The following is a 144,179-nucleotide window of genomic DNA, read 5'->3' as shown; positions in this document are numbered from 1 at the left end:
AGTCTTGTTGACTTTTAAATTGTAATGTCCAAGTACCAAGCATTAACAACAGTCATTACCTACTTACTGCCTAATGTAAGCTAGATTCTCTGCCATATACTTACAAATATTTCATCCTCACAACACTTCCTACAAGATAAGTCTTATTATCTTTATTTTTGGTTGAGAAACCTGAGTCTCAGAACACTTAATTCGCCCAAGAACTCCCTGTTAGTAAATAGTAGAGGTAATAGTTATCCAAGGACTGTCTGTCTCCATCAACCAGTTATCCCAAAGCCATTTACCCTTAGGCACTAGGTAAACAGTCATTGCTAGTCATTTAATTGACCTGGCCACAACCTCCTTCAGTGAGTCACTAAGCCTAATTTTCCAATAATTAAAACAAAGAAAGAAAATGAAAGAGACTATTACTTACCTTTATTCTACTTCACGTGGCAAGAGTAATATAGTGTTTATAACAGGATAAACCTGAGGTTCAAGATCTAGTTTTGTCCATTTTTAACTGAGCGTGTTGCTTAATCTATCTAAGCCTCTGTTTTCTATTCATAAAATGGAGGTATTAATAACCAGCTCACAGGGTTGTTGTGAGGATAAAATGAGGTAATACATTTAAGAACTTTACACTGTGTCAGAAGCACTGCAAATGACAAGAAATAGAAATGCTTATTGTTAATGAGAGGACCAGTAGTGTCCTTTAAAGAGAGTGATTAAGTTGCTATTTTTATTACTATTCATTTCCTTATTATTTCCTTCTTCTACTGAGAATCCATTTAGCAAGTTTGAAAAGGGCTTGTGTATTCAACTCATTTTTTGGGCATGAGAGATTCCTTTGTCACGGATCATTTTGAGGTTGTATACATTCATTTACAAGTTTCACTTAATATTCATTTAATATTTTCATTTAATCAATTCATTTAATGTTTCCAAATATGCCATTGTATCATAGGCTCTTGTATTACTTATTTGCAAAAACTTATATAGACTGTTGAGAATAAAGTATAAGAGATATGTCACTGGCAGAAAAGCCTGTCTTGTTCCCATAAGTAGCCCAGAATAGTGGTCAAACTGTTCAGTGCCATTATGTGACCTATAGGAGACAGAGTTCCCACACACTTTATGAGCTTCAATTTTTCTCTTTTTATCTGCCACTTTCTGGAAGGGATGGCTGTGATCCATGAAATAGCTGAAAAGTAGGAAAAGAAAATACATAGAAGCCAAAGAAACCCGTGTTTACAACAACGTACTAACTATATAACTAACTGGACCTGCTTTAAAAGCTATATCATAGCTTTAAGGGCCATGATATAAAAGTCTGATTCTTTGCTTAAGGTGCTATATAATCAAGAAGAAGTGAGATGGTGAAATAAGCAATTTTCTAATAATAACAGAAAGAGAAAGAACAATGATTCTCAAAGCTCATCTTGAGCAACGATTAGTAAACAGGTTTTCACCTCCAGAGCCCCATCAAGATCTTTCTTCACTCCGCCTTTACTCCAAACATCCATAACACCCTCAAATGTTCTGAGAACTACTGTTTTACGGGAGAGAGAGAAAATAATACAACTCCATATAATTTGCAGTAGGTTGTTAGTAATCTGTGGTCTTAGTCCTCCTGGATACTAAATGAAGGCAGGGCACTTTGGGTTAAGTTAAAGCAGAGGGAAGACGATCTGATGGTGGACTGCAATCATAGCATGTGACAAGTAGATGGGGACACCTTAGTTAAGCATGAATGTTCCCCTGACCTCTATCCCACCATCTCAGAGGATCATATCCAGGTTGTATTAAATAACTTTTAGGGTTCTGAGACAGTGAAGCTGAATCCAGGAAGAGCTGAGAAGCAGCAAATAAGGCAGGACATGGACCAAAGGACACACTTCATTGTATCAATTAAAAACAGGAATGACCCTAGTACAACTCATGTCATGAAGAACAGTGGATTCTTTGTCATGGACAGTCCATCACGTCCAATCGAATCACTTGGACTTCATTTGTAGGCAGTTTTGCCAAAAATAAGGCTGACCCCTTATTTCTGTGGTCAATGTAACCAAATTACTTTGAACTCTGATTAACTGAATTTCAAAGACTCATTCTCCTATCATAACTTCACCCCTTCTCATCTTCCCGTTTTGTTATAGTGACTAACAATATTTACTTAATCACATATGAATATGCATTAAAGACACTAGAAAAAAATACTTTTCCATTCCCTAGGGTTAAGCTCCACTTTTCCATTCCCTAGGTGGCCCAAGGAGATAAGTAACCAAACAAGATATTTTAAAATTCATTATTTCTGGAATTCTTCTATCTGGTTTGTTTACAGTTTTGTTTTGTTTTTTTTTCATTTCAGGCTTGACACAGAGATAAGTGTGTACCAACAGTCTACTTTTTATATTTGAGCGAGTACCTGGAAGTGGTATGTGGCAGAAGATAAGAATGAGGTCAAGGGAACACAAGCACATTGTTAACTTCAAAACTAACTTGCTCTTCTCCTCCATTTTACCCTAAGTAAGAAGATTTCTGGTCCAAAGACTTCTGGTTCACGCTGTACTCCTTTCTAAATTACCTTCAAAAATGTGCTTAGTGTTTTCATTCACCTCTCAATTCATCTCCCTTGTGTTGGATATCATGCCTACTTTTTTCTCAATCATTTCTCACTTACACATCTCCAACTTCCCACTTTCTTTGTTGATTTTATTCTCTGTGATGTTTTCAAACTGCATGGCACCAAAGCATGTATGAACATTAGTCTACCAATGAACGACATTTGTATGAGCTTCCTGAACCCCAAACTAAAGAATCTGTGCTCAACTCAGAGTCCTTCCACCAAGGCATTAGTGTTCTGGCTTTCTGCGTAAGTCTACTTTCCATTTATATGAATTATCCCACATATATGAATACAGTTTACAAATATCAGAACACTCTTACAGAAACTTTCACAGGAGATGGAAGCAACCTAAGTGTCCATCATCGGATGAATGGATAAAGAAGATGTGGCACATATATACAATGGAATATTACTCAGCCATATAAAGAAACAAAATTGAGTTATTTGTAGTGAGGTGGATGGACCCAGAGTCTGTCATACAGAGTGAAGTAAGTCAGAAAGAGAAAGACAAATACCGTATGCTAACACATATATACGGAATCTAAGAAAAAAAAAATGTCATGAAGAACCTAGGGGTAAGACAGGAATAAAGACACAGACCTACTAGAGAATGGACTTGAGGATGCGGGGAGGCGGAATGGTAAGCTGTGACAAAGTGAGAGAGTGGCATGGACATATATACACTACCAAATGTAAAACAGATAGCTAGTGGGAAGCAGCCGCATAGCACAGGGAGATCAGCTCGGTGCTTTGTGACCACCTAGAGGGGTGGGAGGGAGGGAGACGCAAGAGGGAAGAGATATGGGAACATATGTATATGTATAACTGATTCACTTTGTTATAAAGCAGAAACTAACACACCATTGTAAAGCAATTATACTCCAATAAAGATGTAAAAAAAAATTATTTATTTATTCTTGGCTGCGTTGGGTCTTTGTTGCTGCGCGTGGGATTTCTCTAGTTGCAGTGAGCGGGGCTACTCTTCGTTGAGGTGTGTGGACTTCTCATTACGGTGACTTCTCTTGTTGTGGAGCACGGGGTCTAGGCACGCGGGCTTCAGTAGTTGTGGCACGCGGGCTTAGTAGTTGTGGCTCACGGGCTCTAGCGTGCAGGCTCAGTGGTGGCGGATGGGCTTAGTTGCTTCACGGCATGTAGGATCTTCCTGGACCAGGGCTTGAACCTGTGTCCTATGCATTGGCAGGTGGATTCTTAACCACTGCACCACCAGGGAAGTCCCAACAACTTTCACTTCTTAATCAATGTGACAGACACTGCAGTTTAATTCTTGATATCGATATTCTAGAACCTTGAAAAAATAGCATAATTCCATCTCTTTTCCTCTTATGCTATATACTGTAGAATTGTCCACAAAAGAAGATCTCAGAGTCAAAGTGGAATCAGCTATGGATCTTACTAAAGCTAAAAGCAAAGGTATCTTGATGTAGCTGCAGTTATTATTGTCATGATTCATGATTATTTCAGTGTTGAGTAGAAGGAACTGTAGTTTCTCCAATTTTGTGAATAATAGCTTTGTCATTGAACAGAAGGCACAATGTGTGGCTAGACTGTCTCTCACAGGGTTTGCAAACACTTTCAATTGTCCCCAATGTGCTAGCCACATGTTTGTTTTCAGTTGGCTGAATCATAAAGCAGAGAGAATTTAGAGAAAGGGGAAGAGAAAGAAAAGCAACTAACCATCTCATGAGGAAGTATAACAAAGGGTAATGTGTTTTCCCCCCTAAAGTAGTATTGTGTGTTTAAAGGAAAATAAATAGTGCACACATTACTATTCTAGTTATTTTATTCTGACAAGAAATTTTTAAGTCTGTTGGAGCAAATTTGAAAAAAATGGTGAACTTCATTCAGCCATAAATTTTGATGAGTTAATCAATTGACATTCATTGACTGCCCAGGTGGGCAAACCACCATTACGGTATACTACACTTCACAGTATAACTGTATTCAAGAAATATTTGTAAAACAAATGTACACTGAATTTCTGAAGGGAAATATTTAAAAAGGGAAAATGGCAGTCTTCACACTCTCACACATAAAATACATCCAAAGCTTTAAAGTCCAACTAAAGGAGTTATTCAATTAAATATTAATAATCATAATGAAACGTTATAGTGAATGAATTGAAAGTAACTGAAGTTACTTGGCTATTCACAAAAATCAGTGATTTTAAAACAGGGAAAATACTTTAGAAAGGATTTGAGTTAATCCTTGAATCCTACATAAAACTAAGAGCCAGGGAAAGTAAGTCAGCTGTCCAAAGATACACAGCTTTTTTATGTAAACACCAGGATTGGAAGCAAGAGTATTTTATCCAAGATCCAGGAAAAATTTTCTACCCTCCCATTAAGGGACACTCGGGTTTGCCACTCTGACAGTCTGAACTCCATAGCAGAGGTCTTCCCTCAGCAACGTGTGGTCAAGCCCTAGCAGTTGTGGGCTTCTCTTTCCTGGCGAACAAGCTCTTCATGGGTGAATATAGAACATTTTTCTGATGAGAGATAATTATACTCTCTCCCTTCCTGATTCTCCTATAATTTGGCCCGTCCATCCAAATTATATACACCTGCTTCTTCTTTTTACTCCGTCTCTTAGTGCGTTTGGGGAATTGAGTAGTTTAAGTTCTGCTGCAAGTCTATAACATGATAGCTAGAGATGTCTCTGAACTTCATACAGAGGGATAGCACTGCTGACCTGCCATCATCCATGGGATTTGCACTTGAATTTTTATCTTCAATATTTAAGTAAGAGATCTGGCAATCCATAGGCAAGCTTCCACCTGACACCCATTTGTGATCAAGGATGGTGTGTGGACACAGCAGAGCAAATCTTAATTGACTCAGTAAAAGCCAAACGCATCACCTTGGATTCAGAATCATGAGATCTGATTACGTGAGAGAACCAGCCAACCCTCACCTTAGTGTCAATTAGGGTTCTTGAGTGGTAAACAACAGAAATTGACTCTGACCACATTAAGCCACAAAGGAATGCAGTGGAAAAATGGAAGGAAAAGCTGAAGAACCAGGTCTTCGAAGGTACTGGCCTAAGACACCGTAAGGGGAATCTGTGTAGCAACAACTCACAGAAACTTTCTTTACTAGCGGGAAGAGCGGGCTCCAACATTTCTGACCTTTGTGTACTTCTGCTCAAGATTTGAACTCTAGGGAGATGGTTTGATTAGCCATGCTTGAGTCTAATGACCACCGTTTGAAGCGGGGGAAGTCTCACGAATGCTCAGTCAGTCCCACCATGCAACTGGGTAGGGGAAGTTTCCAAAAGGAAGATACAGTTGTTCTGACCAGAAAACAAGTGAAATGTGTGTTGGGCAGTCAAATCAGCAGAGGTCCACGACACAATCCAAATGTGGTGGTTAATCATCAAGAGACAGAGACCAACAGTGATAGGTGAATATTGAAGTGTATCTAGACAATGGCCCAATCAATGATGAGTCTAATTAAAAGGTTAATAAAACCTGGTTCTGACTGTAGTTTTAAATTAAGCCATTAAATATTTTTCATTGAAATGCTTCCAGCACTGCCCAAACCCTGAGTGGCATGTGAACAACTCGTCCATTAAGCATCCCTTTCTAGTCAGCATTACCTATCTCCTACCCACAGCCTCCTACACATTCTTCTGGCCACTCCCATTCCCTTCTCTTTACCAAAATCTGAAACCCAAGGCTGTTTCTTCCTCAACCTCTTTGTTTAGCTTGGAAGATCAATCAAACACCAAAGGATTCTTTACTGACTTTTCAACATTTAACAAATGGTTATTTAAGTTTTTTTTTTAATCCAAAGTCAAACCTCCTTATTAAACATATAAAGAGAAAAAAATCAGATGAAATGCATATTTGAAACTGCCTTCTGAGTGCTAAGGCAGACTTGCTCTAGCCCCCTTTACTGAAACTTCCTGAGAGACACTGTGGAAATGAAAGATGGTTCTTCACTTCCACTTAAAGTACAATTCAGGCCTGCATTTTGAAAGAGACAGGTTTATTCATCACTTCAGCGTTAGCTGGCTTTGTTCCCTGTAAAATTTTACTTTTGGTTATTAAAATATTCACTGGAGGAAATAAATTTGTAACCCATTTCTCATATTACCTACACACAGAAAAACAAAATTTGATATCTTGGGGTTTATTTGCTGAAGGCGCTTCCCATAAAAGCGAGGAGTGTGGAAATTTGTCTGGTTAACTCCTTATGGATAAGTTAGTCACAATCGTTCCTCCGCCCACTTTCCCCCTCCCCCCTCCCCCCATCCCCGACTCTCGCCCCCAGCACCCTCCCCACCTCCCGACTTCCCGCCTCTGCAGGGCTGGTGACCTAATAGCATTTTTCTTCGTGCATATTTTGGCGTCGCCCCATGGCCTGGCTGGCTTTGCCTGTCTGAGTCTTTTGAAATTCCTGCATGTTCGCCCCAGATTAAGAGTGTGTCTCAGGATGTGTGTTCCGTTTTGTTCTTTCCCCTTAACGCTCCCTGTGCAACGTGTCTGGGGGGAGGAGGACAAGACGGGGAGGGGAGGGAGGGGCAGAGGCGAGGAGCTGTCCGCCTTGCACGTTTCCAATCACATTACGTGAACAAATAGCGGAGGGGCGGCCGGGCCAGAACGGCTTGTGTAACTTTGCAAATGTGCCAGAAAGTTTAAAATCTCTCCTCCTTCCTTCACTCCAGACACTGCCCGTTCGCCGGGGCCGCCACGCCGCTCCCCGTCGCCTTCCAGAAGGACTGAGAAAGAGGAGAGAGGCGAGTGCCACGTCCCAGCAGCCGCCTTTACTGGAGAGGGTCTGCAGCCCATCCTTGGCACTGCTTGGTGGGGACTGAGATAGACGCGAGCCCAGTCCGCCTCCCTAGTTGAAGATTTCTCCCTCCCTCTCGTGATTTGAGCCCCGTCTTTCTTTTTTTTTTTTCTCCGAGCTACGTCCTCCCGGAGCGGGGACAATCCAGCAAAGGGAGCGATGCGCTACGCCTGGACCGCACTCCTGCTCGGGCCGCTGCAGCTCTGCGCACTCGTGCGCTGCGCCCCGCCGGCCGCCGGCCACCAGCAGCCGCCTCGCGAGCAGCCGGCGGCTCCGGGCGCCTGGCGCCAGAAGATCCAATGGGAGAACAACGGGCAGGTGTTCAGCTTGCTGAGCCTGGGCTCGCAGTACCAGCCACAGCGCCGGCGAGACCCGGGCGCCACCGCCCCGGGCGCCGCCAACGCCACCGCCCCGCAGCTGCGCACGCCAATCTTGCTGCTCCGCAACAACCGCACGGTGGCGGCGCGGGCGCGGACGGCCGGCTCGTCTGGAGCCGCAGCTGGCCGCCCCAGGCCCGCCGCCCGCCACTGGTTCCAAGCTGGCTACTCAATGTCTGGGGCCCCGCGCACCGGTAACCAGACGGCGCCAGGAGAGCTCCCGGCGCTCAGTAACCTGCGGCCGCCCAACCGCGTGGACGTGGACGGCATGGTGGGCGACGACCCGTACAACCCCTACAAGTACACCGACGACAACCCCTATTACAACTACTACGACACATACGAAAGGCCCAGGCCTGGGAGCAGGTACCGGCCCGGATATGGCACCGGCTACTTCCAGTATGGTAAGCACCCCCAAGTCCCCGGAAACACCCGCGCACCCTTTCCCCAACTCTGTGGCTCCCCGACGTGGCTGCCTGGGCGCGGCAGGCCTCAGTCCATGCAGATCCCATCCCTCCCCCTGCTCCTGCAGAGGCAGCCCTGGAATCTGCTGCAAACCGCGCGCTTGGCCCCTCCTGCTTTCTTTCCACATTGCTTTGCAGCCCTCGGCGTCCCCATTCTTCTGCTAGCCGCAGCCCTACAACCGCAGTCCGGCTGGGTGAAGGGTGAGGAGTAAGGGACATGGAGGGACCCGGAGCCAGGGTGAGGGCCGCGGAGTTGTCTCACTGTTTTGCCTATCGCCTGGCTGACGTTTAGGTCTTCCGGACCTGGTGCCCGACCCCTACTACATCCAGGCGTCCACGTACGTGCAGAAGACGGCCATGTACAACCTGAGATGCGCTGCGGAGGAAAACTGCTTGGCCAGGTACCAGCTGTATCTCCTCGGCCCAGCTCCTCCGTCTTGGTTCCGGGGGTGCTGCCCAAGTGCCTGGTTCTGACCACTCTTGTTCCGTGCAGAGAGGAGTTGGGAAGTGGAACGTGTTCTCCTGGGCATGCTGACCTGGATGGAGAGTTAAAATTTTGAAGATTTCTGTGGGTTCTGACTTTCAAACTGTGGCACAAGTCAGGGAGATGAAACAAACCCTATCCTGGAGAGAGAGAGAGAGAGAGAGAGAGAGAGAGAGAGAGAGAGAGAGAGAGAGAGAGAGAGAGAGAGAGAGAGAGAGAGGGAGAGAGGGAGAGAGAGGGAGAGAGAGAGAGAGAGAGAGAGAGGGGGAGAGAGAGAGAGAGAGAGAGAGAGAGAGAGGGAGAGAGGGAGAGAGAGGGAGAGAGAGAGAGAGAGAGAGAGAGAGAGAGAGAGAGAGAGAGAGAGAGAGAGTGTGTGTGTGTGTGTGTGTGTGTGTGTGTGTGTGTGTGTGTGTCTCCTATTCTTTTTCCAAGATCCTTAAACTCTGGAGCCAACTGTTTCCAATAAGGTTTTATTAAACTATAACGTGGAAAAAATACTGTAATGGAAGAGCTTGTTAATACCCCTTTAAAAGTTTGGAAGCCACTTTGCCAGTACGCACCCCTTATTGGGTGTCATAGTTTTCTTCTTTTATTTGAAGCCACAATTAACTTAGTTATTTTGGTATTACTTCAGCCAGAATAAGAGCATGAGCAAGAGCTTTGTTTTTGCATTAGTCCTAAAATAAAATCTTAGCAATTTGGGGAATGGAATTCCCTGAGTTTGCTGCTGGGAAACCAGCAGAGGGAGCAAAAGATGATTTGATAAGATGCATAAAAAATTTTTTTAATGTAAAATAAGGTCATCAATAGTTTTTAAATATATATATTCACACAAAATAAATAAGAAAAAATTTATTTTGTAAATTTCTTCCACTTCCTTTATAACTGTCCAGCTAAAAGAAGAAATCCAAGCTCATCATCTTCATTCTAGAGTCTTGCACCACACACCATTGCACTCCCTATATTACTACAGTAATGCCGTTGTTTTAAAGATAGTTACTAAATTATTTATCTAATCTGGGAATACTCTTTTATTAGAGTTACTTCCCCACTTTACATCTTAGTTAACTGTTTAAGAAAAAAATGTATGCAAAATGCCCTGGTCTCTTGGAACTGATAGCCTAGTTGGGGGAAGAGGGTAGTGACCATTATAAAATGGAAAGGTTTTGCTTATAATTTTGTCTTTAGTTAATATTCTGTGAAAATAATAATGTTTCTTTTTTCAAAATCACAGCTCAGCATACAGGGCAGATGTCAGAGATTATGATCACAGGGTGCTGCTAAGATTTCCCCAAAGAGTGAAAAACCAAGGGACATCAGATTTCTTACCAAGCCGACCGAGATATTCCTGGGAATGGCACAGTTGTCACCAGTAAGTGGATAGGCCTCTTGGGTACTTTTGAGTTGCTTTTTCATTTTACAGGTGATTCTTGATATGACAAATTCTTACACAAAGAGAGAAAATTGCTGTTATTTACATTTAGAATTTCTCTGTGTGATTTGACATAATCAAGGAAATCTATCTTTAAAATAATACATCAACTACTATATCCTGTTATCTTTTAAACTGGAAACTCTAAGCCCAGCTTATTAAAACTGTTGATAGGATACAGCAATTAGCTTCACTAGAATTTTATCCCAGTATACTACAGGTAAGAGTTCTAAAAAAGCCTATTACAGTCAAGATCATCTACAATTAGTTAGCATTTCATAGCATTTAATAAAGATCACACATTATGAAAAGGATTCAGATACTGTTCTCAAAGAAAGATGTAGATGACTTACTCCATGAACTGAGAAGGGCCTACCTCAATCTTTTAAAAGGCCTGTATCAAACCCAAGCAAAAGGTAGTTGCTTGTTTTATCCTAAATTTAAATATTTTCACATAAGGTAATTCTATAGTTTGACTTGGTAACTTGCCTAGGTGTTTACTGCCAGGAAATCCTGTTTTGTGCCCTTAAACTTTCTATAGTTCAAGCCATTTCTTCTTGTTCTTTCCTTATGTGAGAAGATGAACAGCTCAGCACCTTCACTTTAATGAAAGGAGGAAAATAGATGTGAGCACCTAATTTGCTGATAAAATAGAATTATTTCTAAATACAAGTTTATACTAGTTAAATAATAATGGTGGATAAAACATGTCTTTATTTCTCCTTTGCATTTTAGTAAGGATTTTAAATGTGTGAGAACACATTTTTTGAAAATTTCACAGAAACCTCCCAAGAGACAAGTGCTCTTCTATTTTGGAATGAAGCATCGGTAGTGGCAGCCAAAGGAGATATACTAGATAACATATGGCAAGTTTCACTTAAACAAAGATAATTTACTATCTCTATTTAATATTCAAATATAAAACAGAGTGAAATAGAAAAGCAACATACTCAAAGTAGGTCTTTTTTTCCTAGTAGCAAAGTTAAAGCCTTATAATTTTGATAGATTTTTGTCCTGGAAAAAAAATCTAGCATGAATCTACCTTTAAGAAGATCAACTTGATCTCAATTTTGATGTGAAAACAAGTGCAGGAAGCAGTGGGGATGTCATCTAGAATCCTCGTTGCTTTCTCTGTATGTTACTGACCACTGTCTCTGTGTTGTGTGGGACATTAGACATTACCACAGCATGGATGAATTCAGCCACTATGACCTGCTTGATGCCAGCACCCAGAGGAGAGTGGCTGAAGGCCACAAAGCAAGTTTCTGTCTTGAGGACACATCCTGTGACTACGGCTACCATAGGCGGTTTGCATGTACTGCACACACACAGGTAGGGTGGCAACCTGGAATCAAGAACCCACAGGCTTCAGAGAGAAAACAGTCTTCTATTTTCTTTCCTGCAGGCTGTCTTTTTAAAAGAAAAAACTATTTTATTTAGGGGGTCATCTAGTCCATATGGTAAATTATTGGGAAAAGGAAAGGGATGGCTTGATGATCCAAATTACTTTTAAAGTATTTCATCATCACAGAAAGTCAATGTGCCTACCTGTTATGTTCTACAGTGAAAAGCAGTAGTTTATTATCTGAAAAAATCCTAATGGTTTCCAGTTTCTGCACTCATTCTGTATTCTTTAACTTGATTGGTAAGCAATTGTAGAAAAGATATCTGTTTTGTCACCTGCAAAACTATTCCTCCCTCTACCTATTAAACTAAAAATAGAATGGTGATTGGGATTAGCAAAAGGCCAGAAAATAAGTTTCTTAAAAAGTACTTTTAAAAATGTCTCTTTTAATCATATGAAGAAGAGCAGAGGACACAGTTTCTTTCTCCATGCATATATATTTAAACCTACAGTATAATTGATGTCAGATGTCCTTTGGATGGATTTTTAAAAAGAGTGCTGTCCTAAGCAGTTTGTATGTCTTATAATGGGAAAATGTGTGTCATTTAAAAGCTGTGCCAGTATTTCCATAAGAAACCCTAATTTGTAAAAGGACATTATAATTTTACTCCAGCGGAAATCTTGGCAGGAAGTAGTGAATGTACATAACTCAGGGCACAAAAGGATCAGCAGCTGGCATCTTGGGAAGCAAATTCCAGGGCTGTGGCAGGAAGCTTTCTGGTGACCTAAATGTTATCGTTGCTTCTTTCCCTCAGCTTAGAACATCATAGCAATTGGAGGGGTAAGGGTTCAATTCCTCTCGCCCTGGGGCAGGACTTACCCTTTAAGCAAAAGAGATGTAACCTACCCACACATTACACATATGTGTATATAGAGGTCCCCTTTTCACTCAGTGATCTCTAAGTCCCACAGCACCCACCTGTGCAGTGGACCTGGAGTTTATTTTCTTCCTTTAGAAAAAGAGGCACTCTGGACAGCTCACTGCTGAAATATTTGAATCTAAGACTATAGGTATTTATAGCATGTGAGTCCCCCAGTTCCGTGGGGGGTGACCCTACTTCTTTTTATGTGGTAGCTTCCTTTTTTTTTTTTAATATCTTTATTGGAGTATAATTGCTTTACAATGGTGTGTTCGTTTCTGTTTATAATGAAGTGAATCAGCTAGGTAGCTTTCTTGTTAATTATCCTCCGTTTGTGTCCTATTTAACCATTATTCACTAGGTCTTACACTACAAATGACTAATGTATTTGTGTTTTTCACTAGACTGGTGTTTCTTGAACATGGGCTTCATTTAAAGGGAAAAAAAAATTCTCACAAAGTCCCAGTATTGACTTAGATTAGTTGTATTATAAAGTTTTTAAATGTATCCAAAAGTAATACTAGATAGGACTTCTTTATATTTATACTTTCATATAAGTTCTTAGATAACAAATTTACATATTAAATATATACGAAACTAGAAAGTTACATTAACCTCATTAATTTATGTAACAAACAGTTATGTTTTGCTAAAACCAAATCGTTAATCTATATAGGCTTGGCTAAGGTTCTACATTTTTTTAAAAGTTTTTAAAGTGTGAATACAGGAAATGCCTGTTTGTTTACTGCCCTGAAAAACTCCTTTTTTGTTTGCCAGTTCAAATAATCAAAGCTTATACTTAAATTCTGCCACTTGAGTAAGGTAGAGTGGCAATTTCAGCATTCTTTAAAGTTCTTTTGTTCACTTAAAGGTAAGATAAGCATTGTAGCATTATTTAAACCAGTCTTAAATGGGTATCTAATCCAGTGAATCCCTTACAGTGCCATGAAGGTGGTGGTGGTGGTGGTGGTAGTAGTAGTAGTAGTAGTAGTAGCAACAATAATAGCTAACACTTACTGAATATATATTATGTGCCAGAATCAGAATTATGTGCTGGAAATCAGAAACAGAAAATTCTTCATAATATATTGACTACTCAACATAAGGTTAACGAATGAGCACAAGTTGGTATGGACCAAAGTGGGAAAATGGTTCTCACTGCTGTGGCACAGGTACTCTTTGAGTTTGGCCTATCTGTACTACTGTGTGCTGTATGAGAGCACAGTTCTCCCCCATTCTTCCCAAATCAAACCACAGGCAAACCAGCACTAGTAGAACATGCTTTAGATGATTCTGCCATCTCTCTGGTGACCAAGGTGATCTTAAGCACCAAACAATTGTGGTTGCTGAAATTAAATCGTGGTATTGAGTTTAAATGATTCTAGCCTATACTTTTTAATTCATTTTGATTAGTATTAGAATGCAAATACAACAGTTAAAACATCTGATGAAGAACTAGTGGAATCAAGAATATACCTATAGACTCCAATTTGAGCAAATTTCACCAGGCTATAACTTTCTGGAGAGCAAGGACCATATCTTAGTGGTGTTTTTCTCTTCTCAGCCTGTAGAAGGCACTCATTTACTTATTGAAGTGACTATCTTTGCAAGTAGAGTTGATGTAGCAATCATCCCTTTAATACAACAAAATATTCAGTGATGATGTGAAAAAGAACATAGTGTGGTGGTTACAATCAGGGACCCTGGACCCCAAATGCCTAAACTCAAAACCAGCTCAGCCATTAACTAGCTGTATATTCTTGTGTGAGCTGTTTGACCTTATAGTGCCTCAGTTTCTTTATTTGTAAAATGGGTTAATACTACCTCCTGACTCATGTAGTTGTGAGAATTAAATTTATATATTTAACATGTTTAATTGATCCTGGCATATAATACATAGTTCATAAGTGTTAACTATTCAAAAATGCAATATGACTCTGCCCTTGGGGAGCTTACAATCTCTAGTTAGATATATTCTTATATAGTATGACTTTAATATAGAGGAGAGAAGGATAAATACCATAAAATCTATACACAGAGTATCTTGGATATTCAGAGTATAGGAAGGTAATTTCCAAGAAGAGAAATTGGAGAGTTCCACTGATGACAAGACATTTGAGTCAAGTTGATTATTACATGGCCTTTATTCCTGAACTGGTAATATTCAAGAATTTTGGTAGAGGCCTATTTTGTCACTTAAGATTGTATTTATCACTAGTGATTTATGACAATTTTAAGAAGCGAGATGTACTACTACTTATATTAGTCCTGTATTTTTTTTAGCTGGAGGTGCTATAAGGCTGAGTAATATATACTTCTCAAAGGAGATGCAATATAAGTATAGTTTTATGTCAAACTCTTGTAAGTACTAACTTAAAATTTAATTTGCAAATAATAAGCATATTCTTTAGCACATTCTAGCCATATACCATCTTTTTAATTTTTGAATTTTATTTGTTTCAGGGGCTGAGTCCTGGCTGCTATGATACCTATAATGCAGACATAGACTGCCAGTGGATTGATATTACAGATGTAAAACCTGGAAACTATATTCTAAAGGTAGAGAACTTTGAATATGTACCCATAATTTACTTCAGTTGCAACTCATGGGCCTCTTCTCTGGATTCCAATGTTAAATAATCACGGTCCTTCAAGCAATTATACATCTTCCAGAAGTACTTCTAAACCAACCTAGATATATTTTAAAAATTCTTATTTGAAAGAACTTAGGGAAAAATATACAGCCTCTTTCGATAACTTCTCCAGAGTTGAACCATGTGCCTAACTTACACCCCCTCCCTGCTTGATTTAGTTGGAGCACATTGCCTCTGTTCTAGCCCTGTGAAAATAGGAAGAAATTAACCAGTAAACACTGCTAATAAAATCTGAAACACAGATGATGTTTATGTTGCCTAGGTCAGTGTGAACCCCAGCTACCTGGTTCCTGAGTCAGACTATACCAACAATGTCGTCCGCTGTGAAATTCGCTACACAGGACATCATGCATATGCCTCGGGCTGCACAATTTCACCGTGAGTCCTATTTGCCTAGCTAAGTAATTCTCCTGACAATGAGTTTTAGTTCATTGATAGGCATTATACACATTTGTTTTCACTACTACTGCAGCTTCCTTGTAAAATAGACCAAAGGTAGAAAACGGTAGCTTCTGTACTATAACATAATTAGAGCTGATCTTTTTTTGATAATGCTAGAGAATGGAGAAGGGGATGTACTCAGGTTTTTATCACCCTGAAACTTAGCTTTTAAGACAAGACACAGAGCACATTGTTTACCCTCAAAGTCTATGGCAGCTGAATCTGTAAAATATGCAATATGCAGTGTGGATAACCTTGTGGGAGCCCAGAGAGTTGGGTTTCCCGCCTCTTCCCCATAGTCCATGAAGGAGCCCTGAAGAAATTCCTAGAGTTCTTCAAAGTACACTTTGAAAGTGACTGTCTTAAAGCAAGCAGCTGAAGAGGTCAGACCACCTGTTCTGTAGAAATCAAGATTTCACATATTTGAGTTCTACAAACACAAGTAATAGGGAAATACCCTGCAAAAGGAGGCTTGTATGGAGGTGCCTTCATAATTTTCCTAGTCCTGAAACCCTTCCTTGAATGAAATCTTAGAAGGAATCCCAGCATGTAAATATTACAGGTGTGGTGCTTTGATGAGAGTAATTAAAGGGTAGTTTTGCGTTCTTGTCTCTCTGTCCCACCTTGACCCCTTAAGCACTGCCTGCTCTAGTGATGCTGGGTTATAGATTCTAACTACATATGCCACCTGGGAGTGATACCTTCCCAACACAAGAACACCATTAGAGTGATACTGAACACATGTCAGCTTTGCTGTGATGTAAGAGTGCCTATGGATCATGCAGAAAGGTGTCTAACAGAGCTACACTAGAAACTTAAAATTTATAGAAATTTCTCCCTGCTACACAAACCAAGTGGTTGCTGCAGATGAACCTGTAGTTGGTGGGCTTTCCAAAGTACAGATAAACCTATCTGGTTGTGCATATTTTGCCCACTACTGGGGATCCTAGCCAGGAGGAAGGTGGAGCTTAAAGTGCATTGGGCTACATTCATCTTGGAGGGGAGCCTTTTCCTTATTTCCATAGAGAAGCAAAGCCTGTGCTTTTTAAGTGTCATCATAGCATTAGAGACAGATGTAGTCTATGACAGCAAAGGTGTAGCACTGAAAGAAGATTATCAAGTATATTCTTCTGAACATGCCCAAAATACAGAAAACCTGGCTGTTTATGGCCCATATTGTGTGGAGCTGATCACCGTATAACTGAAAATCCCCAGAAGAGGAGGAACTTAAAGTAAAATAATTTAAAATAAGTGGATTAATTTCCCTTAATTTTTATAATTCCTTAATTTATTCACTCATTATGTATTCATTGGCACTTTCATTTTTGATACAAGATGAAAATTCCATGGTGGGGGGTAAAATAAAATGCAGTCAAAACAGGATGATCTCTGCTACAATAAGCTAAGTGACTCTCAGGGACAACTGCTGCCCTCCCATGAGGAAAAGGTCTGGTGAGGTGATTCTGTTGTTGTATAGAAGGTGTCTTGCTTGTCATCAGTAGAATCCATTGAATTGGGTATTGCTAGATATTTAGAACAAATAAAACTTGTTATTTTGTTCCAGCATAGTTTCTTTCTCTTTTTTTTAGCCACTTGTCACTGACTAAATTGCAAGAGTGGTTGATGTAAAATTTTAATGAGCAATATTGATCAGATGAAAATATGAAAAAATGAAAGGACCCATAGGTAGTGATTTATAATAAAATAACGAGCTCATACTTCTCTACGAGTGGAAAATAATGGGAGAAGTACAGAAACCTTGACTTGCGAAAGAAACCCTCACCTTTAGAATGATGCTCACCTCTTATATTTTGACTTTCACTTTCGCCTCCCTTGGTAGGGATCAGAGTTCAGAGGAAGGCGAAATTTTCTCTGGCTGAGATTCAGGAGTGGCTTTAGGACAGCATTTGAATTGGGCCTTGAGGGCTGAGGAGGACTGCACTGGAGAGAGTTAAGGAAGGGCATGCTGGGAGGAGTCAACATCACCTGCAACTGCATGGCAAGAAGAAATTGCAGGGCATGTTTGGAAAAGCAAGTCTTCTAGTCTGGCTAAGGCATAAGTTTCATGGGCAAAAAGAATGGAAAATTTGGGACCAGATCAAAGTGAGCACTGAAGAGCAAGCTAAAATGTTTGAACTTCATCCTGGTGGCCACGGGGAGTCTTTGAAGTTTCTTGAGCAAGGTGTGTATCTTGCCTAAAGCCATGTGGTCAGTCCATGGCTCTGTAAGCAAGTGCGTGTGATTCCGTTGGTAACGTTATTGTACTTTTTTTTAACTCTTAAAGACACATCACCTCTTAGTTCACCGATTGTTTTTCATGCTAATCAAATATTTGAGAGCATTCTATTGGTGTGTAAAAACCACCCAGTAAGAAAGTGTCTGCCTTTGATGTGTCCTATCTCCCTCATCTTCCTCACTGTAAATCCAACGTATGAACCAGGTAACTCTGTGGCCCAGTTCAATTCTAAGATACCATGATTAAGTTCTTTTTTCATAGAAATGACTATTTGGAAACTGATGGTTTATGATTTGGACTAAGTGATTCTTATTTCATTTATGTGGGGATCTATGATCACAGTATAAATACAATATTAGGTTTATTGGCTTTGACCCAGTCTCGGCCTGTTAATGTAACATTCTACATCCAGAACCATGCTGGGAAAGGACTAATGCAGGACAGTGCAGAGGTCATGAACCTGCTTCTTAGTGGACATGCCACACTTGCTGCAAGGAGTGAACTCACCGGGCCAGGGCTGCTGTTCCTATAAATCCTGCTTTAGCCTTGATTGTTTCAGAGGATGTTTCTTTTAACTCTAAAGATCAAGTTTGTAGGTATCAGGCATACACTTTCTGCTACTGACATAGTCACTTTCTTCAAATCAGTATTAAAATAATGTATTAATGGATAATTTCAGAAGGTGACTATCCCTTTGGTTGAGGGAAATTGCTATCTATCTATCCATCTATCTGTATACACAGACACATATTTTAAAAAGGTGACTTTAAACTTGTCTACTATACTCATTCAGAGTATTATCAGGTTAATAACTTGTCTTATTTTGTTTTCTTAATCTAGGTATTAGAAAGCAAGCCAAAACTTCCAATGGATAAATCAGTACCTGGTGTTCTGAAGTGGGAAAAAATAGATTAACTTCAGTAGGATTCATGTATTTTGAAAGAGAGAACAGAAAACAACAAAGGAATTTTTGTTTGGACTGTTTTGTAACAAAGCACATAACTGGATTTTGAACATTTAAATCGGCATTATTTTGGAAATTTTTAATATTATCATTCACATTACTTTGTGAATTAACGCAGTGTTTCAAGTCTGTAATTGCACACTTGGCTCTTTCAAAGAAATCCAAATTTCTTATGCTCCTTCTGAAATTATAGTGCAAAACGAAAAAAAATATTTCAATGAATGAGTCAAAATTATTTTAAACTGAGAATTTTCTAAAGTTCTGAAACTTTAGTGAACCATAATAATAACTGGCTTATATATGTCCTAGAATAGATTACTTTAGAAATGAGGCTCCTACTGTTTAAATAGATATGGACACATTTGGTGCTGAGGAAGGAACAAACACGTTACCATTGGTGTCAAGAAATATTACTATATAGCAGAGAAATGGCAATATATGTATTCAGATAGTTACACCCTATATAAAATTTATGTTTACATTTTAAAATTAGTAGATAAACTCCTTTCTTTCTGTCAAGTGTAAAATTTCATTCTGACTTAAGTCAGCTTTTGTTTTGGAATTAATTAAGTAATTGAGCTGCCCAACTCCTGTCTGACCTTTGTTGATGCTCCCCTCTATTCTTTAGTTTTCCTACAGGCAGAGACCTTTTAATTGGCATTCTTAAAATTACTGTTCTGGGGACTGCTATACATAGGACAACTGTGTCAATGGGAAGTCATTCTGATGATAGATGTAATACATCCAGAGATAGTATGCATTTAAGTATATTAAACTATTAGCCAAAAAAATTTCCTTGCTTACATGAAAATCATTCAAACAAGTACCCCAAACCACAACTGTCTCTAAAATACTTAGAAATATTAATGAAAAACACCTTAGGATTTTCAACTTTTCTACATTTTTTAAATGATCAGCTTTAAAAAGAATAAGACTGAAAAATTTTAAATTATCCAGAATAAATGACAATGTATATGGATACAAGAACATTATCCTAGGTCATCCAGGAATCAGTCATACATGTTTTTTTGTGTGTGTCTGAAATATAATACAAATTAGCAAAGCACATAGCATTATATACTTGAGATGTTGGTCAATAAGGAAAGAAACAACAACTTTCTGCAAAACCAAGGACTGTGTTGCATGAGACAGCTGTGATTTTATTTTAAACTGTGAAACAATGTGCCACAACAGAATTTGGAGAATTTCTATTTTTCTGAGATTCAAAAGTTACAGAAAGAAATCAAATTACACGTTTAAGTTAGTGGTGCTTAAGCAGAAATTTTCCTCCCTTAACCAGTATTAAAATCTCAAGCAAGGTATTTCCAGTGCCAGCACACATTAGGTAGAATTTAAAAGTGAGTTGGCATCCCTGTATTATATGTCATAGAGCTGTAATGTCAACACCAGCTACAAGTAACCGTTCTGCACTCAACGAGTGCCTAGCAAGGCAAGAGGGGCTAGAGATGGACAGTAATCAAGGGTAGATAGAGTGGGCCACATGATCCTCATCTGCCAGGGCACACACTTACCAAGAGACAATACAGACAGCTTGATAGAGACCCAGAACTTCCACTGAGCTAGTGTCTGAGCTATGGGATAGCTTCTTTGATGTACCTCTTTGCCTTAAATTGCTTTTAGTTTTAAGACTGTAGAATGATCCTTTTAAATTGTAATCTTTTCTAATAGAGATATTTTAATATACTTGCTTTTTAAAAAACAAAAACTACTGTCAGTATTAATACTGAGCCAGACTGGCATCTACAGATTTAAGACCTGTCATTTCATTAAGATTCTTACCCCTACACTAAAAACTAGCTAATATCATGGCCTTTGGATACATATGAGAAGATGTATTTACTATCATTCCATGGGCCTTCCATCTATCTGTACATCCATCATCATTTAAAGGCCTAATATACACTAGGCACTCACATGCTAGGCATTGGGATATGAAAATGATTATCCCTAACCTCAATAAGTATTTGAAATGTCATTATAACCCATGAGGTTCAGCTTATTTCATTTTTAACATCATAAGTACATGTCTAAAAGAATTTCTGTTTTAAGCACTATTGTTTTTCATGACCATAGTTTATTAAAGAAAATGTTAAAAATGAATAGATATATGCATGTATGTGTTACTAATAGTTAAAACTATGTTTCCAACCCCTGAAGTGTCTGCCTTTTAAATGTAACACATACTATTTCGTTGATTTTAGAAAAAAACAGTTTCAATTAAGAGGCTAAAGATTCTCACTTATTCCTTATATAAATATTCCTCCCCACCCCTAAACACTCCCACATAACTCACAAGTATTGATTTAACACTCAATATTTTTGAACCTCAAGTAATCTCTTCTCTGAATAACCACCAAGACTCACAGATAATGATTAGCTGGTAAAATTTATCCATTAATAAAATAAAAAATATAATCCAGTCTTACCAAACTCTAAATAAAAAATCTTTTAAATAGGAAGTAGAAACGATACAAAGAATGTTGAGTACTGAAAAGAGACTGGTTTTTAAACTAATAAGAACTGTGAAAAAGTTGGCTAAATGGAAAGATAACTTAGTGAGTCTTCCACATGCCATATTAGTGGCCTCATAATTATTCAGACCACAGTCTGTATTAAAGATGTCTTGACCTTTGAGGCTAGGATTCAGTCTCGCAACAGTACCATAACATACAAACACATAACTTGCCTATTTCCAGGAAATCTTTATATTTTTACATAATGACTTTATTCACAATTGCTATCATCTAATTATTCACTAGGCATTATTTTTAATAATGAACAATTTTTTTTCTCCTTGACCTCATAGGAGATAATCACACTCATAAACGTTCCCCATACTTAGATTGTAGAGGAAATGCAGTTCACTAAAATTATCATGGTACTAAGAATTTATCTTTACCAAATTTGTTAAAATATTGAATTTATGGTCAGAAGATATTTTGTTTTAAAAATAGCTTGTTTTGATAGTTAACAGTATAACTGATAAATAAAAATTACCCTTTTCTATATTTTTTATGTTTAGAATTCATATTCACAATCAATATATTCAATCAATAGCCATATTTCATTCCCAGCTACCAAAAGTCCTGGGCCACTTTTGAACACTTAAAGCATTTCATTTAACCTTCTAGCCAAAATGGTGCTGAATTATTTCAACTTGAATGTAAAATGTGTTGTCTTAGCTCACAGGATATAAACATTTAATATATAACTGCTTGCTATGAACTGAGTAACATGTGATTTGGTATTGTAATGTTTTTAATGAAGTTTTAGTTTCTCCCAAATTTTTCAGGAATTCTAGTTGTAAAACATTTTTAACTTTTTTGAAGAGCTCTTATTTTAAATGCCCAGACACTGGCTTTATATTCTTCTTTACACTCTCACATTCTTTTATTATATGCCTACACTATGATTGCAAGATTATGTAAAAATGCCTTGAATAAATGATTTCAAGTGTCTAGAGTGGTCATTTATTATTACATATAAATAAATGATATGAATTTCACTTTAGATTAAGATCTTAAAGCCATGTGTATGGTTGGTGGTTTTGCTTAATTGCCTTTTGTATTAACAAATTATTTAACAAGCTCACATGACTTGAAACTTGTCTGTGATGGATAAAAATCTAGCTGACGTTTTAAAAAGAAACTATCATACATGAACAGATTCTAATGTTTGTCATCATTACCGACCACTTCCAAGGATGCAGGGCAAGCATTGTAAGAATAACCACTCTCTGTTTTGATTAGCATTTCTTAGAAATATACAAGAGCATATATACACCCAGGGGACACATCCAGCTCTAGATACAAATTATTTATATGAAGAAAAATATTGCTATCTTAGTAATCCTTATTTAAACGTGTACCAGATTAGCCTGGAAGCTGGTAACCTGAGAGGACAAACAGGCCCCAAACTGTGGGCAAGTGTTTTGGGAGGACAATTTGAAAAATTAACCCACGAACAATTCACCTTTAAGGAGCTCTTGCAGGCAAAGTAGACGTAGGCTTGTGTCTGGCAATTTTCAGATTTGACATTAGCAGGACATTAGTGACACTGGAAACCACCAATCTCCTGCTTTCCTCACCTGCTCAAGGCAAAATATGTTATTAGTGTAAAAGATGTTTACCTTTCTCTCATCAGTGTTGACTGTTTCAGGCACTGTTCATTATTATTAGCTCACTAACCAAAGATAGGGAAAGGCAGGTTTTCCCTTCTATCAGAAACTTTGACTGCCTTAAGTTACTCATTTATTAATATTTCTAATCCTTGCCACATATTAGTAGGTAATTAACACATAGGTTGAATAAATCACTTAAAGCATGTATTAAGGAATTCTAGTTTCACAAATACTCTACTCAAAAAGAACCCCACAGTAAAATAACTATGGGAAATGTTATCTTTATGGTGGCGATTCACAATACATATTACCATGTTAAAGATTCTGAGAAGCCCTGCAGGAAAGAAACCAGTTTGCTAGCCAGTGTTTCTCAAATTTATTTTGCCACAAGTCTTCTTTTTTTTTTTTTTTAAATAGCACTTGTTATCCTGTTAAACTTTTTTGTCTTCTTGGAAAACTCTGGAATATGACATATTAAGTAATTATCAATTCATAAAAATAAGATCATTTACAAATTACTTAAAGTATGATTGAGGTAGCATTTGCACTATAGGACATAGGAATACCTGAAACCCACCAATTTACTGCCTGCCTTGCTTCCAAAAAACTGCATGGTTAAATAGGGTCCTTTCAAAGGAAACGATTATTTCAGCTTCTAAATCATGTTCTCTTTCAGAAGGAAACAGAGATCTTTCTTATTTGTTAGGTAACTTGAAAGCTTTATATACCCCTAATTAAAATCTCTCCTCTCCTACATATTGTTTATAACATTCAGGATGAACCAGTCATTTTCTTCATGGCTCATTCATTTTGTATAACTGAAATTATTATGTTATACATAATAGCATAGCTTAAATAAATTTCAATTAAATCTTAGTACTTCTCACAGTGGGCAGGGAAAAACAAAACTGCTAATGACTTGGAAGGACATATGCATGTATTTACAGTTTGCAATAATTTGCTGTTTAAACTGTTGATAATAGGCACCAACTTTGGAGAGAGAAAAAACAGCCGCAAACCACAAGGTGAACCATCAATACAATGACCAAGAACATGTCTTTGCTGATGTTAGAAATACAGTATTTCCAGTTCCTAATTCCTTTAAATACCAAGTCAAGCCAGAGTTCATGACACAACTGTACATAATAGGGACTAGGGACAAATGCAATGATAGAAGCTTTTAAGAGATAACTCCTTTTAAAAATGAATCAATAATGCTGGATGTTTATTCACATATCTTTACTGAACTAATGCATACATTTGGAGCCTGAAAATTTTGGAGCCAATATTGCCAACCAGTCATTTGCAAACTAGTGAATTATACCATTGTCATACAGCAAACCATGAGAATCAACCATTTTCAATTATTACAACGACAGTTTTTCAGTGAGATGGTTTTAGGAAAAAAACTTATAACAATCTATAGTTGGGTTGATGCTGGGGCTAAGATTCATGGATATATAAACAATCTGATAGTTGTGATCACTTCACTTTTGTTTTAGGGCTCTTTGGTTTCTGGTAACAGGAATATATTTTAAACTTGATTACTCCAAAGAGGAATTTTTAGGCTTATGTAACCAAACAGAGGAGGGGCAAGTTAGGGTTTGCCTCAGGAGCAGATGGAACCAGGAAATCAAATACTATCAAGACCACATTCTTGCTACCTTTTCTCTGTTTGTGTGTCAACTTCATTCTCTTAATTTAGTTTCTCAATAAGGATGGAAACCTTATTGCCTGCAGACCTGGGTACACACCAACATAGCTTGTTGATCAGAAAGAAAATGGCATTAGCCTGTTACTCAAGTGTGAAAATTCTAAGGGAAGGCATTTCATAGGCTCAGTCTGGGTCATGTGCCAATGTCCGTTCCAGTCATTGTGGATACTATGACAGGTCCAACTGAGTCAAGTTCTTTACCCTATTAAATCACCAAAGTCAAGGAGACAGAGTCAAGGAAGAGGATGGCTACTCCCATCCAAAGCAAGTGACTGCATTTTTGGCTTCATGTGTGGGTATGAGGGGAAGGTGGGGCATGGACAATGGTAACTCCAGAGGAAGGGGGTGAGTTATGATGGGTATTGTCAATGAAAAGATTACTGGGAGCCAGCAAGTCACTCAATTTATGTCCAGCAAAAAGACTAATAAAATCAATATCTATAAAATTCAACTCATAACGTTTCCTTCCAAAATACTCACCCACCTCATTTCTGTTAAGAGAACCCCATATTCTCTGTATCTAAGGGCTGACTATTCACCCAGAAAGAAGTAATGCCATCTTGCTCTCCCTTTCAAGATTATTCACCTCCCCTATTGGCAAGTCTGAACACCGTGTTCACTCTCACTCACCATTTCACGACATCTTTAGTAGGGCATTTCAGGAGGGAAGCTCATCTTTACACGTGCGAGAAGAATCCTAGTTCCTTTTTATTCAACCAGTCACCTTGAAGTTGCAAAAAAGAAAAAAAAATCCATCCAAAGAGGAAAAGGAAAACAAGTAAGAAAAAGAGCCATTCTTTTAAGATTTTGATCCTCCAAATGCTACCCATTCTCACTGACCCGTCTACTATCCCTCTACCCTGTTGGTTGTCTTTGACCATCAGTGAGAGACTCCATCTGGAAGGGGTATCTTAGAGAGGGAACGTTGTCTTCTTTAGTTCTGTTAGTTGTATTATGCTTCTAACACATTTACAGTCCCTGTAGAGTAGGTATAATTCAATGGCAGGTAAAGTGGGGAATGAAAACCTCAGAGAAAAGCACAGCAAAATATTAGTGTTCTGGAATAACTGCAGCTGTAATGAGAGGCTTGGGTGAGAGTAATAAGTAGTCAGCTATACCCATCCCTCTCCCAATATTATCTTAGTGTTTTCACCATTCTTTTAAATCCACAGTATAGAAAAATTTACATGGGATTGATGCTGGGGTGAGGCAGGAGTGGTGCACAGGTATGACAACTCATCCCAGATGTTTCTGAACCTGAGTCCAAGAGCATCAGCAACTGGGTTAAATTTGCTTTGCAGATGAGGATGAGGTCAGAGGAATGGGATGGAAAACATACATGGTGCAACTTCTTCACTAATTTAGGCAACTAGCTCTCTGGAAAGTGACCTACAAAGCCAAGATATTCTCCAAGGCCTAGGCTGACCAGAGTTGCCTTTTCGTCCGCAGGGAGTTATTCTGTTACTCTTTCAGAGTTTGAGAAGGTTTATCAGGAGCTAGGCACACATAGCCTTATTTCCTGCCCCCCTTCTCCCCAATTTTCTAAAAGGAATACTTTTGAGTATTAGAGACATGGAAAAAAATGACATTCTCCTTTTCTCTCTCATCATGTACAAGATTTCACAATTTAGCAACAGGGGTTCCTCTCTTAATGATCAACAAGAGGCCAATAACAGTGCTTTAACCTCAAACATTGGTCTCATTTGAATGTACTTAGAAAAAAATCTAAGAGTTAGACTTTGCCCTATCAGAGTATTTTAGATTTTCACTCAAAATCAATACTTCCATCCTGGTTCCACTGAAATCCTTTAAGTTGGTTATCATCAGTAAATAATTTTCATTTCCCTGCAGTAATTACTAAGGTAACAGTTCCTTAATATCATCAGATATCTAGTTAGCATTCAAATTTCACCAACTGTCTCATAATTTTTTTCCTTTTAAGTTGATTTGTTTGATTGAGGAGCAAACAAGGACCACACATTGGCTTGGTTATTATGTGTTTTAGTCTCTTTAAAATATATATATATATTTCCTTTTTATCATTCTTTATCTTGCTCTTAATGTGTGTGAAAAAATAGGTATTTTTATAGAATACCTACTGTCTCATAGAATTTTCCACATCCTAGATTTTCCAGACTGTGTCCTGGTGGTGTCACTTAATACATTCTTCTGTTCCTTGTATTTCCTATGAAAAGTCAAATCTAGAGGCTTGACCAGATGTAGGTTAGGTGATTTGGGGGAGCAAGAAGACATGATACGTGGTGGTGTGTTATTCATAACTGCATCATATGATGAAGCCCAGGATGTCTCTACCATCTATCTTTTGGTGATGTTAAGAATGACTAGTGGGTTCAGTGTTGTCAGTCTGATCCATCCAATATAGAAGTCCCCATCAGATTTTCACCTACTCATTTTAGCAGCCATTATTGATCATTGCTAGATCCATTATCAAATTTTCAAAATAGGTGATTTTAAAATTTGTTTAACTTTTTTTTTTTTACTTATTCCTTCTTTTTAAAAAATTTTTATTGGACTACAGTTGCTTTACAATATTGTGTTAGTTTATACTGTACAGCAAAGTGAATGAGATATATATATATATATATATACACACACACACACACACACACATATCCCCTCTTTTTTGGATTTCCTTCTCATCTAGGTCAAAATAAGTGATTTTCTTAAAAAAAGAACAGTGAGTACTCCATAATGCTACATATGCTTTTTCATTTGAATTGAACTACTTGTTTCTTTCATTAATGCACTTTATTAAATTAAATAACATTTAACATGAAACTTGATAACTGATCTTTTTTTTTTTTTCTTTTAGTAATTTGAGATAGTTTTGGAACCTTATAAAAGACATTTAAGGTGCTGTGCTCTTTCACAAGAAAGGCCAAAACGTTGTTTTTGGAGCTGTTTTTCTCATGTGCGTGTATATTTTTCTCCCCTTATTGTCAAAGGTAATTTTAACCTTACACAAGTGATCTGTTGACTTGAAATATCATGGGAAAACTTTGACCTAGAACATTTTCAAAGAGGATAGTTACTGGAAATACACAAAAGCTAAGGACACTTGGCAAGGAGGTTATATTACTTGCTTCAAATCTCTACACAAGTACATAGCTTTCTCCTTCCTCAGATTTTTCAATTTTAAATTTGGTTTCTCAATTTCCTGTAAACTAAATTTCAAGAACTTTAAATGACATTCAAGGCCTACCTTTATCTCACCCTAATTCTTCACTTTATTGGTTTCATATCTACTACTTTTGTGCATTGTCTCCTCTGGCCAAACTAGACAACTGACTATTCTCCTTACCCCTCTTGTCTCCCCAGAGTTAAGTACTTCCTGGGGTACACAGAGGGACTTCACTTCTCTCTTAAGGTGGTTTTTTTTGTTTTTTATAGATTCATATATATTCACGCTCTCTTACTAGACTTGTAGTGGACAGCTACTCTTTCTCGGCTAACACCATGTCTTCCCACTATTTAAAAGAAATTAGCACCCTGATTTCCTTTTGGGGGAATACTTCTCCCACATTGCATTGTTAATCACGGTATCCTACACCAAGCAGGACACAGCTCCAGGTCCCAAGCTCGATGAATTAAAGGAGACTTTCTCCCTAAAATTTTAATTATCAGCAAAGTGACTAAAAGATTGATAATGGTTATAAAGGATTAACTGGCAGCCAGATGAGTTTCTCAAGAACTAATAGCTACTATTTACTGGGCGCTTGACAAAGAACCCTAAATACTATGTATAGACTACTATTTGCAAATACAGCAGGGCTAGGTCTTAGTATTTATTTTGTTGTTTTCAGGGTATTTCTTACCCTCTTTTCTTTCTCACTTACCCTCAATTGATCATTTCTCTACTCCCAGTTCATATTCACTTAGGAACAAAGATTCAAAAAAAACTTACCCCTGAAGTGTCAGATGAGTTCTTTTCTTATTTATTTTTTTATGAATTACAGAGATTTATTTAAGAGTTCCTTCTCTCTCCCCCATAAAACACACACAAAACACTTCTGAAAATCAGCAAAGTCACTCAAAGGCTTTTGTTTCCTGAATTTTATTTATTTATTTATACAGCAGGTTCTGATTATCTATTTTATACATATTAGTGTATATATGTCAATCCAAATCTCCCAGTTCATCACACCACCCTCCTCCCCCTGTTTTCCCCCCATGGTACCTATACGTTTGTTCTCTACATCTGTGTCTCTATTTCTGACTTGCAAACCAGTTCATTGGTACCATTTTTCTAGATTCCACATATATGCGCTAATATACAATATTTGTTTTTCTCTTTCTGACTTACTTCACTCTGCATGACAGTCTCTAGGTCCATCCATGTCTCTACAAATGACCCAATTACGTTCCTTTTAATGGCCGAGTAATATTCCATTGTATATATGTACCACTTCTTCTTTATCCATTCGTTTGTTGATGGGCATTTACATTGTTTCCATGACCTGGCTATTGTAAATAGTGCTGCAATGAACACTGGGGTGCATGTGCCTTTTTTAATTATGGTTTTCTCTGGGTATATGCCCAGTAGTGGGATTACTAGGTCATATGGTAATTCTGCTGTTTTTTTTTTTTTTTTTTTTTTTTTTGCGGTACACGGGCCTCTCACTGTTGCGGCCTCTCCCGTTGCGGAGCACAGGCTCCGGACGCACAGGCTCAGCGGCCATGGCTCACGGGCCCAGCCGCTCCACGGCATGTGGGATCCTCCCGGACCGGGGCACGAACCCGTGTCCTCTGCATCGGCAGGCAGACTCTCAACCACTGCACCACCAGGGAAGCCCCTGCTGTTAGTTTTTTAAGGAACGTCCATACTGTTCTCCATAGTGGCCGTATCAATTTACATTCCCACCAACAGTGCAAGAGGGTTCTCTTTTCTCCACACCCTCTCCAGCATTTGTTGTTTCTAGGTTTTCTAATGATGCCCATTCTAACTGGTGTGAGGTGATACCTCATTGTAGTTTTGATCTGCATTTCTCTAATAATTAGTGATGTTGAGCAGCTCTTCATGTGCCTCTTGGCCATCTGTATGTCTTCCTTGGAGAAATGTCTATTTAGATCTTCTGCCCATTTTTTGATTAGGTTGTTTGCTTTTTTAATATTGAGCTGCATGAGCTGTTTAAATATTTTGGAGATCAATCCTTTGTTGATTCGTTTGTAAATATTTTCTTCCATTCTGAGAGTTGTCTTTTCGTCTTGTTTATAGTTTCCTTTGCTGTGCAAAAGCTTTAAAATTTCATTAGGTCCCATTTGTTTATTTTTGTTTTTATTTCCATTACTGTAGGAGGTGGGTCAAAAAAGATTTTGCTGTGATTTACATCAAAGAGTGTTCTTCCTATGTTTCCCTCTAAGAGTTTAATAGTGTCCGGTCTTACATTTAGGTCTTTAATCCATTTTGAGTTTATTTTTGTGCATGGTATTAGGGAGTGTTCTAATTTCATTCTTTTACATAAAGCTGTCCAGTTTTCCAGCACTGTTTATTGAAGAGACTGTCTTCTCGATTGTATATCCTTGCCTCCTTTGTCATAGATTAGTTGACCAAAGGTGCATGAGTTTATCTCTGGGCTTTCTATCCTGTTCCATTGATCTACATTTTTGTTTTTGTGCCAATACCATATTGTCTTGAGTACTGTAGCTTTGTAGTATAGTCTGAAGTCAGAGAGTCTGATTCCTCCAGCTCTATTTTTTTCCCTCAAGACTGCTTTGGCTATTTGGGGTCTTTTGTGTCTCCATAAGATTTTCTGTTCTAGTTCTGTAAAAAATGTCATTGGTAATTTGATAGGGGTTGCATTGAATCTGTAGATTGCTTTGGGTAGTATAGTCACTTTCACAATATTGATTCTTCCAAGCCAAGAACATGGTATATCTCTCCATCTGTTTGTGTCATCTTTGATTTCTTTCATCAGTGTCTTATAGTTTTCTGAGTACAGGTATTTTACCTCCTTAGGTAGGTTTATTCCTAGGTATTTTATTCTTTTTGTTGCAATGGTGAATGGGATTGTTTCCTTAATATCTCTTTCTGATCTGTCATTGTTAGTGTATAGGAACGCAAGAGATTTCTGTGCATTGATTTTGTATAGTGCAACTTTACCGAATTCATTGATTAGCTCTAGTAGTTTTCTGGTAGCATCTTTAGGATTCTCTATGTATAGTATCATGTCATCTGCAGACAGTGACAGTTTTACTTCTTCTTTTCCAATTTGGATTCCTTTTATTTCTTTTTCTTCTCTGACTGCCATGGCTAGGACTTCCAAAGCTATGTTGAATAATAGTGGTGAGAGTGGACATCCTTGTCTTGTTCCTGATCTTAGAGGAAGTGCTTTCAGTTTTTCACCACTGAGAATGATGTTTGCTGTGGGTTTGCCATATATGGTCTTTATTATGTTGAGGTAGATTCCCTCTATACCCACTTTCTGGAGAGTTTTTATCATAAATGGATGTTGAATTTTGTCAAAAGCTTTTTCTGCATCTGTTGAGATGATCATATGGTTTTTATTCTTCAATTTGCTAATATGATCTATCACATTGATTGATTTACATATATTGAAGAATCCTTACATCACTGGGATAAATCCCACTTTATTATAGTGTATGATCCTTTTAATGTTTTGTTGGATTCTGTTTGCTAGTATTTTGTTGAGGATTTTTGCATCTATATTCATCAGTGATATTGGCCTGTAATTTTCTTTTTTTGTAGCATCTCTGTCTGGTTTTGGTGTCAGGGTGATGGTGGCCTCGTAGAATGAGTTTGGGAGTGTTCCTTCCTCTGCAATTTTTTGGAGGTGTTTGAGAAGGATAGGTGTTAGCTCTTCTCTAAATGTTTGATAGAATTCACCTGTGAAACCATCTGGTACTGGACTTTTGGTTGTTGGAAGATTTTTAATCACAGTTTCAATTTCAGTGCCTGTGAGTGGTCTGTTCATATTTTCTATTTCTTCGTGATTCAGTCTTGGAAGATTATACCTAAGAATTTGTCGAATTCTTCCAGGTTGTCCATTTTATTGGCATTGAGTTGCTTGTAGTAGTCTCTTATGATGCTTTGTATATCTGCAGTGTCCTTTGTAACTTCTCCTTTTTTATTTCTAATTTTATTGAGTCCTCTCCCTCTTTTTCTTGATGAATCTGGCTTAAGATTTACCAATTTTGTTTATCTCCTTAAAGAACCAGCTTTTAGTTTTATCGATCTTTGCTACTGTTTTCTTTGTTTGTATTTCATTTATTTCTGCTCTGATCTGTATGATTTCTTTCCTGCTACTAACTTTGGGTTTTCTTTGTTCTTCTTTCTCTAGTTCCTTTAGCTGTAAGGTTAGATTGTTTACTTGAGATTTTTCTTGTTTCTTGAGGTAGGATTGTATTGCTATAATCTTCCCTCTTAGAACTGCTTTTGCTACATCCCATAGGTTTTGGATTGCTGTGTTTTCTTTGTTATTTGTCTCTATGTATTTTTTGATTTCCTCTTTGATTTCTTCAGTGATCTCTTGGTTATTTTGTAGCATATTGTTTAGCCTCCATGTGTTCGTGTTTTTTACAGTTTTTTTTCCTGCAACTGATTTCTAATCTCACAGCGTTGTGGTCAGAAAAGACGCTTGATACAACTTCACTTTTCTTAAACTTACCGAGGCTTGATTTGTGACCCAAGATGTGATGTATCTTGGAGAATGTTCTGTGTGCACTTGAGAAGAAGGTGTAATCTGCTGTTTGCAGATAGAAGGTCCTATAAATATCAATTAAATCTGGTCTATTGTATCATTTAAAGCTTGTGTTTCCTTATTAATTTTCATCTGGATGATCTGTCCATTGGTGTAAGTGAGGTGTTAACGTCCCCCACTATTATTGTGGTACTGTTGATGTCCTCTTTTCCAGCTGTTAGCAGTTGCCTTACGTATTGAGGTGCTCCTACGTTGGGTGCATGTATGTTTATAATTGTTATATCTTCTTGGATTGATCCCTTGATCATTATGTAGTGTCCTTCCTTGTCTCTTATAACATTCTTTATTTCAAAGTCTATGCTATCTGATATGAGTATTGCTACTCCAGCTTTCTTTTGATTTCCATTTGCATGGAATATCTTTTTCCATCCCCTAATTTTCAGTCTGCATGTGTCCCCAGGTCTGAAGTGGTTCTCTTGTAAACAGCATATAAGTGGTATGTTGTTTTTGTATCCATTCAGCAAGCCTGTGTCTTTTGGTTGGAGCATTTAATCCATTCACATTTAAGGTAATTATCAATATGTATGTTCCTATTACCATTTTCTTAATTGTTTTGGGTTTGTTTTTGTAGGTCCTTTTCTTCTCTTGTGTTTCCCACTTAGAGAAGTTCGTTTAGCATTTGTTGTGGAGCTTATTTGGTGGTGCTGAATTCTCTTAGCTTTTGCTTCTCTGTAAAGCTTTTGATTTCTCTGTCGAACCTGAATGAGATCCTTGCTGGGTAGAGTAATCTTGGTTGTAGGTTCTTCCCTTTCATCACTTTAAGTATATCATGCCACTCCCTTCTGGGTTGTAGAGTTTCTGCTGAGAAATCAGCTGTTAACTTTACAGGAGTTCCCTTGTATGTTCTTTGTCATTTTTCCTTTGTTGCTTTTAATAATTTTTCTTTGTTTTTAATTTTTGTGTACTATGTGTCTTGGCATGTTTCTCCTTGCGTTTGTCCTGCCTGGGACTCTCTGAACTTCCTGGACTTGGGTGGCTATTTCCTTTCCCATGTTAGGGAAGTTTTTGACTATAATGTCTTCAAATATTTTCTCGGATCTTTTCTTTCTCTCTTCTTCTGGGACCCCTATAATGAGAATATTGGTGCGTTTAATGTTGTCTCAGAGATCTCTTAGGCTGTCTTTGTTTCTTTTTATTCTTTTTTCTTTATTCTGTTCCATGGCAGTGAATTCCACCATTCTGTCTTCCAGGTTACTTATATCCATTCTTTTGCCTCATATATTCTGCTATTGATTCCTTCTAGTGTATTTTTCATTTCAGTTATTGTATTGCTCATCTCTGTTTGTTTGTTCTTTAATTCTTCTAGTTCTTTGTTCTTTAATTCTTCTAGATCTTTGTTAAACATTTCTTGCATCTTCTCGATCTTTACTCCATTCTTTTTCCGAGGTCCTGGATCATCTTCACTATCATTATTCTGAATTCTTTTTCTAGAAGGTTGCCAATTCCACTTCATTTAGTTTTTTTTCTGGGATTTTATCTTGTTCCTTCATCTGGCACATAGTCCTCTGCCTTTTCATTTTGTCTGTCTTTCTGTGAATGTGGTTTTCATTCCATACACTGCAGGATTGTCATTCTTCTTGCTTCTGCTGTCTGCCCTCTGGTGGATGAGGCTACCTAAGAGGCTTGTGGGAGCTTCCTGATGGGAGAGACTGGTGGTGGGTAGAGCTGGGTGTTGCTCTGGTGGGCAGAGCTCAGTAAGACTTTAATCCACTTATCTGCTGATGGGTGGGGCTGAGTTCCCTCCTTGTTGGTTGTGTGGCCTGAGGTGACCCAGCACTGGAGACTACCCAGCTCTTTGGTGGGGCTAATGGTGGTCTTTGGAAGGGCTCACACCAAGGAGTACATCCCAGAACTTCTGCTGCCAGTGTCTTTGTCCCCGCAGTGAGCCAAAGACACCCCCTGCCTCTGCAGGAGACCCTCCAACACTAGCAGGCAGGTCTGGTTCAGTCTCCTATGAGGTCACTGCTCCTTCCCCCTGGGTCCTGATGCATACACTACTTTGTGTGTGCCCTCCAAGAGTGGAGTCTCTGTCTCCTCCAGTCCTGTCAAAGTCCTGCAGTCAATTCCCACTAGCCTTCAAAGTCTGATTCTCTGGGAATTTCTCCTCCTGTTGCTGGACCCCCAGGTTGGGAAGCCTGACATGGGGCTCAGAACCTTCACTCCAGTTGGTGGACTTCTGTGGTATAACTGTTCTCCTGTTTGTGAGTCACCTACCCAGCGATTATGGGATTTAATTTTATTGTGATTGCACCCCTCCTTGTGCAACCATCTCATTGTGGCTTTTCCTTTGTCTTTGGATGTGGGGTATCTTTTTTGGTGAGTTCCAGCATCTTCCTGTCAATGACTGTTCAGCAGTTAGTTGTGATTCCAGTGTTCTCGTAAGAGGGAGTGAGTGCACGTCCTTCTACTCCATCTTGAACCAATCTCCAGATCGTTCTTATAGGCATACTTGTAGGGCTGTTTTCTCTGGATTCAAAAGAACAAATAAAACTGGAACTGGAAAAAGAAAAAGGTAGAGTGGGAATTCAACCTGCTGAGGAAGATGGTTAGAAAGAGGAAGGATTAGAACTTTCAGAGTTTGGGGGAGCAGAATGAAAGTTTCTCTGATTTTTTACCTACAGGTAACCTGTCATTCAACAGTCCTGAATACTTGTGGGTCCTCCTGGAGAAAGGGGTGAGGGAACTTGGATAACCTTACATGAAGATGAGAAAAAACAAACAAAAAACACCCTTACTGTAACTGCAATAAAATTGGAATAAAATGAATGGGAAATTCCACTATAAATGAGGCAGAGGTAGAACCACTGTTAATCTTATTTCTTCTTTTCCTGTTAGTTATACCTATCGTATTTCTTTTATTTCTAACTACACTGGCTTCAACTTTCCAAACCAATGTGAAGTGAAATTGTAATAATAGTATAATGACAGCCATCCTTGTTATGTTTCTAAATTCCAATATTTCTCCATTAAATGCAATACTGGCTATTAGTCTAAGATACCCATTTTCACATTAAGAAATTAAACTTCTACTCCTAGATTTTTTAAGTGCTTTGTTTAGAAATTGACAGATTAATGAATCTCTTGGTGTTTTAACGGGATGAAAAAAGATTTTTTATTGGTCTTACTGGAATGATGCATTTGGTCAAATTCAGTTCCTATCATTTAATTAACCATGGTAATACTGAACAACACTAAAAAATATAGAGAAGTTGGTTTGCAGTATTATTTGACATTTTCCCATTCACATTTATAAATGATTCAGCTCCTCCCACTCCCCATAATATAATCTTTGTTAATTGTAGTACCAAGATTATCCAACCTTCCAAAAAATACAGCAGCATGATGTAGTTGTTAACAACACAGGCGATTCAGTTCACATCTTAGCTTCACCACTTACTGGCTGTGTGACCTTCAACAAGTCAAGTGACCAACAAAGATTAGGGTGATAGAACAGAATGTAAATTCTATAAACCTTCATAAGGTAGAAATGGTATAAATAACAAACAGTGAGAAGGGAAGAAAAAGCAAAGAAAAATTTGCTACTTTTTCATATTTTTATAGCTGGGTCAAAATATGTAATTGAAAGCAGATAAATATATCCATCCACCTATTCTTAGATTTATTCGTATAAAGATAAACCCTAAGAAAGATAATATCACTGACTAATAGTGATGGAGGAAAGAATGCTGATAGGAAGAAGAACAATTTAATTTAATCATTTTTCAGAATATACTGTCTAAAGCAAGTCAACAAATATGGACAACTGGCTAAATCAAATACATCACCTGTTTTTGTAGATACAGTTTAGTGAAATACAGCCACATCCATTTGTTCACATATTATCTATGGCTGCTTTTGTGCTACAACACCAGAGTCAAGTGGCCACCAGAGACCTTATGGGCTGCAAGGTCTAGAATATTTACTCTCCCACTTGTTACAGAAAGTGTTTGATGACCCATGTTCTAAAGCAATAGAATATTAAGTATGTCTGTGTATATATACGATTACAATGATAAAGATAGCCTCTATTAAAAAAATTCAAATATTTCATATTATAAAAGAATCATTGACACACACAAAAGTTGCCTAGAAAGAATGACAATGTAACTGACAGCTGACTTCTCAATAGAAACAAAGTCAGAAAACAGTGAGATATTTTCATACTAATGAAGAAAATAATTATTAACCAAGATTAGTTACCCTACTAGAATGTCAGTTGAGAATGAGACTGAAATAAAGACATTATTCTAATAGACAAAAACTAAGAGGGCTTACCACTAACCGATCTTCACTACACAATGTTGAAAAATGTGTACCTACGAAAGCAGGAAAATGATACCAGAAAGGTCAAAGACAAAAAAAAAAAAAAAATTGGTCAACAAAGAAACTGGTAAACATGTGAGTAAATCTATATAAACATTAACTGTATAAAGCAATAATGATAATGATAATGTCTAATTTGGAGATAAAGTTAAAAGGCAGAACTGAAATTTTTGACACAAATGCATGCAAGATAAAAAAGTGATCAAAGAGTTAGGAAGCTTATGTATTGTTTAGTAGGCTGGTAGAGTTACTGAGGTTAACTTTAATTTTTAAAAATATTCACTTTAAATTTTAAAGGGTAATTACCAAAAGAAATTCCAAAATAGCAGAGAAGGAAAATAGGAAAAACATCTGAAATGCAATTGGAAAAAGGTAGGAAAAGAGAAAACCAGTAGCTTAGAAATCACAATGTATCAGAACCTTTGGTATACGGCTAAAAGACCACACAAAGAAAAAACTGAATACCTTACTTAGGTAAACCATTAACTAAGTAATCTAGAAAAAATGTATAAAACATAAATACACAAAATAAAACAAAAGACTGAACTCGCCCAAATTTGTAGAGGTAATTTTAAAAATCAAGAGATTACACTGTTTAGCTCTGCAAATAAAATATATATCATGGATGAAATGGTTACTTTTTTTTTTTTTGGGCCACACTGTGTGGTTTGCAGATCTTAGTTCCCCAGACAGAGATCAAAGCCGGGGCCCTGCAGTGACAGCATCGAGTCGTAACCACTGGACCGCCAGGTAATTCCTGAAAAAGTTACTTTTTAAGAAAAATACAAAATTGAGTTCAGGTGAAAATCTAAATAGATAAATTAATATAGAAAAAATAGAGAAATACACTAGGCAGAAATGTTTTTTTTAGAATTATTCCACTAAATCTTTAAAGAACAAAAGAGAAAAATCACACAGCAATTTTCAAAAATGCTTAAAAGGTATGTGTTAAAACTCAATATCCATTCTTGATTTTAAAAAAGTATGTTTTAATAAGAGGAAAAGATCATAACTTCATAAACATATCTTTCTAAATCTAAAAGTCAACTTCATGCTTAAGTGAAAGCACTAAAAGCATTTCCATTAATGTCAGGAATAGACAAAGAGGTCCACTTTCAGTGTTATTATTTTATGTTGTATTGGAGGTACTAGCCATTCTACTTAGGTAAGAGAAATAGAGTTACAAAAATTAGGAGCAAGTAAAATGATCATTATCTGAAGAAGGTATAATTCTGAACCTGGTAAGATGGAGGAAAAACAGTGGAGTAACTATTAAAAAAACAGTGAGAGTTTTGTAAGGTAGCTGAGAAAGTTTTAGCCTTCATATATACCAACAATAACCAGTCAGGAGGTTAAAAATTAGATATCATTTATAACATGAACAAAATCAAATACCTTATTTGGAAAAAAAAATCAAAGTCAAAAGACAAATGACAGAATGGAAATTCTTTGCAAATCATGGTAGGCACAGGGCTTATTTCAGTAAAATATGAAGAACTCCTACAAACCAGTAGTAAAAAGACTAAGAACCCCAAATAAATATGGTCAAAAAATAGGTCATAGAAAATGAAAATACAAATGGCTGTGTTAATTGTTCTCATTTTAAATTAATTACAGTAAACTTCAAATGAGCTTCTAATGCTGCCTAGTAATCATACTGTTTCTTATTTCAGTTATTCTCATACTTTTTCTCCAGCATTAATTCCTACTTTCTCCTCTATAATCAAACATTACCTTCTCTCCCATTCTCATTGTCCACTGCTACCATTCAAGTCCAAGCCATTCTATCTCTTACCTGGATTATTCTAATAGCCTCCTAACTGGCAGCTTCAGGTATTCAACTATATGAGTCATTGGTATGCTGAAAAAACTTGTATATATCCATGATTAGTTATTCAATAATAATATTTATTCAAATATTTATAGAATATGTATTTTAAAAGCAAATATTTAACTGAGCACTACCATGCACTTCTATGAATGTCAGAGAAGAAAAACCAAGCAAAGAGGAAGGAATAATCAGTAGGTTTCTAAGGGAAATCAGAGAAGCTCTCCCTAATAAGCTGACATTTGAACAGAGACCTGCAAAACTGAGGGAGGGAGACTTGCAGATATCAAAGCGGAGATGATAAATTCAAGCACTAAAGTAAGAAAATTCTAAGCATTAGTAATGCAATTATAGAACTCACTAAAGTAAGAAAATTCTAAGCATTGATAAGGCAATTATAGCATTACAGGCCTTAAAAATTTGATAGGGCTTGCAAACCTCTCCTTTATCACAGGTGGTACCTATGATTTAAAAACAAAACAAAAACAAAATCAGAACTAGTTCACACCTATTTTAGACCTGAGTTAAATTGGTTGTTGTTGGTATATGTGAAGACTATGAACTCCCGTCCATAATAGAGAGAGCTAAGCTAAACACTGAATATTCATACCATGTTTAGTTTAAAAATAAACACAAATAATCCTCCTCCATTCATTGACCCTCTAAGTTTTGGCTGTCTTTACTGAAAAACATCCTTTCAATTATACCCTGAAAACAGCATGGAGAATGACTTTCTTTCAAAACAAGTTTCCCCTTGAGGAGAAACACATGTTCAAAGTACAAACAACATTCCAGTATTCAACTTAAGGCTACTTAATTTCTGCACGATGATGTCATACTTAGACTACTGAACTTGCTCCTGTTTATATCATTTCTTCTACAGTTCTATATTTTAGGCCCATCCATGGAAGCAGACACATCATTTTATACAACTAGAGAACAACAATAAGAACATGTTTGAAACACAAATACCTCCCAGGTTACAAAAATATTCTAAGAGTAATCAAAATTAATATCCCAAGACAATTTTTTAAAATAAAACTTAGACGCTGATCTTAAAATTTGTTTCTAAAGAAAAGACAAAAGACTTGCCAAGAAAATTCTGAGAAGAACAATTACGAGTAAACAGGGCTACTGGGTATCTAAGGAAAATACAAAGCTATAATAATTTAAAATGTAATATCTGATCAGAGAAACAGATAAGCAGAAAAGAAAGAGAGCCTAGGAACAATGCTGTGCTTATATGGTGACATTTCAAATCAGTAGAGAAGGGACGACCCAACTACTCAAAAATAGCATTAAAACCATATTCATTTCAGAAAAATTAGAAGAGTTAGATCCCAACAACATATCATACACTTATTAGAATAATTCTTAGCTGCAGTAACAGATAACACCCTAAATCTCAGTGACATAACCAAATACTTATTTCTTACTCATGTGAAGTTCAACAGGTGGCTTGGTAGGGTTGTGGGGATCTGTTCCATGCCACCACACAGGAACCCTGGCTGACAGAAATTTCACCATCTTCAAAATCTGTCTTGCAAGGTTGCCCAAGATGTTAACATCTAGCTGGAAAACATCTAGCTGGAAAACAAAGAAAAGAAATGTGGAGATTGCCTGGAAAGTTCTGTGCGGCATGTGAAAATCATGTAATCACTTTTACCCATATTCGGTTACCAAAGCAAAAGAAGAAATAGATTAAGTCTTTTTAGCCAATTTCTAACATAGTATGTCCTTCTGGTTACCAGGTGCCCTATCACATAGAGCACATTCCCTCCTTCCCTAAGTGAGACAAGCCAAAATTCCATCCAGTTATTACAAACAGCTCAATGTCCAGGATCTCTGAATAATGCACGGTTCTTTCCACCAGTTCTGGATATGGACACTTGAGGTTCCAGTGACACTTGCACCAGCAACAGATGTTATAGAAATCTCTCTACTGTCAGCAGGCCCAATTTATCGTGGTGAAGCATGGACAGGACATTTGTAATAAAAACTGCCATCTGGTAAAGGGAACATGGGAGACACACGGAAGGCGATGGTCTACAGCAGTTATGACTTCCTTCTGGCAGGGGTTTTGAGGTCCCTCTTATCTGGCAGTGGGACATTTTCCTGATTTCAGTTTTTCTGTCTGGAAGGAACTACTTATTCAATATTCTTAAAAGCTCTGGATCTACCTTTTTGGTCCATTATTGCATTTGATACAAATGATGGGGATCTTGCCCTCACTGGGGGCCTTCACAGGTTTTGCAACCCATCTCTTTCCTGAGCAAGTTTGGGAGCCCTAAAATACTAGTAATAGAACATTTGAAGGCTATTGAAATCCAGTCTGCAATTTCTTCAGCATTACAAAAAAGCAGACTACTGTTTTTGAGGGAAAGGTATCTATTCAGTCACATATGCTGACAGCACCCCCATAGTTCTTTCCTAAATATAATTCTCACGCCTGCCTTATTTTTTCCCTCACTTGCCAACATAGCTTAAAGTCATCATGTTTAGGAGGAAATGCCACATCCTTACTTAGAACTGTGTGGAGCCAAAAGTCTTAGTGGGCATTTGTCCATAATCTCTTATTATTTGGGGCTAGAAGCCATGGCTTTTCCATCCTTTTACTTTTTTTTTTTCCTGCTTTCAAACTAACAAGTTTTTGCTACATCCATTTCTTGTTTTTTGTATCACCTTGATAAATGCAGATAGTAACAATCAACATTCACTACCAACATTCTTCAGCCTCTCTCCGTACTATGTCAGTAAGCATGTGGTCCACCTTCCAAGTAATTGTAAATGACCATTTAAAAAATTGTTTTGTTACTGCATGCAGAAATCTCCAGTTTTATAGCCCTGGATATCAGTTTCCATCTTGACTGTATGGTGGACCAATGCCAAGAATTTTGGATTTTTGTTACAGTAGCATCCTTCTTCTAGCAACAATTTCTGCATCAGAGTAATACCTTGTACTATCAACAAACAAAAAGCCCAAATTCTCAGTGGTTTTACACAATAGATGCTTGTTTGATGATAACTTAAGTCCAGTTGGCTTAAGTGGAGGAAAAGGTGGATAACTATGGTTTTCACAGTTATTGACGTTCCCACATTGATGGTTCTTTCTTCATCTTGAAAACAGGGTCCTCTACTGTCTCCCTGGGAATTGACACCCAGCTGAGGGACAAAAGAATGGTGGAGGAGAGAAGAGGATTTCATGGGCCAGACCTGGAAGTGGTTTACATAATTTTCACCCATATTCCAATAAGTAATTCTTGTCACATGATCCCGACCTAACTTCAGGAGAGGCTGAGAAATGCAGATTCATTGTAACTAACTGGTTTGATTAAGCAGTTTGCCAACTGGGGTAAATTCCAGAAAGATTAAGGCCTAAAGGTAAACATAAACCTATACAAGTACTAGAGGAAAATATAGTAGAATTATTTAGGGATGTCAAGTACTCAAAAGGGTATGGGAGTTCCATGGGCCTACACTGGGCACTCAGGTGAAAGATGGCGGACAGAACAAAGATAAGAGAAAACTTTCCTTGATGGTGCAGGCCTGAAAGAGGAGGTTACTGTTACAGGAAGGACACAAATACCCACTGGGATCCTTCTTCCCTACTAAGAAAAAAGCCTTAAGCCAGGGTAAGGTCATCAAACAATTAGCCAGGACACAGGTATAAAGACTCACTGTGGCTTGGAAGTGTAAAAGGGAAAACAAAAAACAAAAACAACTCTGTATCCCTGGGAAAGGTCAAGAAGCTATCCTTCACCTAGATCTCCTAACTTGGGAAGGAGCAAGAAACTCTCTCAAACAAGATTCACCACGGATGCAATGAAAGTTTAGCTGCCACAAGGAAGAGGGGCAGGATCTCTGTTCAGAAAGCCACAATACCAAGATCCAGTCATAATGTTTAAGTATGAAAACCACAGAAAAAATTTTAAAGTATGAAAACTACAGAAAAAATATTTAAATATCAAGAGCTCAAATAATTCCTTCCATGAGTCCTTTTTTGAGGAATGTACTAGAAAATGAACTTCATCCAAACAAAACATAACTGAGAAAACTTCAGCAATTTAGCTTTAATATACTTAACTGCAAATCTAAGGCTAAAACTAAGGTGGGGATAAGGGTAGAATAATGTTATATAATAATGTTCAATGTTACATGTTGTACGTTCCAATGAAGTTAAATTAATGCAATTAAAAATTGGAAGGGAATGCAGATGGAAAAAAAATCTGGCAATTTTTAACTACATATATTTACCTTCTGACATAACAGTGTTACCTCTAGGAACTGACCCCAAAGGCATACCTCCAACAATATGAAAATACATACCGCTGGTTCATATTTTGTTTGAAACACTGTTTGTAGCTGTAAAATATGAAAAATAATCTATAGGCTCCTACATAGATGAGTGGTTGAATAAATTGATAGACCTATGCAATGAGGTACAATGTCATTTTTTATTTATTTATATTCTGTAATGGCTTAAACAACAAAAATTTATTATCTAATAGTTTAGACCCATGTAGTTCTGACACGGGTCTCACTGGGCTAAAATCGGGGTGTCAGCAGGGCTGTGCTCCTCTCTAGAGGCTCTCTGGGAGGATCCTTTTTGTGGGTTGTTCAGGTTGTTGGCAGAATTCAGTTTCTTGAAGGGGTAGGCTTGAGATACCTGTTTTCTTACTGGATGTAAACTGAAGGCTTCTAGAGGCCACCTGCATTCCTTGGCTTGTGATCCTTTTTCTCTATCTTCGAAGCCAGCAATAGCGGGTGCAGTCCCTCTCATACATTTTTTTTTGTTTTTAATTGAAGCACAGTTGACTTACAACATTAGTTTCAGGTGTACAACATAGTGAATTGATATTTTTATAGATTATACTCCATATAAAGTTATAAAATTGGCTATATTCCTTATGCTGTATATTACATCCTATAACTTTTTTATACCTAGTAGTTTGTACCTCTTAATTCCCTCCCCTCAAGCCTCTCCCTTCTGGTAAGTACTAGTTTGTTCTCTTTATCTGTATCTATTTCTGTTTTGTTATATTCATTCGTTTTAGTTTAAACAAGAAAGATCTCTCTTGACAGATTTGTAGTGATTTTCAGAATACATTTTTAAATGAAGAAAGCAAAGATCATAAAAGTATCTAGGAAATGTCAATTTTTATGTAAGAAAGAAGGGGAAATAAGAATATATACATGTTTGTTAATCTGTGCAAATAGCACAGAATAGGAAGAATACACCAAGGACAAATGAGATTGACTATCTACATGGGGTGGGTGGGATTGGGGTGGAAAGGAAAGAAACAATTGGAAGGGCAGAGTTGCCACTTCTCTGAGTATACTGTTTTGTGCTGCTCTAACATATGGAACAATGTTAACGTTTCACATACATAAAGAAAAAATAAATCAAATTACCAAGGATGGAGAAAAAAATGCTTCAAATTAAATATCATCATAAACATATGAATTAAAATGCATTTCAAATGAAGTACTATATGGAAGGAGAGGGGAAAAAAAAAGAAACACTAATCCAGTAACTTTTTATTATTATTATTTAAAAAACTGAGATACAATTCACATACAATAATGTGCATCCTCATGAAGTGCACAATTCAGTGGATTTTTGTATTCACAAAGTTGTGCAACCAAACTACAATCCAATTCCAGAACACATTCAATCCTAAAAGAAATGCCACAGCCATTAGCAGTCATTCACTATTCCTCCTTCCCCCAGCCCTCAGCAATCACTAACCTGCTTTTGATCTCAATGGATTTACATATTCTAGACATTTCATATAAATGGAACCCTGTTTTGTGTTTGGCTTCTTTCTTAGTATGGTGTTTTCAAAGTTCATCCATATCACAATATGTATCAATACTTCATTCCTTTTTATGGCTGAATAATATTCCATTGCATGTACATACCACTTTTATTTATCTAGTCATCAGTTGATGGATATTTGGGTTCTTTCTTCTTTTTACCTATTATGAATAATGCTCCTATGAAATTCATATTCAGGTTTTTTTTAACAAGTTTTCAATTGTCTTGCAGGTATACAGCTACGATTGGAAATATGGGGTCATATGAGACTCCCATTATGCCTATGTTGGTACATTTGATGGTATCCCCACAAGTCTTTGAAATTTTCGTTATTTTTTTTCCCTCTAACTGGATAATCTCAATTGATCAATTGTTAGGTTTACCCAATCTTTCTTCTGTCTGCTCAAATGTACTGTTGAACCCATCTGTTGAAAGTTTTGTTTCACAGTAATGTACTTTTCAACTCCTAAACTTCTTTTTCTTTCTTCTTTATAATTTTTATCTCATTACTGATATTCTCGATTTGATGAGACACTGTTCTCAAACTTTCTCTTAGTTTTTTAGATATGGCTTCCTTTTGTTCTTTGAACACATTTAAAATAGCTTATTTAAAGATTTTGTCAAATATATCCAAACTTTGGACCTGCTTGGGACAGTTTCTATTGATTGCTTCCCCACCCTGTATATGAGCCACAATTTATTTCTGTGTATGTCTTACAACATTCTGTTGAAAACTAGACATTTTAAATAATATAATGTTGCAACTCCAAAATCAGATATTCTCTTCTCCTCAGGGCTTGTTGTTGCTATTTTTTGTTGTTGTCTAGTGACTTTTTTGGACTATTTTTGTGAAGTCTATTCTTTGCTGTATATGGCTACTAAAGTCTCTGCTTCATTAGCTTAGTGGTACACTAATAACTGGACAAAGATTTCCTTAATGCTTGCAATTGATACTTCTCTCATTTTGCTGAGAGTCTGTATGTGTGTTGGGGTACAGCTTCAACACTTGGCCAGGAAGTTGACAATTCCACATCAGCCTTCACTTCCTGCTTATGCAGAGCCCCCAGAGTCAACCAGAAGTGAGAGTTTAGGGCCTTCTTGGCACTTTCCTGAACATGCACATAGCCCTGTCATTCATGAGACTTTTCCTTAATTCCAGGAAATTTGTCAAAACTTATCAAATTCCCTAAAGATACTGAATTTTCCAGATTTCCTTTTAATTTGATTAACTTCTTGTTTTCCCCAACTGTTATTCACTGCCTCAGGCAGCTGTGATGTTAACAATTGCCTCTAATTGATTTCCAAAAGTGATCTGAGGAAAAATGCTTTTCACACTGGGAAAGCTCTTAGTCAAGTTAGATAAAGACAGAATTGCCATGGGGTCTTCCAGTGAACTACCATACTGGCCAAATAGTGATAATTCTCGGGGAATGTGTCTTTGAATAAGCTCCAACCCTGTTCTGGCCCCTCCAGTGTCTGCCAGGCTGCAGGTTTTCATCATTACTGTGGGTTGTTGATTTTCAAGACACCATGGATTTGGGGAGTGCGGGATGAAAATAGGACAAGTTAGCATGTCACAAAGATACTGTTCTTACCAAGATTCAGCCATTTTTAATAAATAACATTCCCTGGATTGCTGTAAACTTTTGGTTAATTCCACAGTTCTGAAAACACTGATTCTGACAATATGGACAGTTTTCTCATTGTTTTTAATGGAGAAAAAGAATTTCTGGATGTTCTTACTCAGCCATTTTTGCTGACATTATCCCAGGTAACTTGCAAACTTAGTTTTGAGACCATATGCCCTCAGGCTAAAGAAAAAAGAACTCTAAACATAAATTAAAGTTTGGTTAGTAGACTTGTATTTTGCAAAGGCATCAGTCAGCAACTCTGAAGTTAACTTCTGCGTACTCTGGGGTTGAGAAAATAAGTAAATATATTGTGGAAAGTAAGAAACCACCTTCCTCACTATTACAGAAAGGATTTACATGCCAAAAGGACAGAGGAGACAGCTTGAGGGGGCTTCCACTAACCAAATTAAGGATAATTTGAGCATGAAAATAAAGAACTTGTATTTCCCATCACTATAAGATAACAGGGATTAGATTTGTTCTTCTATATTAAACAACTAGAAAACTGGACAAAGTGGATGAAACAAAGGTTTCAGACAATGGACAAAAAGCAGTACAGGATATTAATACCTGAGAGAAAGAACTCAAATGAGTTGAGTGCTATAAGTACACCAGTTCACTGTTTGAGGAGTTTCCAAATTACAGTGCAGGGGGAAGGAAATCCAAAATAGCCCAATGGCCTTTCTGAAGAGACAGTTCAAAGTTTAGATAGGTTAATGTGACTAGAATTTGTGAGGTAAAATAATAGAGGGGAGGGCTTCCATGGTGGCGCAGTGGTTGAGAGTCCGCCTGCCAATGCAGGGGACGCGGGTTCGTGCCCTGGTCCGGGAAGATCCCACATGCCGCAGAGCAGCTGGGCCTGTGAGCCATGGCCGCTGAGGCTGCGCGTCCGGAGCCTGTGTTCTGCAACAGGAGAGGCCACGGCAGTGAGAGGCCCATGTACCACAAAAAATAAAAAAAAAAAAAATAGAGAAGGAGATGCACAGAAGAGGTAAAAGTGCTCTGTACAATGGTCCCCTCAAGTTAACTGTATTATACTGATCTGTGCAATGTATATAAAGAATCTAACAAGGCCAGGGGGAAAAAGTCACTAGAAAAGAGTTAGTGGAAACATCTTAGGAGCTAACACAGGTCCAGGTACAGTTTGTGTTCTCACCAGACACAACAGAAAAATTTCCTAACAAAGAATTAGGCAGAGTTCTTAGAATTGTAATGCCTCAGTAGTGGCGCCAAATGAGTCCTAGACCAAGATTTCACAACCTTAGTACTACTGAAATTCTGGGCACGAGAATTCTTTGTTGTATATATTGTAGAATATTGAGCAGCATCTCTGGCCTATATCCACTAGATGCAACATCCTTCTCCCCAGCTGTGACATTGAAAATATCTCTAGACATTGCCAAATATACTTTGTGGGTAAAAACTGTCCCAAGTTGGGAACTGCTCCAGACAAGATCATTAAAACAGCTATGAATGTTCTGTATGTTCCAGGAAGCAGAGAAAAACATGGACATGATACAAAGACAAGTGGAATATTACAGCAAAATCAATAACAATGTACTATACGGTTAAATGTAGAAGCAAAAAGTATATAAACAATAGCACAAAAGCTGGGGGGAAAAACTGAAGTGTACTGTAGTAAGGTACTTGGACCATATGTAAAGTGGTATAAATACTACCCGAGGTCACACTGTGATAAATTAAACATGTACACTACAGTAAACTTCATAAGCCAATAACAGATAAAATGAAGTAATAAAAAATATCTTATTAATAAAAAATAAATAGAAAAGTAGAAAAAAGAGGTCTCCATGAGATAATACTGAAATACATTTAAAAACTCAATAAACAGGAGAAAATGGAAGACTCTTCCTTATTCTAAAAAGCCATCTAAAAAGTGTAGAAAAAAGATGAAATAAAAAAAAATCATCATTTACAGTTACTATAGCAATAGTTGTTTCAGGTGAGAATTATGAATGAATGTTAAAACTAGTGCATGAAAGTTTCAGGACAGAATTAAACATAGTCTCAAAGTATCTCCTCACAAGATAATTATTAATTATAAACAGAAAAACAGTAACTTTGCAGTGGAGAAACCTTATAGATACCACTTGAAACAAGTAAGCAAAGTTAATACTACCAGTAGTGGGCCAGCCATATCAACATCGTCACCTAACTCCAGATATGATGCACTAGGACAAATACAACATTCCTTCTCTAACACTCCTGCCAAAAGTGCAGAGCTTGAATTTGATAATGGAAATATTAGACAAACCCAAATAAAGGGACACTGCAAAATAGATCTGTACTTTTGAAAAATGTCAATGTCATGAAATCCTCTGACTGAGGTACTGTTCTCAACCAAAGAGAGATGACAAGTGAATGTAATGTGACAACTGTATGTAAGGCATGATGTTGCACTTTCTGTTGCTGTAAAAAGACCCTGGGAAATTGGCAAAATCTGAATATTTGATAATTGGAGTGTGGTAATACAAAAGAATAGAGAATGACTTTGTTTTTAAAGAGAATATAAAGGGGAGAGAGAACAAAGATGGAAATGATAAAAGGGTGAGAGGTAGAGAGTTGTTTTTAAAGAGAGAATATAAAGGGGAGAGAGAAAAAGATGGAAATGATAAAAGGGTGAGAGGTAGAGAGTAGGTAGAGAGGGAGAGAGGGATGAAGTGAAGAAAAGAGACAAGAGAGAAAGGAAGAAAGATAAAAGGAAGAAGAGAAAGGGGAAAAGGAAGGAAAAAAGGAGAGGAGAGAAGGGAGGATGACAGGCAAGGATAAAGTAAATACAGGAAAATATTAATATTTGGGAAATTTGGGTGAAGGATATTGTGTAGTAAAGGACCTGGCCTTGCCCAAAGAGAGAAAGTGCCTTTGGCTTCAGCTTCGTGGATACACTCTATGTCATACCTGATAGAAGTGTCTTTGTTTAGGGCAGGAGCTGGCTGCACTAAAAAACACCTACCATGTAATTTAGGATGGGGACTTCGGTATTCTTAATCCATCTGCAACAATCACGCTGGCAGTCAACTGATCACGTCTTCATATCGAAGCCACAATAAAAATTCAGGACACTAAAGCTCAAGTGAGTTTCTCTGATTGCCAATACTCTGTGCAAATTGATGCCACGATGGTAATGCAACCTGAGGACAATAGAAACTTTGCTTTTAGAACCCTCACAGACTTTGCCCTAAGCATCCTCTTCCTTTGGCTGGTTATAATCTGTACCCTTTCCCTGTAATAAACTATAACTGGGAATATAATAGGTTTCAGTGAGTTCTGCAAGCAAATTTTTGAACCTGAGTGTATTTGGCGAACCCTCCCCTGCAATCTCCAAACCTGCAGCAGGTGTCAGAAGTTGAGAGTGGTCTTGTATGGGTTCTTTCTTCTAACTTTGTAGGCAAACCGTAATTCCTTGAAGTTGGGGTTAGATGTCTTGGGCTGACAGACAGTGCTCTCAACCTCACAGTTTGGCTAAATCTGGGTAGGGATAGAGACATTATTTTTTAACTTTTCCTGTAGTAATTCTTTATAATTAAAATTTCAATTGAAATTAATTTCAATTTGACATAATTGGAATTATGTAAAAATAAAAATTTAAAAAAGGAGAAAAAAACAAATTTTGCATTTAATACAGCAAAAATAATTTTCTTTCTCTATGATCTCTTGAATTCTATTGCTCTAGTTATCTAAATTCTTAAGCTCTTGAAAAAGATAAAAATGACTTTCCAGAGCTTCTGAATTCCTGTTAACCAGAAGGTTTTTTTCTGTCATTAACAGCACCAATGCATAGAAAACAGAATTAGTTAGTGTTACTTAGTTAACCAAGAACCTTAATTTCTCAGAGCAGCAAAAAGTGAAATATTTGAAGGGATTTTTAAAATCCTGTTTTCCTTTTAAATAACAGTACTATGAAGTATAAAACAGTCCCTTCTTCAGTGAGTTATCTCATAACCTCTGCTCAGCTATCAGTACAAATCCTCCTTCAATCACATCTCCTTCAGAATTTGTTCTTACAAATTCCAATCTATGATTCCTCAAAAACTGTTTCTATAAGAACACATGGGAGAGAGCAAGCAAGGGAACCTGTTGTTGGTTCTCACTGCCCCCTGCTGCTGCAGGGACCCCAATAAAGCCCTGCCTGAAAAAAAAATAAGAACACATGGTCAAGATATTACACATTCTTGATTTGACAGAAATTTTATATGCAGTAAAATACAAAATGCATTTTTGGTTGTGTTGCTACATTTAAACATGAATGTTGTTCAACTAAGTGAAGCATAATTCAGAAATCCAAAATTTTCCTGGGAACCTGTTTTAAAACAGTTAAAAACTAAAAAATTACAAATAATTAAAACTATAACAAAAGTTAATATTTACTTATATAACTTATTATCTGTATACCCATAATAAAAGTTACCACCTTAGTTTTGCTAAGAGCAATTTTCAGCAAAAATCATCTATTTTAGATAGCTACAATTTCCTCATATTTTTCCATTATTATTTTAAAAGTAAAGAAACAGAGCTAAACTAGTGAAATATACTTCATGATTAGCACAAATGAGAAAATCTGGGACAGCCAATATCTCAATATTCTTTTATAGAGGGAATAGTCTTGACATATTTAAAATTAACTTAAGTATGCACTTTATTTGTGGAAGCTTAAACATAACTTGAACACACTTAAAAAAAAAAAGACAAAACCAAACTCATTTCTATAACCCATTCAAAGAGACTTATTCAAATACATATTTAAATAATGGGCTGGTTAAAAAAAAAAGGTTAAAAAAAGAAAAACAAATTTTCGATAGAGAAGTTCACAAAAAAATAGTACTAATCAATCCTCAAAGGTAATTTTTTTCCCCTGAAACACAGCAATTTTGGATTGCTGTTCTTTTCGCCTCCGGCTTGCTTCCCATGAAGGATGAAGAGGCAGCTGTGATTTCTGTTTTGTATTTTCAGGTCCTCTTCGTGCACTCTTATTAAACTGATTATTGATCTGAGGTTCAATTTGCTGAAAATCTGGAGGAGAAAGCAAAATTAATGAAAACTAAGTCTATACATAAATAGCATAGAAAACAAATACATTTTATCTTCTCAAGTCAGTGTTTAAGGAAGAAATTTAGTTTTACTTAAATGGAATACCTCAGTCCAGACAACATATAAGGCAAAAAAATTTAAAAAGGAAGGACATTTTGTATTTTTAAAGGAATATGATTCATTATCATATGACACCTGTGTGTGGAGCAATGTAGCCAGAAAATTCACATGTTTTAACTAAAATATTGAATCCAACAGTGTTGATGGGTGAGCTTTTTAAAGGGCTGTTAACTGATTCTACTCCCTTGTTATTGAACAAAAAGTTATGATTGCAAGGTAAACTGCCGTATCTGCTCAAATTTAAGACTAAGTTCTTTTTTAACCATAAAGTTATCCACCAAATATGAGGGTTGCAACTTGTATTCTAGTCCTTACAACCTCTTTTATTATGAGAAACTTCAATTATATTATTTTGAACAAAGTACTGGGAGACTTGCTAGCCTGAAAAGACTGAATCAATGCATATTTATAGAATCAGAAAGAAAAAGAGAGGCAAAAAATTTAATACAGATTTATTAATCAGTCCTAGGGGTGTATAATTTCTCCACTGCAAGTTAGCCATCATTGTCAGAAGCCTTTTAAAGATCTTAAAAAAGCAAATGTCATAATGTTATACAAGCAAGTGTACAGTTGGGATAACATTTCCAAAACATCACTGCACACAGATTCAAAATGTCCCATACTTGTACAAATCACATGTGCTCTAGAAATCTATAATACTCAAAGAATGCCTCTAGTGATAAAGAGTGATGAATTTAAATGTTAAATGAAACTGTTTCATGTAAACTAACATTTGAATAAGGCACTATTTATAAACTGATATATATTTTACATAATTATGTAAAGCATATTTGCATGAGCAAACAAATGAATAAATTAAGTATTATAAATTTATAAACTAAAAACAAAAACATGTTTTACTTGGGTTTCCTCATCGGGAAAATGTGGGAGTGTCTTAAATTTCTAGTTATTCTGTATTTGTGAATATAAGGCCATGTATTTGTCAAACCTAGTATTTTAATACAGCCATTAAAATAACATAAAAATTTGGCATGGGCTTTGCAGTTCAGTGGAGGGTAGTAAGGAAATGGATACCTGAGGCTGAAAAGTGAGCATCCTATGTATATGTTAAGGAAAAGATAAAACTGTTGCCAGTGAAAACTTGGGAAGTAGGCTACATGCCTATGGAATTGCAGCACAAGGGTAAGTGGCTGGAAAGAATAAAAAGATTAGTGTACCGATGGCTCTTTGGCAAAGTATTACACAAAAAAAGAGAAAAGTTCAGGAAAGAACCGGCCAGCTCACAAGCAGAATCAAAAGGGAAGAGAGGGTTCAGATATCTGGGACCTTAAGGTTTAGAAAAGCCTTTGGACTCCTAACAGTAAGAGATAACACTGAGAAAGATTTTAAGCAGTAAAGGTCCAAAGAGATTTAGCTCTGGAGCAGAGATAAGAGTAAAGGTATGGCCGTCTCAACCAAACCTGAGAATCTGAATGCAACAGACACTGAATGATTGGGACAGTGATTGGCGGAGGGAGGGGGTGGGGAACGACCCACTAACATAAATAAGGCAAGTTTGAAAAATAGCTCTAGGAAAGAATTTTTGGTGTAGTGGCTAGCTCATTGATGGACTGACTGGAAATAAAGAGGTCAGAAATCCAGGAAGTTTTGGAGGGAATTTTTATTGTGAAAGAAATCACAAACCTAGGCTGGAAAAACCTGACTGTTAAGACTTTAAACCATCTTCACGATCATATATTTTTACTAATCACTTGGGGCAACTCCCAAGAAGATCATACTAACTGTCTACTTCAGCTGTGGCCACGGAACAAAGACCCTCCCAAGAACACAGTCAGAGACCATGGAGAACAGTAGATAAGAAAATTCCTCATAGATTCTTCACAATCTTTGCTCAGGTAGTAGACATGTTGCACACCTCCCATGTTTCCCTAAACTGACTGAGTTTTTATTGTGGTTACCTTGTTCCTGCTCTGCCACTAAATATCCGGTCTGAGTTGTGGGCAGGCAGTCTGTCTTTTTAGTGCACAGGTCACCAAATTTTGAGCAGTCACATCATGAGATCTGATGGAAAGCACTGCATCATTACTCAGGGATTCTAGGCTTTCAATTGGACACAATGACTGGATGGGACTTTGGGTTGGCTTTCTCAGGAAGGAAGCACATAGTGTGCTCTGTGTGTTGAGAAATTACCAGAGAAAATTACCAGTGAAATTACCATCTGATGATCAAAAGGATGGTCAGCAGCAGACAGTTATGTGTTCAAGAAATTCCACTTTCTTTTTCCACCTAGCCGCATAGTTAGACTGCATTTCTTAGCTCCCTTTTGCCTAGGATGGGGTCATGTAACTAAATTCTGGCTAATGAAATGTGAGCAGAACTGATCCTTAACACTTTCAGGCCTGGCCCATGAAAACTTCTTACAAAATTCTCCATGTACTCTATTCCCTTTTGTTGGTCAAATGGAGAATACCTGGGAACAGGAGTAGAAAGGAGGCAAAAGATGGAAGGAGCCTGATCCTTGAATGACTATGTGAAACACAGCCCCTGTGCTGATTCATAGTAGACTGTAATGTAAGAAATAAATTTTTATTATTTTAAATCAGTTTGAGAGTTTGGGATTATGTAGAGAAGTCAGACCACCCAAATATATTAAATTGATTTGTTACAAATTAATCTGAAAATCTGGTTTCACTCTTAACCCTGGAAGTAACATACTTATTACTGAATGTTTAATGGCATGGCGTTGACTAAGATGGAACTTACATAGCAATTTACTTAAAGAATATGTTGATTAGTTCAAGATAAATTAAATAGACCCAATATTTCCTGATAACTTTTATCTAACATATTTCCTATTGGCAGGACATAGAGGGTAAAAAAAAAAAAATTTAAATTTAAAAATTATTCTGATAATTATAAGATGCTCTATTTCCATTTCTGTGGGTACATAATTGATTCAGGCTACTAAGCAACCAGAATTTTTCATCTTTCCTCTTTGGCAAAGCATTGCTCAACTGCATATGGAAGTCAGGCAGTCATTAATACATACCTGGGGTTTTGCTTCTTGGAGCCTGTTCTCTGTAATTTCTAAAAGAAGAAAAACACCATTAGGACATTTAAAAGATAAGCAAATCCTCTGACTTTAAGAAGATAACATAATAAAAATGTTGATAAAACTCATTAAATAAAACTATCATACTCCTTTACCCCCCCAGAAATGAATAAAAAAATTATGAAAACCCCATGTTTTAGCTACATCAAAGGTTTGTTAGACCCCAATATTACTATAGAAAAATGTAGGAATTTTCCTCTCACGACCTGTATAGGGATTTCTGGCCATAAAATATCCTGTCTTGGTTACCTTGTACCTTTGAGAACTATCTAGACAAAGAATTTCAAAAATCTTACAGGGGGAATGAGTCACATATAACAATCACATATAACTAAGATTAACATTTTTTTGGGAGAGGGAAGGGATAGTGGTGCTTAATTTTCAAGTGAGGGAAAAACTGTAGCTTTTTTAGGCACAGTTGGGAGATATATGAAATAATGTAATAATTTTCAAGGCTCCAAAGATGGTTTGTGTGTCTTTTCCATACTCTGACTTTTTTGGAAAATTTCAACATCACATTTTTCTATTCTACTAAAAATTAGGCCTGACCTATAAATTATAGAAAAAGTTTACTGAAGAAAATAGCTATTCATGATTTTTATTCTATAATGTGAAGATATCCCCTACCAGATTAGAATTACAAATGAAATTAAACTTATTGATTTATAACAAAACAGCTGTGAAAAGTAGTGATTAACAGAAGGGATAAGGATGACAGCATCACCAAATATAAAGCAGTCTGGAGAAACTCAGTGTTAGGGCAAGCAGCCTTATCTACTGAAACAGAAAAACATAAAACAATTGAGTTTTACAATAATGCCCTGGGTCAACAAGAGAAAAAAAAAAAAAAACACATTCTTTTCAGAAAGTTCTGTTTAAAAAGTGAGATATGTAAGAAATTTTCAAAAGTTTTCACCAAAAGCTAACTCAAAGTTTCAAAACTTTGATAATCAAAGGAATAAACTTAAATTAGCTAGACAATTAAATTAGACAAACTTATCTATATTGTCTCATTTTCTGATGAGGTTGGAAAAATGTAGCATTATCATATGTGTATTTGTATATATTATCCAACATAAAGTTGGAGAGGGCCAAGTCTAAACACAGGATGTATTGTACAAACTAGAATTATGTATGAGAGATAGTATCTCAATGTTAGGATGTGTGGTTATTTCATATCTTTCGAAAAATTAAGAACTAATAATTCTTTCAGGATGAAAAAATACCCTTACCTTCCAGAGCTTTTAGATCCAGATAAAGAATGGAAAAACACTGATTCAAACTTCCTTGCTTCTGTACGTGGCTTGTTTTTATCACTTCTCATATCCTGATGGGTTTCAAGTATATCTTCTTCAGGCAACAATTTTTTGGGGGAGTTTTGTTCCTTAACTGAAAAATGACAACTACTTTCCTTCTTCCGTGTCCGTTTGACTTTCCCAATGAAGAAGTCATCACCACTATCACTATCCTCAGACATGGAAGACTGTTGGTAAAACCTTTCTTCTGTGCTATCATCAAAATATTCCTTCTCTTCTTCATGTAATTCTTCTCCATCACTGTTAACACCAAGTGAGCTACTGGACTCTTTCTCTTTTTTGGTTTGACTAAATGTTTTCATTTTGCGGTCAGTAGGTGTCTTCTGGGGTTCAGAGGGTACCGCAGAATCTTTTTCAGAAGGCTTTGATAGAGAATTTGGAATGTCCACTGTTTTGGGTCCATGCTCCATCTTGGCTATTTTTTCTTTTGAATTATTTATTGGTTTCTTTGCCAATATTTTGGCTTCTTTCTCTTCTTGCTCACTGATAATAGTTCCTTCATGCTGTAACTTACTGGCATCGTCATTTGAACACATAGTGTCCTTGGAATGATTTTCTTCTGAAGCATTCTTTGATGACTTAACTTCAACAACATTTTGTCTTGCATCTTTAAAGGCTTTGACAGCAGCTGCAAGAGAAACAGGATATGACTTGTTTCAGCATTGAAACAAATAATACAAAACGTTACTGTTTTAGTACAGTATTACAAAACGTTACTGTTTTAGTACAGTATTTCTTAAATTATTTGGAAATACTTAAGAGAATGATTGGAATTTACATTACATATATATAATGGGTATGAATTTACAAAAAAATCTATTGACTTTTACAAAACCAAACATATACAAAATGCTCAGAGGTATCCATTTTAAATATCTAAAATTAAAAGAAAATTTATTCCTTCATGTATGGATGTTAAGAAGAACAGTAAAAACTTCACTAAATACAAATAAAAAGACTAAAATGACAACTTTAATTTCTGTAATAATAATGTATTAATACAATTGTAAATACCATAAATTGTGCTTTCAGACATAAAAATAAGTATCTTCTAATCTGTGACAGAAACATTTAATTCTTTTAATATATTTTTTTCGTGGTACGCGGGCCTCTCACTGTTGTGGCCTCTCCCGTTGCGGAGCACAGGCTCCAGACGCGCAGGTTCAGCGGCCATGGCCCACGGGCCCGGCCGCTCCGCGGCATGTGGGATCCTCCCGGACCGGGGCACGAACCCGTGTCCCCTGCATCGGCAGGTGGACTCTCAACCACTGCGCCACCAGGGAAGCCCCTTTCAATACATTTTAAAATGTACATACATAAATAGAAATTATGTGACTAAGTGGCAACATCATAAGTAATAATATGAATTATACCAATATTTAGAAAATCAATTGTATTCAATATTATCATGAATATATATTTTAGAAATTTAGGAAATAGGAATTTAGAAAAAATAAAAAATTTTTTCAGACATCAGATAACTTCCATATTTTCAGGTAGCTTCCCACATTTGGAAATATTTGAAAGAGACATTTATAATATAAAAGATCCTCAAAAGGAGAAAAGCACCCTAAAAGTAAATAAATGAATGGCTGTTTATTCAAATCATGTACCATAAACGGCTTAAAAGTCATTTAATTCATACCTTTTAGCACATCTATTTTTTTCTTCAGAAGAGGGTGCACTGCTAGTCTGGCAACTGCTCTTTCAGTTGCAGTAGAATCAGGCTGCAAATTGAAATAACAAGCACATGCGAATAAAAACTATGTAACACTACTAAGAAGTGAATAAAATGCAATCCATTGTAATTTTTAAAAGTTAAGAGTTAGGGAACAGGAATCTGTTAATATTCTACTTAGACAACTCACCTGTAATCCATGCTAAAGATAACACAGTGACAAAAATACTACTGTTCTTTACAGTTAAAATTATCATGTAATCAATGAATAAATATTCTTTGGGTACTTAATATCTTCCCAGAATTGTGGTAGGCATCGTGTGTGATATTAAAAAAAAAAGTAATACAGCTCCTGTATTCAAAGAGCTTAAAAGATCTAGTTAAGAAGACTAAAATAATATGAAAGAATCAAGTAACATATTAGTACTAAGCTGGGTGATATAATCCATGACTACTATAATGCTTGAAGTTCCATTTACTAGAGACCTAAAAATTATCAAATGCTATATATTTTTATTTGGAATGACTAGTACATTACTGTATTCTCACAACCTTCCACCAGTGCCTGGCTTATAGCCAACACTTTATAGATGTTTGATGATGACTGAATGGGACTATATACATATATATATATATATATATATATATACACACACATACGTACATTAGTATTTATACATTTAGAAAATTCATAATTCAGACTAACTGCTTTAAATATCACCTGTAGGCTGAAAACTTCCAAATTTCTACCTCAAGCTCTAACTTGAGTTCCAGACTCACATATCCAACCACCTACTTGACATGTTAAAAGAGAATGCTGTGACTTTCTTCTTAAACCTACTTCTGCTATAGTCTTTCCCATCTTATTGTAGGTAATTTTAATTTTTCTGGTTGCTCAGGCCTAAAACTCAAATGATTCTTCCATTACATTTCTCCTTTCTTCACAGCTCACAATAAATCCTTCAGCAAATCCTGTGGTTTCATCTGCAAAATCTATCCAGAACCAGTCACTTACACCATTTTTACTTACTACCTTTGACCAAATCACCAATACCTCTCACCTGGACCAATGTAATAAGCTCACACCTGGTCATTCTCCATTGCCTCTTATTCTCTCACAGTCAATTTCCATATAGCAGTCACAGCAAGCTTTTAAACAAAACCAGATCATGCTATTTCCCTATCTGTTCTTTTTAAAGCTTTACTGCCTTCTGATGCTTAGGCTCTTCCTTTGCAAGCTCTTCTCTACTTGGAATACTCTACTCCCAAATACACACGGGCTGATCATCTCATTGTATTCAGGTCTCTGCTCAAATGTTATCTGAACTACAACACTTTCCATCACTATTTACTTCACATCACTCAACACAGCACGCCAGTGCAGATATTTTCATATCTGTGAGGCAGGGACTTATGTCTTCCACATTCCTGTAGACCTAGTGCCTAGGACAATAACTGATAATAGTTGGCATTCAATAAATATTCCATGAAGCAAGTAAAAATTTTACTAGCGTGTGAAAGTAGAGTTATCAGCTTTAAACATCTTTACCCTTCATTGTTAACAGCCCAATAAGGCCTTTTCCTTCCCAGTAATAAACACTTATGAGTACCTAAGTAAAAGCAAGATGATAACAGTTTGAAATCTATTGTTTGGAGAACTTAGCTAGGTAGAGTCCCTCAGAGAACAACTCCTTTAAATTAGACCTGGTGCAAATCCTGTGCCAGGATGACTTGCTGCCTAATTACCTTCTGTCCTGGGTCACATGGTATCCTCCCCGAATTTTATATCCAACCAGAAACTGAGAATGTGATCCTACTTGGAAACAAGGTCATTGCAGATATAATTAATTAATTAATTATTTGCTAGCTGTATTTAATTAATTCATATCTGTTCTTGATGGTCTGTTACTGACTTGCAAATCTGAGTAGCTCATGATTTGGGGAGTAGAAAAAATATTCTAATGGGGAAAAAACAGTGCAAATGGAAAAACTGTTAATGACATACACATTAGTAATATGCTTTATAAATACTCAGGGTTTAAATTTTCATTCTTTAAGACGAATAAAAGATGTTATACATGTACATGCATACCTTGTTTTATTGTGCTTTGTTTTATTGCACTTCACAGATATTATGTTTTTTTTACAAAATGAATGTTTGTAGCAACCCTGTGTCTATCAAGTCTATTGGCACCATTCTTCCAATAGCATTTGCTCACTTTGTGTCTCTGTATCACATTTTGGTAATTCCTGCAATATTTCAACTTTTTCATTATTATTATATTTGTTATGGCAATCTGTGACCACTGATCTTTGATGTTACTACTGTAATTGTTTGGGATGCCAAAAACCATGCTAATATAAGAAAACAAACAACTGATGTTCTGACTGCTCCACTGAACACTGAGATGTTCCCCTGTCTCTCTCTCTCTTTGGGCCTTCCTATTCCCTGAGACAAAACAATATTGAAATTAGGCCAGTTAATAACCCTACAATGGCCTGTAAGTATTCATGTGAATGGAAGAGTCACATGTCTCTAACTTTAAATCAAAAGCTAGAAAGGACTAAGCTTAGTGGGGAAGGTATGCTGAAAGCCAAGACAGGCTGAATGCTAGGCCTTTTGCCCCAGACAGTTAGCCAAGATGTAAATGCAAAGGAAAAGTTCTTGAAGGAAACTAAAAGGGCTACTCCAGTGAACACACAAATGATTAGAAAGCAAAACAGCCTCACTGCTGATAACACAGAAAGCTTTAGTGGTCTAGATAGAAGATTAAACCAAGCCACAACATTTCCTTAAACCAAAACCTAATCCAGAGCAAGACCCTAACTCTCTTCAGCTCTTTGAAGGCTGAGAGAGGTGAGGAAGCTGCAGAAGGAAAGTTAGCAGAGTTTGGTTCATGAGGTTTAAGGACAGAAGCTGTCTCCACAACATCAAAGTGCAAGGTAAAGAAGCAAGTGCTGATGTAGAAGCTGTAGCATATTATCCAGAAGATTTGGCTAAGATAAACAATGCAGGTGGCCACACTAAACAACAGATTTTCAACGTAGAAACAGCCTTTTTCGGAAGAAGATGCCTTTTATAGCTAGAAAGGAGAAGTTAATGCCTGTTTTCAAAGGACAGGCTGACAACTCTTGTTAGAAGCCAACGCAGCTGGTGACTGAAGCTAAAACCAGTGTTCATTTACCACTCCGAAAATCCTAGGGCCCTTGAGAATTATGCTAAATCTACTCTGCCCAGGCTCTCTAAATGGAACAGTAAAGTCTGGAGACAGCCCATCTGTTTATTACAGGGCTTAATGAATTGAATATTTTAAGCTCATTGTTGAGACTTACTGCTCAGAGAAAAAGATTCCTTTCAAAATATTACTGCTCATTGACAATGCACCTGGTCATCAGGGCTCTGATGGAGGGGTATGACGAGATTCATGTTGTTCTCATGCCTCCTATCACAACACACATTCTGCAGCCCCATGGATCGAAGAGTCGTTTCACCTTTCAAGTCTTCTTTAAGAAATACACTTCATAAGGCTATAGTTGCCATAGCTAGCGATTCCTCCTATGGAACTAGGCAAAGTAAGTTGAAAACCTTCTGGAAAGGATTCACCATTCTACATGCCATTAAAAACATTCATGATTCATGGGAAAAGGTCAAAATAGCAGCAGTAACAGGAGTTTGGAAGAAGTTGATTCTAACCCTCATGAATGACTTTGAGAGGTTCAAGACTTCAGTGAAGGAAGTAACTGCAGATGTGGTGAAACCACCAAGAGAACTAGAATTGGAAGTGAAGATGTGACTGAATTGTTGCAATCTCATGATAAAAGTTGAATATATGGGGATTGCTTCTTATGGATGAGCAAAGAAAGTGGTTCCTGAGATGGAATCTACTCCTGGTGCAGATGCTGTGAAGACTGCTGAAATGACCACAAAGGACTTAGAATATTATATAAACTTAGTTGATAAAACAGCAGCAGTGTTTGAGAGGACTGACACCAATTTTGAAAGAAGTTCTATTGTGGGTAAAATGCTATCAAACAGCACTGCCTGCTACAGAGAAATTGTTTCTGAAAGGAAGAGGCAATCGATGCAGCACACTTCACTGTTGTCTTATTTTAAGAAATCACCACAGCCACCCAAATTTCAGCAACCACCACCCTGATCAGTCAGCAGTCATCAACTTCAAGGCAAAACCCTCCAGCAGCAAAAAGAATACAACTTGCTGAAGACTCATGATGGTTAGCACTTCTTGGCAATGAAGTATTTTTAAATTAAGGTACGTATATTTTTTTAGACATAATGCTATTGCACACTTAATAGTCTACAGTACAGTGTAAACATAACTTTTATATGCACTGAGAAACCAAAAATTTGTCACTTGCTTTATTGCGGTTATTTGATTTACTGAGGTGGTCTGAAATTGAGCCCCCGTTATCTCTGAGGTATGCCTGTAGTTCTTAAAATGTTTGATTTGGAAAAAGTTTTAGTTAAAAATACCAAATTTTATAAATTACAGCAATCATTTAAATAAATGTTTAAATTTCTCTAATAAAAATTTGTCAAATTTAACACTTTAAACCTTTCTTTAATTTTATTCTTAAGAAAGCAATTAGAAATCATTCATTTAATTTTTTAAGTTCAAATTTTAACAAGAGGTTAGAGGTAAAGGGAATATAGACCAAAGATTTTATCTAACAATTAGACTAACAGTATTGACTTGATTTCAAGACCACTTAGCCAGTTAGGAACAAGCTAGAATTCAAAGTCAGGTTTCTGAATTCAGTCTAGTATTCTCAACAAGTTTTCTTCTAAACTATTCAAGATAACTTTCCCTCATTTTGTGACCCAACTCCAAGCCTCCCTCAAATCTTTTTGTAAAGAAATTAAATATAAACATAAGAAAAGAGGCTTGTTAATCAAGAGGGCTCAGGTTTTTACCGTTGGCAGTGTTTTGGGTCTCTGCTGCAATGCGAGATGTCTACATTTTGCTTAAGCCACTGAGCTTAAGTGTAGGAACTCACAAGAGTCAGTACAACAGTCCCTATCATGAGGGACTTCAAATTCTTTATCCTTGGGCTTCCCTGGTGGCACAGTGGTTGAGAGTCCGCCTGCCGATGCAGGGGACATGGGTTCGTGCCCCGGTCCAGGAAGATCCCACATGCCACGGAGCGGCTGGGCCCGTGAGCCATGGCCACTGAGCCTGCACGTCCGGAGCCTGTGCTCCGCAACGGGAGAGGCCACAGCAATGAGAGGCCAGCGTAAAAAAATTCTTCATCCTTCCTTACTTCTTTCCTGTCCATCTTCCTTCCTCACTTAGTTTCTCCCTCTTTATATTTACAGATATTTATATTTACATAAATATGCATTATGTGAAGGCACAGTCTTACACATAAGGACACAAACACCATCTTTTGAGGTTCATGATCTTGCACTAATTTAAAAGGTTACAACAAATGCACAAATAACTAACCCAAGGTAGAATGTGATAAACTTCATAGGAGAGACTGAAAATGTGGAGGTTTATAAAAGAATTCAAATACAGCCATACTTCTTAAATTTAAATAAAATTATTTTGAAGCTTAAAAGGCTAAGTAATCGCTATTAACAAATAGTTTTTACACATGCATGAAACAATCTTCACAATACTGGGGGATATGAAGGAAACCACAGCTTTCATTACTTGAAGTTGACACAGTGTTTGCCTTGGAAAATTCTCAGGAAACTGTGGTTTTCATACACCTCCAGTTTCTTCCATTTCAAATAAATTAAATTAAAAAAGGAAAACACCTCACTTTTTAATGGACACATTTTATTTTGGCATATGGGTATTTACTGTGAACACAAAGTATTTGGTGTTCAATTTTGAAAAGAATTTTGAGAATGTACATGTAAATATAAATAAGGGTCTAAAAATGAAAAAGCTCTCTTACACACCATGTTCATTCCTTTGAAATGTTGCCTTAAAACAAACTGACGCTAAATGAACTAGTACAGGTAGAATGCTAGTAAGATACTTTTATCATTAACTGGACTTAAATTCAATTCCAGGTTTTACCTAATGATATAAACCAACACATTCATATTTGTATTTATTAAAAACATTTAGAGATATAAGAAGAAACAGTCTATTCAGCTGGATCAGAAGAACTGTGGCAAACAAAGCAAAATATGGCTTAGAGTCCACATTTATAAGAGAATGGGAGACTTTTCTGTATTCAATGAACTCTTAAAATCCCTACAACACCATGATTTCCAAAATGCAGTCTTACACATATGGAACTTATTCCATCCTTTTGTCCTAAACTTTCATTTTGTAGGCAGAGACCTGGGTTTAGAACTTGGATCTGACATTTCCTACTGACTACCTATGACCATCGGTATATTTTACCTTTCTGGGCCCGTTGTCTCATCTGTTAAATGAGATTATCATCATCTTCCCTGAGAAAGCTAACGTGTATAAAGCATCTAACAAGTCAGGCAACTGGTAGATGTTAACAAATATTAATTTGCTTCCTCTCATCCTGTAGCTGTTTAATATAACTGTGTTCTATTTCCTTCCTTTTTTCCATAGTGCTTAGCTGATTGCTCTGCATATAACAGATGTTTTGAATTGAGAAGCCCTTGAAATTCTGGCAATAATTGTCTGGAAATGTCACAGTTCTAGTCCCCAAACTCTCTAGCTTTAAAACTCTCGTACAAATATTAACTGGCTACTTAATCTTTCTAACCCCTTTCTAAATTTGGAAAATGAAGACACTACTAGTATTACTACACACACATGTACACACATGCATGTGCACACATGAATGTTTTCCATATGAGATCATTGTTGTAAGATCAATTGAGGTAATAATGTATATGGAAGAACTGTGCAAGCTCTAAGAAGTTACACAAATTAGTTTGTTCTGCTCTATTCTGATGGTCAGACAGCTTCAAATGTACAGAGCTCTATATAATAGCCTTATTTCCTCTTTGGTCATCTTTCACTAACCACCCTTCCTATGGCAAACTAATCAGTCTTCTCCCCATGACACTGCTACTTGCCTCATTTTTATTCCAGAGGTTTAATTTATTAACATATTTTGATACAGAACATGAATCCAATCAAAGAATACCACAAATGACATAAAACAGTAGCAAAGTAGTTGAAATCAAATAGCTTGGGAGGAATCTGAAATCATTTTAAGCAAGGCAATTTCCCTTGGCTCTAAATCCTCAAGGGTTCCATCAAGAACTCTGATGAAACAGAACTGTTTTCCTTTTCTCCTTCTCCACCTCCCTTTCCTTCCTTCTGTTTGGAGGAAGATACCAAAAGGGCAGAAATGCAATCAGGTTTTGCTTGACAATATTTCAGTTAGATCCTAAACTTTCTATGTGAATATTATAAATCTCATGACTACAAATACAGTAATATGCAAATGAATTTACTATTACAAAATAAAAATGGATAAGCGAATATAGACACATTTCCCCATTTTTAGGATGACATTTTACACAATGGAAGGTTTAACAAAGGGTTGTAAATGAAAGAAGATACCCTAAAAAAACCTGATGCTACAAATATTACACACACATCAACTAATAGTAACCTTCCAAAGTGAAAAAAATCTGACTGAAAAGTTAAAAAAAAAAAAAAGACAAAGGATATTTTATTTTGGATATTTCAAGTTAAAATTAAATAATATTGTCAAGTTTTACTGTTGAAATTTAAATGGAAACATAGTATTAGCCAACTAAAAATAAATTGCTTTTTATTCTCATCACAAATTAAATATTATTGAAATAATTTTAGAATGCAGCAACCAGAAAATTCAAAAAATTTTTTCTGATAAAAACCTTAAATTATTATTTTTTTAAACTCTCAAGAGAAAACAAATATGTTCTACCATATTTTTATACAACTACCACTATTGTATTTAACATCATTATTTTGTCAGAAATATAGACAGACCAAGACACAAGTTAAAAACTATACCAGAACTAAAATTTTTTCCTCTCTATGAATGAATGCTATAAAATAAGAATATTTACTGTAAAATCATGTTAGTGTAAAATAAGGAAGCTGTTTGTAAAATTATGCTCATGACTTTGGTGTTGCCTTCCTGACAAGGACTGTGACAACACATCTTCCCTCCCCTGAAACATACAAAAACTTTCATGTTCTGGCCTTCTTACAATAAAATGCTTTAAAATTTAACATGGCTAAAATCAGTGAATTGCAGAGAGGTGAGTGCTAGTGTACATAAATGTAGAATCAGAGTATTTTTTTCCTTAAGGCTGGAATAGGAAAATTGACATTTACAGTTGGAGATTCCAACACACGTCTCTTAGTCAACAATAAAACAAGTAGGTAGAAAGTCAGTAAAGATGTAAATCACCTGAACAACACCATCAATCAGTTGGACCTAAATAACATTTATAGGACACTGATCCCAAAATAATAATATTGTTTTCAGGTGCACATGAAATATTCACCAAGATAAGCCATACTCTAGACAAATAATAAAGTTAAAAGAATAAAAATCATAAAGAGTATGCATATGGATCATAAAGAAAACTAATGAAAAGATACCTGGAAACCCCCAATTGTTCAGAAATTAAACAACGTACTTCTAATTAAACCATAGGTTAAAGGTGAAATTTCAAGGGAAATTTAAAACATTTTAAACTCAAAGAAAATAAAATATATCATATTTATAAGATGTAGCTAAAGCAGTGCTTAGAGGGATATTTATAGCATTAAATGCTTATATTAGGAAAAAAGAAAGGTCTAAATCAGTAATTTAAGCTTCCACGTTAAGAAACTAGAGAAAGAGCAAAGTAAGCACAAATTCAAGAGGAAGAAATAATACAGATTAGAGCAAATGTGAATAAAAGTGAAAAAAGAAATGTAATAGAGTTATAAAAATTAATTAATCCAAAAATCTGTTCTCTGGTGGAACTGTCACATAGCCTTTAGCAAAGTGGGTAGAAATAAAAAAGAGGAAATACTAAGGATGAAGCAAGTGATGCAAATGCAAGGAGCAGAAGATCTGGGTAAAAGTCCTAACTGTGCACCCTAAGAGTGGCATACCCTTAATTAGCTCACTTTATTCTTTCTGAGCTTCAGTTTCCTTACTTACAAAAAGGGGGTAAAAATAATTTTCATAGGGTAAATGCAGGGATTAAATAAAATATTCATAAAAACTATTTAGAAAGAATAAAGAGTCTTTATTCTAATTTGTAAGATTAACAGACTAACTGCTATCTAACACACAAATGCCACATTAACTTCAACATACCTTTAAGGTCCTTGAGGGTGTGGTATCACAGCAAAGCAAAATTCATAAGTTACCATAAAAATAATTTTTGGTGGCAGTAGTAGAGCTCAAATGGGGAAAAATCATTGTACACTAATAGTAACTGGCAGGTGACTGATTGACTGATTGATTGATTTTTTAGTAACTGGCTTTTGGTAAGTTTTCTCTTCAAGGAAAAAAGTGAAAGGAAAAAAGTAGGTCAACAATACAAATAAGGAACTTTTCCTAAAAGAAATACAACCCCTGGCAGAAGTACCTTTTTGCAGATTTTTTCAAAGTTGATATCATCACCAAGAGCAGATTTAGTTACTATATCAGGTTTCAACTCCTGTAAAAGAATAAAACAAACTAATTTTAGTTATGAGCCTTATTTTAAACTGTCATTATTATATGAGAAATTCCTTCCCATGTTGTGCTTTTAAGAAATCCATTATTTAAAGAAACTACTACTTATTTTAATGACATTTCAGGACATTGGCAATTCTATCAATTTAAAAAGAAATGTAGAGATTTACAGAGAAACACTTATATATATATATATATTTTTCGGTACGCGGGCCTCTCAGCGTTGTGGCCTCTCCCGGTGCGGAGCAGAGGCTCCAGACGCGCAGGCTCAGCGGCCATGGCTCACGGGCCCAGCTGCTCCACGGCAAATCTGGGCTTCCCTGGTGGCGCGGTGGTTGAGAGTCCGCCTGCCGATGCAGGGGACACGGGTTCGTGTCCCGGTCCGGGAAGATCCCACATGCCGTGGAGTGGCTGGGCCCATGAGCCATGGCCGCTGAGCCTGCACGTCCGGAGCCTCTGCTCCGTACCGGGAGAGGCCACAACACTGAGAGGCCCGTGTACCGAAAAAAAAAAAAAAAAATCTAACCCACAAAACACTTTTCTATTATGGAAGGAATTAATCCACATTTATTTTAGAAAGTTAAAAAACACAGAAAAACAGAAAGAAAAATAAGTAAAATTACCAGTAATGTTTACATGGTTATAATTTTATTATACACCCTTCTACAAGCTTCTTTAAAAGAATTTAAGTTTGATATGCATTCCACTAAGGGAATGAAGGATGACTTTAGATCATATGAAAATGCAATTTTTCTACATTAATAGTTATCAAGTTATTCTAATACGCATAAAAAAATGAACTTTTTTTATTATTGTCTAGAAGAAAGTTAAATAGAAAAATCAGTTGATTTTAAAACAACACTGAGTGACAGTAAGGTGGATATGTGATGTGACAAAACTGCAAACATTAAATGAAAATGATATTTAAATTATACTTTAAACAAAAACAGGACCATAGTATTTTGTAAACTAGCTTTATTTAATAACAGGGCAAATGTCTATTTTTGGTTTTTTTGCTCTTATTTATTTAATCAAATTCTTATTACTGGACATTAATACATTTTCTGAGTTTTGATCTTTTTATAAATAAGAATGTGATGACTATCCTTGTACATACTGGTTTGTGTAACTCCTTCTGAAAAATTACCACAGATTCTATATTAAAGAGCTATATTGGAGTTTTGGAAGAAGAGTAGAATGGGAAAAAAATATCAAATATTGATAATGATGATCCAATGTCAAAAAGATCAGAAAGCACTGTTTCTGAGAGTAAAAACTCAATTTCATTTTGTGTACACTAATATAAATGTGAAAAATGTGTAAGTAAAACAAATCCATATAAAAAGTACATAAATGATGGACTCATTTTAAAATTGTATATGTGTGTATATATAAAAAAATTCATTATGTGACATATTTTGGCTGAAAATGTCTTTAAGTTTGATGAGCTAATTTAGGAGATGGCCTCCCTTAAGCAGTTTCAAGTTAATAAAGCTATTTAAATTATAGTTAAAAATCCAGATTTTAAGACTTGCCCCACGTTTGTCAATGACTGGCTATAAGCACCTTTCTTTACTCTGTAAGACAAAAATCAGCCTAAAGAGTGAATTGGTTAAATTTTATTGCTAAAATGAACTTAAGTAAGTGCAGATGGTAATGATACTACCTAAATCTCAACCCACCCACATATTCCCTCCAAAACAATAAATTCAACAAGGAGTACAAATAAAACCAAACATGAACCGTGCCCTCAGCATTATTAGTAGATAAATACCTATAAGCAGAGAAACTAACACCAAATTCAACAGCTCTCACTGCTGCTATAAGCTTATGAATTTACAGAGCCAGAGAATGAAAGACTAAGACACTAGGAGGAAAAGAAGAGAGTGGAGTGAAGGACATGCATTAATGACAGACAAAAAGCTCCACAAGAAAGCAAAAAGTACTATAAAAGGTCAAAGTGTTGAACACAAGTCTCAGACTTGGTAATTCACAGCACTACAGAGAAGGGCGGGCTTGAAAGTGAGTGATTTTGAAGGCGACAGCCTCAAGAAGCACTGCTTTGAGGAGAATTAGATAAATAGGGGTCGTGCACTTCCCTTTAGGGATAACAGTGTAGGTAAAGGAAAGAAAGAGAAATTAAGGACCCTACAGAGACAAAAGAAAATACATGTAAACCAAGTCCTCCTTCTCTTTATCCGCTAAAACAATGTCACTTTGCCATACTGACATAAGGTGGGCCCTGTATAAGAAACGTCTACAGTTCAGAAAAGAAAAAAAAGTCAAATTCATATAAAATTAATTTAAGAAGAAAAAAGAAAACGTAAATCAAAATATTTTATCTGATTCTCTCCTAAAAACTAAACATCAAAAAGACAACTGTAACATAACCCTGCAAACTTCATTAGGGAGCCTCAAACAAGTAGTTGGGGCCTATAACAAAAAAACTTGCAAAATGAGAAATTAAAACACTGTAGAAGAGAAACAGGTAAAACACAGAAGTGCATCAACAGTTGATAAAGCTTAGGAAATAAAATGCAAGAAAAGAAAACCTATCTCAGAAAGAGAGAACAGATTTAAAGAAAAATTCAATAAGGAACACTGAAGAAAGGCAAGAAAACATTGAAGAAAGACAAGAAAATGAAAAAAAGATAAAGAAAAAGGACAGAAAGAAAATGGCAAAGGATAATCCCACATACATGTAATTGGAGTCTCTGAAGGAGAAAAACAATAGACAAAAGCCAGTACTTAAAACTATAGTCCTAAAACAACTTTCTGGAAAAAAACAACCAAAGAATTTAACAAAAGGGTTTACTATGTACCTAGCTTAAAGAGACCTGGAACAATCAATAATGAAACCCTATTCTGGTAAAACTATTAGACTTTAAAGACAAAGGAAAAAAATCTTCAGCGCTCGTGGCCAAAAAGATCAATTTAGTTATAAGGGTGAAAAAACTGAGCTGGTGTCAGATATCAAGAACAAAATAAAAATAAGTATGGAGCAGCATTTTCAGTATAAGCAAGTGTAAGCCAAGAATTTTACAGTCAAATAGCTCTAAAGAATCAGGTCTAGAAAAATTAGTTTTGAACTTGCAAAAATTCAGGAAATACAGTACACGTGTTTGTCCAGAGGAATCTTCTAGAGGAGGAGTTCAGTCAGCAAGAGATAATTTTGGTAAAAGAACTGATGGTGAGTATGTATCTGCAGAGCTAGAATTAAAAGAAATGTGGGGGCACAGGAGAAAGAATAACACATAAACTTTGTCCTCATGCTCAGAGCCTGTGAATAAGTTACCTTACATGGCCAAAGAGACTTTATTATGTATTTAAGTTAAGGATCCTAAAATGGGGATCCTGGATTACCCAGAGTGGGCCTAACGTAACCACAAGGCTCCTCCTAAGAGGGAAGCAGAAGGGTATGAGTTACAGAAAGAGGAGAAAAAGGGAGAGATACTGAGGTACTGAGAACTAAAGATGCTGTGCTGTTGGCCTTGAAGACGGAGGAAGGGGCCATGAGTCAACGAACACAGGTGACCTCTAAAACCTGAAAGAGTCTCCACAAGGGATACAATTCTGTCGACATCTTGGTTTAAAACTTCTGACTCCCAGAACTGTAAGATAATAAATCTGTGTTGTTTTTAGCTGCTAAATTTGTGTTAACTTGTTACAACAGCACTAGAAAACTAATATACATACGTTTTATCTCCCACCAATCTTTATATTATAAAATAATTCATTACACCATATTATTTGAACAAGCACCATATACCATAAATAATGCCCAGAATTAGATACTTACCTTAAAACCATAAAAGTAAAATCTAGATGCATTTGGATGGCTTAAACTTTCCTTATCACCCCACTCATACCACAGTATTTTGAGTCAATTCATTTTTACCTTAATTTTAAATATAAACATATGTGTCATTAAAAGGGAATGCTATCTCCTATGACATAGTTCATATACAATTTTTAAATGGTGCTTAAATAACAAAACTGTATGGACAGGAATGCTGTGCCATAACTAGAATTTTGGTTCAGAACTATCCTAATTAGACACTGAGGAATTTAATAAATCAAGCAGTTTATCAGACAACGCAAAAATTGCAATAAAATATATATTATGAAGTTATTCTTCCCTCCCTACACTTTTATTCAGAAGAGATCAGGAACTGCCTTTCAGAATAAGACTCTTTGATGTGTTATTCCAAATGGATAGACAGCACCTCAAATGTTAGTATTCCCTTCAGCATGTAAGACGAAATTTAACCCACAGCCTTTCTCAATCCTTCTAAGAGTCTGCTATGCAGTCTACTTGACAAGTTCATGGTAAACTGCCAGGACTTTCAAATCATCTCTTAATTGCTCCAAATTCTAAATTTATATACATTCTGACTCAGAATATCTAATACACATTTAAAGGAAGAAGTCTTAAACAACTATTCTCATTATTCTTGGATTGGACTTAGTAGTTCTCATGATAGGTTATAATTTAGCCACAAAATTTCATTTACTCATATTTTAAGAATAAATTACCCTTCAAACTGATTATGAAAGCCGGTTGCTACAGCAAAATTCACTAGGGTCTAATAGATCAGTAATATAAACTGCAGGGGATAGTGGGAATTTATTTTTTTTTTAAAGATCTGAAGTAATTCACAGTTTTCAAAGAATGCCTTGGATGATGGATGTTTTACTGGATTTGCGGCTGCGGTACCTTACCTGACAATACATCTACTCTCTTCGTTATAAATGAATGGCTTCCCACAAGAGTTTGAAAAGCACGTAAGATTGCAAGCTTTGTGGATAAAACTCCAAAAAGCCCTCATTTAGGTAAAACGTAGAGAACTCTAAAAGACAAATGGTATTTAGAGGCTTGGACATGAAAGAGTTGCAACAATGCCAGGTTTCTGGCTAACTACTCAGAAGAGGAAGTAGTTGGAACCAGCTTGTTGGGAACTCTTCTGCTTAAGCTAGCTTGAACATGGTTAGGTAGTAAGCCATCTGGTCAAAAGGTCTGAGGAACTACATAAAACAGTCAGAGAATAATTTATGCTTATACTAAGCTTAATCTTTCACTTTCTTTATGGGAAAATGGAATGAAGAGCCCAGAGTGTAAGTTCTTCAAGGGTGAGAATGGTCTCTTATCCACCTTTGACTATTTGATCCTAGTATAATGATATCAATACATTTGTTCAACAGAAATGGACCAGAGTGAAAAAATTTTAAATGCCTATTTCTTAGTGAGAGGTCAGTAAAGTCTCTTACCAATAGACAAGTCAAATTCAGAATTTCCAAAGAATTTTTAGTTGCCAATGTGGGTTTTTTCTTTAGAAAAGCAAAGATGAAGAGATAAAATACTAGAAAAAATAGCTAGGACTACTAGAGTGTTGCAAAACAGAAGACTTACTGCTCAAAAGTATTCTACATTACCATAATTTTTATTCATAGTGGGAGACGGCCAAATACTACTTAAGAACTCACTGAAACGTAGATATTATATTGTGAATGGCTGGGAAACTGCATTAGCTAACAAGCCAGGCAGGTGCCATAAAAGACAAGACTGCTCTTTCTGAGAAAAGATTTCATTACGAACTGGAAAACTAAGATCCATTTCTAGACCCAGCAAAAGACATTTTTACACAGCAGCTCTGTTCCTATCCCAAAGACATTAAACATACTCAATGCAGAAGGGTAGACTTAAACATGGTTAAGAAAATACCAATAAAAATGTGAAAGAAAAGACACCAGTTCAGTGCTTATATGATAATTTTACACTATGCCATTCCTAGTATATAGGGTTAATTCTAAGTAAAGTGACTAAGACAGGAACACTTGGCTTTCTTTTATACGAAACTAATTCCAGTGCCTTTTTTCAGATAAAATATTTCTCTTAAATTTTAGAGTTTTCTGTACTTTAAATTGAATTTAACCATTTCAAATAATTCTGCAATTTCAAATGCAGAATAAGATGCATTATTCCATATGGTAATTTGCAAATTTTATACCAAAGTCATACGTTATGGACTTTGGAAAAAAATACCTACCTAGATTTCAACTTAAAAAAGAAAATTTTAAACACTTTTAAAGTTTGACAGAAAGTAAAATGACAAAAGTAAAAACACAAAACCATTCTCAATTAGAAAACCATGGATCAAGAAAAAACAATGGGAAAATGAAGATACCTGAGTTATGTAACAAATGCTAAATATGAATACTGCACTAAACAACTTTAAAATGAGTGTAAGAGAGACACATTAAACTGGACAAGTAAAGCTTGAGCTACTTTACAAAAATGCTGCAAAGATTTTTCATAAAAATAGATGTTTAAATTTATCATCAAAGGGGAATTAAAAATAACTAATTTGCCACCAATCAAATGCTAATGCTAACAAATGCTCTGAAACTGAGCTTAAGTAGTTTTTTTCCCTTAGATTTCCTTAAAATAACTCAAGTCTGAAAATCTTCATCTTCCCACTTGCAAGCTTATTCATCAGTGAGGCAGGGCTCCGTGTTGACTTGCATAAGACATACATTCTTTTATTTTAGACATTCAATCCAGCTTTATTTCTAGCATCAGTATAACTCGTTTCTTTTATTTAAGGTTTCAAATTTATAACTATCCAATCCATCTCAAAGATGAAATAAAGCATTAACTTCTTTACAATATATACGCTATGAGTTACTAATCCATTCATAAAGATCAGAATTATAGGGGACTTCAGCTCTCACATAATTCTATACCTGTGTAGGAAAGGGTTAACTCAGCAGGCCTGGGCTGCTCAAACTCTGCACAATCCTGAGAAGGCCTATCTTCAGGACTGGCCTTTGGCCAGGAAATAAGTTCTGAGCCCTTGGGCCACAGGCTTACCAAGTTGATGAGGCAGTTTACCCTAACAATGTGATTTATGGTGATCATGTCTCTACTCTGGGGAGCTGGAGTCTAAGTAGTTATGGTGAGTCATGCAGGTGATTCATGGCTATGTGACTGGCTCCCGAAAAAAACCCTGACACCAAAGCTCAACTGAGCTTCCCTGGTAGGCAACACTCTGCAAGTATTGTCACACATCACTGCTAGGAGTGTGTCCATGCGACTATACTGGGAGAGGGCATCTACAAGCTTATGCTTGATTTCTCCTGGACTTCCCCCCATGTGCCTTTTCCTTTTGCCGATTTTAATCTGTATCCTTGAACAGAAATAAACTGTTGCTCTGAGTATAGAAGTTTTTTTTTTTCCTTGAGCCCTGTGAATCCTTCTAGTTAATCACTTAACCTTGGGGACCCTCAACCACTCAACTTTAAAGAAGAGAAAATGATAACCTAATAAAGTTTAAGAGACTCATTCAAGGTATTACAATAGGGCTCAAACTAGAATCCCCACAGTTTGCTTTTTGCCATAACCTGCTGTCAGTGGTGATAAAGTAGAAATTCCTTCTTCTTCACGTTAAACTAACATTGCTCAAGTTTCCTGCATTAAAGATAGCCATTCACTAATAACCAGATCCATCAGAATATATCTCAGTTCCTTTATTTCACACTGTGCCAGATGCTATTGCTTTGCTTATATTCAAGAGCAAATTTAATTGAAATTAGTTAATCCCAATTTTGAATATTTGGCTGTCTCCTTCTCTCCAAAGGCTTTCGTTTGAACAAATGAATATACTGACTCATAACTATATAACCAGTGTAATGTTGTCTCTGGCTGAGTGGGGAAAGTATGTTTGCAACCAAACTATTCTATATCAGGCAGTGGGGAGGGACACTGGGTAAAGACAAAAAGTAACTTGGAGGCACTAATCAAGCTGACATTAATTCCAACTGGCTCTAAGATTGGGCTTTTAACGCAGTAAAATATAAAACATGTTTGTAGTTTCCAAAATGTGATTAAGATTGGAACATGATATTTAGATTATGAGGGGTTAATCCCAATACCAGGGAATTACAAGGTGCCAAGAAAAGTCTGGATTCTTGGAGGTTTTTCTTGCCTAATTGGAAATGAGGCAAGAAATGCACTTCTCTGAAATAAAGAAACTGAAATAACTCGTGAGAGACCTATTGACATCCAAATTCATGCTTTTCCACAGATGGGAATCTCATTATGGTTACCCTTCAGTGACAACAAAAACCTTATTTCCTAAATATTGTTCTACTGTCTCCTAAATACAGTACCAGATGTAACTTCAATAAGGTTATACTCTGTCATCATATTGCCAAGGGATTTTTCCAAATAAAATATCTTTGTCTTCCTCCTTCACCTATTCCTGTGTTATCTATGGTAATTAATGGCATCTCCAGCCTCTGCTACTCAGGTTAGACAGCTCAGAGTCATCTGACACTGTGGGCCTCTTCGGCATGCTTCTGTTATGCTCCCATCCCCCTTTCCACTTTCTCTGCTGTAGTGTCTGTTGAATTTAGTTCCCTCCTTTGGATTACCGTTATCCTACCCACAGGCTCAGAACTTCATTATCGATTGTGTGGATTATAATAGCATAACTGGGTTTCCTGCTTCCAGAACCAGTTAACTCCAAGGCCCATTTTGTCACTGTCTTGAATACAGAATGAAGCCAAAGAACTTAAGTCTGGTCTTTCATTACCTGGTCTCAATGCCTCTTTCTAATATTACATAATACACTTTTTCTAGGAGTCTCATATGCCATTCATTCAGTTTTACACAGAATTCCCTGAATAAATTTCCTATTCTCCCACCTCAGTATCTTTGGTTGGCCATCTGCTTTTAAAAATTTTATCGTGAAATGCCTTTCTCTAACTGGTCACCTACCTTTCTCACTCCCTTTCTCCCCAATCAAGATCTATTCAATTCTTGGTTTCTGAATGTCACTAAAATGAAACAAGGCTTCTCAGAGAAATGGCTGATTATGGATCTGAGGCAGAAAAAGTATAATCCCTGCAAAATTTTGCTATGCCAGAAAAGGAAGAACTAATTGAGTTCTCTCAAAAAGTCATAAAAGCTGGCTTAGAAAGGATACTACTGGTCAAATTTGGGTGTCCAACAGAGTAATGACAGCAAATTATAACCACACTGACCATATCATTTGTTGTTCAAACCAGGACCCATTTGAGAGTGAAATGAGGCTCTTTTAAAAATAATGCTGGGACAAGTGATGACTACCAGAACACCAAGGAAATCTAGTCATATGGTCACCCTAATTATAACACTTGACAATTCTTGCTACCTCCAGATTTCTCTTTATTTTCTCTTACAGCCACTTCAAGCAGGCTTTTACCCCACCAATGCTATTCCTGTTAAACTGACCAATCTTCACGTTGCTAAATCTAATGAGCAGACCTCAGTGCTCCTCTTACTCGACATATCCGCAGCATCTGACTCTTACCTTCCTTGGCCTATTACCAACTTTCAGTAAGTTAACTGCTCCTTTTTCCTTGATATACTTTCTTTATTTGACTTACAGGACCCATGCTATTGGTTGTTCTTTCTTAGCTTTCTTTGCTAGCTCTTCCTCTAACTAAATACCTTAACAGTAGACCAAGATTCTGTCCTTGGTATTCTTCTCTTCACTATTATCTAAGATTTAGTGATTTCATCCAGTTTCATGACTTTAAAGATCACATACATGTCAACAACTCCCAGAAGTCTCTTTCCAGCTGAAACCTCTCTTCTGCACTCCAGACTTATATATCAAACTACTTCATATCATCTCTCCTAACCCTTCGTACACTGCTCTATTTTTTCCACAGTATATCATCCACTAACATAATACATAAGTAGCTTATTTATTATGTCATCTTCCCCAATCCCCCAGAAAAATAAATTACAAAAGACCAGGAAATTCTATTTTTCCCCCCTCAGGTGTATCATAAGTGCCTAAAAAGAACATGTCATTTGGTAAATGTTCAAAAATACTTGTTAACAGAATAGATACTGAAGTTATTTTTACTTGTTAGACATTATAAATTGTTAAACTGAGTATCTCAGTTATCTCAGTATTGGGTATAGCATAAATCAGACCTGCCAGTAAACACTGCTCCTGTTCAGGAGCTGAATGAACTACAAGAGAGTACATTTAATAACTATGTCTTTCATCCAAGTTTATTATTTGACCAGGTTGATATGTGAATCTAAATTGCTATCACACCTAACACATAACTTCATTTAGGTAAACTAGTAAAATAATCTAAAAACTTTGTATCTCTTGATCCTGCAAGTATTTCCTTTATAAAACAAACACGATAAAGCGATATAAATTTAAGTCTCCATTCTTACCTTGTTACAGTCAGTCACTTTTTAAGACTCAGCTTCATGCTACAGAAGTTTTCCTTGAATCCTCAAAGCAGTACTAAGTGGTGCTCCTCCAATACATCTATCAGTGTTCTGTACACTGTAGTGAAACTGTTTACATGTCCATGTCTCTCATTAGACTATAAGCTTCTCAAGGGCAAACACCATATTAATTTCTATATATCTATAAACTAGCACAGTATTTGGCATACGAAGTACAGACCTAGTATATTTTTGCTGAGCTGAAATAAAGTACTTTGGACATGAGGATGGTTCTGAAATGACATTATAAAGATGTGCAAACTTTTCCGGCAAAGTACAGAACTAAACAATATCAGGTAAAACTTTCATTTTTTGTATCCTACAGTACAAACTAAAATAATAAGGATGATTTCAACACTGGTCTAAATTCACAATGCAACACGGACAATGATGATGGACTGTGTGGTATAGTACATCTCCAAAAGATCTCTGTTCAAGAACTCTGTCACTGAATAGTTTTGGCCTACCTTAAAAAAAATGGTATTGAAGGCAATGGCTATCTTGAATAATATTTCATCTATGCTATTTATATGGAGTGAAAGACTACAGAGATTCAAAATCTTAAAAGTTTATTAAAAGAGTACTATACTAGGAACACTGATATTGCATATTTTATTTAATCCCCACAGCAAAGAAGTCAGACATGAATTATTTCCAGTTTTAAAGTGAAGAAACAGACTCAATGACACACAATTAGTTAATGGTACGAAAACAATATCAACCCAACTTGTTAAAAATTTCAGGAAATAACACAAATGGCTTTATTCTTCTTTGCTGTTGTAATTATACCCTTCCTCATCTTAAAAGTTATCAACATACTGTTGATTTTAGTTCAAAAAACTCACTATTTGAAACTCAAATTCTTAAACCTGAAATTAAAAATGAACTAATAATAAAGTCTCTAGCATTAGTATTAGATGGAGTATAAGAAAAAGAAACAAAAAAATTACCAAACAACTTTGATAGAGATTTATCTTCATTTTGATTAGAAAAATTTAATGGTACTTTGCTATAACCTCTTTAAATATCTATTTATAATAGATGTGCACATTAATATTTGAAATATGTTACTGAGAGTCTTCTATTGTGAAGAATATCAGGCATTGTTTAAAAATACAAATAACCAGAAAGAGTAGAGTTTAATTTTCAAAATAACATGCAAATGACCTGACATAACACAAAGGAGCAAGCACTGCAATAGACTGTTAAAAACTGATTACCCAAATACTATACATATGAAGATGAAGTAGCAAGGCAATTTCTCCTCAGTGCTGTCGCTCTCAATGGCGGGAAAAATAAAACGATACCCAGAATCACTGCGGGACCTTTCTCAAATCGCACAAACATCCCATTCATTATGATGTATGTCCCCAGGCATGCATCTTCGACCATTTATCCTCTGCCTCCCCCAACAAAATCACTGTTTCAGAGGATGGTGAAGGCTGTGAAAATGATTCGCTCTGGTTTTGTTAAGAGCATGTACGAGGCGGTGAATTCTGCCTTGTTATCAGATAAAGCTACAGAAACTTAACAACAGGAATGCACAAAGTATGTGGAGGGGATATAATATTGATTGAAACATGTAGACAGAAATGGTCAGGAAGAGAGAGGCCAACTGATAAAAAAAGCTTTTAATACCCACAAGGAATCAGAACTGGTCTGGTAGACAACAGGAAAAGCTAACTTAGGTTGCTGATTATGAGGATGATATAATAGGAAATTTTACCAGTGTCAGGTTTTTGCTGGCAGCCAGTTAAAAGAATTACTAAATATCAACAAATAGTACAGTAGTCTCCCCTTATCTGCAGTTTTGCTTTCTGTGGTTTCGGTTACCCATGGTAAACAGCAGATCGAAAATAAAAAATTCCAGAAATAAACAATTCATAAGTTTTAAATTGTGCACCACCGTTCTGGGTAGTGCGATGAAATCTTGTGCCATTTTGACCTGTCCTGCCTGGTACATCAATCATCCCTTTGTCCAGGTTTCTTGCCCGTTAGTCACTCAGAAGCCATCTCCTACCAAATTGACTGTTGAGGTATCACAGAGCCTCGGAGTAGTGACACTGGCTATTCGATTATGCCAAAAAGAAGCGATAAAGTGCTTTCTTTAAGTGAAAAGGTGGAAGTTCTCGACTTAGTAAGAAAAAAATCCTAAGCTGAGGGTGCTAAGATTCACAGTAAGAACAAATCTTCAATCCATGAAATGGTGAAGAAGAAAAAGAAATTCAGGCTAGTTTTGCTGCTGCACCTCAAACTGCAAAAATCACGGATAAGTGCTCAGTTAAAAAAGGCATTAAATCTGTGGATGGAAGACATGAACACAAAACATGTTCCAACTGACGGCCATGTGCTGCACCAGAAAGCACTGAGCCTATAGGAAGACTGCAGCCAGGGATCCACTGAAACAAGTGACATTAGCTTTACTGCAAGTAAGGGATGACTACACAGATTCAGTAATAGGTTTGGACTGAAAGATATAAAAATTACTGGAAAAGCTGCATTTGCCAATGACGAAACCTCTGCCACATTTTTGGCAGAGTTAAAGGGGTTGATTAAACAGAGAGACCACATTCACATAACTTTTATTACAGTATATTGTTAAAATTGTTCCATTTTATTATTAATCTCTTATTGTGCCTAATTTATAAATTAAACTTTACCACAGGTATTTACTTTTAGGATAAAACATAGTACTTATAGGATTGAGTACTATCTGCCATTTTATGCACCCACTGAGGGTCTTGGCATGCCTACAGACAAGGGACTACTATACAGTCTCATTTTACTTCCAACTTGACTTTCATGTTTAAAGTTAAATCTTCATATTCTAAAAACTAAACGGAATTCATCTTTTAACTATAAATTATTTTCATCAAGATATGAAAATAATTACTGACACAAAAATAATTACCATTTCAGTGTGCTAAAAACAACTTGCATAATTCAATAGTCCAAAGATTTGCATTTCACTTAAAAATAGATATTAAGTAAGCATAAATGTCGTCAAATAATTTGGTCAAATGAAGCTCCAAAGCCACCTTGTCACGATATACTCCTATCTCTCACAACAGAAATACTTTTAGAAAACAGAAAAATTTTTTTTTTTTTTTTGCGGTGTGCCACCAGGGAAGCCCGAACAAAACATTTTTATCCTCGCCTCCCCTGATCTAAACTGTTCTTGGCACATAAAATGACCCACTTCTGTCATGTTCAAAGAGGCAGGCAGAGAAAATGAGACAGAGCAATTATATCAGCCCAAAGATTCTACATAGAACACTTCTGCACTCTAAGGAATAAGTCAGAGTGGACAGATTCTTTCATCATTCTAGAGATTCTCTTCTAACAAAATGGCTGGTTTTGGGGATAAAAGTTAACCATTTTGAAGTGGAATCCAAACATTTGTTTAAAAGGGCATTATTTCGTGGCAAATTTATAGGGAGTAAATAAAATACTTAAAACCACTTTATTTAGAATAAAATGTTAAGAATAAGAATAATTAGAAAAGGTGAGATATATATAGGTATTATTTTTTATTATTTAGTATATCAAAAAAAATGACAAAATTACAACTTGGTATGAATATATTATATTCACCTTTTTACTCCTGAATTTTTTAAATATACATACCCAATGCAAGTTTAGGTTTCCTTACCGAACCACAAAGAGTTAAGGAAACAAAAAAAAGAAACAAAATCTCAAATTTAATGAACAATTACATAAACTCACAGCACATTTTCCCCCCAAGAGTGTAGCACCTAGGAAATGCATCAAAAGGCCTTAGGAAAATTGTATTAGGTGACTGAGGCAGATTTTCCCTTTAATTTTAGAATTATGACTAAGATATAGGGAGGTACTCTAAAGGGTATAGGTATGTGTTAAAAGAGAGCAGTCTTTAACTGAAAGAATAAGGAACAATCATTCAAAGTCTCAAGAAAGTCAAACTATTTGTTATTATAAGTTCTAATTCCTTCAAAGTATTTTCTCTAGAACCTTCAAGTTTTCAGTAATCTTTTTCAAGGGCATATATGATAATAAAATACATACTTATTTCTTAAATATATTTCTGTGTGTTAATAATTTAAAGAACCTGCAGCAAGTAATTCTAGAATGTTACATTCAAATGTTTTTAAAATATAGTGCCAAACTGAGTAAGGAAAAAAAATGTTTTGAAATATAATCAGTTACCAATGCACAGTCCCAAGGGAATTGATTATTTTGGTATTTAGCTTCCAGATGTTATTTCTAAATGTTAAATGCACACACAAAATCCTTTATGGATAACAAGACACTGTATCTTTAGGGAGGCCCAACTATTCCAATTATATCAAATTAATAATAAATCCTATTTTTTTCCAAAAGGGGCAAAGATGATATATTATTTCACTATTGTTTTCACTTTTCAATTAATAGTGATCATTAAAAGCACAATGCAAAAGCACACTGATCATACCTAATTATTCTTGATAAAATTATGCACTTAATTCTTCTTTTTTTTTTTAACATCTTTATTGGGGTATAATTGCTTTGCACTTAATTCTTAAGAGAGGTTAGGTTAGTAGAGTGTTAAGAACATGGGTTATTGATTCAGATAGATTTGGACTGAATCCTGGCTTTGCCATGCTCTAGTAGTGCAACTCTGAGGAAGGCAATTAACGCTTAAATCCCCAGTTTCCACTTCAGTAAAACGGGGCTAATTAGGAACCATGAAGAGCCACTATGAAGATTAGAGATCATATATGTAGGCTACAGCAAAGAACATGACATAGAGTAGGTGCTCAATAAAAACTAAAATTATTATTAAGTTATTTATGAGCAGTGTTCTTATATCTGAAATTGAGCTTCCTAGTGCTATAAATAATATTTAAGTCTGGGAAGTAAAGTTGTTACATGACACAGTATCCTTGCTATATAATTGGGATTCAATTAAATACTATCAAGGAAATCATATCAATTTGATAAATCAGTAAAATTTAAATTTTAAAATTTAAATTTTAAAAATTAAATTTTTTTATTAAACTTTTCCAAGAAACCTTCCCTAATTACTAGTTAGAAGCAACCTTTTGCTCTTTTAAGATTTTCAAAGACCCTATCATAACTTACCCAGTTTTTAAAACTGTGCATACCAGCTCCTTTCTCTGATAGTATATGATTTTTGCAGAGCAGGATCAATGAATCACATAGCATATTAGCTTCCATAAAGATAACCTTGATAAATGTCTCCTTAATGAATGAAAAAATTAAGCCAGTAATTGCTTTCTAATCAGGGATCTCACCTCCAATCTTGTTTCCTTTTAATCAATCTTCCACTCTCCTCCAAATTTCTCTTTCTAGAAAACACATATGATTATTCAAAAACCTTTGATTACCCACATTTCCCAAAAGGCTTTCAGTTGTAATCACATCTTCCATCTAGCCACTATCTTCAGCTATTTGTTCTTCCTCTCAATCTATATTCCAGCCACAACATTAATTCATTAATGAAATACTTGCTGAATGTGTTTTATGTCAATTAGTGCACTAAGCACTGGAGACAGAAATATTCTATCCGTAAAAAAGTCATATAAAGAAATAATTACAGTTCAATGTGCTAAATGAATACTATTATAGCCAAAGAGTCCTAAGCAGCCCTTCCAAATCACACAATGTACTTGCAGACCTATATGCTCTGTTCTTGTGCTCTATTTACCTAGACTACCTTTTCTAAAACAGAATCATACTTATTCTTCAAGTTCCAACTCAGTGCCACACATTCTGTAAGATCCTCCCTAAATTCTGTAAGTAATGAAATAAATTGATCCCTTCTCTAGGTTCCTACAAATCTTTGATTGTAACACGGTATGGTATATATCATACAGAGACTCATACACTTGTTTCCCACAGAACAGTATGTTCCCTGAGAGCAGAAACCTATTAATCTACATACATAATAGGTTCTAATTTAAAACGTATTTAACTAACCTGAGTATATGATATGATTTATAATAGCTGTACTGTAAATTCTTAATCATCTTTTTATTTGTACATTTTTCATTTTTGGTTGGAAATTTTATGAGTCTTAGAAGATATATGATCATTAATAAACTAGGAGGCTATCTTAGATTGTGATGAACAGAAGAATAACTGTAGTTACTGATTGACTACCACCAAAACTCATAAGTTCTACTTTAATATACTGAGTTTCAACAAAAATCAAGAATTAAAAAAGTGAGAATTTCTCTCCCTACCTCACCCATACATAAAATTAATATGCCTTGTAAAGGGTTTAGTTCTTATAGAAGGGGAGAATAAAAGAACTACACATTTTCAATGTAAATTGCTAAAAAAGCACTTTTAATTGGAGCAATCACTACCCTTGGGATTATTTTTATTTCTTAGAAGACTACATAGTTTATATAATTTAGTGGCAGGTAGAGAAAAAAATAAAATTCTTCACAGCCAAGAAAAAAAAACAGAACATTTACTGAGTTTTTCTCGTCACAAAATACTAACTGAGTAGCAAAACACTAACATGAGTTATTCTAACATATAGAATGTTTATGTTCATAACATAAAACATAAAGAATACAGAGTTTCCATTACAACAGAAATCTAACAACATAAAACATATGTTCAAATTAAGGAGTGTAAATGTTTAAAAATAATCTATCTCCATTTAACCCAAAATTCACGTGATATCGCAGTTGAATAAAAAGAAAATCCCATTTAAAAAAAGTTATTTACTATTCTTATTGCTGCTTTTCTTTGGGGCCCTTTGTCTCCCACTGTGTGTTTCCAACAAAATATGTTGTAATATTTGCCCCTTTTCTTAATCACCACATTATTCCATATTGGAATTAGGATAGTAGTATTAGTTGTCCAAATTTTTTAAAATTAGAAGTTGAAAAGGGCTTTGGATACTTTCACAGTTAGTAGGAATGTCCTGCCAAGATTGTAAGTTCAAATTTCCAAAATTACAAAACTTAAAAAATCAAATCAAAACAAACAGAAATAAGAAAAAAAAATTTTGGAAAAAAGGCTCATGTGATACTCCTTCCTTCTTACCCCTAAATCCTGTTTACACACTCAGTAGCCTTTGAACTAGGCTTATCTGGACTGAAGCAATTCCAAAGTCAGTTTTTTATTTTAAAATTAAATGTATATAATGACTCAGTAAATGGTAAGAGCACTTCATCACTTTTACCAACAAGGACCTGTACCTTTTCCTTTGTTTTCAAATAGAAACAATAAGGTTAAAAAGCAGAGAATGGATACCACTTTTATTTGCTACCACTGCTCTTATTTAAAAGACAAAAATATTTTAAGGTCACCATAGACTTGATATAACATCTTTATATCAACACAGCTTACAATGAAAATTGTGACCCCTACACATTAAAAATGCAACACTGCTAAGGATTTTAGGATTATGAGCTATTCAAAATACTGGCTTAAAGCTGCAGAAACCACATGCCAGGAAAGCAAACTAGAATTCCAATGTGATGATCTGTTTCTAAACACTGTTGCGTGAGTGTGAAGAGAGCGGTATATACTGACCCCTTGCCCTTTTCAAACACCACTATGATTTCCTGTTTATCATTTCAAATGTCACAAGTTGAGTACAGAAGGATATTAAATCAGGGCATCTTGCTTTGCCTTCAGAGGCAATAAAAGTTCTCCCTTAAAGAAAACTGAATTAGAAGTTAACTGCTCTTAGAGCACCGGCTAAGCTGGCTATAAAATGGAGAGCCTATTCATTCTTCTGTTTCTGATAATTAACATTAAAACCAACAAACAAAACATACTACCCTAAGTTGAAAATTTTTATTGAGGGTCTTTAAAGTTACCCTAAAGGTTTAAAGAAATTCTTTATTACTTGATTTCTATAATGCATTAGAGAAAAATACTCTAAATTAAAAGTACAGATATATAAAAGAGAATTATAGGTTATATAGTGCTGATCTTGAAGCTATAAAAGACCATAATGTGGGTATGCTCAATGAGTATGGGGAAGCAAACAAGAAAGAGAAACATTATGCCTCTTCCATACTTGGAACAGTGTTTGCAGCTTTTAGGTTTCAGACGAAAGGAAGAAAATATGAATGTGGAAACAATTTCAGACTTTTGAGATTTAAATATACTTTAACAGAAAGAAATAGGACAGGGAAGGGGAAGGAGGAGAGAAGGCATGCTTAGGATCACATGAGCAAGAACAAAACCCTTTCTAATTCTATCAGCACAGTTCTGCAAAGTATTCTAGACCACAGAAGAACAACAACTTGAAAAATTCATCAATAATTAGGATCTAATAAATGAGCTTACACTTTAAAAATAATATTGCTAATTTTGAAAACAAGAACAACAATATCAACATAAACACCTAATTCATCACTCTGTTCTCTTGAAATAGTCTCTTCACTTGGTTTCCTAGATACCATACTCTCTTGGTTCTCTTTGTCTGCCTACACTTTCTCAGTCTCTTTTACTTATTCCATCTCTCTAAGACCTAAATTTACAGTGTCAGTGTCGTGGGTGCTCAGTCCTCTTTTTCAGCTATTTACAATTACTTTTAACTTTCGCTACTTCCATTTCTGGGTATAACAGACTAAGGTACTAACAGATAATATGATTAACCCTTCCTCCAAAAAACAAAATAAAGCAAAACATGAAACCTGGACACAGTACAAAAAAACCTACCTGAAGGTAAAGCAGAATAAATGAAAGAAGACAGGCTCTGATGTAGAGTCTAAACAAACTAGGGTAAAGATGGGAAGCTATATAAATAAGACATCATCTCTTCAGAGTGCAACCTAAGACTAACTGCAGTCTGCATGGTTCAGGAGCAGTGGCTGAGGAACACATGGAACAGTGAAGCCTGGGTACATTATCCACTTAGAGAGCAGGGGAAACCCAGCAGGGAAAGAACCACACAAGGAATCCCTAAACTTAAATAACTCATCCAAGGAACAGATCCAAAGCATCTCACTAAAAGGCAAAAGATCTGAACTGAGGCTAGAGGTGGTGTCCAAGAAACACTGTTTGAAATTAAAGCCTATTCCAAAAGTTAACTGATAAAGCCACCACTCACTGGAGAAAAATAACCAAACACAGAATCTCTGCTTAATCTTCATAATGTCCAGAGCACAATTCAAAATTACCCAGCATATGGGAATTCCCTGGCAGTCCAGTGGTTAGGATTCAGTGTTTCCAGTGCAGGGGGCACAGGTTTGATCTCTGGTTGAGGAATAATTAAGATCCCGCATGCTGCGCGGCATGGCCCCAAACAAAAAAACAAACAAAATTACCCAGCAGATGAAGAACCAAGAAAAAGAAATATCTTTTCTTCTCCACAAGCACAAATGGCTATTATCACTATCCTCCATGATATTAAAAAAAAAAATTCCTCTCAATGGATTAAAATCTTATCAGAGAAATAAAAAATCCCAGCAGAGAAACAGAAACAATAAAAAACTGTTAACTGATTGAGGCAAAGAACATCAGTCACTGGGTGAAAAGACCACAGGATATTCACATAGTCTCAAAGTTATCATCTCACAGATTACTTAACAAATGCAAACAGAAAAAGGTAACTTTAAAAGGGAGGAATCTGGCAGACAACATCTAAACCAAGTAACTGGAACTCACCATTACCAGTAAAGGGACAAACATGTATGTGATACAATGTATTATTACTGTACTGTAACATTACAATTTTTCTATAGGTTTGAAATATATTCCAAAAAGTTAGAGGGAAATACAAACAAAAGGAAAAAATGCCAAAAGGCATACTATTATAAATCAGAGAGGGGAAGAATTAAAACAGCTGTCTTGGGATCTATTCATGTCCCTTACCAGGAAGAAACTGAGGGAGAAGTAGGTGATGGAGTTTAATCTACTTGTTAATATGCTGATAACTGGTTCTCCTGGTAATTATGCTAATGATTTTTGTTAGGAGGAAAGTCCTTAGCTAATGAATGCTCTCAGTGGGATGTCCTGTTGTTAAGGATGCTTACAGTAAACTAACCCGGAATCTATGAATTTATGAGGGATAGCACATTGGAGAATATCATGTAAGCTACACAACCTTGGGGTACAGAATGCATAAGTTTCAAAATCTAAATGCTCGCTGCTATTAGGTAATACCTAAACTTCCTCATTTAAAGATCTCATCTACTCTGTGCCAGAAAGTACATGTCTGATGCAGAAAGGAAGGACCTATGGAATCATGGAGAGTCCTAAATCTCTCCTATGTTCACCTATGCCTTCTGATTGCATCTATCTTTGAAACTATTAGTAAAGCTGGATTCTAGGTAAGATCTCTAATATATGAGTCTGAGTTGATGATATGATTCTTTGGATTGGCTTACAAATAAAAGATGAAACTATCAAAAATAATTACAATCTTAGAATAACAATAGTATTAATACTATTACTTTAGTAGAATAAGTGAATTAAATGTTAATTTGACACAAATAATTAACACAGTATACTTTCAGGACAAATAAGGCATCTTTTACCCTGTGGCAAATTTCTTTTTAAGCATTCATAATGGAAAAAACTTAACAAAATCATAGTATGTGAAATTACAGAGAAAAATCTCAATAAATTTTTGAAAAGCATATATAACCTGAAATACCATAAAATTCTAATTAATATATGACTATATATGACAAACATGCAACCAAGGGGTGTGTGCAGTCTAGAACACGTCTAAATATGTCCTTTAAGTTAAGACTTTGCCTACTTTAGAGTTGTGAAGTTCAAATGATATGATATAGAGTCGACCCTTGAACAAAATGGGTTTGAACTGCATGAGTCCACATACCTGAGGATTTTTTTCAAGAGTAAATACAATAGTACTACACAATCCAAGGTTGGTTGAATCTGCAGATGCAGAACCACAGATACTGAGGTCCCACACTAATTTATACCCAACTATTACCCAGATTTTCAACTGTACAGAGGGTCAGAGCCCCAAACCCCATGTGTTCAAGGGTCAACTGTAGTTATATTATTTTGATAATGTATTACTTTACTTTATTTTATATAATGCTTCTAAAGATCATAATCTACACCATTTTCCTATCTGTGATCCACTAATGACAACCATTTAGAAGCAGGCCATGATGGAGCATGAGATAAGGCAATCCTAACAGCTGATAAAGCTCAAAGGATGCTTTTAATAATAGAGAGTAGAAGATGTAAAAATAGAAAAAAAAATGCAACAAAAGGTGAAAGAGGTTTAAAATAGAGAAGTAAAAGGTAGCAGGCAGAGCAAGATCTCACATGATATACAACTTATCACTGCATAGGAATATTCAGCATAAGGAAAATTAATGGCCTCAGAGAGGACAAAGTAAAAAAAAACAAAAAAGAGGTAACTGGGTATATTTAGCTGTAAGGAATTAAAGAATCTGAAAACTTGTTACACATCTTTGGGCCTTTTTTTCCTAGTGGGCAAGTTTCACGCTTATTATATTACTTAATCCAATCTTTAAGAAAGTAGAGACTAGATATATTTCAGAAGTTCTCATCTTAATGAAGCAGCACCGTGAAATAGCTAACAGTATCAGCTTTATAATTAGTTACAGTTAGTTCACCACCTAACAACCATTTGACTTTGAACAAGCTGCTGAACTTCTCTAAGCCTCAGTTTCCTATTCTGTAAGATAGGGATAATAATATCTATTTCATGAGATAGTGAATATAAAACATACAATATAGTGCCTGGCACGTAGTAAATAATAAAAGCTAGTTATATTACCTTTATTGTTGAGAAAAAGATTTCTTGGACATTTTGATTAATTTCACTGTATGCTTTAATTTTACCATCTCTCTCTCTAGCTAAATAACTTAGGGATCTGTAAAAGTCAATAAGCTACTTTAATATCCAAAGAAAAAGGAACTGTTTCAAAAGGCAGGGCATATACTAGTATCAAAGTTAAAAGTGTGAATACTATTAGAAAAGGTAGCAAAGATTTCTTTCGTATTTATACATTACAGTCTATAAAACTGGAATCTTTCATTTTATAGTATCATAAAGATCGGGCCATTTTTTTTCCCTTGGCCAGAAAAAACAAACTCCCATTTCTAAAAATATATCAGGTTTTCTTCTTAAGGAAGTCTTCTTGCAACAAAATACCCTATTATCATATAAAGCAAGTATAGGACAGTATGTCATGAACAAGACTAAAAATGTAATGGTATATAAGCCAAGGAAAAAATTCATTTGGAAAAATGAGTAAGAAGAGGTTTTTCTCCAAATTTAATTGAGACTGTGAGCTTTCTGTTTTGTGACTATTTCTTTGATACTCCCATGTACACAATAAACACTCCCTTAAGAAATTACAAATGACCTTTCAATTTAAAAAAGTGCTTTATGTACTTGCTTCTTTTAGAAAAGTAGACCAATTTTGTAAAAGAACCACGGATGAAGAATGAAATTTGACATGTAAGGAAAGCAAACATATAGGCTTACTCTTTTTCTGGTTTTTATACTTAGATTTAATCCAGTTTTTAAATACCATTACAAAAGGAGTTGAAGGCAGAGTATCCAAATAAACCACGCTAACCACTGACAATAACTCAAGGAATATATATACTATTAATTTTATGAATTCAAGGACTATACCAGGCTAGGAATTTTAGCTTTATACGAGGCAACAGTTCCATAGTGGTCTTTTATAAACACAAGGAAAAACAGAAACAAAACAAACAAAAACAATGATCATGACATAGTAATCTTGTAAACCTATGAACTTTAATTATCACTGAGTCTGATTTTCTACTGCTGATTAGGTTTAAGAATTACAGAAAATAAGTTTCACATATAGATAAAATAGGACAACTTTTCTTTCTAATTAACTAAATTAAATTCATTATTGAGAGTTATGGAAGGGAAGTATTTTAAAGATTAATGAATACCTTTTCTTCCCAAACTCCTGATATACTGTACATAGGCTTATTATATTATAAGCCATCCTTTCCATGGTAAAATAAAATCAGCAATTATATGGTAGCTCAAAGCCTCTGAATAATTTAGGACTACAAAAATGACTATTCAGAAGAAATTACAGGGAAAAATTTAGGTAAGGAATGTAATTTAGTAAGGAGCTTGGTTAAGAGAAAGTGAAAAACAACGGCATAAACCATAACTTCCTACCTTAGTGTTATCCTCAAAAACAAAAATCTCTAAATATTTTATTTCTCACAGGAATTTTATGGAAAAAAAAGAAAAAGTCTAAATGATGTGTAATACAAAGTGATACAAATAATAATTAAGAGTCAAATACAGAGTATTTTGAATGAATGACTGGACAACAAGGGTATTAAAACTTATGAGATATCAAATGGATTCCATGAATTTTACAGTCCTGTGAAAATAAACTTTAAAATCCCCCACAAAAACCATACCTCACACCAAAGAATCATGTCCTACATCGGTTTCTATTCAGATTAACTATGATAACTCTGTCTTATAGGACACTTTATCATCCTTCAAAAGGAAAAAATTGTGAGAAGCTTTGATAATCTAACTCAATTAAAATATTGTTAGAGATTTCTCTTGCTCTTTTATCTATCTCAAAACTTAGAAGTTCTACCAAAATGTAATAGTCAAACATACATGCAAAATGACCCTGCAATTAAGGTAATTGCTGGTACCAAATGTTGTTTTTCAGTACTGCAATAAAACAGTCTCCCAGACATTTAACAGTATGTCATTTGGTAAATGAAAGTTTCCACAAAGTAAGAACAGAGAGAAGACCTAAAAATTATGCTAGTGAAGAGTTTGGCTGAAATAAAACAAAAATATGGATCATTTTGGTCCAATACTAATTTTATTTCAAGTTACTACAGAGCTGAATAAAATGCTGACACCACCACACAAAAATTTATTGAGTTGGCAATAGGCAAAGCATGATGTCAGCCACCAATATCACCATCCACATTACCAAACAGCATGAACTTAACTTAGATTTGATCTTAACTTAGACTTCATGTCTAAAGTTACAGTAAAAATAAAAATCTTAGGTATGAAGCATTATTAAACATAGATGAGTTTAGTTTGGCATAGTTTTGACTCAAATTAGTCTAGTACTTTAAGAACTTCAGTAAAAAACATAGAATAATGCAAACAAACATATTACAATTTTCTAAACATGCTACATTCTTCACCAAACAGACCCACACAAATAAGTCTCCGTCAACTCACAATTATATTCAAATAAGTAACACCAAACACACACAGAATGCAGGCTGACAGGAGACATGGAAACACACATATATACACATCCACACAATTTCTTACCTTCATGGCATGAATTTCTTCGAGCAATCGTTGTGCTCGTCTTTGGTTTTTCAACAGTGCATCTTCGGTACCCCTGCAAAAGACACATTATAATATGTGGCCAGAAAAACCATTTATTTTAGACTAGTATCATAATGAAAAGTCTCTCCATTTCTTTTAGAAGAGTTTAATAACTCTCTAAGTAACAAACATTCTGTTATCCTGCACTGCCCTCTCCCGCATCCGACACATACCCCAATTCCATCAACAAACCCAAGCTTTTGGCAAAAATAAGCACTGTCCAGGTATTATATTATGACTATTACCACTGATAGACAGTTTGCCTTCTAATTCCTTAATGGGAAAGCCAAATAATACTTTCTAATCAATTGATTAATAGCACATTGTATTTCATGTAAGTTTTATAAGCTACAGTTAAGTTTCATAAGCTACAAGGTTGGATATAATTTTATTAAATGAAAACTGTTCTCTGGAATTAAATAAATACATAAAGATGTTAAATACACGATTATATCAGAGAGAACGGCTATCTTATGAAACATTTACAAAAGAAAAAACAAGAAATTAATCAGAAACAAAACACATTTGAAGACTTTGTAAGTACTCATGCTTAAAGCATAAGAACTATAAATAACATACTTTTTCTCTAATACTAGTGATACCAAAAATACAAAACATTATTTTTTCAAAAAAATTAAATGGAACAGAATGTTTTGATAAACACTTCCAAAAGGTCCTAAAGATTTCAAATTAATTATCAATTCAAGGAATAAGGTGATATGAAATCTTTATAACTGATTAAAGGTATCACTTGATTTGTTAAACTATATCAACATCTTAAAAAAATAACTACTAATAACATAAAATACATGAATAACCCCAAAGGATTTTCACTTTGAAAAAGCCACAAGAAGAGTTTTGAGAAAACAGAATTTATCATATATTTTAATTGAATATGGTCCAAACTATGTAAGGACATGCTGACAGAGCACATTTTCTCTCACTCAGATCCCATCTACATATAAAACAAAGTGCTGTATGAGTAAGACATTTAATTACTCCTCTAGGTCCTACCCTCAAAGTTTGTAAATACTGAATAAAGACAACTTTTGACATTTTATTAGTCATAGGACCATGACTTTAAATGACTAACTTTTTTGACTTCAGTCTGCCAACACTCCTGACAAGTTTTCGGATAACCAAAACTCGGATTCTCTTCACTTCTTTTCTCATCTTCACAACCTTCAAGGAATAAAGCCAAAATTAGAGAGATTCTTAATTCAAGAAGAAACATACCTTATTTTGAGTATCAATATTATAGAATAAGTCTACCACTTTAATCAAAGCTTTATTTAACTATACTCATAGTTTGATGAAATCAAACTTCTTCCATAAACAGTGAAGGAATAAGAAATCAACATTCTAAATATGCATCTGAGGATTTAGGAGAAACAACTTATTAAAAAAAAAAAATCACAGCATTCCCAGTGGCTAGTATTTTAAATTACACTTATATCTTGTTGGGCTTGGAACATAATAAATTGTGAGCTCCCTGACATCAGAGACCACCACATTTATCTTTGAATCCTTGTGGTTTAAAACAAAGCTTCACCCGTAATTGTAGGAATTTAATTTACTGAATAGGCATTTGTATTAACAAAAGCAAATGCATGAAAGTGACTTTATTTTAATTGTTTTTAGCACACCCCTTTTATTTATATTCAGTAACAAATTATTTCAATAACTCAAAAAACACAAGGGCACACACGCAGGTGCGCGCGCGCGCACACACACACACACACACACACACTTTAAATCGCCCCATTACAGAACAATGCTGAGGTCTAAGAACAAAAAAACAGAATTATTGGCCAAGAGATACAAATATTCCAATGATAAAGAACCACATGTTATAATAGTACTTAGTGCAATGGGATGCTATTGAGTTTACCTTTTATCTATCACTGTTACGAGGCATACATCTTATAATTCCTCCTGTAATATCCTTCACCCCTCCTCCACTTCAGGAACTACATGAAATTCAGTTCAGAGATAATCGCTCCGGTGAAACCTTCAATGACTTCTTCAGTTAGATAACCATTCCATCCTTGGAGTTCCCACTATACCTGTAGGTAGCACCTACCACTGTACTGTCACTAACTGCTCATGAGGCTGTCTTTTTCTACTGTCTAAAATCTCCTGAAGGGTAGGGGCCTTGCAATATTTACATGTTTTCTGTGCCTGGCAAGAGTGCTTAGCACACATAATCCTCAAATTCCTCTTGCCAAAATAACAGTATCACCATCATTATGTTTTTACAAGGCTCTTGTATTTAGCTGTTACCTCTTACCCTTCATTAATATCTTTCACCCCCTTATCATTGACAATATTGGCAACCAACTTACAATTTCTCTCCACCCTAAGTTTTGCCATTATTCTGGGTGATGTAGGTGTCTACTTGAATAACCCACCCCAATATTATATCCTCACTTCTTGACTTCCTCCTTTCTAATGACCTAATCTATTCTATCATAGCCACCCACTTCCATGGTCACACGTAGTTCTAGTCATTGCTCATAACTATTCCATTTCTAAAACCATCAATTCAAATACTCTGCACTGAGATCACAACTTCTTTCAGCTTGCTTGTTCAACCCCACCCACCATAATGGTCTTCGAGTTTACTGGAACCACTAGTTCACTGACCCCTATACATTCTCTCAAATGATTAGTCCTTTTCTTTTTAATTTTCCTTCTCTTATCCAGTTTAGGTACATAATCAACACTTGCCAATACCTTAAACTCATCCCTCTGGTTAGCAATCCCCCTAGTGAACCCTGGATAAAAACAACATTCTGAGTTCTTTTATCACAGTACCCCAAGAGCCAGGAAATATCTGAGGCATTCTATCTACTAGATATTCATCATAACTAACCTCAAATGGGTCCTTACACTTCCTAGCAATCCTATTATACATATATATTTTGGTCAATTCACTTTATAATGACTATTTTAAATCTGTGTCTGCTTTCCTAAAACATCTAACCTTTCTCTTCTCTCTTTTTCAATTTCATGGAGAAAATAAACATCAGATGGGAAACATCGTCTTTCTACTACTATGAATGTAAATTTACTTGCATCACCCATCCTCCTCTATTAATAAAGTTACAATATAAGAAACATCCCTGAACTTTTCTGAGGTTAATCTTTTAACTGTATTTTGGATCCCATCCTCTTCTGCCTTCCTATAACCCTTACTACAAACTATCCATTTACTCTAGCATTGTCAATCTCTTAAATGGATGTTTTCCACTAATCTTTAATCATGTTTGAGTCATTTTCATTAAAGAAAAGACAAACAAAACATCTCAGTACAAAGTTCACTAGAAGCACCCTCTCTCAACTGCCCCAGAGTCAAGCTTTTGGAGATGTTCAAACTCACCATCTCCTTATCTGCATGCCACATAAAAATTCCCATCAGTCTACTAAAAGTTGTCAAAATGATTTCTAGAAGTCACCAATGATGTCTACAAGTCCCTGAATCCAACAAGAATTTTTCAGACTTCATTTTGCTTGAAGTCTCAGCAGCATTTGATACTGTTGAACACTTTCTCCTTCTTGAAATACTCTCCTTTTGGTTTCCGTAACAGAATACTATCCTGGTTTTCCTGCTTTTTCTCTAGCTACTTCACTTTGGTCTTCTATGAAGGCACATCCACCTCTAATCAGTCTTGAACTGATTAGGCCAGCTCTTCTTTTCAAGATATACTTTTTAGCCCTAAGTGATCTTATGTGTGTATACAGTTTTAATTTGCCACCTAAACAAAGATGACTTGAAAATTCCTACCTTTACATGAGATCTCCACTTTAGCTCCAGACCTAAATGTGTAACTACCTACTTGACATTTCAAGTATGCTTAAAAAATCACCTCCAACTCACACCTGAACCCACGTTCTTCACTCCAAACTGGATCCCTTTTTTGGTGTTTCATATTTAAGGGAATAGAACAATCCTTTCAGTTATAAACCTAGGCTCATTATAGGTAGCTTTCTTTTCTATATCCCTCACAATGAATCTATTATCAAGTCCTGATAATTTTATTTCCTAATTACCTCTCAAATTGTACCATTTTTCTTCTATCTTGACTTCTTGGCTCTCTTGGCTGAGTTACTGGCAACTGTTTTCTCAATATCCATTCCTGCCCTTCTCCAATCAGGTACCCACAACTCAATCAGAATACATTTTTTAACACTTAGATCCAATTGCTCTTAGAATGGCCACATGGGCCATCTTTTACTTCATCCTCACCATGCTTATAACTACCACCAAATCTTTACACCTGCTGTTTTCTCTGATAGGACTGCTTTCTCTCCATGTTAGCTTAACATCTTATCTTTCTGATTTTGGCCCAACTGTCATTTCTCAATAAAGTGTCTCCTGGCCTCCCTCAGGGGTCAAAAAGTGCTTCTAGAATTATCATGACACTTATTTTAAGTTTAATATTTTACTTTTAATCTGATTATGCTTAATGTGTCTTTCTCCCACTAGGTTATAAACTCCACGAAGGTCAAATATCTGGTTTTATTCAACATTGCATCTTAACACCCAGCATAGTAGATGGCATACAATAAGTGTGTTCAATAAATATTTGTTAAGCAAATGACCAGAAAGGGAGCAATACTCACTTGTTCATTCACTGTTTCAAAAGAGTAATATAATAACAGAATGTAGAGTAATCAGATTTCCACTAGATATGTTAACCTCTTTGAAATTTGTTTCAAAGTTAGATCTACTTAGGAAAAAAATCATACTTGCATAAACAAAAGCCATTTAGACAAGGTTTAAGTGGAAAAATGAATTGCTACATTTCATAAGCGGCATAATAGGGGGTTATGATACATTTTTTGAAAGTTAAGTCATTCATAAAATAAATAGCAAGTAATAAATTATGCATTAAAATATAGTAACAAATATTTCTAATTGCTGTAACCTGTAGGTGCATGACATGATTATATACTATTTGCTAACTGCTCTTAACCAAACTTGATTAATAAATTGCAGTGGGCAGAACTGGTCCTCAGTTACATTTCAATCTTGGGAAAGCTAGACTCCAATTTTAAAATTCCAATTTAAGAAGTACTATGTTTGTCATTACTGCATAAGGGAATTCTGAAAAGCAAAGGGAATGCTTCATGTATTTAGTTTCATGCCAATGCCAAAAAATGCTTTTCTAGCTTATTAACTTTTCCAGTATTTGTTAAGCTTAATATACTAAAAAAATAAGTATATTCACTTCATGTAAAAATGAAACTATTACTTTTATTTTCCTCACACTGCCTGCCCCAAACACCTAGCTTTCTCCAAGCATTTAAATTTATTTTTGTAAAACTGACAAACAGCTACCAGTAGCCTTTTAGTTAGGATTTAAAAGGTTGCCAATTCATTTGTTACCCAGGAATTATGAAGCTGGTTGACAGATAACCCAGATGTCAACAAATAGGCCTAAAACACTCAGTATTGCCAGAAGGCCAATGTACTGCTTAAGGGCAACATGCTTTGGTGAATTCTTCAACCAAAAGCAAATAGAACTGTCATTGTTAGAAATGTGAAAAGAGTATAATATTGTTCAGGAGGAAAAGAAGGAAAGAGAAATAAAGTAAGCAAGGACAAAACAGGCAGAATAATGAAATGTGCTGAAAGAGAAGAGACAAAATGAAAAAGAAGTGGAAGGGAAGAGTTTGAAGTCAAAAATAGAAGGACAAAACTCTGTAGGTCATCATTAGCAAGACTGATAAGTCCAAGCTGAGTGCTTCCAAGCTGCAAAAGAATGCATTTAATAATATATAAGAGGACAAGAAAAAGAGGTAAGACACACACATCCACACCCACACAAAATACATGCACTGAAAATGAGGTGTCGCCTAAAACCTAGGCATAGAGATGCCCTCAGTTAACCTGGCGAAATCTGAACACAGTAATGCAACCTGGATCAACTCTTAGGTAGACAGTACAAAAATACAATCATAAATAAATAAAAAGCTAATATACCTGACTGGGAAAAGAACATGTGAACATATGGGCAAGAATCAACTTAAAACACAGGAAAGGGAACCACAAAGAGCAAAAGCTGGCAGTGTCTGAATCAAGAAGATTCCAAAGAAAGGTTCCCCAGCTCAAAGACCTGGGAACTCCAATTTGTACTGGAATAACTCAATTATGGGGACAGATGTATCACAGCCCAACACTGAATCATGCACCTGAAACCCTTTTTGTGGCTCTGTACTTCAAGTAGCTCCTGTGGATCAGTAGACAGGAAAAGAATGTGTTTTACAATGTGAGCATTAGTAGCCACATTAGATATATTTCTCAATAAACTAGTTTTGTTATGTATATGGTCTCTTAAAAGTTTATGGTTGATATCAATTTGCTTTTGAGAGAATACTTTTTTGAGAATACTTTTGGAGTGACAACAATAGCAAGTTTCTGATCTACAAAGCTGAGAGCAAACTTTGGTTCACAGACAAAAGTAAACGTAAATGTTACCTTGAAATGAGTCGTAGTTGGCTATCTGCTAGCCAGTCAATTAGCCAACCTCTTTTGGTAATGTACTAACTTTGCTACACATATGAATTAACTTATAACAAAAATCCATGGTTATTAGAAAACAATTATTCTAAGAGCTAGTTGCTCTAGAGAAGCCTGCAGTGCTAAGAAAAATCTGAGTGTATCTCTGTTTCTTAGAATATATTAAAACTTCTGCTTATTCATTACCCACCTGTCAGACTGGCAAATACAAAACAATATGACAACACATTCTGTTTGTGAGACTGTGAGGAAACAGGCACTCTCATACATTGCTGGTAGGAATGCAAATTGGTATACTCCTTCTGGAGGAAACTCTGGCAACACCTAACAAAAATTCTACTTCTAGAAATCTGTCCAGAAGACATACCTCCAGCTATAGCAAAAGGCTATGCACAAGACTATTCAATGCAGCATTTTTACAAAATGTTGCATAAGAGATAAAATATTGCATATAAATAAAGCATAAGCAATGTACCATTTTAGATCAATGCAGGAAATCTGCATGTATTATGGATAAACACTGTCGGGTGAAAAAAATAACTTTTTGAATTATACATATGATACTGCATTTATCCAGTATGATACCACACATGCAAAGTGTAAAAATATACAACACAATACTATACACTGGGTATGAATATGAAAATTATAAAAAATACATATGAGAAAACACACTGAATGAGTAATACTTCTAAGGTGGAAAAGAAGCTGGGTGGAATTAAGCCTTACAATATGGCAAAATATTGACACTTGCTAAATACAGAAAACAGATTATAAGGACATTTGTTTTATCATTTTCCATATGTTTGAACTATTTCATAGTTAACAATATTAATTACAGGTTTATACAGAGGACTTCTAATTTGGCCATTTGGATGATAATTTACTACTGAATTATACTTTTTATTTCTGATGAGCAACAATTTTAAAATTCTAGAGTGCTTGGTGATTATCTACAACTTGAGCATATGCTGCCACCTAGCAAAACTTCCCAGAATTGTTTAACAACCAAACAGAAAATGGTTCTCTTCTGAAGGATGGACCCTAGTTTACTACTTCAGTAAAGAATTATTAAAAAGTATCACATATTTAATTATGAAACTGGAGTTTTGCAACTTCAGAAGCACGTACAAACACAATTCTTGACATTCTTATCTTTTACAAATAAGTAAAGGCAAATCATTTTGTTCTCTGGCATTTTAGTTTCTACCTTTACTATCTTGCAGGACATGGAAAGCAATTTTCTAATGAGCTTCTTAATAATTTGCTATCAAGAATAAAATAATGTCAGTTTCATACAGAAGCCTTTGGCCCTACTGTGGAATTAGAGTACCAGATTAGAATGTTTCACCTCCTAATTCTGATTTTATATATCACTGCTGCCTAAAGAAACAAATGACTGAAGGAAACCCAGCTCTAGTTTTCCAAATTCTTTACTCATTAAATGCTTCCTGTTGTTTTCAATTGTGCATCCCTTCTCTGGTTCTAATGGAAAGGGAGAAAAAAGTCTTCATTTAGCAGATTTCTCCCCCTCATCTTAACATTAGGTGATTCAAGTTGAGTTAGCCATACTTTTACCTGCCCAGCAAGTATATGGTACTTATTATACACAAGGTACTATGTTAAACATTAGGGAAGCTGCTATAATAAATCAATTAAATATTCTCTCTTCAAAGTCCACATGAGTGCTTGTGAAGATAAAATATGCAATAAATAATCATAAGATAAAGTAAAAAGTAATACTTTATTTTTAAAAAAAAGTAAAGGTAGAATTTTACATTATTTCAGAAGAATACATGTATTTTAAGAACCTAGAGCCAGGAAGTGTGTTATAAATGTCAGCCTTTAGCCCTGGAAAATTATTTAAAAAAACAGAATTAGAGCTGAAGACATTGAAAGTTAGCATAATATAATAGTTGTGTCTGCAAGCTGGCTTTTATCTTCACAAAAGACATTTTGGGAAATTAAATATACTGTAAATTAGCTGGCCACATAACTTTTTAAAAGAAAAGACTATAATTAAAAATTATGGACAAAGGATTCCAATCAAATTAATCACAGATATGAGTACCAATATTCCAAAGATAATACCAGAGATTTACAAATTTTTGCAAATGTGATAAAACCTATGAAATATTTCGCCCTCCCCCAGAGACAGGCTAAATACAACAAATTACACATAATTTCAGGCAGTTATACGATCCCTGAAATTCATTCCTGAATCTCAGTTAAGGAGACCTAATTTAAGTTATTAAGGATCATAAAAATGATGCCTCAAGTTTCTCATTTAACAGACAGGCACTGAGGATATGATGGTGAGCGAAAATTTAGTCAGGTTGAGGGCATAAGAAATCTCTCTCACATTCACATGCCCCACACATTAAGCAATTCTTACACATGCTAAAAAGAAATAAATAGCGCTACAAAAGCTTACAAAAGGAGTAAATGAAAGTCAAGAAGCATTTCCCTGAGAAAGTGACTAAGTAGAAGTATAAAATGTACTGAGAGGAAAAGGAGCTGTGGGTAAAAGGAACAGCAAGTGCAAAAGATCTGGAGAAGGCTATGCTAGATAGTGGAGGAAAGCCAGTGTGGCTGAAGTACACAGCCTGAGGGCGGTGAGGGTAGTGGTATAACAGTGGAGACTGGCTTTGTGTAGATTGGTCTTGACCAAAAGCAACAGGAAGCCACCAAATCAGTTCTAAGCAAGGAAACACATGATTAGATTTGTTTTGAAGAGAGCACTCCAGCTATACTAGAGAGGTGAGATGAGAAAACAAGTCAAAGTAGCTGGGAGGCTAGGAAAGTAGTTCTGCTGGGAGATATAACTTGGACTAAGATGGGGTGATGATGGAAAAGTAATGGAAAGATAGAAAGATAACAGTGATTTTAAACTCTTTTTCATATATATTTCTTCCATGAAGAAGTTTTAATTCATTTCTTTTACCAATTTTCTATGAGATGACTTTTCTTAAGTTCCATGAGCTATTTTACAGTAATACATTAGCCATTTATCTGTCATATTTGCTGGATTTTTTTTCTAATTGGTTGTCCCATTTTTCCCCCTTTGTTTTTCAATTTTTATGTAAACAACTGTTTTTCCCTTAGTAGTGTTTCTCCCATTAATTTTAAATTATAACACTTTTCTTCCACCATCTCCACTTTCTTCTATCCTTTTTTTTCTACCTTCATATTAGAACATGTAAGGTTTACTTCAGTGTGGGATGTACAAACTTCCTAATTGGATAAGTTCATTCAATCATCCAGCAAACAGTTACAGACCACATATGTTGCAGGTGACAGACATACACACCAAAAGAGAGAAACAGGTAAACAAGTGTTTTCAGAGTAGAAAGCATCCTGGTTGCATAAAGAATAGACACCTAGCCCAGACTGCGGTGAATTAGTGAAGACTTCCTAAAGGCCAAATTTTAACTGTTTTGAAGAGGCCTGGAAACTAAGTGGAAAAAGAAAGAGCCTTAAGTGAAGAGTGGGGTAAATGACTGTCACCACTCCTTTCACAGTAATTTCGAAATTGAACAGGAAGTTCACTAGTATTTCCAGTGAATTTCCAAGGACATCACTCCGATTAAGATCTTTTATACCTCCTAGGGAATCTAATGGAAAAATAAACCACCAAATGCTTTCTGTAACTAGCACAAGCTTAACATATGTTTATCAATATAAACACCTTCAAGAGTTCTCCTCTTCGGTATACCCTGTTCTCCACTGTCAAGAGAAACCCAGACTTACTAACCTGGTAATAAGGCAATAATACATTTCAGCTTTATTTCCTACTTTATCCCAAAAGTTCTCATCAGTAGAGAGTTATCTACTACTATACAATCCAAGGGGATTCCCACTCCCATTCTTTCCTCACTTATACTGGTCCCTCTGGTTAGAACACCTTCTTTCTCCATCATTGAATTCCTGAATGCAATCCTGTGTAGGACCCTTAAAGACCAAGACCAAGAACAAGTATACTCATTTCATCTTGCCCTCTTTGGAAACTTTTCTGCACTACGTAACTTTTTTCTGTGAGCATTATCCTGTATCATTGATGAACGGTGCTTAACCTTTCCTACCTCAGAACAGGTTGCTTACAGAACTGTGTAATATGAACAGTGGCTTGCTCACAGCAAACTCATATATCCACTGAATAAAAATGGCGAATAATTTCCTTTGCTGTAGTCGTGAGGTCCTCATTTGATTCCCGCTTTTCCAGCTTACTTTAAGTCTTTGATGACTATGACTTCCTTGAATAGAAGCAGAAACTAGAAAGGAGAAAATGACAGAAATGGTAACCTGGTGACATGTAATGGTGGAGGTGATGAGGGCAAACGTCTGATGAGACTGGATTTAAGAGAAAAGGAGAGATGAAAACTTGTGGACAGCAAGTGTTTTGCTGTAAATGGAAGCACAGAAATAGGACAGTAGCGGAAAGAAGAAATGAGGTACTGAGCGAGCGTACATCCTTATAAATGATATGGTCTCATTCAAGATGAACAATTTCTTAGGAAAAGCTACAGCTCTCAATCTCTCCCTTTCATTTTCTGCAGTCAACAAAAGGCAGGAAATATATACTGAGAGTTTACTGTCAGGCACTGTGCAAACACTACATACTCCAGTTAATTTAATTCTCACTCCAGCCTTGTTGGGAAAGGTACTATCATGAGCTTCGTTTTACAGATGGACACTGAATAAAGAGATTAAATGATCTTCCCAAAGTACCACAAATAAAAACTCATGAGGACTGAGGGCCAGAGACACTTCACCTAGAAACCAGAGGGTAGGAGGGTGGGGGTGGGGAGTTACGGTTGTCAGTCTCTGAGTTCCGGAAAACTCACCTGACTCCCGCCTCGCCCAGGCCCCTCAAAATGACGCAGCAAAGCTGTTCTGAGGGCCCTAAAGGTCAGTCCCACAGGTTTCTAGACCCCGGTGCTCACCTCATTATTGAGGTTCAAAGTCCCCGGCTGGTCCATGGTAGCTCTAAGAAGTTCCCCGGCTGCCCGCACGTGAACTGCATCGGCCGGAACGCGGGTGCGTTGCCACGCCCCTCCAACGGCGGCCTCGTTGGCCCAAAATTCATCCGCCGACTGCTTCAGCCGAAGCGCGAGTAAAAGGTACACCGACTCTGAGGCGAAGGACGGAAGTGACGAATAACAACTTCCTGCGTGGGGTGCTCCCCGTCTGATTTGCGCGTTCCTATGGAAACTAGGTAGGGGCCGGTGGCAAAGAGGGCGCTCCAGAAGCCGTTGCCTTGTTTAGAAGTTTTTCAAGATGCTAATTTTCTTATATTCGTTCGCAGAGTGGGTCCAGCTGTGTAAGGACCTTGTTTTTCGTGTCTCAATGGGAGTGAAAGCGTTTATGAAATGATCACTTGAGCGACCGGTTTTGCTCCGAATTTTTATCTAGCGTTTGTGAAGATTTTTGCGCTTCTAACAAACACATCTGTTAGATTCAGCTTTTTTACCGGCCTCACTTTATAGCTCAAGCATGGACATATTTTTCTGCACACTGTAAGAAGATATAATGAGCTTATAAAACAGAACCAGGATGCACATTTCATGCTGCCTGTGAGATTGGCTGTTTTGAAGTATTAGGCTGCGTGTAGAGGACACATGAGGGACTGAGTCAGAGTTAAATAACATATTAATAGTTAACACCTGGTAGTATAGAGCTTTAAAATGGGTCAAGTGCTGGGACAAACACTTTGCGTGAATTATCTCCAAAATAGTCAAATCCAATGAGATAGGAAATATTATTCTTATTTTACAGGTTTGGAAACTAACTTTCGAGGGGCCAAGTGTCTTGTCAAGAGTTGCCCAGCTGGAGCCGACCACTGCTACAGGATTCCAGGGCTGGTTACATAATCTAAGGGGCCCAGTGCAAAATGAAAATGCAGGACCCCCCCCCCCCATTCAAAAAGTAGGAAAAAGTTTCTTCTTTTCTTCCGTGGTGTCTTTTGACCTGTCATGTGCTTTCTATTTGGTATTTAGTGTGATGCTCCCTCAAGCACAGGGATGCCATGGGGCTAGTGCACATCTTCACAGGTGCCTGGGACCCATGCTTGAGGACTCAGGGAGGAGTGCCTGTACTGGACCAAGATGGCAGTAGTTGCTGGGCAGAGACAGGGAAGTAGGAAGCCAGAGAACCCAAATGGAAGTATGTAGCAGGTAAGACCACACTTGACCTGAGACTAAGCTGTTGACATATGTTTCATTGTCCCACTGGATTTCACTTACAAAACTCAAATTCACAGATAAACTTATTAAGTATTTCAAGACTGTGTGGAAAGTAAATTTAAGCCAGGCCCACTTCTGAGCTTCTGTCCAGGAAGACAGTCCTGTGCAGGGCCAATGCTCTTGACTCCTGATTCTGTACTCAATTTACAATAACTCAGTCTTGTGTTTGGATTGGTATTCTTCAGTGTGTGATTTGGGCAGAATTGGATTAATGCGTGACTTCCTGTTTGACTAGCGTTGCATAAAGGTAGTTTTTGCATTCATAAATCATACGCTGAATTTTAATTGTCTCCTTATTCAGCTACTTCTCCTCATTAAAACTGATCTCCTGGAGTGCAGGGGTTTTTCACCCCAGGTGGCTAGTAGGCACTTCATACATAAATACTCAGGAAAGATTGTTTTAAAGATAAATGTAGAGCTTTATGGAAAATGTGTCTTCTAATTTAGGAGAAAGGTGTTAGTATGATTCCATAATGCTTCAAAAAATGTATTAATATGAAGTTTGTCTATAGCTCTTAAAGTCTCTGTAATGTTTTCTCTTCACCACTCCTCTTGTTCTCCAACATCTCCTTTCTCTAGCCAGCACAGTCTCTTCAGGCTCAGCATTTGTTTTCTACCTTTTCTTAGCAGAAGCTCTCTCCTTTGCTTATGATGCTCCCTCTGCCAGATCGGCTTTCTCAAGTGCTACTTTTCAAGACAGGTTCACATTCTATACATCCTTTTTTAAGAATGGTCTTCATAGCCCCCAACAGAAGTTAATTTTTCTCATCAGCAGTTCATTCTTATATTATTTACAATATTCTGCTTTAATTTGAAATTTCTTATGTACTGTCTACTCTTTTACATGATAAGCTCTCAGCAACTTTAGATATTCATTTTTAAAGTGACTCGTAGTTTTTCATTGTACCTGATATATCACTTAAATATCAATCCATCTCTGTCTTTTGATGTTACAACCTCAAAAATCATTTTGATTCTTTACAGGGATGATTCTACTAACTAATCTGCTTTCATTAAGCTATACACATGTCCTCTAGGAATAATAATGCATTTGTGTTCATCAGGCTACAAGTTTCTCTAGAAAGCAACACCTGCCCCTTTTATTCCTGAAGGGCTGGTCCTGGATCATTTAAATGCTGTCAGAGATATGAAACAACAAAACTACTATCATTAAAAGCAACTGGTATAAGATCTTTTTCCTCTTTATTGCAGTGTTACATTTAGTGGAAGTAAGGATTCGCAAGCATATACAATAGGGACTCAAGTTTTCCAAATTCAAACTTCTTAAGACTTTCTCAAATCCCACTGTACTTGTCTACTCAGGCTACAACAAAATACCACAGAATGGGTGGCTTAAACAACAGAAATTTATTTTCATACAGTTCTGGAGGCCAGAAGTCCAAGATCAAGGTGCTATCATTGTTATTTCTCCTGAGAGTTCTCTTCCTGGCTTGCAGAAACAGCCTTCTTGCTGTGTCCTCACATGGCCTTTCCAATGTGCATAGCCGGAAGAGCCTTCTCTGATATCTTTCCCTCTTCTTATAAGGATGCCAATCCTATTGTATTAGGGCTCCACCCTTATGACCTTGTTTCACCTTAATTGACTCCCTAAAGACTTTATCTCCAAACCTCATTATATTGGGGATTAGAGTTTCAATATATGGAGACACAATTCAGTCTATAACACCCACGTTCTTTGAAAAAAGGAAATTACCTCAAAAGTAATATTCTAACATGCCTGATGACTGACTAACATGCCTGATGACTGACATTTCTATCATTTTGCACTTTCAAAAATTATAATCACACATTTCTAGATTACAACTAAACTCATGGATGGTTAGCATTCAGAATAGAATTGAGGAATAGACCCATGCATATATGGACAACTGATTTTCAACAAAGTTGTAAAGATAATTCAGTGGAGGAAAGGTAGCCTCTTCAAAAATTGTACTGAAACAATTGGATACTCATATAAAAAATTAACTAACTTTGACCCACATCTCACACCAAATACAAAACAAAAAGCTTAAAATGTATTATACACCTAAATGTAAAGCACAAAACTGTAAAACTTCTAGAATAAAAGATAGGACAAAGACGTTGTGACCTAGGGTTAGGCAAAGATTTCTTGGATATCAGAACAAATGCAGAATCCATATAAAAATGCACTGATAAACTGGACTGAATCAACATTAAAACTTCTCTTCAAAATGCACTGTTAAGATAGTAAAAAGATAAGCTCTACATGTAGAAGAAAATTTTGCAACTAACATATTTTATAAAGGACTTTTATCTAGAATATGTAAAGAACTCTCCAAACTCAATAAGGATAAAAAGAACCCAATAAAATAAGTGGCCAAAAGATCCAGACAGAAAATACACTTTAAAAGATATGTGGGACTTCCCTGGTGGTGCAATGGTTAAGAATCTGCCTGCCAATGCAGGGGACAAGGGTTCGAGCTCTGGTCCAGGAAGATCCCACATACCGTGGAGCAACTAAGTCCGTGCACCACAACTACTGAGCCTGCACTCTAGAGCCTGTGAGCCACAACTACGGAGCCTGCATGCCACAACTACTGAAACCCGCACACCTAGAGCCTGTGCTCCACAACAAGAGGAGCCACTGCAATGAGAAGCCCGTGTACCACAACAAAGAGTAGCCCCTGCTCACCGCAACTAGAGATAGCCTGCATGCAGCAATGAAGACCCAATGCAGCCAAATATAAATAAATAAATAAATAGTTTAAAATGGCTAAAATGGTATATTAAAAAAAAGATATGTAGATAGCAAATAAGCACATGAAAGTATGTTCAACATCATCAGGGAAAAGCAAGTTAAAACCACAATATGATACAATTACACACCTAATAGAATAGTTAAAAAGTGATCATAACAAGTGCTAGTGACGATGTGGAACAACTGGAACTCTCAAGCATCATTTGTGGGAATATAGAATGATAGGATCACCTGGTAACTGAGCCCACTGCAGCAGCATTCACAGTATCCAAGACATGGAAGCAATCTAAATGTTCATCTGTGGATGACTGGATAAAGAAAATGTGTTATACACAAACAATAGATTGTTATTCAACTTTTAAAAAGAAGGAAATTCTGCCATTTGTAACTACATGAATGAACCTGAAGGACATTATGTTAAGTGAAATAAGCCAGACACAGACAGACAAATACTACATGATACCACCTATATCAGGAATCAAAAGCTGTCAAACTCATAGAAGCAAAGAATAGAATGGTGGTTGTCAGAGGCCCGAGGGAGGGGAAAATGGGAAAGTTATTAGTCAAAAGGCACAAAGTTTTAGTTATACAAAATAAGTAAGTGCTGTGGATTTACTGTACAGCATAGTTCTCAGTTAACCATACTTTATTGTATACTTAAAATTTTGCTGAGAGGACAAATCTTAAAAGCATTTAAGTGTTTTTATCATCACACAAATAATGATAGAGGGGGCAGGAAGAAACTTTTGGAGGTGATGGATATGCTAATGGCACAGATTGTGGTGATGGTTTCATGGTGTATGCTTATCTCCAAAGTCATCAAGTTAAAAATATTAATTATTTACACCTTTTTGTATGTCAATTTTACTACAATAAAATGTTTTTTTTCTTTTTAAAAAAAAGCTATGGGGTTTAAAAACACAAATGTTACACCTTTCTCTTACTTGAATAAGTGGTAAAGAGAAATTATTATTGGCAAACCTGTCATTTTTTCAGCATATCATTTACAATCTTTAGTACTTGAGCTATTATTAGTAATTCACCTCACAACAGATTCCAACACAACTGTTTCAATCCCAGCTTACAACCACTGCATTAAGTTTCTCCGTTATTCTGGCTCTGCATTTTTTTTTAAATTATATATATACTTTCTTGAATTTTATATTTTTATACAGCAGGTTCTTATTAGTTGTCCATTTTATACATATTATTGTATATATGTCAGTCCCAATCTCCCAATTCATCACTCCCCGCCTGCCCCCCACCCCCCACCACACCCCTTTCCCTACTTGGTGTCCATACATTGGCTCTGCATTTTCAATCCTCTATCCCCTGGATGGCAGTCTTCTCCACATTTCACATTACAGTTGAAACTTGGCATCTTAAAGAAATCAATCTGAATGAATGGCTTATGATAGCGTTTTTGAATTAGAAGGAAAATAGATGGATCTATCAGACTTTATATATATATTTTTTATTCAAACAGAAAGTCACAAAAATTATAATCATCCTCATCAGTTCACTCAGTCCCATGTAATTAATTTTTTTTCATCTTGATCTTTTGTTAGCACTTTATGAATTCATCAGTTTTCCATTAGAGTTCTGAAAATGCTTATTCATTCAGTTCAGCAGTATAGTCAGAAACCAGAAACCAGTACTTGTCAGAGTCTTTTCCATGAATTCCTTGAAAATGAAGCCCTTTTATAGGAACATTTTTGCAAAAGCATCAGAGTACACCCAGAACTCTCTGTAAATGACAAAAGACTTGAAAATGACCACGGTTAAAGATTTGATGAAAGTTCATAATAATGCAATTGACAAGGAAATTTAGTTATTTCTGAGATATACATTTTAAAGTAATAACTAGAATTATCACTTATTACACCAGAACATATAAGATTTTTAGGAATTTCATGTAATGTCTGAAACATTTATATTAACATATTTCCATACAAATAACCCAAAGAAAGTTTAGTATTAGTTTTTTTTTTGAATTTTATCATTTTATTTTTTTATACAGCAGGTTCTTATTAGTCATCAATTTTATACACATCAGTGTACAGACTTTATATTTTTAATGTCTAAGATTAACTTCTCAGGTTTCAATTTTTGACTTGAAGTGAATTCCTAAACAATAATAAACCCTCTAATTGAGCTACTAATGGATTTATGTAAGATTCAAAGTTTTATATATATAACGTACCGAAGGGTGTAATAGTTACTGTATAGGAGACAAGTAGTTGGCAACTTACTAGGCTAATATGTTTCCTAAATCAATCTTCTAACAGATTATTTTTTGCCTAAATTTCATGTCAATGTTTATGGAGTGTTTTGGTTAGATTTGTTACTTTATATCTCTAGGAAATTTAAAGAAAAGTTTCTACTGTAGGAATTTTAGATCTTAAAAATTTTGAAATAGCTAGTTAATATTACATAGTCAAGTTTTATAAAATCTGAAGGAATGGAGCCGACACTTAGCAATTTAGCATTTTGGCCTAGAGCTTTGGCTCTGGAATCAGATGGATATCAAATTCTAATTCTATCTTTTAATAACTATGTGCCCTTGGGCAAATTATATTAACTCTCTGTGACAAGACTTCTTTTTTTTTTATAAAAATGGGAATGGTAAAATGAAAACACAATGTAGAGTTCTTGAATATTTACCTCTCAATAATTTAATCTGCTATTATTTTCCATTGTCTAATTTGATCTTGACAGTAACTTTGGGAGATAGGCATGGTACATATGAAGGATGCATGTCTTACGAATAACAAATATGCCTGAGGTCACAGAGGTAATAAGAGGGCAATCCAAGTATCTTGACATAAAATCACTGGTGGCAGTTTTACAACAACTCTATGATATGAATGTGTAAATTACATTAATAATTTATGACCACTATTCTTTCCCATTCACCTAATTATTTATTGATTTTTTTTAGCAATTAATGAGCTAAGGCACTTTATAAACTATAAATCTTAACATATATATGATTTATTTTTTTAAATTATTTTCCAATTATCCCAAGATAGACTCAAGATTATGCAACAAAGCCTATAATATTTTAAAGCTAAGTTCAGAAAACATTATTAAAGCCCAATTCGGATTCATTTTCAATAAAGCGATTGGCTTTGATTCACTTAAATCAACATTTTTGACCATCTGTTTTGCAAAGCATGGTGCTAGGTTCAGTAGGAGATTTTGAAAAATGATTAAGACATTGTCCTTGTCCACGTTTACCATAGACTTACAGAGTAATAACTTTAATAATTCTAACACCAAGGCCAACTCAATATATTAAGTGCCAGAGAAAGAATATTACAGGGAAGTGAGAGCAATTTGATTAGAAGGCTTCCTAGAGGAGGTGGGTTTTGAGTTCTATTTTGAAAGAAGGGTGGGACTTCAATAGGCAGCTGTAGAATAGGGAGAAAATTCCTCAGCAGAAGAAATTAGTTAAATAAAAGCAAGGTAATAAAAGGCACTCTATTTCATAAATAAAGTAAAGCATCTAAAAGTTTTTTTATATACTCTTATTTAAAGTTTCCAAAAACATTGTTAGAAAGACGTAGAAATTAAAACCTTTTAAATTTCTTAAATATATCTCCCCTGCACATACCTCTGAAAAAGGATGCTCTCTTAAGTTATTGAAATTTTTAAAAAGTGAAGCAAAATCTTTTGAGGCAAAAACCAAACTTCATGAATCATAATAGACTGGAAGAGGTGGGTTTTAAAATACCTGGGAATTTTCAGATTTGTAAATGAGTAATATTTAAAGGGAATTTTGCTGCAGTTATATTTAAACATAAAGATGGAAATTCGAAATAGAATGAAGTGAATGGTGTAAAAGCCAGTTCAGAGAAAACATTTTTAATTGAACATACCATCAAGAGCAAGGAATTTATAGCAAATATTTCTGGTTGCATGTCCATCAAGACCAAGACAGAGAGAAAATACGTAGCTTGGGAGTTAAATTTAGCAGGTCGTATAGCTTCTCCTTGAAGGAATTCAATGCCTTTTCTCTGGCAAGGATTAAGGTTAAAAAAAGAAATTCCATTATTTTCCCCAACTCTTACTCAAGGTTCTTGAAAGTGCTGTCTCTGCTTCTTCAGTTTTTAGCTGTTGCATAGTTTTGGAATCCCCTTTTAAAACCCCACTGAAGATCTGCTGGTCAGAGTCACCAGTAACCTCCCAGGTACTCAACTGACCTTGGGGTACAAGATATCACCTCTTTTCTTTGCCAGCATTGACTCACCTGAATGTGTTGGCTGAGCCAGTGACTCCTTTCCTCTTTCATCTCCCCACATGTATCATTGTCCAAGCTAGAAATCTTGCCAGATAGGTTTACCTATGTAGTGGCATTTCATACCAGACCTTTTTATGCCTGACCCTAGCCATATGAACACTAATGATTCAACAAAGAATTACCCAACCCAAATGTCACTAGTGCTGAGATTGAGAGCTGCTAATCTATGTTCATGTCTGTAACAATCCATTTTATAGTGCAGTGAAGTACCAAGGGCCAGGCTGTGGGAGAGGTCAGATCTGGGTACAAGAAATGAGGGAGGGTGCAGGGATTGGTCTGTGTAGAATTTTTTTTTTTTTTTTTTTTCCGGTACGCGGACCTCTCACTGTTGTGGCCTCTCCCATTGCGGAGCACAGGCTCCGGACGCGCAGGCTCAGCGGCCATGGCTCACAGGCCCAGCCGCTCCGCGGCATGTGGGATCTTCCCGGACACGGGCTCGAACCCGTGTCCCCTGCATCGGCAGCCGGACTCTCAACCACTGCACCACCAGGGAAGCCCTAGAATTTTTTTTGATGTGGACCATTTTTAAAGTCTTTACTGAATTTGGTACAATATTGCTTCTGGTTTATGTTTTTTTGGTTTATTGGCCATAAGGCATGTGGGATGTTAGCTCCCTGACCAGGGATCAAACCCACATCCCCTGCATTAGAAGGTGAAGTCTTAACGACTGGACCGCCAGGTAAGTCCCTTTGTAGAATTTTAAACCAGTTATAATTCTGACTAAAAGTCAATCTGGTTTTATTATCACCATGCATTAGAAATTCTAAAAAAAAATTCAGTGATAAAAATTCTCCTCCCTGAACAAATATTTTATCAGTCTAAGTATAAATAACTAGTTCAGTTTTACTGTTAAGTTTTAAAATTATATATGTAGGCTTCAAAATTAGTAAAGTTTTATTAACTTTAATAAACATTGTATTCTATATGAAAGTAAGTTTGGAGCACTGCCAGTTATGCAGTAGGCCCCTGACACATGTAGACCTAGGGACACCTGTTCAGTAATGAGTTTGTAATTGTTTGGAATCAACTGAGCTCACTTTTTGACACAGTTCATTTGCAATCTCTGTGATAGGACAAATTCCTGCATTTAACAGTGATTCAAAATAAACAATGATAGCTGTGTGTGATTTTTTTTTTGAGTTATCTTGCTTTTTCTAGTGTGAGGTTTTAGATGAGGTTAATCTGACCAAAAAAGAAAAATCACAAACAGCTGGAATTATCCTGGAGCACTGTACAGTGAAACACCAAGCTTTAAAATCATTTCTTAAAGAGAAGCATACAGAAAATGTGAGAAAGGATATTAACTATTTAACAACAATGACCAACAAAGTAAGAAAATGGACATTCATAGAGAAAAAAGAGTCAAATTTCAGAGAAGAATGCCAGGAGAAACAACAGAAGATGCTAGTATTACATTGCCATTAAAAATAGCAACATGTGAATGCCTTAATTGTTTCCATGAAGAATGGACACTTGTTCTAAAGCAATGGATCAAATAATGTCCATGTTTGTTATCATTCGGCCATTTTCTTTCACTTTTGCAAAAGAAGAAAAAATTTGTAGTTATAACCAGTGTTATAGAAATTTATGATGCATTTTATGGTGAAAATATTGTAGTGGAAGTATTTTTGACTGAAGAGCCATTTGAAACCACCAGCATACATTCTGAAGAAACAAAGACATGGATAGTATAACAATCTTTGGAATTTATTGTGAATCAGATTATTATAAAGTTTAAGTTTTTTTTTCACTATTTGCATATATGTTGCTTCGTGTGAAAGAAACATAAATGTTCAAATTAGTTAAAAGTGCTCTTCGGGCTTCCCTGGTGGTGCAGTGGTTGGGAGTCCGCCTGCCGATGCAGAGGACACGGGTTCGTGCCCCGGTTCGGGAGGATCACGCATGCTGTGGGGCGGCTGGGCCCGTGGGCCATGGCCGCTGAGCCTGCGCGTCCGGAGCCTGTGCTCCGCAATGGGAGAGGCCACAGCAGTGAGAGGCCTGCGTACCGCAAAAAAAAAAAAAAAAAAAGTGCTCTTCAATTCTAAGTGAAGAGAAGTTGACAAATCTGGCTATACTATCTTGTAAATATGAATATGTGAAGAAGATCAATTTTTGATGAAGTTTTTGACACATATGCAGAAGTTTGGGCTTGAAAACAAAAACAATTATGTTATTATTGAATGCTGTGACAGACCAATATGTAGGAATAAATTTTACCTTTTTAAGACATTATTGACCAGGGGATTTTTGCAGAAACTAATGCCTGTAATGTGTCTCTGGTCAAAAATGTGTTAAAATATAGTTAAAAATCATTAGTATGTTTTCTTTTATATTTTTATATTCCAGCATTTAATTAATCTTTTCAGTTTAAAGTTCTTTTACTAAATGATTTTATATACAAAATTCAATAAAAAATAATTTCACTGTGTGCTTTCTCTTCTGGCCATTATTTGTTGTTTCTTTTTACAACTTTTTCTGAAAATAATTTTTTTGTATAGAGAATAGTAATATAATTTGTTCTGGATGTACAATAGGTTATGCCATTGATGTTCTAATATCTGAGAGGTACTTGAAGTTGATATGTCTGAAACTATTGATAAATTCACTACTTACCCTTCATGAAGTCATGTTTAAAAAGCAAACAATAAGAACTCCTAATTCCAGTAAAGGGCATTATCATTCACACCATCATCCTTGACTTCTTCCTTCATTCAGTCCTCACTGCCACATAAATAGTCAATAATAACATTGTTTAGCTTCTCCTTCTTTCATCTCTCTCCTGAATCTCTTCATTTCTATCCACACAGCTGCTGATTCCAGTTAGGCCCTACCCTTTTCTCTCGTGGATTATGTAGTAGTTTCCCAAGTTGGCTCCCTGCCTTCACATTTACCACTATCTATCCATTCCTCACATTGCCAGGGATGTTTTCTAGATAACTAATCACATCATTCCCTCCATAAAACTTTCACTGGGTTTTCATTGCTTTTAGTATAAAAACCAAACTTCTTGGTATGGTATATCAGACTCTTTATGATTTGGTCCGTGATGACATCTACAGGTATATTCCCTGCTAAAACTTTATAGTTATAAAATGTACCCCCAAATTTTCATCTCTTTTAACATTTTCTGTTAGATATGTCATTGTAGATATGGATTCTTGGCCCAAAACACTTAACATTTCACTCCTCACGCTTGCCCAGGGGTCCATTTATCTACTTCTATATTTATCAGTCTGGATTACTTAACTCTGATGCCATTTTCCCACCAGAAACTGGTGTAATCTCAGGTTAGGTTTAGTCATATTTCTCAGTTCATATACATTTTCATCATTGGTCAGGACAATATTCCTTTCTTATTTTAGTTATGTATTTCCTCTATCCACTCCTATTTCCACCCTTCACCCTGGTAAGTAACTATTCTATTGTATTTAATATGTATCGTTTTTGAGGGGGCAGGTGTCTTTACAAAATGTGTATTACCTAATTCTGTTTTAAAATCTTCACATTCCACCATACGGATCAAACAGTCAGAAGCTCAAAAACATAGATAATTGTGTGATGTTTGGACTTCCCTGGTGGTGCAGTAGTTAAGACTCCGCCTGCCAATGCAGGGGACACAGCTTCAATCCCTGGTCCAGGAAGATCCCACTTGCTGCGGAGCAGCTAAGCCATTGCACCACAACTACTGAGCCTGCGTTCTAGAGCCCGTGAGCCACAACTACTGAGCCCATGTGCCACAACAACTGAAGCCCGCATGCCTGGAGCCCATGCCCTGCAACAAGAGAAGCCATCACAGTGAGAAGCCTGTGCACTGCAACGAAGATTAGCCCCCGCTTGCTGCAACCAGAGAAAGCCCGTGTGCAGCAACAAAGGCCCAACATAGACAAAAATAAATAAATAAATAAATAAATTTTAAAAAAGAAGTATGATGTAGTAAAAAAAAAATTAGGAAGGGATGAGTTTTGAGTATCTATTACCTTTGTTTCTAATGTCGTTTAATTATAAATTTAGATAAATTTTAATAATGGTTTTTAAAAATTTATTTATTTTTGGCTGCATTGGGTCTTCATTGCTGCACGTGGGCTTTCTCTAGTTGCGGTGTGTGAGCTTCTCACTGCAGTGGCTTCTCTTGTTGCAGAGCACCGGCTCTAGGTGCACGGACTCAGTAGTCATGGCTTGCAGGCTCTAGAGCACACGGGCTTAGTTGCTATGTGGCATGTGGGATCTTCCTGGACCAGGGATCAAACCCATGTCCCCTTCATTGGCCGGCGGATTCTTAACCACTGTGCCAGCGGGGAAGTTCCAATAATGGCTATGTTTTGCAACAGATTATATTCTTGGTTTTTTTTTCCTCTTTTGGTGTATGTTTACTCTTTGAGGAATCTCATCTACCCCTAATGTTTCACCTTTCTTTTGAAACATTTCCCAAGTAATGTTCTATGCAATATCTCACGGCATTAGGTCTAGCTAGAAAAATAGTTCTATATTTAAATACATTTAGAATTTTCTGTGTGATTCATGATGTAATGTAACATTCATAATGTAAACTAAATCCTATGATAATTCTGAAGTAATAATCCTTCTCAACCATGTTTAAACTAATCCTTTCCAATACCATTGGAGTATAGATCACATCATGGTGCATTTATCAAATCTACTGAAACTGTGTATACTAGTTTGGGAAATATTGGCATAAAAGTTGATAACTTTCCAATGTATGTATCCAGTCCCTCCTGTCATGTGAACTCCAAGAGTGAATTTTCAACTGTCTCTTACATACCCAGAAGTACTTCAAGATTATATAGTCCAATATTAGGCCTGTTGCTGTATCAATGACCTGAAGCCAAAGACCACCAACATACACTTATAGTTAAACAAGTTGAATTTATTACTGGTTACAGTGAGGGAAAATGCACAACATAGCAAAATGCGGGGTGTCTCACAAAGAGGATGTTAGAAAGAACTTACTGTGAGATTTTAGTTTAGTTTGAGTAATTTTGGAGAGGATCTAAGGAAGCAGGGACTAGCTCTAGATTGGGTGCTATCAGAAACAGAGAGCAGCTCTATTATTGAATATCTCAATACATTTTATGTTTAGGAGGGCTGGCTAGAGTGAGAATAAAGCTGTAATTGGTAAAGAAGTAGCAGTCATTTATTTTAGCTGAGGGAGGGGAATATTTAGTATTTTGTGAATTTCCCAATTCATCTTTTTGTCTTATTTAGTCATGGTTACAGAGTTATTGTATTTGATATTCATGTTTGATGAGGTTGTTTATGTCCAAGAGCAGAACAACATGGCTTAACTTTTAGCATCAGAAGGACTTGTAATAACATTGGGAATAGGTGTGTATTAGAACAGGTCTCCAATATGAAGAGCTGTTTTGTCCTTTCTTAGATCCATTACAGTACTTGTTCTTTGTTTTGTATTATTTACTGGCACAACCTTAGTCATCCAAATAAGAAGCATATGGTTAACATTCATCTCTCATCTCTCGTACTCCTGACATTTTAGAGGATTATTAATCACCAATTTTACTCCTAATTATCCATGAAATGCCTTTCAAAATTATTCCTGCATCTCTTATCTCAATATCTAGATTCAGGCCCTTATTATCTCTTACCTGAAGAGTTACAATTGCTAGCAAACAGATGTTCCTGATTCTAGTTTTATAGCTAATCATGTTATCCTCTCACTATTATCAAAGGTTTACTTCCCGAAACATAAATAAGGTCATGTCCTTCCTCCATTTTACAACATTAAATGGCTCAGTTTGTCTATACATTTTCTTATGCATGGTATAAGTACCTATGCTGCTATTTAAGGCCCTTGACAATTTGGTATATCTTAACTTTAGATCTCACTTCACATCTAGTCCTAACTGTCATCATGTATGGTCTGTGCCCTAAAATTCATTCAGTAAATATTTATTGAAATTATTTATTACTAATTCTATAATAACTGTGACAGAGATTAAGAGTTTCTTCTATTACTTCTTTTCCTCATCTGATATTGTAAAAGAATCATTGATTTTTTTAAAACTGGGACAACTAAAAATATATTCAGCCACCCAGGGTATAGATTCTGTGTTAGCCTCCTTTACAGATAAGCTAGCCACCTTATCAATTTCTGACCAAAGGGTTATAAATGAAAGTGGTTGGTAGCTTATGTTAAAGTGAATGTGCCTCTTGCTGTGCCTCCTTACTACTGGCTGGAATGTTGACATAATGGTAGGAGCTCCAGCAATATTTAAGAACATACAGATGAAGGCTACATAAAATAATGATGAAGTCAAAATTTGGAAGGAGTTTGGGTCCCTGATTACTTCATTGAACTGTCATACCAAGACTGGGCTATTCCTTGGGTGAAAAGAAATATAAGACAAAACTTGTGTGCTTGAGCCACTTAAATTTGGATGTTTTGAAACATTGGGGTGAACTTAATTTCCTCTGATATAATAATAATGGTAACTGTATTTTTAAAAATTTCGTTTGATTTAGCTACCCATTTGTCACTTTCCTTCCCATACAATTATCTATCTATTCAAAAGAACTCAATGCAGTGTGGTGGGATAATATTATAAAACATCAAAATTACATAATATAAAAAAAAGAATATCTGCCTCCTTTCCCCGCCTCCCATAATACTTTCATCTGAACCCTGAAAGCTTCTTCCCTTCCCAGTCAAAAGGACAAAAATTACCCAGAGAAAAGCATAAAGGCTACAGAAAGTATTAAGAAAACAAACAAACAGAAGAATTAAAAAAAACAGCCACTGGCCAAAGCAGAATTTAGAAATCTTAGAATATGCACACCCCATGTTAATTTTCTTGCTTAGATAAACTGAGTAGAGTGCATGGGCAGAGGAGGGAAAAAGTTGAGAGAACCATGGGGTAAAAGAGAATGTGCTGGAGAAACTAAGAACCTCTGCTGAAGTTTCAGAAAACTGTATTTCTTGATTACCAAAAGCTAGCTTTTGCCTATGGAATATTAGGTTTCAATTAAAACTTGACTATGCCAGTGTCACATCTCCATCCAATACATCCTTTAAAGGCAGCCCTCTTTCTGATGGCTCAGGACGATTGAAAGCCTCTACAAATGTATATGAGAGACCTGGACCCTGAGGTTCGATTTTTAATGTGAAAAGAATCCTTGCCTCTAGGCAGGAAAATAAGATGGAAGAAGAACAAAGGTTAATATACAAAATGGATGCCACAAGGTCCTATATATTTTTTAGGGATGAGCCATGAGTTAATATCTAAAATTATAGTGCTAATATACAGGGAGAAATACAGTAATTTTGATGCTTTAAAAGTCCATAACATAACATATTCTCATTGTTTAGAAGGATAATTAACACTGATACTAAGATCACAGAAAACCAACCTCAACTATATCCTCCTCCCTGAAGCCATCATGTCAATGAAGACATTGTGAAAATTTTTATAGTCAACACTGTCATTTTTCCTGTTGTTTACTATTTATTTGTCCTTAAAAGAATACTTATATTTTGTGTTCTACAACTGAAGGGTATCCAAAGTTTTGATTCACCAAAGTGTTGTTTCAAAATATTGAAGATCAAGTTAAAAAAAAAAAGTGGAGGGCAGGGTGGTTCATCTCCCAACCCTGAGAGACTAACATGATCTGGGATTACTTTCTGCTGTAAACAACTAGAAAGCTGTATGAAATGTATGGAAATGTATGGAATTGGACAATAGGCAGCACAGGCCTGTAATCACTGAAAGAAAGCAAACAAATGAATATAGACCTATTTAAGATGTTCTTCTACAATGGAATATTACTCAGCCATAAAAAGGAATGAAATTGGGTCATTTGTAGAGACGTGGGTGAATCCAGAGAGTGTCATACAGAGTGAAGTTAAGTCAGAAAGAGAAAAACAAATATCGTATATTAACGCATATATGTGGAACCTAGAAAAATGGTACAGATGAACCAGTTTACAGGGCAGAAATTGAGACAGAGATGTAGAGAAGAGACGTATGGGCACCAAGGGGGGAAAGTGGCTGGGGGGGTGGTGGCGTGATGAATTGGGAGATTGGGATTGACATGTATACACAAATATGTATAAAATGGGTAACTAGGGCTTCCCTGGTGGCGCAGTGGTTGAGAATCCGCCTGCCAATGCAGGGGACACGGGTTCGTGCCCCGGTCTGGGAAGATCCCAGATGCCACGGAGCGACTAGGCCCATGAGCCATGGCCGCTGAGCCTGCGCGTGCTGAGCCTGTGCTCCACAACGGAAGAGGCCGTAACAGTGAGAGAGGCCCACGTACCGCAAAAAAAAAAAAAAAAAAAAAAAAAATTGGATAACTAATAAGAACCTGCTGTATAAAAAAATAAATAAAATAAAATTCGAAAATTAAAAAAAAAGATATTCTTCTATGCTCTCAGTCAGTATTAATTATACTTCTAAACAAGATATATATTATGTTATGAATATTTTGAGTTTTGAAATTATTTTATTGTTTTTTTAAGTACTAAAACCACCTCCAAATACCATAGTATCATTTAATCTGTCCCCTAACCCCTATATTTTTTGTGATGTAGTACTTAGATCTAGAGGCTAAATAGGATTTTGATTTTTTTTAAAAAATAAAGACACTTCCTTTGTAATAATATGTACCTCCATGAGAAGGCATGGATATTTGACTCCTGTGACTTAATGTAGCTATTGTCATCATTGTTTAGCTCAATTCATTTCTTAATGGCTACAAAATGGTGATATTTTAATTCCATCGTTTGTTTATTTAGGAGTTTTCTTACTTCTATAAAGAGAAACTTTTTCCTTTTCAATTATTTGATTATCTTAAAGAGCAATAGTATAAATAGTGTTCTTTCAGTGGAGACAGGTCAGCAAGTTTGAACAAAACTAGATAATTAAGAATCATGCAAAGGTTTTAAAATAAATTTTATTTTATGTGAGAATGCTAAATGTGTCTGCTGCTAGTAGTAGGTCAAATCTAAGTACTGACAGAAGTAGTTTAAAACATGTCAATTTTGATTAGAATTTTGACAATTTTCTAGCCTTAAATGATTTTATGTCCATCCAGCATAGAATACTGTATCTAAACAGAAATGGGAAAAACGGACTCATGAACTTGGCAGAATGATGAATCATTCATCCGTAATATTTTTGTGTCAAAAAAAAAGCTCAAAGCTATAGTTATAGATTTTGATTTTACCTTGTAGTTAAGATTTTTGCAAGATAGCTTTCGTAACAAAGTAAAGAAATGACATTTCCCTTTAGGATAAATGTGACTTTTTTTTTCAGTTTTCAAGAAGTGAACTTTAAATTTTCATTTTTCATATTTTAAACAAGAAAACCTCATAATATTAATATTTTTAAATGTAGGAATCAGTTGCAGTGTTGTATGATTTTATATTCTTAATGAAAAGTTATCTCTGCATGGATCCACTGATCAGAGAAATTTTATACCCTAAATGTATTGGAACATGATACCAAAAATAAAAACGCATTTATGAAATGGTTCTTAATTTTTTATTTGAGCAACAGTTTCCTATGGTCAGGCATATTTAGTATATTTACTAGGGCTTAAGCCCATTCTTCATTGGCTTTGCAGTGAGGTTTTCAGGATAGCACCCCTCTGATGCCATAGCCAAAAAAATTGGGTCATCACTGCTTGTAGAGTAAAGGAGCCATGTGAGTACCTAGGTTAATGCAAGCAAAGGTATTGGAATAACATTAAGTTTTGTTCAGTTCAACTCTGCAGCTATTCTAAGAAAGTGAAGACTTTGCTTCCAGTTTTGTTGACTCCATAATATATCAGAGTACATAATAGTAATAGGCTCATAATTACAATGTTATGGCTCTTAAAATTATTAATCAAAAATATTGAGATAATACATCAGAACTATTCTTTCCTAGCTATTTGAATATTTTAACTTATTATTGAATACTACATTTTTTTCAAGTGAGTGTCTTATAATGTATTAATCTTGTATATCTCTCTTGATTTCCATGCTTCCCTCCTGGTAATTTGCATTCTTTGATTTTAATGTTTGGGCTAGCAGTAGACAGGCAGGGAATGATCAGATTTTAGTTCAATATTTAAAAGCTACTTAGCAATCCACACACATTTCCTGATTCTAAAATCCAAATTGTCACCATACAAGTTTACATTTGTATTCAGCCTCATGTTACAAAAGCAATCCATTATATTTCCCTTATTCCAAGCTGTCTCAACTTCCATTAAATCCTCAACTTTCATTACTTTCTGAATAGTGACTGGCTCCAGGATCATCCCAGAAACCTGAAACTGTCGTGAATTTTTCTATTTATCTTGCTTTTTGCATCAATTGCTGCAGCCTGTTGGTCCTTTTACTTAAACACATCTCATTTCTCTCCATGCTTCTCCATCCCCTTGAAACAATCCTCTTAGCTGGACTTTCTGTTTCTGGAATAAAGCCATCCAAACCAAAGCTCTATCATGCATCCAGAGTAATCTTTGTAGCGAGGATATGTTATCATATCACTTCCCTCTGTACAATTTTTCAGTGGTTCCCCACTGCTTACAGAATAAATTTTAAATCCTTTCCACATAGCATATAACATCTTGCCTTTCTCTGAAGCTTTAACTTTTAGGACTCCCACCTGTGCACTTGTAATATACCACAAATGCTCAACTAATTGTAATCCCTGGAACATCTGAGACTCACAAAGCTCTGAGTCTTTGCTCAGGCTGTTCCCACTGCTTGGAAATCCCTTCCTCACCCGTCTGCCTAATAAATATCTACTCTTTCTACATGCTTTTTGGCAATATGCCTACAACTCCTTCTCCCCTTCCATCATTCAGAACTTTATCAGCTCAGTTAGTCTCTGAGACCACCAAGACTATTCCCACCGCAATTTTGATTTTTGTGTATTCCAGTCCCCGCTGGAAGCCCCAGACTCTCATAACCACCACACTATTTTTCATGTATGTTTTTCAGGTACCGGTTATTTTTCTTCTCCTATGGCCCTTGTGACTCTGAGCCTGAAATTGAAATAAATGGCCTTTTTGTTTCTCTCTGTTATATTCAGAACACTGTCTTTCCCTCTTTCCAAATAGCCTCCAGCACTGAAGCTTCTGCCATCAGACTGTGTCACTCATTATTATTTCTGTTAGCTACACACAGGCCAGTCTCTCCCACTTCTTGAATACTTAAGTACTGGTTCACTGTCACACTCCAGTACAACAAACACAAAATTTGATGATTTCAGTATCCACATAGACTCAAGTAGATGGACCTTCCACTTCCTTGTCCTGGTTTCTCAATTCTTTGACTTTCCTTTATTAACCATATTTTTCATCTTAAAACAGGCAACTCTCATGTTCTTACTCTAAACTAGTCATAACCAACAATTGTACTTCTTCATCCATCATTTCATGTTTAAGTATACTGCTTTCTTTTCCTTTCCAGCGTTTTATTATAAAAAGTTTTCAAACATACAGAAAAGTTGAAAGAATTTTTACAGTAAATATCTGTATACCCACCACCTAGATTCTATCATTAACATTTTACTGTATTTGCTATACAACATTATCTATCTATCTATCTATCTATCTATCTATCCATCCCTCTCTCCGTCATTATTTCATCTTATTTTAAGTGCATTTCAAAGTAAATTGCAGACATGAGTAAAACTACTTTAGTACCTTAGAATAAATATCATTAACTATAGTTTAATATTTGTTTACAATAATAGTGATTCACACACACACGTAATTATTTGCATCCTGCTCCTGCTTTACCATTGAACTGTGATCTCCCTGAGGGCATGCACAATGATCCACTTATATTTGTATTGGCTAGCACAGGAAAATTTAATAGGTGGTAAATAAATGCTAGTTGAATGAATGAAGGTCTCTCCTCACAGTAATACCAATCTAGTCAGTTAAGATAATAGGATAAATCCCACTGGATGACTCAAATCCAGAATTAAGTTATCTTGACAAATCAGGCAGAGAACATTGCCAAGATATCAGGACACTTAAGACTGAGTTCATAGACAAGTTGGGCTCTTTCTTGAACCACTTTTCTTACATTTCATTACATCCTGAAGAAGTGACAAAATTGAAATTTATTGCATGAACAAAAGGCATAATGCTTAATTGCTTTCTTCAGAAAGCCATGCTTATCACTGTCATCACATTTACTTTCTATTATGGCTAAGTAGAGACTAATATTTTTATTATTAGATTAGTATGTCTAGAATAATTATGGTTATAGCCTCTTAATATAGAATTACTTCCAGACTGCTTTTTACCTTTGAGCTTGGTTAAGCAAGACTATATCATATATAGCAGAAAGACACCATTAACGAATAAAATGTTTACATCAAATCTTCTTAGGTTACATGGATCAGGCATTTAATAAACAGGTTGCAATCTGACTTGACTTCATACATCTTGTTGATTTTCCATGGTTGCCTATAGTGTAAGTTATACTGATGTCATCATGTTAATCAGAAAATTAAGACTGTGCAATATACCATACTTTCAACAATGTAATTGGATGATTTATCCCTCCTGCTAAGGGAATCAGTAAGCATACTTACAGAACAGATGCAAAGAAAGAGAAATGTGTGAGATGCTCTGACAGGATGACACCATCCACAGTACTAAACAAGAAGCATGTGTCATAAATGTGAACCTTATATAATAGAATAACACCTTTCAAAACACAAGTGTGATCGTAAAACCATCTGCTTCATAATCAACTTCTCAAGTACATCTGGTATTGGTATATGCTCACTAAATTGTTCCTAAATGCATTTTTAAAACATAAAATGATTACAGATAGTCTGTGGGATGAGAGACTAAATGTCCAGATGGCTTCCTTTAGTACCTTTACTAATTTCGTCATTGTATTTCTTAATTAAGCTCTCTCAGTAAGCATGTAACTGTTACAATTAAAAACGCACATTGATTAAATGAGTGTTTGAAAGACTCAGGTAAGTGGTGGTTTCAATTTATCTGTGTAAGTTGAGTACAATTTTATTTCTACTCAATTCTTTCTATTAAAATAAAAGAAAATACAACATCACTAGAGTCCTTATTTCAATCATAGTATCATATACAGTATGACTGTATTGTTAGAAGTAGCCAAGCTTAAAATGATAAATTAATGTAGAACAGAAAAGGGGTTCTGGCTTTAAACATTTTTAAAAATACAGTTAAAAACTTAGTCTAAACTCAGAAGACACCCTTAGCTTTTATTATTGACATCAGATAATTTGTTATTATATCTTTTTAAGAATAACGTTTGAGTCAGAAATAATTATTTCCTGGTTGATCAGTATTTCACAGGCAAAGGTCTTCTTTATACTAGCTGAAGAAAAACTGCAAAGAATCTATGCCTGTTAGGAGGTTATTTTAATAATCATGTGGACTACTGTTTTTATCATATCTTTTCTGTGAGAGTTTGAACTGTTTCCTGGATTAGGATTCTAGGATTTACTTTTGCATGTGTGTCTCTCTCCCGTCAATATTGTTGTTTTCAGTACAATTGTTTATTTTTTTCTCCTGTCCTGGGAAGAAAGGCAGAAGTGTTTCTACTAGGGTGTTTTAACCATCTTTAAAATAAACATTTAAGAATATTTATTTTTTTATCTGGTGTCAAAGATGATCATATAGGAAAACCCCAACTCACTTCTTCCTATGGACACACCTAATCTACACCTACATATAAAGCAATTCCTCATAAAGAATAAATGAAGGCTGATTGAACAGCTTCTGAACAAATGATAGAGGGACCACATAGAGACAGATAGAAGAGATGGAAACATGGAATTGATGGGAACCCCCACTCCTGATGTAGTGACCTGCAGTAAGAGGAGGTAATAGTAAGGGGCCTACATGCAGACTTGCCTGTTCTGGGGTACAGTGAAGAAAACAGTGGTTTAAAGGGTACCAAACTACACTTGAAGGAAATCCATTAACTGACCCTAGAGAGTCTTCCAAATGGGCCAGGAATTATTGGAACTCTCGCCAGGGTCTGAGGCACCAAGAGTGCCATTTTTTGCACTCCCCATCCACCTTGATAGTGCAGCTAGGAACATGGTCCATGCACTCTAGCCAGCCTACTAGAACTGCCCCATCACATCCCAGGCCCCCTGCTTACACCAGCTCCAGCCACATCCCCACAACCCAAGGCCACCCCAGCCCATGCCTGCTCCAACCCCAGTCATCCTGAGGTGGCCTTTGTGCAGAGCACCCTGGGACACCCTCATCCTGTGCCTGCTCCAGCTATTGCCATCCCACCAGGGTGGCCTTGGAGCACAAGGCTGCAGGACCTCCTGGCACACACCTGCTCCAGCTCAAGCTGTCCCACTGGGTTGACTCTGGTGCAGCATGTCCTGGGACCCCCTTGACCCACACTTGCTCCAGCCCCAGCTGGCCTGCCAAAGCTTCTTGGTACATGCGGACTACACATGGGATGTTCTTACTCTAAGCCCAGTCTTTAAGACCAGGTGAGGTACCTGTTTTGCTTAATTCATAGAAACAAACACAGAAAGTCAAACAAAATAGACATAAGAATACATTCAAAACAAAAGAACAAGATATGATCACAGAAAAAACACTGATGAAATGGAGATAAGTAATTTATCTGATTGAGAGTTCAAGGTAATGATCATAAAGAAGCATATTGAACACAGGAGAAGAATGGAGGAACACAGTGAGAATGTCAACAAAACATTAGAAAATATGAGAAAGAACTAATCAGAGATGAAGACTATAACTGAAATGAAAAATACATGAGAAGGAATCAACAGCAGATTAGATGATAAGAACAGATAAGCGATCTAGAAGACAGAATAATGGAAATCACCCAATCATAACAGCAAAAAGAAAAAAGAATTTTAAAAAATGAGGATAGTTTAAGGGAGCTCTGGGATAACATGAAGCATATCAACATTTGCATTATAGGGGTCCCAGAAGAAGAAAGAGAGAGAAAGGGGCAGAAAAAATATTTAAATAAATAATGGCTGAAAACTTCCCTAATCTGGGGAAGGAAACAGATATCTAGGTGTAGGAAGAACAGAAGTCCCAAACAAGATGAACCCAAAGAGATCCACCTCAAGATATACCATAATTAAAATGGCAAATGTTAAGATTATAAGAGTGGGAAGAAGGGTACTAGGTACCAAGAAATTCAGGTAGCCTCTAGAAACTGGGAAGATGGAATGTTCTGGAGGAGATTAAGATGGCAGAGTAGGAGGATGTGAAACTCACCTCCCTCCAGGATCACATGAAAAGTACATCTATATGTGGAACAATTCTCACTGAAAACTAACAGGAGACTTGCAGAAAGACTCCTGTACAACCAAGGCTGTAAGAAAGATCCATGTGGATTTGGGTAGGAAGAGAAGAGAAGCAATCAAGTCGGGACCTTTGCCCCTGTGAGGGGACTCAGAGGAAAAGGGAGATTACACAGGTGGAGATCCTCCCTGGGAAGTGGGTGGTTCAAGCCACATATTGGGTGTCCAAGCTCTGGGGCCCAACACAGGGAATACAAGCCCCCTTCATTGTTTGGAAGGCTGATGAGACTAGCAGGAGGGCTGTGGGAAGCCTGAACTCTGCTCGTAAGGAGGACACATTTTCTTGCTCCCAAAACAGGGCAGAGAGGTTGGATTGAAAACTGCACCAGTGGCTGGAAAATTACCTATGATTGCCCTAGTGTGTGCCACAGCCTGAGCCAAGCGAATGGTCCAGCCTGAAGCTCCACGAAACAACTCCACACTGGGGCAAGGGCTTGGCTGTGAGACACAGAGGCAGCTCAGAGCCAAAGCTGCATCTCAGCAGGGTGGGGCAGCCATTACTGGCACTTACAAAAGCAGTGCATCAGAAGTAGTCCAGATCTAGACCCAGGCTGGACTGCTGCAGCCTGTGCCTGGACACACACCAAATGACCACACCACACACTTTTGCTCCAGCACTGTTCTCCTTCTGGATGGGGATGCAGGTGCTAGGAGGGGGGAGAGCACACACCTAAAGAGAATGGAGCCAGGTTGGACATGATCCTCAGGGCTTCTACTCATGCAAGTTGGGACCTGCCTCTGCCCCTGATAAGGTGGTGACAGCCATGGATCTGATGGGTAGCCCCAGCTCATAGCTGGCTCCAGTGTTAGTCCCTCCATTTCCAGCCCCACCTCTCACCAAGTGATAGCTGGCAGCACACCCAGAGAAAAGATGCGACTTGTGTTCACATCAATTCCAGTTCTCCCACCAAAGCACTGGGCATATGCAGACTATACAGGGATGCTCCCATATGAGGAAGCCATTCAAGACCACCAGAGATAACTGTTTCACTTAATTTCATAGATACAGAAAAAGTTAAGCAAAATGACAAGACAAAGGAATTTCTTTCAATAGGTAGGAAGAAGGTTTCTTTCAATAGAAAGAACAAGAGAAAATCCCTGAAAAAACAGCTAATGAAACAGAAAGAAATAATTTACCAGATAAAGAATTCAAAGCATTAGTAATAAGAATGCTAACTGAATTAGGAAAAAATAGATGAAAATAGTGAAAATTTTAATAAGAAACTAGAAAATATTTAAAAAGCAGTCAAAACTGAAGAGTAAAATTACTGAAACGAAAAAACACACTAGGAGGAATTAATAGCAGACTAGGTAATACGTAAGAACACATAAATGATCTGGAAGATAAAATAATGAAAATCACCCAATCAGAAGAGAAAAAAGAAAAAAAAAATAATAAAAAGAGTTTAAAGGATCTCTGGGATAACTTCAAGCATACCAACATTCCCATTATAAGGGTACCAGAAGAAGAAGAGGGAGAGGAGAGGGTTGAAAATGTATTTGATAAAATTATGACTAAAATCTTACCAAACCTGAAGAAGGAAACAGATATCCAGGTACAAGAAGCAGAGGGTCCCAGACAAGATGAACACAGACCCACATCAAGATATATCATAATTAGACAAAAGTTAAGGGTAAAGAGAATTCTAAAGGCAGCAAGAAAAAAACAAAGAATCATATGCAAGGGACTCCCTATAAGGCTACAAGCTAATTTCTCTGCAGAAACTTTGCAGGTTAGAAGGGAATGGTATAATATATTCAAACTGCTGAAAGAGAAAAACCTGCAACATAAGATACTCTACCCAGGATTATATTTAGAATTGAAGGAGAGATAAGGAACTTCTTAGACAAGTAAAAACTAAAAGAGTTCATCAGTACTAAACCTAAAAGAAATGATAATGGGTCTTCTAGAAGTGGAAAATAGAAGGCAATAAAAAGAGGTAAGAAACTAGACGAAAGGAAAAATCCCACTAGTAAAGGTAAATATATAGTAAATGCAGAGGGATAAACCACTTAAATAAGCTAGTATGAAGATTAAAAGACAAAAAATTGTAAAAGCAACAATGACTACAATAAACAGTTAAGGAATAAACATGAAGATTTAAAATATGACATCAAAAACCAAAATGTGGAGGAGAGGAATGAAAATGTAGAACTTTTAGAATGAATTTGAACTTAAAGGAAAACCTACTTAAAACAAGTAGATATAGTTATAGGTCAACATTTAAGAACCCCATGTTAACCACAAATCACAAACCTATCATACAATAGATGGGCAAAAGCTAGAGAGAAAGGAATGCAAGCATAGGACTAGAGAAAATTATCAAACCACAAGGGAAGAAACAAAAATTAGATGAAGAGAACAGAAAAGAACTTTAAAAACAGCTGGAAAATAAGTACTAAATGGCAATAAGTACATACTTACCAATAATTACTTTAAATGTCAATAGACTAAATCCTCTAATCAAAAAACAGAGGGTGGCTGATTGGATAAAAAAAAACAAAAAAACAAAACAGAACTCATCTATATGCTGCTTAAAAGAGACTCACTTTACAAAGAAACACACACAGACTGAAAGTAAAGAGATGGAGAAAGATAGTAATGTGAATGGAAATGACAAGAAAGGGAAGATAGCAATACTCATATCAGACAAAACTATAAAAAAGACAAAGAAGGGAATTAAATAGTGATAAAGGGATCAATAAAAGAAGAGAATATAACACTCATTAACATATATGCACTCAATAAAGGAACACCTAAATATATAAAGCAAATACTATCAGACATAAAGGGGAAAATTGACAGTAATACAATAATTGTAAGGGACTTTAACACCCCTCTTATATCAATGAACAGATCATCTGACAAAATCAAAAAGTTAACAGTGGTCTAAAATAAAACAATAGATCAATTGGACTTAATAGATATCTATAGGACATTTCATCCAAAAAAAAAAAAAAAAGCAGAATACACATTTTTTTAAGTGTACATGGAACATTGTCCACAATAGCTCACATGTTAGGCCATAAATCAAGTCTCAGTAAATTTAAGAATATGGAGATCATATCAAGCATCTTTTCTAATCTCAACAGTATGAAACTAGAAATCTATTACAAGTAGAAAACTGGAGAAAAATCACAAATATGTGGAGACTGAACAACATGCTACTAAATAGCCAATGGGTCAATGAAGAAATCAAAAAAGAAATCTAAAACTGCCTTGAGACAAATGAAAATGGACAAACAACTTTCCAAAATTTATGGGATGTAGCAAAAGCAGTTCTAAGAGAGAAGTTCATAGCAATGCAGGCCTACTTCAAAAAATAAGAAAAATCTCTTGGGCCTTCCCTGGTGGCACAGTAGTTGAGAGTCTGCCTGCCAATGCAGGGGACACAGGTTCATGCCCCGGTCTGGGAAGATCCCACATGCCGTGGAGCGGCTGGGCCCATGAGCCATGGCCACTGGGCCTGTGCGTCCGGAGCCTGTGCTCCACAACGGGAGAGGCCACAACAATGAGAGGCCCACGTACTGCAAACAAAACAAAACAAAAGACAAAACAAAACAAAAAAAGAAAAATCTCAAATAAACAATCTAACTTTACACTTACAGAAACTAGAAAAAGATTTTTTAAAAGCCTATAATTAGTAGAAGGAAGGACATAATAAAGATCAGAGTGGAATTAAATAAGATAGAGACCAAAAAAATCAATAAAACCAAGAGCTAGTTCTTTGAAAAGATAAAGAAAATTTACAGACCTTTAACCAGATTCATTAAGAAAAATAAAGGACTAAAATAAAGAAAATCAGAAATGAAAGAAGAGAAGTTACAACCAATACCACAGAAATTAAAAAAAAAAAAAACTATGAGATTACCATGACCAATTATGCACCAATAAATTGGACAACCTAGAAGAAAAGGATAAATTTGTAGGAACATACAATCTTCCAAGACTGAATCAGGAAGAAATAGAAAACCTAAACAGACCAATAACTAGTAATGAAACTGAATCAGTAATCAAAAAACTTTCAACCAACAAAAGCCCAGGATCAGAGGGTTTCACAGGCCAATTCTGCCAAAATTCAACATCCATTTATGATAAAAAACTCTCATGTGTGGGTATAGAGGGATGATATCTCAACACAATAAAGTCCATTTATGATCATCCGACAGCTAATTTCATACCCAATGGTGCAAGGCTGAAATTATTGCCTCCAAGATCAGGAACAAGACAAGAATGTCCACTCTCACCACTTCTATTCAAAATAGTATTGGAAGTCCTAGCCACAGAAATCAGAGAAGAAAGAGAACTAAAAGGAATCCAAATTGAGAAGAAAATAGTAAAATTGTTGCTGTTTGCAGATGACATGATATTATACATAGAAAATCCTAAAGATGCCACCAAAAAACTACTGAAGCTCATCAAAGAATTTGGTAAATTTGCAGGATACAAAATTAATACACAGAAATCTGTTGCTTTTCTATACACTAATAATGAACAATCCAAATGAGAAATTAAGAGAAAAATCCCATTTACAATTGCGTCAAAAAGAATTAAATACCTAGTAATAAATCTAGCTAAGTAGGTAAAAGACCTGTATGCAGAAAACTATAAAACACTGATGAAAGAAACTGAAGGTGACACAAACAGATGGAAAGATATACTGAGTTCATGGATTGGAAGAGTTAAAGTGTAAAATTACCATACTACAAAAGTCAATCTACAGATTCAATACAATCCCTATCAAAATACCAATATAATTTTTCATAGAACTAGAATAAATAATTCTAAAATTTGTATGGAAACACAAAGGATGTCAAATAGTCAAAACAATTTTGAGAAAGAACAGAGCTGGAGGTATCATGCTCTGTAACCTCAGACTATACTACCAAACTACTGTAATCATAACAGCATGGTACAGGCACAAAAATAGACTCATAGATCAATGGAACAGGATAGAGAGCCCAGAAATAAACCCACACACTTATGGTCAATTGATCTATGACAAAGGAAGCAAGAATATACAATGAAGCAAAGACAGTCACTTCAATAAATGGTGCTAGGAAAACTGGACAGCCTGATGTAAAAGAATGAGTTTAGAACATTTGCTCATACCATATACAAAAATAAAATCAAAATTGATTAAAGACCTAAATGTAAAACCTGAAACCATAAAATTCGTAGAAGAGAACATAGGCAAAACACTCTGACATAAATTGAAGCAACCTTTTTTTTTTTGTTTGTGCTTCCTGAAGCAAAAGAAAAAAACACAAGAATAAACTAATGTGCTGCTGGATTCTGTTTGCTAGTATTTTATTGAGGATTTTTGCATCTATGTTCATCAGTGATACTGGGCTGTAGTATTCTTTTTTCATGACATCTTTCTCTGGTTTTGGTATCAGGGTGATGGTGGCCTCGTAGAATGAGTTTGGGAGTGGTCTTCCCTCTGCTATATTTTGGAAGAGTTTGAGAAGGATAGATGTTAACTCTTCTCTAAATGTTTGATAGAATTCACCTATGAAGCCATCTGGTCCAGGGCTTTTGTTTGTTGGAAGATTTTTAATCACAGTTTCAATTTCAGTGCTTTTGATTGGTCTGTTCATATTTTCTATTTCTTCCTGGTTCAGTCTTGGAAGGTTGTACTTTTCTAAGAATTTGTCCATTTCTTCCAGGTTGTCCATTTTATTGGCATAGAGTTGCTTGTAGTAATCTCTCATGATCCTTTGTATTTCTGCAGTGTCAGTTGTTACTTCTCCTTTTTCATTTCTAATTCTATTGATTTGAGTCTTCTCTCTTTTTTTCTTTTTATTTATTGTTATTTTTTTACATCTTTATTGGAGTATAATTGCTTTACAATGGTGAGTTAGTTTCTGCTTTATAACAAAGTGAATCAGTTATACATATACATATGTTCCCATATCTCTTCCCTCTTGCGTCTCCCTCCCTCCCACCCTCCCTATCCCACCCCTCTAGGTGGTCACAAAGCACCAAGCTGATCTACCTGTGCTATGCGGCTGCTTCCCACTAGCTGTTTTACGTTTGGTACTGTATGTATGTCCATGCCACTCTCTCGCTTTCTCACAGCTTACCCTTCCCCCTCCCCATATCCTCAAGTCCATTCTCTAGTAGGTCTGTGTCTTTATTCCTGTCTTACCCCTAGGTTCTTCATGACATTTTTTTTCTTCAAATCCATATATATGTGCTAGCATACGGTATTTGCCTTTCTCTTTCTGACTTACTTCACTCTGTATGACAGACTCTAGGTCCATCCACTTCATTACAAAGAGCTCAATTTCATTTTTTTATGGCTGAGTAATATTCCGTTGTATATATGTGCCACATCTTCTTTATCCATTCATCTGATGATGGACACTTAGGTTGTTTCCATCTCCTGGCTATTGTAAATAGAGCTGCAATGAACATTTTGGTACATGACTCTTTATGAATTACTGTTTTCTCAGGGTATATGCCCAGTAGTGGGATTGCTGGGTCAAACAGTAGTTCTAGTTTTAGTTTTTTAAGGAACCTCCATACTGTTCTCCATAGTGGCTGTACCAATTCACATTCCCACCAGCAGTGCAAGAGTGTTCCCTTTTCTTCACACCCTCTCCAGCATTTATTGTTTCTAGATTTTTTTGATGATGGCCATTCTGACTGGTGTGAGATGATATCTCATTGTAGTTTTTATTTGCATTTCTCTAATGATTAATGATGTTGAGCATTCTTTCATGTGTTTGTTGGCAGTCTGTATATCTTCTTAGGAGAAATGTCTATTTAGGTCTTCTGCCCATTTTTGGATTGGGTTATTTGTTTTTTTGTTATTGAGCTGCATGAGCTGCTTATAGATTTTGGAGATTAATCCTTTGTCAGTTGCTTCATTTGCAAATATTTTCTCCCATTCTGAGGGTTGTCTTTTGGTCTTCTTTATGGTTTCCTATGCTGTGCAAAAACTTTGAAGTTTCATTAGGTCTCATTTGTTGACTTTTGTTTCCATTTCTCTAGGAGGTGGGTCAAAAATGATCTTGCTGTGATTTATGTCATAGAGTGTTCTGCCTATGTTTTCCTCTAAGAGTTTGATAGTTTCTGGCCTTACATTTAGGTCTTTAATCCATTTTGAGCTTATTTTTGTGTATGGTGTTAGGGAGTGATCTAATCTCATACTTTTATATGTACCTGTCCAGTTTTCCCAGCACCACTTTTTGAAGAGGCTGTCCTTTCTCCACTGTACATTCCTGCCTCCTTTATCAAAGATAAGGTGACCATATGTGCGTGGGTTTATCTCTGGGCTTTCTGTCCTGTTCCATTTACCTATCCTTCTGTTTTTGTGCCAGTACCATACTGTCTTGATTACTGTAGCTTTGTAGTATAGTCTGAAGTCAGGGAGCCTGATTCCTCCAGCTCCGTTTTTCGTTCTCAAGATTGCTTTGGCTATTCAGAATTTTTGTGTTTCCATACAAATTGTGAAATTTTTTGTTCTAGTTCTGTGAAAAATGCCAGTGGTAGTTTGATAGGGATTGCATTGAATCTGTAGATTGCTTTGGGTAGTAGAGTCATTTTCACAATGTTGATTCTTCCATTCAACCTACTGAATGGGTAAAAATATTTGCAAATGATATGATGGATAAGGGGTTAATATCCCAATATAAAAACATTCCATACAACTCAATTTAAAAATACCCAATTAAAAAATGGGTGGAAGACCTGAATAGGTATTTTTCTGAAGAAGACATACAGATGGCCGACAGACACCTGAAAAGATGCTCAACATTGTTAATCATCAGAGAAATGCAAATCAAGACTAGAATGAGTTATTACCTCACATCTCTCAGAAAGGCTCTTATCTAAAAGTCTACAAATAATAGAAGTTGTCAAGGATGTGGAGAAAAGTAACCCTGTACACTGTTGGTAGCAATGTAAATTTGTGCAGTCTTGTGGAAAACAGTATAAAGTTTACCCAAAATACTAAAAATAGAACAGCCATATCATCCAGCAATTCCACTCCTGGGTATACTTCCAAAGAAAATGAAAACACTAAGTTGAAAATATACAAACACCCCAATGTTCATGCAGCATTATTTATAATAGCTGAGATATGGAAACAACCTAAGTGTCCATCAAGAGATGAATGGATAAGAGGATGTGGTATATATACACAATGGAATATTACTCGGCCATAAAAAAAGAATGAAACGATGCCAGTTGCAAAAATATGGATGGATCTAGAGGGTATTATCCTTAGTGAAATAATTCAGACAGAGAAGACAAATACTGTATGTTATTGCTTATATGTGAAATATAAAGTATAACACATGTGAATGAATATAACAAAACAGAAACAGCTTTATATATAAAGAGAACAAACTAGTGGTTACCAGTGGGGAAAAGGAGGAGGGAGGGGCTAGATATAGGGGTAGGGGATTGAGGCACAAACTACTATGTATAAAATAAATAAACTACAATGTTACAAGGATATATTGTACAGCACAGGGAATATAGCCAGTAGTTTATAATAACTTTAAATGGAGTATTATTTGTAAAAATATCTAATCATTGTGTTGTACACCTGAAACTAATATATTATAAATCAACTGTACTTTGATTAAAAATAAATAAATTGAAGCCTACAGAACTTTTGTGTTCAGTCCCTCTCACTGGCCTCTCCTCTGGGAATAGTGGGAGAGAGATCAAGGTGATGGATTTCTGCTGATGACTGATGTGTGTACAGGTTGTGTTTCTCTAACAATTAGCCTTAGTGACTTTGCCTATCCCTTTGCTGTATTGAAAATGTATACATTTGTCTCACTGGACATATATTTGATTAATCTTACAAACAGACCAGTGTGCCTGAGGCTCAGCTCTCTAATTTTCCCCTCAGCTACTGTCTGTCACAATTTTTATGACAAAGCCTTTTAAAGTATAATTTGTCATTTTTGGATTACTTCCATGAAATAATTTTTAGTCAGTGCTCACCATTACCAGGAGTTGGCTAATTCTCCTTTCAGTTTTACTACATATCTTTCTATAATTTTTCTCAGTCAGTTTTATTTATTGAAGTATCATTACATACAGTAAGCTATACAAATTTTATGTGTAGAATCATGTATGTGTTATTTGCTTCTGAATTACGATACTTTTGACTTTTGGTATTGAAGCACTTGTATCTGGAATAATTTAATGTAGTCTGTATTTACTTAATATTCATAGTATGTATAATTTAACATTTTTCCCCTAAAAAGAATGGCTCAAAGTGGAAGCTTATATCCAAAAATAAAACAAGAGAAATAATTCACATTTTAAGGATTTTATTTTTGAGAATTAATTTTATTTAATTTCCCTCTACTAAATAAAAAAGCCACAAATTCACACAACTTGAGAGAGCTAAGAGTGGATAGAATCAAAACTTTACCTAATCTGTTTTACAGAAACTATTTGTACCACTTTCGCCTTTGTACCTATTAAATGGAACCTGCTTTTTCTCACATTCAATGTGAGAAAAATATACAATGTAGCATCAGGAATGGAATCTACTTTACTCCTAGTTTTCCTTTATTTTACATGGTTCCTCATATTTCTGCCTCAAATAAATTTCTACAAAGCCTTTTAAGAAGCATTTATAAATCTTTTCGGGCCCTTGGTATTTTTGTCTTTACAGAATAAAGCACACATTTGAGTGGGAGAAAAATCTGTAAATATTATACATTATTTAAAAGCTGCAGATTTTATTTCTTTGCTTGGTTCGTAAAAGTTAATGCTTACAATGTCACATTGAATAAAACATTGGCTTTGAGATATGCCTGAAGATATTACCCTCTAATATGGAACCAAATTATTCTTTTTTTTTTAAACTTCAATAACAGCTATGAATTAGTTACAGTAATTTAGGTTTGCCTAATTTTGATGCTTCTTTTGAGACTATAGTCAACTTTCAATTATTTAAACATTATATCTGTTTTTCAAACTTAGGTAATTCTTATAGAGTTTTCATAAGTTTTGACTTGTCCATTTACCTCCTCTCCTATTATTTGCTTAATATTTTCTGTTAAAATGACTCTCTTAAAAAGAAAATAAAACCTAAGTAATGTTTTAGCCTTTTCCTTATAATAGTATCACAGTTTTGATCTATTAGTAATATGTTTTGATATATATATTTAATAAACACATTACAATTCAAATTAAAAATGTTTATCTGTGTACTAGCTAAACCATATCAAGTACTTAGTATTAAGTATAGCACATTTTGGGAATGACTCTATTATATTATGCATTATTACGTTATGAGAGAATCAATTTGTTTAGGTATATCTCTAGCCTCTGAGTATAGTGCTATACAACTCTGCCATCTTTGTGTCTGGCAAACGTGGGGATACTAAAATCTGGTAAAAGGATCAACCAGTCTGAAGCACAGGTTTCAGTGTAAGGAGGTCTTAGACAAATATAGATAAACTACTTTAAATTTCTGTTTTAAAAAATGTATGTTACATTAAAATATAATTTAAGGTATTATGATCTGGACCAGTGGAGAATGGTCCCACAAAAATATATATTATCTTTGTGGAATTATCCCACAAAATCTTGCCTGCTAACAGTAGTGGCATGTTAACTGTTTGTCGGCAAAAGTAAGAGTCAGGAAAAAAGGAGATGAAGCTTCTCAAAATGGGGAAAATAACCATCTACAATATTGATAAGGAAACAATAGACCATCATGCGGTTTCCATAAGAGCTAGATTTTCATGGTGCTTCTTAATTTTCCATTTTTGTGGATTTGGAAAGAGTTAGGTTAGGTGTAGATACTGTACAAATAACTGAGATTGTATTCTTTGGTAAGTTCTAAGTATATAGTTAGATAGAATTCAGAAGGACTCAGGAAGATAACTGAAAACGCTTTTAATGTAAAGCAGATTAAAAAAATTGTAAATTAGAGCATCAAGGGAAGCCCATGGGAAATATTGTGTACGATTTAAGAGATTTAGGATGTATTAGACATTATCAAGTTTAGAGAATACTATGCAGAACTATGTAATGTTTGAAATGTGTTTTTGTTGAGATTTGATCTTACGAGATTGAGATTCTCTCTTCTGCTCTAAATAATGTATTGGTGTCTGTAATTTAGAAATTAATGTTTAGTAATTATTAGGCATGTGTATTTTAATAAAGCATCTATTTCTATGGAATAAGCTGAGTTGAACTGAAAAACTTGCTCTGACCTGTGGTACACGATGTTTATGAATCTGGTATAAATTGCTAACTGTAATACTCTGAAAAGATCAAGATTTAACAGCAGTTTTGCTCCGTCTTCTTTCTGCATTTCAGAATTTCATTTTACTGTTTATAGTCTAACTTAAAATAAAATCCTGTTTATAGTCTAACTTAAAATAAAACGAACATTTTATGAATAACAAGTGACTAAAATGAGACTTTGAACGGTACGATCATGTTCTCTGTTCAAGCAGTTGAGTTTGTGACTAAGAGCGTAAGTTCAGAAATCAGACAGATCTGGGACAGGCTCAGTTTCTGCCGCTAACCAGATCAAGAAATCCTTTCTAAGCCTGAGTTATCTCATCTTTAAAATGAAGTTAATAAGAGCACCTGTTTGATCTGTTTTTTGTAGAGATTAAATGAGATAATCTGCAAAAAATTCTTGGTATAGTCCTAGGGACAGAGTAAGCACTCCACAAAAAGCTACTATTTTAAATAATAATTTAAGAATAAATAGTTAAAATGAAGTAAACTAAAACTGATGACATGATTCAAGAAAACATAAAATTTGTATGTAAGTAATTAAAGAGCGATTTCTGGTTAAGATTATTATTACCATATTGAAAAAGACTTCATTAGCAATCTGTCTAAAACATGCAATTATCATGTAAACAAACTCTCCTTGTGGGGAGCCAAGAGGATAACTATCAGAACTGTGAAAGCCAAATGGTGACAATGTAATTTTTGTAACTTATCAATATCCTTTGATGATTGTTGAGAAGAGGTAAAAATTTTTATTTTTAAGTCAATGGCCATGAATTTCTTTAGGTAAGAACCCAGTGTCGTTTTGAACTGCAATTGTCAATTAAATTCTGTATAAAGTAGTGACTCACCGTACTCTTACTTGTTCATTCATGACATTTTCTTTTTGTATAATCTGTACAATCAGATTTGCTGCCTTCACACCTCTCCTCAAACTTATAGTTGCCCCGAGCTGTCCCAAGTGTTAGAGAAAAATATATGTAATCCCTAAATCAACTCATTTGCTGATATATTTTAAGAAACAAATATGAAAATCGAAAATAAACACAAATATGAACAATATACAAGGCCAAAGAATTGTAATTGAAAACTTCTTTACGTTGACTGCCTTTTAGAAGTTTTCCAAAAGCATCTATATTATTACTCAGCTTTTCCAGAAAAACTGTAATGACTGTAAGAAATAAGCTTTTTGGTTGTGTATCTTCTCCCTTGTTTTCTGCTTTTGCATTGCTCTTTTGGAAATTTATAAAATCTACTGAAATTTTAGGACAGTGGTCATCACGTTTGCTGCTTTGATAAGGAAGAAAAATTTTTTGATTCTCAAATTTTCAGCTATTCTTTTTCTTCTATTCATAACCATTGTCAAAAATAAAATAGCATCTTGTCAACACACTCTTGGTTTCCAGATACGTAAGTTTTTGAGATATTGGAAACTATGCAATGCAGGCTTAGACCATGAAGCATATTTTCTTCCAATAGTAAAATATAGAGGAATGATAAAAACAAACATCAACGTGAATGGTATGCCGTATTTGTTATGGTAAAATTCCAACCAATAACAAATATTTGAAAATTTAGTAAGTGATTTATTTTTAGGCTTCAAATAAGATATACTTGATTTTACTACATTTATACTAAAGAAAACTTGAAATGGAATTCTATTAAAATATGTTCCAAAACTAAAATGTTAGTGATATTGTTAACATTGGCATTTTTCTGTTATGTGACATTAAACACTGTTTTTATTGATAAAACAATGAAAAAATATGAAACAATATTCCTCATAAATGTCTCTTAAATTTTACTGTTGTACACTGCTAATTTATTATTCAAAACTCATTATAAAAATTGCTGTGATGATATTCATTTTTTCTGTTAACTTCTGCATTCATCAAAAGAAAGTATTTATAGTGAATTGACTGCAGATAGCATAATCATGTTTATGTAAATACCTCCATTATAATTAAGCTGATCTAAGGACCACAGAAACAATAGATCCTGCGTGTAGTCCTCTTTTGTCAGGAAGGGATGCAGCTGGATTTCTTTCCTTCAGTTACATTTTGTATTGTAATGAGACCAAGCATTATTCCAGGGGTTTTTATATCTGTAGAATACTATTTATCAACTATGCCATTTGATCATTAAAAAGCCACCAGTATTAGAACAATCTGTTATTTTATTCATCCATCCATCCATCCATCCATCCATCCATTCATCCATCTGTCCATTCATTAATTCACATATTGAGCTTCTAATATATACAGGCACTGTGTAAATTAATAAGAATAGCATTAGGAATAAGACACAGTCCAGACACTCAAAGAGCTCTTAATCCAAAAGAAGAGATGGATAGATCAACAAGAGCACTGATGATGTAGTATGATAAGAGTTGTGAGAGAGACATGTCCAGGATGCTATGGGAGCACGGCAAGGGGAACTAAGGCAGTCTGGGAGGCTTCTAGGATGAGTGTTGATTGAATGTGGGCTAATTAAATAAAAAATTAGCAAGGCAATCATCAGGAGGCAAGAACATTTTCAGCATGTACAGAAGTATGAAGGCCAGAGAAAGCATGATATGGCTAAAGTGGATAGGCATGGCAGCTGAAATTCAGAGATATTAAATAACTTGATCAAGGTCATAAATATAGTTAATGGCAAAGAAAGAACTAGAACAAAGGTTTTTTTTTTATGATTGAAATTCTGTGTTTATTTTAAAAATTAAATTTGGCAGGACCTCTTTAAAATCAGTAAGAGACAATTTAAACTTATTTTCCATTATACAAGTAATACATGATTATATTCTCAATATATAACAATGAAATAACAGGTATAGTGAAAACCCTCCTTGTGCCCTAATCCCCCACCCACTACTTTGAGGTTTTTTTTTTTTTTAACATCTTTATTGGGGTATAATTGCTTTACAATGGTGTATTAGTTTCTGCTTAATAACAAAGTGAATCAGTTATACATATACATATAGAACAAAGTTTTTTTGTTTGTCTTGATAATCAGATGCCTCAGGGTAAGGAGTCTTTAATTTCTTTTTTTTTTAACAGAAACTGTTTATTTTATTTTTTTTTATTTTATTTTTTTTGGCTGCGTTGGGTCTTTGTTGCTGCACGCGGGCTTTCTCTAGTTGTGGTAAAGCGGGGGCTACTCTTTGTTGTGGTGCGCGGGCTTCTCATTGCGGTGGCTTCTCTTGTTGCGGAGCATGGGCTTTAGGCACGTGGGCTTCAGTAGCTGTGGCACGCAGGCTCAGTAGTTATGGTGCACAGGCTTAGTTGCTCCATGGCATGTGGGATATTCCTGGACAATGGCTCGAACCCATGTCCCCTGCATTGGCAGGCAGATTCTTAACCACTGCACCACCAGGGAAGCCCCATGGAGTCTTTAATTTCTGCTTTGGATTTCAAATCCCACAGCTCCAAGGAGTAGAGTGACTTCACTAAGTTCAGAAGTACAGTATACTTGCCACATCTTTGTTCAGTTATGGGGACCACTTCCTTTAGAACTTTCTCACCAACATCCATTTTCTAAATGACAGTTTTATTGAGATATAATTCACATATATAGAATTCACCTATTTCATATGTACAATTTGATGGTTTTTAATGTAGTCACATGTATGTGCAACTGTCTCTACAGTCAATTTTAAAACATTTTCATTACCTCAAATAGAAACCACATCCCTTTTAGCTATCACTCCCCTATCCCTCCCATTCCCCTCAGACCTAAGCAAACACTAATCAACCTTCTTTTTTTTTTCTTTTTTTTGTTATTACTACTAACTACTTTTTAACTTTTTTTCTTCTTTTTTAAATTGAAGTGTAGTTGATTTACAATGGTGTGTTAGTTTCAGGTGTACAACAAAGTGATTCAGTTGTATATATATATATTCTTTTCCAGATTCTTTTCCCTTATAATTATTATAAGATGTAGAGTAGAGTTTCCTATGCTATACAGTAGGTCCTTGTTGGTTATCTACTTTATATATAGTAGTGTGTATATGTTAACCCAGACTCCTAATTTATCCCTCCACCCTCTTCCCTTTTGGTAGCCATACATTTATTTTCTATGTGTGTCTATTTCTGTTTTGTAAATAAGTCCATTTGTATCATTTTTTTAGATTCCACATGTAAGAGATGTTATATGATATTTGTTTTTCTCTGTCTGGCTTACTTCACTCAGTATGATAATCTCTAGGTCCATCCATGTGGCTACAAGTGCCATTATTTCATTCTTTTTTATGGCTGAGTAATATTCCATTGTATATATGTACCACATCTTCTTTATCCATTCCTCTGTCAATGGACACTTAGGTTGCTTCCACATCTTGGCTATTGTAAATAGTGCTACAATGTACATTGGGGTGCATGTATCTTTCCAAATTATAGTTTTCTCCAGATATATGCCCAGGAGTGGGATTTCTGGGTCATATGGTAACTTTATTTTTAGTTTTTTAAGCAACCTCCATATTGTTCTCCATAGCGGCTGTACCAATTTACATTCCCACCAACAGTGTAGGAGGGTTCCCTTTTCTTCACACCCTCTCCAGCATTTATTATTTGTAAACTTTTTGATGATGGTCATTCTGCTTGGTGTGAGGTGATACCTCATTGTAGTTTTGGTTTGCATTTCTCTAATAATTAGTGATACCAACATCCATCTTTAAGTGAAACGTAATATACATAAGACCAGGGCTCAACTCTGCTGAGCGTCTCGTGAAAGTGATCCATTTGGCTCAGGATGGTGAGATAGGGATGGAGTAGAGGTAAGTGTAAGGCTACCTGGTTCTTAAAGCTCTGTGAAAGAATAACCTAGGTCACAGAAATTTTACATATGTTATAGTGATTTCTGGATCATGTGCTTCAGCAAAAAGGACTGAGAATATCTTGATAAAGCTGTTGATAATGGCAGTACTTCTGACAGAAATCAGTGCTACTAATTAATTTAATATTCAGTGCTCCATGGTTCTTACCTTAGACCTCAACAGGCCTAGTATATTGTTAGAGAATTGGAAGAACTTGTGCTACTGTATGACATACGTGATAGCCTTAAGGAGAAAATTTGGCAAGTAATAAAGATAGTTTGGGCAGAATGTTAGGTGTGAACTAGAGTAGGATACAAAGAGTTTCTACAAAATCAAGTCACATTAATTTATATCATGAAAATTCTAGGGTGCTGTATCTACTTTCAATATACATTAATTTACTAAACAGATAGTTATTGAATGACAGCTATGTACTGGACACTTTTAGAGTTCTGGAAATACAAAAATAGAAATGGTTTTCTATTTTTGGAGCTTACTATAAAGGAGCTTACTTAAAGGAGCTTACTATAGAGTGAAGGATGTTCATGATAGCAATAATTACTTTTCTAAAGAACATTCTCCAATAACTGGAAAATTCACCTGTATCTCTCTTTTCAATGAACTCAATGAATTTTAAAAGGTCTTTGTTTGTTGACATATTCTTATATCTGTGAATATTTGTCAGTTCAAAACATATTTATTGACTACCTGCTATGTATGCCAAGCATTTTGTGAGAGGCTAGAGATACCATATGAGTAAAATTTCATTCTTGCTTTCAAGAAACCTTTAGTCATGTGTGATATATTATAGAGCTGAATACATGCCAATTTTAAAATGTATTAGTAAGTGAATCCAAAGTCAGAGAAAGGAATAAAATGTTATGCACAGTCTTGTTTTACTCTTTTCTATCCTTTTCTCAACTCTTGAGTGCTTTTTGGTCTTCTCCTTTGATGTTTGTGTGTTTGGACTTGTTTTGTTTAGGTTAGTGTATCAGGATTCTTGGCGGTGACCAATAGAAACTGACTTTGATTAACTTAAGCAAAAAAGAAAAAAGGAATTTAAAGGAAGCCTAATGTATTACTCATAATAGAAAATGGTAGGTTCAACAACATAGGCGAAAGAACAGAAACCCACTGTTGCTCCAGGGATCTCAGTAGTGAGGACTCATAATCATTTTCCTTGGACATAACTCAGTTCTGTCTGTCTTCCACTTTTTATATGGCTCCATCCAATAGTCACATTCCTAGGAGAGAGAATTTTGATCGTTCTAATGTGAGTTATGTGTCCATACCTTGGATAAGGGAAAAAGTAGCAGCATGATTTATAGTTCTACTAGAACCACATGTAATAGAGGAATAGTTTTCCAAGGGAGTGGGATGCTATTACTAAAGGTAGGACAAAAGATTCTGGGTATCTAAGAACAGTGTTCCTCAAAGCTGAGACATGCATGGCCTCTTTTAAATGAAAAAGAAATGATCACAGCCCTCCTCAGTGTAGTTTAAAATTATTTTTATTCATCACTATTTTCAATATT

At 35.8% G+C, this 144,179-nt stretch overlaps 2 protein-coding genes across 6 annotated transcripts; one reads left to right on the top strand and one right to left on the bottom strand.

Moving 5' to 3' along the window:
• Positions 1-7,208: 7,208 nt before the first annotated feature.
• Positions 7,209-22,215, top strand: LOX (lysyl oxidase). Of its 2 annotated transcripts, XM_033853109.2 has the most exons (7): positions 7,212-8,200; positions 8,553-8,661; positions 9,979-10,116; positions 11,352-11,508; positions 14,905-15,000; positions 15,358-15,473; positions 18,613-22,215. In XM_033853109.2, exons 1-7 carry the CDS (start codon positions 7,579-7,581, stop codon positions 18,617-18,619), a joined length of 1,245 nt encoding a protein of 414 aa, XP_033709000.1. In that variant the 5' UTR covers positions 7,212-7,578; the 3' UTR covers positions 18,620-22,215. The 2 variants fall into 2 exon arrangements, with proteins under 2 accessions (XP_033709001.1, XP_033709000.1); XM_033853110.2 differs by lacking the exon at positions 18,613-22,215 and having other exon boundaries at positions 7,209-8,200; positions 15,358-15,477.
• A 21,532-nt stretch (positions 22,216-43,747) lies between these two features.
• On the bottom strand, positions 43,748-103,082 carry SRFBP1 (serum response factor binding protein 1). 4 transcript variants are annotated; one of them, XM_033853107.2, is made up of 10 exons: positions 102,919-103,082; positions 92,543-92,631; positions 91,390-91,462; positions 66,717-66,788; positions 57,134-57,215; positions 55,405-56,116; positions 54,110-54,147; positions 49,279-50,961; positions 48,905-49,082; positions 43,748-46,833 (listed from the first exon to the last, which is right to left on the bottom strand). In XM_033853107.2, the coding sequence occupies exons 1-8, from the start codon at positions 102,952-102,954 to the stop codon at positions 50,777-50,779; spliced, it is 1,287 nt and encodes a 428-aa protein (XP_033708998.1). In that variant the 5' UTR covers positions 102,955-103,082; the 3' UTR covers positions 43,748-46,833; positions 48,905-49,082; positions 49,279-50,776. The 4 variants fall into 4 exon arrangements, with proteins under 4 accessions (XP_033708998.1, XP_073658536.1, XP_073658537.1 ...); XM_073802435.1 differs by having other exon boundaries at positions 43,748-45,802; XM_073802436.1 differs by having other exon boundaries at positions 43,748-44,460.
• Positions 103,083-144,179: the final 41,097 nt, after the last annotated feature.

Source organism: Tursiops truncatus, chromosome 3 (genome assembly GCF_011762595.2).
Source record: "Tursiops truncatus isolate mTurTru1 chromosome 3, mTurTru1.mat.Y, whole genome shotgun sequence".
NCBI lineage: Eukaryota > Metazoa > Chordata > Mammalia > Artiodactyla > Delphinidae > Tursiops > Tursiops truncatus.
Note: the sequence above shows the minus strand (reverse complement) of the source record. Positions and strands in the feature narration are given on the sequence as shown.

What these genes read in the sequence shown, in the direction of transcription:
- SRFBP1 (XM_033853107.2), bottom strand. Translation starts at nt 102,954, where the DNA reads ATGGACCAGCCGGGGACTTTGAACCTCAATAATGAG. An exon ending in AAGAAATTCATGCCATGAAG is followed by an intron (nt 66,789 to 91,389) that starts GTAAGAAATTGT and finishes ATTCTTTTACAG; the next exon opens with GAGTTGAAACCTGATATAGT. An exon ending in GGATCTAAAAGCTCTGGAAG is followed by an intron (nt 54,148 to 55,404) that starts GTAAGGGTATTT and finishes TTCTTCTTTTAG; the next exon opens with AAATTACAGAGAACAGGCTC.
- LOX (XM_033853109.2), top strand. Translation starts at nt 7,579, where the DNA reads ATGCGCTACGCCTGGACCGCACTCCTGCTCGGGCCGCTGCAGCTCTGC. An exon ending in GAGGAAAACTGCTTGGCCAG is followed by an intron (nt 8,662 to 9,978) that starts GTACCAGCTGTA and finishes TCAAAATCACAG; the next exon opens with CTCAGCATACAGGGCAGATG. An exon ending in GAATGGCACAGTTGTCACCA is followed by an intron (nt 10,117 to 11,351) that starts GTAAGTGGATAG and finishes GTGGGACATTAG; the next exon opens with ACATTACCACAGCATGGATG.